This window comes from Melospiza georgiana, chromosome 4, assembly GCF_028018845.1.
Source record: "Melospiza georgiana isolate bMelGeo1 chromosome 4, bMelGeo1.pri, whole genome shotgun sequence".
In the NCBI taxonomy this organism is placed as follows: domain Eukaryota; kingdom Metazoa; phylum Chordata; class Aves; order Passeriformes; family Passerellidae; genus Melospiza; species Melospiza georgiana.
In genome coordinates, this window is record NC_080433.1 from 31,027,335 (window position 1) to 31,147,622 (window position 120,288).

At 50.0% G+C, this 120,288-nt stretch overlaps 7 protein-coding genes across 14 annotated transcripts; 2 read left to right on the top strand and 5 right to left on the bottom strand.

Annotated features, from left to right (window-relative positions):
- The first annotated feature begins 893 nt into the window (after nucleotides 1–893).
- On the top strand, nucleotides 894–10,539 carry PICK1 (protein interacting with PRKCA 1). Of its 3 annotated transcripts, none has more exons than XM_058023232.1 (13): nucleotides 894–960; nucleotides 1,821–1,912; nucleotides 2,484–2,595; nucleotides 3,059–3,187; nucleotides 3,311–3,377; nucleotides 4,647–4,736; nucleotides 5,157–5,210; nucleotides 5,310–5,372; nucleotides 5,746–5,879; nucleotides 6,628–6,720; nucleotides 7,557–7,607; nucleotides 8,841–8,985; nucleotides 9,250–10,539. In XM_058023232.1, exons 2-13 carry the CDS (start codon nucleotides 1,872–1,874, stop codon nucleotides 9,489–9,491), a joined length of 1,221 nt encoding a protein of 406 aa, XP_057879215.1. In that variant the 5' UTR covers nucleotides 894–960; nucleotides 1,821–1,871; the 3' UTR covers nucleotides 9,492–10,539. The 3 variants fall into 3 exon arrangements, with proteins under 3 accessions (XP_057879215.1, XP_057879214.1, XP_057879216.1); XM_058023231.1 differs by lacking the exon at nucleotides 894–960 and adding an exon at nucleotides 1,079–1,169; XM_058023233.1 differs by lacking the exon at nucleotides 894–960 and adding an exon at nucleotides 1,470–1,656.
- Nucleotides 10,540–12,752: 2,213 nt separating this feature from the next.
- On the bottom strand, nucleotides 12,753–21,159 carry SLC16A8 (solute carrier family 16 member 8). Its single transcript, XM_058022873.1, has 5 exons — nucleotides 20,880–21,159; nucleotides 17,572–17,808; nucleotides 16,928–17,071; nucleotides 15,526–16,389; nucleotides 12,753–13,480 (listed from the first exon to the last, which is right to left on the bottom strand). The coding sequence occupies exons 2-5, from the start codon at nucleotides 17,798–17,800 to the stop codon at nucleotides 13,089–13,091; spliced, it is 1,629 nt and encodes a 542-aa protein (XP_057878856.1). The 5' UTR covers nucleotides 17,801–17,808; nucleotides 20,880–21,159; the 3' UTR covers nucleotides 12,753–13,088.
- A 1,397-nt stretch (nucleotides 21,160–22,556) lies between these two features.
- Nucleotides 22,557–33,914, bottom strand: BAIAP2L2 (BAR/IMD domain containing adaptor protein 2 like 2). The gene is made up of 14 exons (XM_058022918.1): nucleotides 33,755–33,914; nucleotides 32,739–32,814; nucleotides 32,373–32,459; nucleotides 31,243–31,304; nucleotides 30,870–30,941; nucleotides 30,152–30,268; nucleotides 29,628–29,774; nucleotides 29,007–29,159; nucleotides 28,435–28,576; nucleotides 27,451–27,679; nucleotides 26,462–26,533; nucleotides 25,960–26,140; nucleotides 24,086–24,126; nucleotides 22,557–23,261 (listed from the first exon to the last, which is right to left on the bottom strand). The coding sequence occupies exons 1-14, from the start codon at nucleotides 33,791–33,793 to the stop codon at nucleotides 23,186–23,188; spliced, it is 1,494 nt and encodes a 497-aa protein (XP_057878901.1). The 5' UTR covers nucleotides 33,794–33,914; the 3' UTR covers nucleotides 22,557–23,185.
- A 937-nt stretch (nucleotides 33,915–34,851) lies between these two features.
- Nucleotides 34,852–50,077, bottom strand: PLA2G6 (phospholipase A2 group VI). Of its 2 annotated transcripts, XM_058023164.1 has the most exons (16): nucleotides 49,749–50,077; nucleotides 49,028–49,243; nucleotides 47,624–47,804; nucleotides 46,273–46,460; nucleotides 45,010–45,106; nucleotides 43,869–44,051; nucleotides 43,571–43,679; nucleotides 42,828–42,980; nucleotides 41,242–41,332; nucleotides 40,332–40,495; nucleotides 39,671–39,821; nucleotides 39,359–39,495; nucleotides 38,621–38,775; nucleotides 37,709–37,876; nucleotides 36,557–36,630; nucleotides 34,852–36,068 (listed from the first exon to the last, which is right to left on the bottom strand). In XM_058023164.1, exons 1-16 carry the CDS (start codon nucleotides 49,955–49,957, stop codon nucleotides 35,927–35,929), a joined length of 2,418 nt encoding a protein of 805 aa, XP_057879147.1. In that variant the 5' UTR covers nucleotides 49,958–50,077; the 3' UTR covers nucleotides 34,852–35,926. The 2 variants fall into 2 exon arrangements, with proteins under 2 accessions (XP_057879147.1, XP_057879148.1); XM_058023165.1 differs by lacking the exon at nucleotides 42,828–42,980.
- A 330-nt stretch (nucleotides 50,078–50,407) lies between these two features.
- Nucleotides 50,408–53,930, top strand: MAFF (MAF bZIP transcription factor F). Of its 2 annotated transcripts, none has more exons than XM_058022738.1 (3): nucleotides 50,408–50,699; nucleotides 51,804–51,860; nucleotides 51,941–53,930. In XM_058022738.1, exons 2-3 carry the CDS (start codon nucleotides 51,825–51,827, stop codon nucleotides 52,352–52,354), a joined length of 450 nt encoding a protein of 149 aa, XP_057878721.1. In that variant the 5' UTR covers nucleotides 50,408–50,699; nucleotides 51,804–51,824; the 3' UTR covers nucleotides 52,355–53,930. The 2 variants fall into 2 exon arrangements, with proteins under 2 accessions (XP_057878721.1, XP_057878722.1); XM_058022739.1 differs by having other exon boundaries at nucleotides 51,807–51,860.
- Nucleotides 53,931–54,929: 999 nt separating this feature from the next.
- TMEM184B (transmembrane protein 184B) lies at nucleotides 54,930–85,120 on the bottom strand. 2 transcript variants are annotated; one of them, XM_058023250.1, is made up of 10 exons: nucleotides 85,041–85,120; nucleotides 72,357–72,617; nucleotides 69,928–70,093; nucleotides 66,595–66,685; nucleotides 65,990–66,065; nucleotides 62,777–62,868; nucleotides 62,322–62,491; nucleotides 60,163–60,357; nucleotides 59,264–59,287; nucleotides 54,930–58,225 (listed from the first exon to the last, which is right to left on the bottom strand). In XM_058023250.1, the coding sequence occupies exons 2-10, from the start codon at nucleotides 72,555–72,557 to the stop codon at nucleotides 57,984–57,986; spliced, it is 1,257 nt and encodes a 418-aa protein (XP_057879233.1). In that variant the 5' UTR covers nucleotides 72,558–72,617; nucleotides 85,041–85,120; the 3' UTR covers nucleotides 54,930–57,983. The 2 variants fall into 2 exon arrangements, with proteins under 2 accessions (XP_057879233.1, XP_057879234.1); XM_058023251.1 differs by lacking the exon at nucleotides 59,264–59,287.
- A 1,812-nt stretch (nucleotides 85,121–86,932) lies between these two features.
- On the bottom strand, nucleotides 86,933–110,447 carry CSNK1E (casein kinase 1 epsilon). Of its 3 annotated transcripts, none has more exons than XM_058023254.1 (11): nucleotides 110,258–110,447; nucleotides 106,099–106,186; nucleotides 99,705–99,815; nucleotides 99,392–99,540; nucleotides 98,473–98,701; nucleotides 92,027–92,197; nucleotides 90,390–90,538; nucleotides 89,685–89,877; nucleotides 89,442–89,581; nucleotides 88,996–89,061; nucleotides 86,933–88,349 (listed from the first exon to the last, which is right to left on the bottom strand). In XM_058023254.1, the coding sequence occupies exons 2-10, from the start codon at nucleotides 106,172–106,174 to the stop codon at nucleotides 89,029–89,031; spliced, it is 1,251 nt and encodes a 416-aa protein (XP_057879237.1). In that variant the 5' UTR covers nucleotides 106,175–106,186; nucleotides 110,258–110,447; the 3' UTR covers nucleotides 86,933–88,349; nucleotides 88,996–89,028. The 3 variants fall into 3 exon arrangements, with proteins under 3 accessions (XP_057879237.1, XP_057879236.1, XP_057879235.1); XM_058023253.1 differs by having other exon boundaries at nucleotides 86,933–88,457; XM_058023252.1 differs by having other exon boundaries at nucleotides 86,933–89,061.
- Nucleotides 110,448–120,288: the final 9,841 nt, after the last annotated feature.

A 120,288-nucleotide genomic window follows, 5' to 3' on the forward strand; every position in this document is an offset into this window, starting at 1 on the left:
CTGCATACTGCAAACACTAACCACCCTCTCAGCCAGCAGCAGAGGTCATTGCCATGGCCAGCCTTCGTTCTAGTCACGGAGGAGTTTTCAGTTCAAAGAGCACAATGTTGGGGTTGGGGTTTTTTTGATCTGTGTCAGTAATTTGGGTTTGGAAGCCTGGTAGTTGCTCAGAAGCCAGGAGCAGCTGGAAAAGATGACACATAATGCGAAAAGGCAACCACATTTCTCTGGGAAATCAAAGCATTCTCCCAGTGGTGGTGCTGTCATGATGGAGGCAGAAAACCATTTGAACAGCCAACCACTGCCCCCACACACATGGCAGAGGAGAAGAACGCGTGGAAGCGTGGCGATCCTGCGGCACACATGGCGGGGCAGTGGCTCTGCACACAGCCGTGCTGACTGGCTCCCACATCCGCTGGCATCCGGTGCTTCCTCAGGTCACTGCTGATGGTGACTGTCCCAAGCAATTGCACAGAATCACCGAATCAGTTAGGTTGGGGAAGACCTCTGAGATCATGGAGTCCAACCTGTGACTGAACTACACCATGTCAACCACACCATGGCACCGAGTGCCACATCCAGCCTTTTCTTAGACATCTCCAGGGACGGTGACTCCACCAGCTCCCTGGGCAGCCCATTCCCATGTCTACCACCCTTTCCGTGAAGAAATTCCTCCCGGTATCCCACCTAAACCTCCCCTGGTGCAGCTTGTGACTATGTGCTCTTGTTGCCTGGGACAAGAGGCCGACCCCCACGTGGCTACGGCCTCCTTTCAGGGGTTGCAGAGAGCGATCAGGGCACCCCAGAGCCGCCATTTCCGCGGCCGAACGAGGCCCCGCTCCCCCGGTCCCCATGGCAACGCGGCGGGCGCGCGGGGGGCGGTGCTCGGGCGGGCGCTTCCGGGCGGCGCCGGCGGTGACGTGGCCGGCGGGGGCTGACGGCGCCGCGCGGCCGCTTCCGGTGAGCCTGGGGGCCCCTGAGGGACGCCCCCCCGCGGCTGCCCCCGGACGGTCCCGCCGGGCCGGGGCCGGGGCCGGGGCCGGGGCAAGGGCTGGGTCTGGGGTGGGGGCTGCGCTCGCCCCCTGCCCGCTGCCCCTGCCCTGCCCGCAGCCCCTGCCCGGCACTGCCCGCAGCCCCTGACCGCTGGCCCTGCCCGGCCCCGCTGCCCTGTGGGTGAAGCGCGGGTCCCTCAGGGTCGGGTGTGGTGGAGGCGCACACCCTCGCGGCGTCGCCGTGACTTGGGTGCTGCCGAAGGGTGGGCGGAACCCAAACGTGCTAGCTAATTGCTGTCCGAAATTAAATGGAAACGAGGTTTTTGCATGGGGAAATAATGAGGCTTTCGGTGGGAAGCTTGAGCGCGGCCTGCCGAGACAGGCGGTGAATGTCAGAAAGTGACGTGACTTGCTGTGAAGTCAGGAGCGCGGAGATGTGTGATGGATGTCGGGGGTAAAGCTGAGTATTTTAGCAGTCGCGGTGCAAGGTCGAGCGTGGGAAGAAGCAGCTGCGGGAAGGGACCACGTTTTGTTCTGTGCTTTGGAAACGCTGCACGTGTGTCAGTGTTGGGTTTGGAACATGCAGCATCAAATTCGAGGGATCCATTCTCTCGCATGCAGAGCAGAGAACCAGGGACACTTGACTAATTTTTCATCTTTTGATGTAAGAGCAGAGACCACAATGTGGCATCCCAAAAAAGAAAAAGGAGATTGATAAGGGTGACAGGCTGGTTTTCTGTTTTTTTGGTTGTTTTGTTTTTTTTGTTTTTTTTTTTTTTTCTATTGCAATTATTCTTTTATTTGGTTTTTTCTGTTCTTTCTTCCCAGGGAGTTTGGAATAAGCAGCTTCAGACAAACAGACTCCACTGAACCAAAACAATGTTTGCAGATTTGGACTATGATATTGAGGAAGATAAGCTGTGAGTATTTCACTTGTCTTTTCCTGGTGTTTCTTACAGTAGAAGTAGGCTTTGCAACCAAGGCCTAATGAGAGTTGATAAATTTACCTGTGTGTGACACTGAATGTTGGGCATCAGCCTTGTTGTCCAGTGCTGATTTCTTGCTCCCTCTGGAGAGTGGGGATGAGGCATCGCTGTGCTGGCAAGCAAAGAAGAATATTTGTGTTGCCCTGCAGTGACTGCCCTGCATTTAACATAGAGCACTTGATTTGCATCACATTTATGCTGTGCAAGTTGTCCTCTCAGCCGAGCACTGAGTCCAGGTGAAACACTAAAGCATGATAGTGTTTCTTCAGTGTGTAGCCATGGATGAGGGTGTTTCTTGCACCTCTAATCCTTGCATGCAATCTCAAGAGAAAGATGGCACAGATCTCCCTGCTCACCCATGCTGATAGACCCTGTGGCGGAGGTGAGGGAATGAATTCAGACATGCCGTGCCCATGATGTTTTCCATTTGTACTGACTCAGATGCCAGAGTTGTTTCATACGCAGGCAGCTCTGCCTATGTTCAGTTCTTCCTTTCTCTTTGTAGGGGCATCCCCACTGTACCTGGGACAGTGACCCTGAAGAAGGACTCTCAGAACCTGATTGGGATCAGCATTGGAGGAGGAGCACAGTACTGCCCCTGTCTCTACATCGTCCAGGTGGGCACCTGGGGAGGAAAAATAAGCCATCTTTTTAAAACAGAGTTGGCCTGAGAGATGGGAAGCGTGGAAAGACAGCCCTATGCTGTTTGTTTTTCTCAGAGTGGGAGATGACATCTCACTTTCCAGTAAAAAGATTTCCTTACTCTAGTACCTAGTAGGTGTGGGAGAATTAAATTAAGACTGCTGGAATTATCCTTCTCCTTGGAGAGCATGTTAGAATTCACAGTGTGACACTCCCAACACCAGGAAATCCTGTGCTTGAGGAGGCACATCCTAGGGGCATGAACTTCCTGAGGGAACAGGATGGTCAGCCCACCTCTTGGTTTGGGAAGGGGGAAAACTGCAGCTTCGCCATGGACAGAGCAGCAGTGGATTAAGAGGGAGGAGTGCAGGTGTTTGGTGTGTGCTGTTCAGCCCTGCCCTGCCCCTCTCCTGAGCGCAGGGCCTGTCTCTGCCCCAGGTGTTCGATAACACTCCAGCAGCCTTGGACGGCACCGTGGCAGCCGGCGATGAAATCACCGGCGTCAACGGGAAATCCGTCAAAGGCAAGACCAAAGTGGAGGTGGCCAAGATGATACAGATGGTAAAGGTGAGAGGTAGGAGGGGGCCACTGGAGCTTCTGGGTCGCAGTTGGCAGCTTATTGTCCTTGGGTAAAGGGAGCTGCTGCTGCCTGCTTCCAGTACAGCAGTTTGGGGTTTGCTCTCTCTGCAGGGAGAAGTGACAATACACTACAACAAGCTTCAGGCTGACCCAAAGCAGGGCAAGTCTTTGGATATTGGTAAGACTGGTTTCTTTCTCCCTAGAGTGTTAAAATGATGCAGAAGGGTGAAAGATTGGTCCCAGCTAAAACCAAATCTGTTTCCTTTCTTGCTCTTAACTCAGTTGTTTTCAAATGGATGCTGTCAAAGAGAGTTACAGGTTTAAAAAAAATCCTTCCCTAACATTTTGAAACAGGCTTGAAAGTTAAATCAAGACTTAATTGTTGTTGTGGGAGGCTTGTTTTTCTGTGCTGCGTTTAGCATGGATGATGAATCTCAGCTGCATAATAATCTAATTAATCTATTTTTAATACATGTAAGTTAGGCTGACCTATTTTGAGATGTACACAGAAATGTGTCAATTGAAAGGCATTGGTGGGGATTTCTAACCATGGAGAACAGTGATGAAATACCTATCTACACTGAGTTTTGTACAAACATAAATTTTATGAGAGACAGGAGAGCCTTTATTGCTAAAACAAAGTGTCTGGTTTTGAGCTAAGCCTACACAGCTGTCTCCTTTATATGGTCTGCCTTTCTCACTTTCAGCAAAATGTATCCATTCTCTTTGCTCTCATTTATTGTTCTGGTGATTGTGGTGCTAATAAATTGACAGGAATTCTGGAAAATTGTGAATAGTGAGATGGATTTCTGGGAAAACAAAAGTGTGATGAGAATATGGTATTTTCCAGAGCACTGTGGCTTCAGCTGAGTTCTTGGGATCTGCAGGCAAGTCTGCCTGTAAATAAAGGTGATGGAGTCATCTAGTTCCAAGGAGGGCATAGATGTCTCTAGTAATTTGTAGGGTATGACGACCAGAGGCAGAAATTCCATTAAGAGGTGGCAAAAGGGTTTAATTAGGATTCAAAAGGTAAAAGTAAGGAAAGAGACAGCACTGAGCGTTAAGTCCTGATTGTCTTTCAGCCTCATTACTTCAGCTGAAGTCATACAGCAGATAGCATAAGCAAAGTTTAGTTCCAAATATCAAGATAAGTGCTTTGCTTATAGCAGAGTGATTGATTGGGACAATCTTCCAAAAGAATTGCTGGAGCTCTATTGATTGAAGTATTTAGGATGTGAGAGCAGGGCAGATAGGCAATTTAGAAAATGTGTTGGGCATGGCTGGACCAGAGTGCCCTGTTTCTGCAATATTCTTTCTTCTTGCTGCCTCAATACTGAGTTAAGTGCAGTTTACCCAGTGCATGGAAAACCAGTGTAATGTGCTGGAGAGCTTTTCCTGCCCATGGAAGTGACCTTGATGCTGGTTTGTCACTTTGTTTTGCCTTTAGTATTGAAGAAGGTGAAGCACCGGCTGGTGGAGAACATGAGCTCGGGGACAGCAGATGCCCTGGGGCTGAGCCGAGCCATACTTTGCAATGGTAGGTATTGTCCAGGAGGCCGTTTTCCTAATGGAATGCTTACTCTCCTGTGTTTGCCTGCTTTTTATTGTTGCTTGCATGGTCCACATTCTTTTCTTCTGCTCTGCCTTGCTGTTGTGATTGTCTCTGCCCATCCTGAGTGATACAGCCTGTCCCTGTGGCCACTTATATGTTATCTCAGGTCAGCTTAATTTAAAGCAGGGACCATCTTAGTGAATGCCAATAGATGATGACCCCACACTAAAATAAGTTTGCAGTCATTTTAAAAGCTTCCCATGTTGTATCACAGGACAGGCATTAAGGGGTGAGGGAAATTTGAACCAAATATATGAAACTGGTATTTTTCCACCTGATCAGGTCTTAAACATGTCTTGAATGTGACTGTTATAATTCTTTATTCTGATTCTTGTTTCTATTTAGATGGACTAGTGAAGAGATTAGAGGAGCTGGAGAGGACTGCAGAGTTATACAAAGGTAAACTTGGTATTCCATCAGACAGCAGATGGGAGAGAAGGATACTTTCATTGTGTTTCAGTGAAGTGACTTAATTGTTTTTTCTGGCTTCCATCACAGGCTTGACAGAGCACACCAAGAGTCTTCTCAGGGCTTTCTTTGAGCTATCTCAGACACACAGAGGTAAAGAATCTTAGCAAAGGGAGCACAAATCTTTGACCTTCAGTTTCGGGAGTTTTTTTGTCAGTAGTTAGATATGTGATTCTCTCACTCAAAAAAAAACAAGGGTTGCAGGAATGAGCTGTGAAGGGCTGCTCTCCTGTATTACCAGTCATAGTGCTAACACAGGCCCTGTCCTTCACATGAGACATTGGGGAAATACCCTGCCAAACTCTGGTCTTTAGGGAATATGTAGCTTACCTTTATTATTTCCCACATGTAGCATCATCCCCCAGCTAATTGTAAGGTTATGGGAGAGACTTCTAATACTGGAGATAAGATTTTTCTCAGGGTTCACCTCTTTGTTCATCTGTCTGTATTTATTCTGCCCATGCAGCATTTGGAGATGTTTTCTCTGTCATTGGTGTACGGGAACCACAACCAGCTGCCAGCGAAGCCTTTGTGAAATTTGCTGATGCCCATCGCAACATTGAGAAGTTTGGGATTCACCTTCTGAAAACAATTAAGCCGGTAAAGAATTCAGCCACAGGAGTAAAGGGTTTGGAGGAGAGGGGAATCTAGAAAGGCAGAAGCCTGTCTTTAAAGGTGTGGTGTTAAAAGTTCATTCATTAAGGGAAGAAGGATCCTTGTCTGCTTTCCTTCAGGGAATTCTCTTCATAATGAAAAGAACCTGAGAGGTAACATAATGAATATATCAACCTTGTCCCTGTGATTTCTGCATATGGGTGTATTCCTCTCCTCTTTTGGGAATGAAGGAGTTGTCTCACTGACCAGTGTAGTACCTGATCTTGGTACCCATAACTGCATTGTGTCACTAAAGGAATTCAGACAAGCAACCCAGGAACAATGTAAGAATTTCAGTCATTATATAGGAGTGAGAGTCTCCAGGGGATCTCTGCACTTAGTTTAGCAAAGAGAGAATTTAAGTGTTGATTTGGGCGCCACTTTCAGTGCTGTGTTGGGCCATAAAACTTTGAATCAAGGAGAGCTGTTTCCAGAACCAGCTGAAAATGAAATGAGTCAAAAGCAGATGAATCCATGCTGTTAGTGAGGCAAGCATTTCTAGCACTGGAACCACTTGCCAGTGACAGTAGAGGAGGCTCTAACCATTCTGAGCTATGATAAAATATTTTCTTTCAAATGTGCTGGAGTTCAAAGAAGAGTTTTGAGGCAGCCTCATGGCCTGTGCTGGGGAAAAGGTTGCAATTGTAGTCATGTTTTTTAGTCTTAATTCAGCAAGAGGGTGTTTCTGTTGCAGATGCTCACTGACTTGAATACCTATCTGAATAAAGCCATTCCTGACACAAGGCTGACTATCAAAAAATACCTGGATGTCAAGTTTGAATATTTGGTGAGCTGCTTTTTTTTTTTTCCCCTAAGTGTTGGTTGAAATTAAGTTTCCTGGAATCATCCTGAAAGTCACATCTAGCCTATATGATCGCATATCCATCCTTCCATAATCCATGAGAGAATGCCCTGTTTTTTCTAGTTCTTTGTTTACTGACAGATTACTCAGATTCAGATACCTGCTTTTAACTTAACACTTCTCACTGGTAAGAAAGATCTTACAGTACCCATATGACTTATTTTCTACATCATCAGAATTATTTCCTGATTTATTTCTAAAGAGTTTCTCTGCAACTTACACTCTTGAACTCCTCTAAAGAGCTCCCCCTTACATATATTTCCGGTAATTTTGGACACTCTTTCTTTAGCCAAAGTAAACAACTGTCAAGTCATATTTGCTCTGATTTAGACCTTGCCTTTTTCCCCCTCCTTCATTCCATTCAGCCTTCGTTTTCTACCCAAAAAGGGTAAGATTGCTCAGTTCACCTGTTCTCTAATTGGAGGAATCTGTTTCCTTTTGCCTGTTGAGAGTAGTACTTGGAGCTGCTGCCCTAAGGCTAGGGAATATGGTAGAATCTCTTCCTACATCAACCCTCCCTGCAATTAATATTTTTGTTTTCCTTCCTATTTATTCCCATCTCATACTTTTCTTGTACTGGCTTTTCCCAAAGAGTAGATGAACACAGGATTTTTTCCCACTGTGCTTTCTTCAGAGTCTGTCCACTGAAGAAAGACTTAGAATGGTGCAGCCTCATAGTTATGGGTGATGATAAAGTTATTTCTAATTTTTAATAGTTCCTTCTTGTTTTGCTTTTTTTTTTTATCTTTAATTCTTCAAAGTCTTACTGCCTGAAAGTCAAAGAGATGGATGATGAAGAGTACAGCTGCATTGTGAGTATCAGTACAATTGCAAAAGCACTCCTGTGCCTGTCAGCACCCAAACAAGTGAATGCATCCTAAGGAATTACATACATTTATTCTTAATGTATTAGAAATAGGGGATGCTTAAATGCTACCTGGGGAGCACTGCAGCTTGTTTGCTCCGTGGTTGCCTTTCTCAGTGTTTAAGTACTATTAGGTTATGTAAGGAGGATTAAGGTGTTATCTTCACAGATTCCATTTGTATGTAGTGCACAGCTTATCATTAAGACTTGTTTCTTAGAAATGGAGATTTAGCTTCTCTGTAGCAAAATGCATGTGAAGCTACATTTATAAGTGAAGGAAATTGATTAAAGGATATCTGTTAACAATAGGGGGTTTATAGTTTAGAGTTTTAGGACTTTAATCCTTAACAGCTCTGTTTAAAATAGCTAAAGGTATCCCATAAATTCCAGTTTCCCTGCATAAGAGTAACATCTTTTTTTATCCTCGGTATCAACCTCAGAGCAGGCATTTGATTTCTTGGAATGCCTAGTTCCCAAGTGCCAGGCAGGAATAAAACTCCTAACACAATCTTTCATTATACGTTTCCTTCTAAATGGGAAGGAAAGAATGCCAGTCTTGCCCAGCAGAGCGGCACCTCTGGGTTTGGCACGTGCAGTGTGTTTTAGGGAGCCGTAACCTGTAGCACAGATTTTTCTGTATGTTGTGTTCACAGGTGCAAGGGAAGGATGCTTCATTGCTGACAGAGATAACCCCTTTCCAGACTCTTGCAGGACAATGTATAGATCCTTCCCTGTTGGTTTCCAGTATTTTGTCTGGATGGTTGTAGATACCAGAGGGTTCCCTTTGTAGATATGTAATTCATTATGCAATCCATACAGGGAAAACCTTAAAGAGGAGGGCAGAATTTTTGTGTGCTTGATATAAACTTGTTCTTAATGCCTGTCTTGCTAGTCCTGGTAAGAAGCCATGTCACCTCTCCATGCTGGGCTGAGAGGTGCCTGTCCTTTTGTATTTGCTTAGTAGTGATGCTTTACCATGGTTGGTGTGTTTGGCCTTCAAAGTGGCCGCACTGACTGCCAGTTTTTGACACGGCTCAGTGTTCCTCCTGCTTCCTGACAGCAGTTCCTCGTGCCTCAGAGGTCCATAATAACCCAAAGCCATTGTGAGTGCACTCTGGTAGGCAGACTGAGTGCAAGCACTGCTGTGGGAGTCTCTCACATGGCGCTGTGTTTTTGGCAGGCTCTGGGTGAGCCTCTCTACCGGGTCAGCACTGGGAACTACGAGTACCGCCTCATCCTGCGCTGCCGTCAGGAGGCTCGCACGCGCTTTGCCAAGATGAGGAAGGACGTGCTGGAGAAAATAGAGCTCCTGGACCAGAAACATGGTGAGTGCCACTGCTGAGTTCAGCAGACATGACTTTGGCCTCTCTGTTCCTCCTCTGTCTCAGCTCAGAAGGCAGCTTAGTTCTTCTTTGCTGAGGAGAACTTTGTGGTGTACACCTTTGTGGTGTACTCGAGACATCAGCTCTGAGGGGCAAAATTTGTAGGCAATGGTATCTAACACTGGTAAGGGAAGCTTGATCACAGCCTTCACACTGTTTGGAAAGGAAATTTTTACACTTTTTCCCCCCAACATGTCTCCACTGCAGTGCAGGACATCGTGTTCCAGCTCCAGCGTTTTGTCTCCACGATGTCCAAGTACTACGACGACTGCTACGCCGTGCTCCGGGACGCCGATGTCTTTCCCATCGAGGTGGACCTCGCCCGCACCACTCTCAGCTATGGGCAGAAGGACACCTACACAGATGGGGCGGAAGAAGAAGGAGAAAGCGAGAGAGAGGGTAGCGGGAGGGAGGACGCAAATGGAGAGAAGCTCATTGATGATGCCTGAGTGGGTCAGCATGGCCAGAGGGAGGACTCTGCAGACTTATGAAAACATGTATTTCACGTGGCCATTCATCCTCCACCATTTCTCTGTGTGTCCAGCCTGGGATTCCTTCTCTGCTCTGGGTGGGGTAGCTGGTTGGATTGGGACCAACCTCTGCTTTTGTCTCTTTTCCTTTGCTTGTTTGCGTGGATAATTCTTTTTGTCCCTGGAGACTTCTGGTACCCAACCTGGGTACTGCAGTGTGGGGAGGAAAAGCCGCTCCTACACTGCCATGTGCCCCTGTGCAGGCAGGACTCTGCTGGGCACAGGGGCAGCACCACTCCTCTCTGGCACATGGAAGCTGGTTAAGGGTTTGGAGGTGATTACAAATGGTGAGGGCAGCCCCCTTCCATCCTCCCCTTGTGCTGTGGGGAAGTGTTGGCGTCACTGCTTGCTGTCTTCAAGCTCCTTCTGAGGATTCACCTTCGGACTGTGATGGAAATACCCTATCTTTAAAATAGAAAGGAGACACAAACCCTTGTGGAGAGAGGAAGAGGCTTTGGGTTTTTTAGTATAAAGAATGACTAGTGTGCTCTCCTCTCTGCACAACTATTTTGTGCTGCCTCTGGGCCAGCCAGCAGCAGTAGCTATCCTCCCATTCCCTAGCAGAAGGGAAGGGGGAAAAGGAAAGCTGAGGTAAGTGAGAGTGCTTCTTTCCTTCTTCTTTTTCTCTTCCTCTCCCTCCATCCCTGTGGGCCAATCCCAGATGCAGATGGCACTTCATCTGTTATTGGGCAGCACAATTGCCAGGAGTGGTGGTGGTCTTGGGCCAGGGCTTTTGACTTCTCTGTTATTACATTCTAGTGGTCATGGGAGAAGTTATTTAAGTGCATTAATTTATGATCAAGATTTTTCTGTTTTTTAGATTTGTGTTTCTCTTTGATTGTTTTTGGAGCTTCTTCATCTCTGTGGGTGGCTGGAAAAAAGCCATCCATGGTCAAGCTGCTCTGGAGAATTTAAACAGACTGGTGTAGTGACTATTGTCTGTAATAAAGAAATATGTGACATTTAATTTCATGTCCTTCATGCCTTTCTATGAAAGGTTTTTTTGCTTATCTTCCCTTGGTTTTAATCTTAAGGTAATCTTAGGAAGATGGGTGTCATGTACTAGCCATTTTTGTCTTGTACTGGTGCATAATCACTATAGCAACCTGTGGTGGTCAGTGCAGTGCAGATTTATATAGGCTGTTATAAATGCTGTAGCAAGGCCAGTCCTCCAGGAGCACCAGCTGCTCTGCAGTTTAGCTTCCCAGGGGAGCACCGGCCTTTTAAAGGCCACCAGGTGCCTTAGTCCCACCAAAGTGGCATCCCTGTCCCTCTCCAGGCCAGCTTCTCCACACAGCTCAACTGTTGCATCACAAGCTTCAGCTGATGCTTAAGTCCCTGATCCTCTTTCAGAGTTGTTTGTTGGTCCAAAACACAAAGCAGTTGAAGGGGAACCGAAAATGCTTCAGCAGAGTCTGCCTAAAAGCCATTGAAACCAAGTGTAAAGCAGCATAGCTGGGTTTTTTGGGAAGAGGTCTGGGAACCTTGCAGCACTGTCTGTAGTGAGACCTCGTACCCTGAGGGCTTTTATTTGCTTTTGTGAAAATAATTTAAGAGCGGGAGGCTTAGTGGGAAATGTTGGCTTGTGACAAGAAAACAGAGGGGACCTTGTTCTAGTGACTGGCCTGGCTGACAAGGGCAGTTGTTTTCATGCTGTGGACCTTGGACCTCTGGGAAGCTGTGAGCTCCTTGGAGGGCATACTAGTGAATAAGGGAAACCCAGCCTGGGGTTACTGGGGAAAGAACTGCAGAGCAGCTTGGTTGAGCAGAAACAGCGACCTTTCCTTGTTGGAAAGGGAAAACAAGCTTTGAGAGCACTGGGTGAATGCCTGCAGGGCCCCAGCACCCTTGCTGCTGCTCTCATTCTCTCAGAGCGTTGCACTGGGGTTTGGTATGGGGTTTAGTCTTGTTTGGGATATTTCTAAGTGAGTTTGAGCAGGAAAAAGCCCAAAGTCACCACTGTGAATAGCTTAATATGAGATCTAACAATGGTATTAGCTGTGGTGGGACAGAGTACAGCCTCATGGGGTTTACCTTCTCCCCTCCAATCTCCAGTTCTTCTGTCTCTTCTTAAACTGATGTTCTTCAACAGCTTTATTTTGCTCATCATTTGCTGCTGTTTTTTGTTTGGGAGCACGTAGAATGAAACCCTTTCCTTCATGTCCCCACTCCCCTGCTGTGTTTAAATGGCTTTATGGATCCTGCCAACTACCCATTAATTTGTAGTCAGTCTGGTCTGGAATGAAACATAACTTTTGGTGGCCCAACAGGTTGCCTTCCCTGTAGCCCTCTGCTTAGTTTTTGATCCCCTGTAATAGTCACAGGTTCCCCCAGGGTCTCTGAGGTGAAGCAGTTCAGGAAACCGGAAGAAAGAGCTTTGGCCAGGGGTGTTTATAAAAGATCCAGTCCTAAAGCAGATTAGAAGTGCTTTAAGCATGCCAGGGAAGGTTGTCCTCTCTGAATCTAGAAATCCACCACTGCAGCAGGGGGTGAGGGGGTCATGCCTGCTTCACCACGTGCTCCAACACCCTCATTAGCGGCACTCGGGGACTGGGGCTTGTCCTTCTGCCTTACCTTTGATTCCTTTATGTAAGGAGGTTTTCTCTATTTAAGAGGAAAACACAGGCACGTCTGGTGCCATTCCTACTCAGTGGATAATCGCTTGGGACATGGTTATTTACCTGCCTTGAAACCCCCGCCCCCACAGGGGCCAAAGTTGTTCCCTTCACACGTCAACGGGGCTCACTTGAGCCTAGATAAAGCTGGCTTGGTGCTATTCCTGTCAGCGAGGCTCCGTGCTGTGGCTGCACACCTAATGGCATTAGCCTTTCTTAGGTGTCTTCTTCTTGTACCTCAGCAGCAGCCTCTAAGGCAGCGCTTCTCTACCTGGGGAAGCAGCATCAGGTGTCACTGCCCCAGCTTTACCGTCCACAAAAGATGTGCCAGGCAGAGGTGCTCGGAGCTGGTGGTCTCCTGGTTCGGCAGTGCCCGAGGGAGGTGTTGCAGAGAGCCTGGTGTCTGCCCCCGTGCTGGTGCCCCTGCACCTCCTAAACGTGCTGCCAGTGAGACTGACACTATCCAGACAGGGAAGTGGGGTGAAGGAAACACTGACACCAGAACAGAGCATACCAGATCTGATTACAAAGAGTCTCTAATTGTTTGTGTTCTGTGTTGTGACAATGCAGAAGGAAAAGGAGAGTCCTTGGCAGCCTCTTCAGAAGACTTTCTCCAGGGCTGGTTTGAAAGTGAGGAAAGAAGATTATTATTTTTTTCTTTTTGGTGTTTGGGCTGCTCTGAGCCTGTGTTGTACCAGCATGGGTGCAGGATGCAAGCAGACGTATCACTGGGTAGGTTGTGGACATATGTACATAGGGACCGGCTATTCTTATACCTCTCCCTCTTATTTCTTACATCTGCCTTTGTCCCAACTTTCTGCTCCCCGCATCCCACCTACCCTCCCATGCTGAAGTGCTTGCACACAAGGCCAGTTTTATACATCCCTGTTCTCTGCCCTGGCTAGAAACTGTCCCTCTCCACCATCTGGTCAGCGTTGCAGCCGTCCCGTGCCAGCACCTCCCCGTCCCCTGCGGGACAGCCGCCTCCCTCCCCTCGCTGCTCCTCTGCCACATGGTTGGCCTCCTCGCTGGCCACCACCACGGCGTTGTCGGTGCTGTGGGCCGGCTGGTGGTTGTCGCTGCTGTGCTCCTCGGCTTCCTGCACGTCGGACTCCGCTTCCTCGGTGTCGCTCCCCGCTCCCGCAGTGGGGTTGTTCTCGGGGGGAGGCTCCTTCTTCCCTCGGTTCAGGCAGCAATAGCTGGCCACACCCAGGAACAGGGCGGAGAGCACGACCTCCGAGCCCGCCAGGTAGAAGATCACCTCATAGTTCTTGAGAGCATCCACCAGGCGGCCTGATGGTTGGAGAAGACATGAGATGGTTAAATTCACCCTACGCACTCCTGAATGGACAGCCCAGTGCAGGTGGGCAACACCTGCATTTGTCTGAGGACCCATTCCTCAAGGGAACAGCAAGAAACCTGAATACCTAAAAATCACCCTGGGAAAGAGCTGCACTGTACTTCCAGGGAAGGTACCGTAACAGTGCATGGTTGGTGTTTTCCCTTGTTTGGACAAGCTTAAATAATTGTGACACTTTCATGGTGGGCCATCTTCTACTTGCCAAAGTGGGAAAAGCCTCTCATGATTTGGATTGGCCAGTCTCAGAAAAGAAAGTTTGAGAGGCATTGCTATTTCTTAAGCTATTATGTCAGGAAAACATTCTGAAGGGAAGAACAAATTTCTCTTTGGCAGAGAAATCCCTCTGGTTGGCCCACACATGATGATTTCTGTGCCAGAGATATTCTCAATATATTTTCTGTATCCACTGGAGCTGGCAATGGAGGAAGAGGTCCCAGTCCTTGGGGAGCACAAACAGCTGCCTTGCTGTGGTCAGGATGTAGCCGTGGAACCGCGCTCTGCTCCCGAATGCACATGTGACCCCAGTCGCTGCTGTGCTACAGAAACCAGCCCCAGGACAGGCCGAGGTGCCTCCCGGAGCAGTCATGGGAGGCACGTGGTGCATTCCTGGGCAGGTGAATGTGGCCCTGTTCAGCCAAGCCGGATGGCGAGAGAGGAGCCCCAGCGCGCGTGCGTGTGCGTGTGTGTGAGTGCAGCTTATCCTGTGCCAAACCCCTCGGCCCCACGGAGCGGGAAGCAGCTCAGGAGGATTACACCAAACAAAGCCACTTTGTTCACCCCCCTTCTCCCAGCTGAGCACTGTTCTTCCCGAGTCCGAGCCATCAGGATTGTCAGAGCGCTCGGGCTTCCTGTGCCAGGGGGGTCCTACAGCCCCCAGCACGACCTGGCTGCCCCCAGCACGGTTCTTCAGTGACCCTACACTGTCTGTGTGCCACTGTATGGTCACACAGCACCAAGGCACAGCTGAGCTGAGGCAGGAGGGCTGAGGGATTCCTTTGTTTACACCTCACTGGTGGGCCTTGCTCCTTGGAGCAAGGTGCTGTTAAATCCCCCTCTTCCCCAGTGATCTCTCTGCAGCTGCCTCCAAGACACATATTTCTTGACCCTCCCTGGCCTGGGGCTGCTGACTGCCCCACAGCTTATAAAGTGAGACAGGAATTATTGTTAGCATTTAAGAGGGTCCTCTCTTGGCTGCCAAATTTTACTTGAGAACTGGCTGGAATTGCTGAGGGCAGGTTTTACTCATAACTGCTGGTTTGTGCTGAGGAAAAGACCATTCACACAAAGGTCTTCAATGCTGGGCTTTAGCCTATGTGTTACAGCTGAAGGAAGGGAGTGCAAGAAACAACAGACTGGTTCCTGCCTGGGGATTTTCCATAGTCTTGTCCCTGACTCTTCCTTGTGAATCAGGAAACTGCACTTTGTTTGGAAATGAGCCTTGGGCATGATTTGGCTTTCTCACATGTGATCAGTCGCTTAACATTAATCTACACCAACCTCCATTCAACAGCCTGTTTTTATGGGCTGTTTGTGGGGCCTGGACCTTACCAGGGGCGGTGACCTAGACTAGACTGGCTGAAAAGCTGTGAGTGTCTTAATCCTCTTAGAAAAATTACCAACAAATGCCTCGGGGGACTGTGCAAACTGTTTTGACTTGACTGACAGCAAAACACCTGTGCCTTGGAATTGGGATCCAAACAAATTGAGATCACTATTCACAGTGCCAATCAAAAGGCCAGGGACACCAAGGAGCATTTGAGAGACACTTGCTTTGTCTTAATGAAGACTCTAAAAGGTTTGTCTGCAGCATGTGCCTGACCCTATCCTTAACATGGTTCTATGCAACATTCGTAGTGAAGGCTGAGATCCGCTCTCAGCTTCTAGAGCAAATTTAAAGTTGAGAAATAGGGTCCGTGCCCGGTACCTGCAGTTCAGTGGAGCAGTGGCGGCCAAGAGGCACCTGCAGCAAGACACCTACCTGCAGAGGGTGGGCCAATGAGCACGGCGAAAGCCTCGATGAGCAGGACCAGCCCAATGGCGCTGGAGAACTTCTGGGAGCCGACGATGGCCATCAGCACCTCGAACTGCAGTGCCCCCACCATGCCGTAGGAGATGCCAAAGAAGACACAGAAGATGACCAGCCCTGTGTAGTTGCTGGCCCTGGCGCTGCAGATGTCTGTCAAGCCGTTGAAGAGCATGGAGAAGCTGAACAGATAGGCCACGTGAGGGCGGACCCACTTCAGCCCTGCCACCATGCCACAGGCTGGGCGGGCAAAGATGTCTATGAAGCCGATGATGGAGAGCAAGAACGCCGCCTCGGTGTCCGGGACACCTGTGTCCTTGGCATAGTTGACCAGCAGTATGGGGGGCACGAAGAGACCCAGGACCAGGATGAACTTTGAAATGGTGTAAATGATGAACCCTCGGTTGGAGAAGATACTAAAATCCAGAAGCTTCTTTCCTTTCTTGGGCTTCTTCTTGACTTTCTTGCCTTTCTTGGTTCCATCAGTGGTGCTGATTCCCTCCTCTGACTTCCCTCCTATGGGCAGCATCTCCTTGGCTTCATATTTGTCCTGAGCTTTCCCCATCTTCTTCTTCATGCCCATATCCAGGGGTCTCATGACTGCCCCACAAGTGCAGCAGTTAAGCAGAAGGCCCCCCATGATAAGGAACCCTCCTCGCCAGCCAAACTTCTCCAGCAGCACTTGCCCCAGAGGAGAGAGGGAGGAGAGGAAGACAGGGCTCCCAGCAGCAGCCAGTCCATTGGCCAGAGGCCGGCGCTTGTCAAAGTAGGTGCCCAGCATGATCAGTGAGGGCTGGAAGTTCAGTGCCATACCCAGACCTACATGGAAGTGAGAGCCAGGAGTGCAAGAACATGAGATGTGTTTTGCAACAAGCTGAAAACTCCCCTCAGACTATCCTAGTCCTGAAGTCCCATGATGGGATGAATGTATTCCTCACAACCCTCTGTGCCTTCGTGTTGGTGGATTGCCCCTGCAGAGGATGGGCTAAACCAGCCTGTCCACCTGAAGCGGGTTTGAATCAAGTAATTGTGCTCACACTTAGGCAGGATCTGAGCCTTACACAGGAATTCTGCCTCTTTCCCCTGCCATTCTGTACTGATGCTGCCTACCACAGTCACCATGATCACTGAGCACCACCTAGGTTTCTTCTGGCTCTCAACCACAGGCCCCTGCTGTTTAGATCCAGCAGATGCATCTCTCACAGGTGCAACATTCAGGACTAGGTGCTTCCCATATTGTGTGCAAATAGGCTGGGGAGACCCGATACTAGACATGGCAGTGCTAGAGGAAAATACGACGTGGTTTTGGCTCTCCCCAGGTAAGCCTGTGTTTCCCCCCAAATCCCAGGGCTCTCACCTGTCAGCACACCAGCTGTCAGATAAAGCTCAATGATGTTGGTGGTAAAAGATGCCAGGATCATGCCAGCAGAAGCCAGCAGCCCACCAATGAGCATCACGGGCCGGCAGCCAAACTGGTTCACCATGATGCTGCATACTGGTCCTAGGAGGAAGCACAGGAGACAGAGCAGGTGACCAGGAGGAGACAGGACAGCTGGGAAGGGGCAGGCAGCCCAAGCAGGGCTCTCAGGGAGGATGAAGCTGCAATGATGGAGCTCACTCCTTGGCTGCTTAGGTACACATCTGTTGGGCCTGGCCAAGGGAGAGGGGCTGGTGATGTGGAGGCTTCTGTTCTGCCCTGCCTTTGGAGCCCTATTCCCTGGTGCTTGGTGTGACAGGAGCAGCGCTTCAGCAGTGGGAGCAAACCCTGTATCAACTGTCTGGGATGTAGGTGGGGTGACCCCTGAGGTCTCCTGGGGCAGAGGAAACAGGGATATGAGATGCAGCACACTTCCAGAAGAGAAGTGGTAGGACAATTGTATTCTGCATCGTGGTTCATGACCAGGCCAGTGAGCATGAGAGAGTCCATGGGGAGATGGTCTGGGCCCATGGCAGAGTGGGAGAGGTGTGAGCTGAGGAGGGGGAAGTGTGTCCAAGCATCACCTGTCCCATAGAGCATGGCCAGCATGATGGAAGAGATCCAGGCCGTGTCACTGTAGCCCACGTGGAAATCTTTCATGAGCTCCTTGAAGTAGACACTGACGGCTTTGGGGAAGGCATAGGAGAAGCCGGTGATCACAAAGCAGCCAAGGAGCACGATCCAGCCCCAGCCACCATCTGGGGGCTTCACAGGAGCCGGCAGCTGCCCTTCTTCTGGGTCAGGTCTCCCCATCTTCTAACCTAGGAATGGAAAGGCAGGCTGGGAGGAAGTAGGGAAACAGAGAAAGTCTGCTGGGGCTGCAAGAAGAGCAGAGCAGAACAGAGCAGAGGAACAAATATTTACTACAAGGTTTCTTTCTGTGCCCACCATCTCCAGGCTCTGAGAGGCTCATTGGGGGCCACATCTGCTCTTTGCACCTTGATCCTGCCAGGTGAGGTGAGATTGCTTTGGGGTGTGAGATCATGCCTCAGCTGCCCCCTGAGGCTGGGGCAGCCCAGAACTCCATAACCCCGGCCAAACACAGCCAAGCATTGTAACAGCTCCCAGCTGGGCCTGGAATGCTGCACCTGGTGCAGCATCAGGGTCTGCAGCACCCCCCTTGCTTCATATCCAGCCTTGCCTACAGATGGGGCGAGGTGAAGACCAGCAATGTGAACCCTTTTTGCTTCCTAAAATCTGCCTTTGAGCCTCTCCCATGCTGGTCTGCTCCAGGGGGAGTCCCCCAAGACCTGCCCTGGCACAGAAACCTCCAGCAGTGAGGCAAGGAGATCCATTAAGCCCTCTGTTCTTCCCTCTGGGAGGCCCCAGTGCATGGCACTCTCCTTCTCCCTCCCCTCCCCGCCCTCAGGGGCCAGATTTCCGAAATAGGTGAAGGGGGAGAGCACAAAAACCCGGTGGTTATTTGCATGCCAGAGAGATTAGGGCTCTGTACGTACACGGAGGGGCCGGAACAAAGCCTAAGTGGGGAGAAGGAGGGAATTAAAGGGGATGTCTTGTGAGTTGCTCTCAGGGCTCTTAAGCTGCCCAAGTATTTTGCTCCAGCTGACTGCTGTGGGTATATTTTTCCTTTCTCCCTTAGGTACCAGGTTCTGCCCCTTGCAGCACCATTGGCCACAGTTTCTTTGTCAGCCAGGATTATTTCCACACCTGCATGCAAAGCCATCACTGCACTTACACTGCAGATGCTCCCAAGCAGATTAGACAGGCATTCTGCACGCCTGAGCTGGGCTTTTTTGGGTCTGGTTTGTCTCCTATCACTGTCTGGTGGCAGCACACTCCTAGCAAGGGTCCTCTCTCCTGCCCAGCTCTCCTGGCTGAAGGGCTGCAAGGTGGCAGCAGCATCCTCATCCCTTGGCACCAGCAGTTGTGGGAAATGCCAGGAGTCACAAATGGACTAGAGAGTGCTGAGGGGACAGGGACTGTCCTGTGGATGTGACACACATAGCTAGAACCTGGGAGCTTTGGATCTGGGTGCATTTCTCAAGGAAGGGCCTGTTCTTGGTGTCCTCCATGCAAAGGGGGTGAGTTGAGCTGATTCCCATAGTTGCTGTTGCTCTGGATGCTGAAGTGCAAATCCTTTAGACAAAAGTGTGGATAGCACAGAGGGCCCTTACTTGGCAAGAGTGGTCTTACTCCACAGCCAACCTCAGCTGTAGCCCTCCTTCCCCTCTGCAGGGGAAAAACAGAGTGCAGCACTCAGGTGCCTGCCTCCACCATGGGTCCCTGCAGCAGAGTTCCCCAAACTTTCAGGATGGTGTGAAAAAAATCTGAATCTGGCTCTGAGCATGGACTGGGGCTCAGTCTGGATGGCTGTTTCCTAGCAGGTCTTGGGCTGAACCACTGCGGCCAGCACAGGCTACTCTAATCTCTCCCTCCCAGCCCAGGCCTCAGGGACCATGGCAAGGAACAGACACATGAACTGAAAACAGGGGGCTATGAAGATATTTTTAAGACAAGGAATCCCTACAAGGAAGAAAAGAGTAATGATACCAGCTACCCACACCTCCCCATCTCGCCCTCACTGGTGTTTTCTGGATCACTGGCACCCCGACAGCCAGACTGAATGCCTCGCTCCGTTTCTGCCATTTTGCCCACTGCTCCTGTCCCAGCTCCAGCTGACTGACAAGCTGGATCCAGCTGTACAAAAGGTGACCAGCTGCCAAAGCACGCTGATTTCTCAATCAGAGCTGGTGCTCCACTACTGCACCCTCTGCTGCGCGCAGCTACTTCAAGTAAGAGCTGCCACTAAACCAAGCCTGAGAGTTTTTTCTCCAGCCTTGCTTTTCATGAGCTCATCTTGCTCCGCAAATTAAATGAATCAATCAAACCATTGCAATCCATCTTTCCCTCAACCCTGCTGCTCCCTGCCAGCATCCTAGCAAGAAAATATTTGTCTGTCTGTGACATGCTCTTCAGAGATTTTGTAGCACTGCCTGTCAATGATGAGCCCATTAGACAAATGTCTGTGAGTACTTGTTTGAGTCTGGAGCTGGAGGGCACCTCTGGGGAGCCACTTGCTCCGTGCTACAGAGCTGTACAGCAAAGCATGAAAGCACTTTTTCCTGCCTGCAGCTAGGTGTGGTTGCAAATGACAGGGTGCACCAGAGGAGCTCACCTGTGGCGATGCCTCCAAGGCCAAAATGTTATAGCACACCTTGTAACAGCCCTGCTGGAGGTTTATGCCAGCTGTGAGCCAGGCAGCCCAGAGCTGCCTCGTTCCTAACACCATGACACACATGTTTCTCTGCTCACAGCAGCCACACCACATACCTGCCCCTACCTTTGCACACTATCATTTTGTCCCCAGTTAAGGAGCTTTATCCACGGGTAAAAACACAGTTTGTGAGTTCACATGCACCTAAAAGCTCATCAGCATGGGCACCTGCCCTTCCCTTGCATCACAGGAAGGTGGGCTAGAGCAGAACTTGCGGCAGGTGGCTGCAAGAAGACTTGCACTGACCAGGCTGGAAGGGTGAAGACCACAGCAGGTTCAGCTGTGGCTGCCAGTCCCTGGACACACACAGAGCACAGTGCAGACAGTGCTGGATAATGCCCAGAAAATCCCCGCAGTGCTAGACAAGCTGCACCCAGGAGGGTCCACATAAATGCTCTTAGTGCCTCCATGCAGTACAGATGGGGTGGGGAGTCTATTTATTGAGTGCAAGGCCCACACTTCATGCCACCAGCCTCTCCAACCCACAGACAACCCCCAGGAAAGCATTTTTTAGAGAATTAAATGAATGCAGGCCTGGGGGAGTTGTTCCTCTTGGCTGCTGGGGCGAGGCTGCCAGCATCCCTCCACAGCACTGACCTGTGCAACGCAGCGATGGCCTCCGAGCACAAGCTGAGCCCCCAAGGGTTGAGCAGATCCCTCAGCAGCGCTTCCTTCTCCCACTGGCTGGCACTTCCTGGCTCTGGGTGAGGGTGCCTGGTTAGAAGGTCCTGCTGGATCTTTTCTCCATGGTGGGCACAGGACAATGCCTGCAGGAATCTAGCACCTGTCAAGCAGTCTCTTGTGCTCCGTTCCTTCCTTTGGAGCAGCTACGTCCTCACAAGACGGCTAATCCCCCTCTCAGCCTGCTTCCCTCCAGTTCCAGTGGTGCCCAGCAGAGCTGTCTGTGGCAGATCTGGGGGCACACCCTGTGCGGGGCACTCCCCTGCCTCCTGTGGGTGCCAGCAGTGTCCCACGGCACCCCCAGTGTGGATGTGGGTCAGGAGCTGCTTATGGCTCCAGGTCGGCAGAGACTACTGGGTGCTGAGCGGGCAGAAAGCACTTCTCCACTTTTAAGAGGCTTTTCCAGCCAATGGGGACGAGGTGGCTGCCTGCCACAGCCCGAATCCCCCGGTAATCCCACTGCCCAGGGGCTCCCTGCGTTTTCCCCAGCAGGGCAGGGCAGGCTGGCAGGGATGGATTCAGTCAGAGGGACCAAGAGAGGAAGAAGCAGGGTGAGGGTGAGGGGTGCTGGGGTGGGAGGCAGTGGAGGAGGAGACCATGTGCCCATGCTTCAGTAAGGTACCAAACAGGTAAAGCAGCTTCTTTTGAAGCCTTTGAGTCTTCCTCAGCTGCCAGCCACGATGGAGAAGCGGTGGTGGGGTTTTGCAGGGCATGTGCCCAGCAGAGAAGTGAGACAAGGTGGAGCAGCCAAGGAATCGCTGCCAGCCATGGCTCAAACTGCCAGATCCTGCCCACCCCGGGCAGCTGAAGAGCCCCCCTCAAAGCCAGCCTCCCCAGGGGCTGGCCCACAAGAGGAGGGCTGGCAGGCACTGGGACCAGCCAGTCTCTGGCTGCTTGTGGGGGAACCCTTTTACCCTTTTACTTCCAGGGAGGGGGCTGGGGCTCAGCCCAGGTGGGCTGTTGGGGAGGACAAGGCCTGGGCTGTAAAGCCCTGGAGCCCCTCAGCAGCAGGGGGGCGGCGGGGGCCTGGCCACACTCCCAGCCAGGGTTTAATGTCTGTTAATAAGGCTAATCAGCTAAGCCATCGCTGGTGCTCCATCCCTCGCTCACGCTGCCGCTCCCGTGAGGGCTCCCCCAGCACACACCAGGTACTCCCAGATTGGTGAGGCCCCCACAAGCCCTAGGGAAATGTTTTTCCCCTGCACTGAGCAGCCCTGGAGTGCCCAGAGCACACATTCCAGCAGTGGGTGAGGAGAAGGGGGCCACAGGTCCTTGCTGCCCTCCGGCAACAGGACAGACAGGGGCACTCAGGGGGGCAGCCAGCAACGGGCAGTGCAGCCCTCCTGGTGCCCTCCACATCCACCCCAGACCCCTGGGCTGGTGGCTGCTCCATGTGGACTCACAGCACTGCAGTGTCTGACACCACGAGCATGGGCAGCCACCATGGCCCCAGTGCTGGTGGGGGAGTGTCTGTCCTCCTCCCCCTGCATCGTGTGACTGAGGTGATGCCCCAGCCACTGAAATGGACACAGAAGATGAATTCTCCATTTTATTTTAAAAAACCCATCTATTTTCCACAGGACAGTACCTGAAGGAACAGGGCAGCGGTGCTGGACACTGTCACCTGCCCCTGCCTTGCCTCAGCACTGCCCAGCAAGGTGAGGGGCTGCACCTGGGGTGAGAAGAGGCAGGTGCTGCTGCAAATGGACACAGTTGTCAAAGAGGCCAAGACCAGACCCTGTCAGCCGGACCACTGGAAGCCTTCTCTTTTGGAGTTCATTCTTCTGGTGGCAAAGGAACTGTTTGGTGACAGTCCTTCTCTGCCCACAGCAGGGGTAGCAATGATTCACCTTCAACATCCCAAGAGCACTGCCCTGGCTGCAGATGGCCTTAGCCAGCCCTACCTCCAGCTCCAGCACCATCCTCTCTCCCAGGCCACCAGCACCAGTAACAGCAGACTGCTCCCTCCCAGTCAAGCACAGTAACAGCACAAGGGGAGGGAAGCAGGGATCAATCCAGAAAGGGCAGCAGAGATCTGCTCCTGGCTAAAGCACACCAGGCACCCAGGTGAGACGGGTGCCATGGTCCCAGAGGTATGGGAGGGGAAAAGAGAGTTCACTCCTGGAGTGGTAGCACTAGGCTGCTGCCCAGCTGGAGGTCACAGCACTGTCACTTCTCCTCCTCCCTCTCTGCTGGAGTCCTTCACTGCCCACAGCCCTGTTTCACCGGATGATGGGGGCCGAGCGGTCGTTGGTCACTGTGGGGCGCAGCTTGACTGTGGCAAAGGGGTTGGTACCTCTGGAATGGGAAAGGAAACAGGCAACCATCAGAAAGGCTGCAAATGCCATGCAGGGATGTCTGTGACCAAGGAAGGGCCACTTAGTCCTGTGGCAGTCGCCTCCATGCCAAGGAGGAGAGTGTGGTAAAGTCAATTCCTGAGTGTGTTTTCTCCATCCTTAACACACCCTGCTGCACATTCCCATGTGGTTCCCCTTGGGATCTCCCAAGGGCTCCTCACCCTCCTTCTTCCAAGGGATGAGGAAGGGACACTGGCACATGGCTGTCCCTCATGACAGCACTCTACACTCATAGAGTGTACACCAACCCTCCAACCAAGGATTGGGAAGTGGAAAAAGGCCACTGCACCACACCAGCAACATGCAGACACCAACCCAGCTCCAGGAGGAAGAAAACCAGGGATTTATGGCAAGTCTCACCCCCACGGACCTGACTCATCAGAACTCAAAGCCATGTCCTTTTCTGCCTCAGCCCTTACAAGCAGGCAGAGATGCACAGTCGTGTAGCTCCACACTCAGGCTGTGAGCTGCTATTGTGACCCTTCCAAGATGGATGGGAAGGAGCATGCGGGTCTGGACACATGCTCAGGGTGCTCAGCTCCTACCTCATTTTATCTGAGTCAGGATAGGACCTTCCCAATCAGCAGAGGACAGAATGGACCACCTCTGCCTCCTGTCTTGGAAGGTAGGCTGTGCATTGCTTTTCCCTAGACACTTCCTTGTGGCTCCCACATTTGATAATCCAAAAGATTAAATAATAATAGTGTTGTAATAATACTCCCCTCTGTCAGATTATTCCAGCGTGGAGTTCCACATCTTACTCACCGTGGGAAGAGTTCAGGGGGCTGGTCAAATACTCCTGATTTCTGCAGTGAAGAGAAAAGCAGCAGTGAGAAATCTGGAGTAGGCAATGTGGAGAGAAGAGTGGGGCAGGAGACACTGCACACATGGAGGAAGATTTCACAAAACACTTAGGTGAGTTAGGAGCCCAAGTCCTCTTAACAGGGCTCTGACTCCTTATTCAGTCAAGCTTTGCAAAAGTCCACAAATTCCCCACTGTAGATAACACCCCGAATATTGTTGTGGGGGGTTGTCCCTACACCACAGGTTCCTTACTCCCCTTGGACATCTTCCTTTGCTTTGGGGAAGAAAGGAGATGACTCAGATCCCCAAAATGTCATATCTGAAGAGCACAGCAAACAGTGACAGTCTGAGCTACATTTCACCCTCCAGCACAGCCAGAGATGCCCCCTCATATTGCCCACACACCCTGGCAAAAAGTCTGTGGTCCATGCCCTCACGTGCTCCCTGCATCCACGGGGAACTCCAGAGCTGTACCTACCTACCCTGCAACACATATTACTGAAAAGTGGACAAACCTGATGCACAAAGTTGGACCTAGGCCCTGTGGCCCTTATTCTTGGCCAGTGGATAGTGAAGGATCAGTGACATCTGACCTGCTAAAGTACTCTGGTGGCAGACAAGAAAGCCACACCTGGCTATCTGGCATCCAGTTGGGAAGTCACACCCATTTGTTTGTGGCTCAGCTGGGGGTGTCTTGGGCATACATTTAAAGCAAAGCTGAGTCTTTCCAAATTAGTCTTTCCCTGCTTTATAGAGAGGTTCCCCACTCTGCCATGCTGTTCCAAATGCTGCACACTTTTCATGACTCAGTCCCAGGTCTATCCCTACACTCTAGCCCTGGGGCAGGATGAAAACCCAGTGACCCAGAGGGACAGGAAGGCTGCAGAGGTTGTTCCCCATGTTGTGCACCCTGAGGCTACCTGAAACCACAGAGCAGGACATAAAGGGGAAAAAAAGAGTGATTAAATGTTGCAGTTTTCAGTTCTTTGAGACATTCAATTGCTTGCAACCTTGTGCTGGCCTGGAACCAGTTACTGTGGAAAAGGTTTTCCAGTGAGACTGAGGAAGTCATGCCCCATGGGCAGCACTGTTCTTTCCTCCCCCAGGTCGTCACCTTTAACTTGGGTCTCCCAGTCAATTCCCTACTGCTGGAAGCAATGGTAAGTGGAGGACTTCCTTCTCAGTATGCCATCCATAAACCATGAGTTGGACACAACTTGTTCTAAGGCTCCTAAATATAGCTGTGCTGTGCCCTCAGCCTCTGCTCCCAGCTTTTCCCTACCCCAGCTGTGAGTTTAAGCCAACCCTCATGTGAATTTAAAAGAGGAGCCCTATGAAACTCTTCTCCATTCTCTGAAGGGAGAAGAAGGATGGCATCTCTGTTAGCTGGTCACCCACTCCCAGACCAGCCTGGTCACTCCATGGTCCTACTATTAGCAGAAAGAAGTGCTGCCCTGGAGCCACCAGAAATCAGGCTGGGAGGTCATGGAGAAAAGGACTGAACTGAAGGGTCCCTGGTGAGCAAAAAGAGAGAGAGATGAGAAGGGCAGGGGCAGGAAAGCAGTCCCTTGGGGGAGCAAAGCCAGGCACACTGAGGATCTGCACACAACAGGAAGACTGGCAGGGGTCATCAGACAGGGTGGCATGTGAACAGACTGGGTGAGAAAGACTGGTGCTAGCAAGACTCAGGAAAGCAGCAGGTCCCTTCACCAACATCAGAAAGGTGATTTTCTCTCTCTACAGGCCAAAGCAGAACAGGTGTGCCTTGGAGGATGAAAGTCAGATAGGGCCCCCTTCACACACACCCGCCACAGCGTCACTGCTGCTGCACTCACCTTGGAGCCAGAAGTGACTGGGGTGATCACCCCGCTCTGGTGGCTGCTGGCACCCACTGACAGGGGAGGTGGGGTGGGCACGCTGGGCTGGGCAGCAGCAGGCCAGTAACTGCTGGAGGATGGAGTGCTGGGACGGTCCAGGATGTCATCCATGCTGTGACTGCTCCGCAGCGGGAAGGACCTGAGCAAAGCAGAGGACAGTGAGGTGAGAGCCAGAAAGCGGGGATCAGGGAGCAGCACAGGTGCTAGCACAACATGGGATGTCTCTGGAGGAAATGCACCTGTCTTGGACTGGCCCAGCTGCAAGAACCTTGGAGATGAGATTGCACAAGTTATGGGAACTGCCTAGGGGAGCCTGCGAGGTCCCAGGGCACAGTGAGGCTCTTGGCAGGTCCTACAGCATGGGAACCCTGCAGCGCTCCATGGGGCACACTTTGAACAATTACCCCACTGGATTTGTGGTGTACCAGGAGCTCTGCCTGGCCAGTTGCCATCCTGTTACCTGGTGTCTGGCTCCTCCATCTCCCTTGTATTCTCCAAAGGCTTGACATAAGCTTCAGGGAACCAGCCACACCTAGGGCACAGGAACAGAGCCAAATGAGGTCAAGGCAGCTGTGGCTTGTGGTTCTTCAGATCCGTTTGCTAAACACTTTTGATCTGCACCCATCTCACACATCAATCAAGCCACGTTTGCCACTACCATGTGTGACAGGGCTCCTGCACTTCTGTCACCTATAGATGGGGCACAGGGCTTATCGTGGGATGGACCTTGAGCTTGGAGCAGGACTCACTTATCTCAGGAGCTGTGCAAAACCTGGGAGCAATGCTGGTGCAATCCAGCAAGAGACACTCCAACCAACCACAATCACAAGGAAGCTGTGGAAAACTCATCCAGGGATTTTACAGCAGCTCCACTCCAGAAACAGCTGCCCAAAGAAAGGCACTGCTTTTGTTCATCTCGCATCTGTGAGCATTCCTGCAGTCCACATCCTCTATGGAACGGGGCAGGCTTTACACCCAGATGTTGGCTGGCAGAGCCACAGCGAGTAATTCAGTAAGTGCTTGGTGCAGCAGTTTCCGTGCCCTGCCTGTGCTGGAGGCTGTGGCAGCAGTTGCAGCGTGAGCTAAGAAATGCCAGGCCTCTCAGGTAACTCCAGCAGTTCGTGGCCCTGAGCTGGATCCCATGACAGGAGTCACTCAGTCATGCAGGCCAGGAGGGGCTCACTGCATCCCTGGCTCTTCCACCCAAAGCCCCCGGAGGTTCCCCAGGCAGCCCATCCACACCCGCCCTGCCACAGCACATCTCCATCTCCTTGGCACGGAGAGCCCGCATCCCTGAGGACACAGCGCTGCCCCACTGCGATGGTGGGTGGGACACGGAGCCCAGGCCTCACCAGGAGGCTGGGGGGGTGGTCATTTTGGGGTTAACCCTCCCAGCTCCAGACTCAACAAGCCTGCATCCATCCACTTTACAGCAGCAGCGTCACGTACGTGGATGAGCCCTCCAGCTTGCCGTAGAGCCAGCCATTCTGCGCCTCTGGCCTCAGCACCGCGATGACATCCCCGGGCTCGAACGGCAGCAGGGTCCGGTTGGCGCCTGTCGTGTGGGGCACGATGGCCTGGACCCTCGTGGTGCCACCACTCCTCTTCCTGCCCTCGCTGCCAGCGCTGGCCTCACCAAAGGAGCCCGAACGGGATGTGCGGCCCGCGGGCAGCAAACCTGCGGGGAGGCACCCAAGGGTCTGGCTGGAGGCTGGCATCCTCCTGCAGGACCCTGCTCCTCAAAGGGACCACTGCTTTCCAGTCAAGGAATTGCTCTAGGGGAGGAGCAGATGGCCTTTCACAGCATGGGAAAAGCAGGGTGAGCATCCTGCAGGAGACAATCCATTCAAGCCAAACCCACTTGTTTTGCACTGTGTCCTCTCTGGCCAAATGCCCAGAGCATAAGCACTGCATGCCCTGGCTGACAGTCCTCTTCCTGCCCTGCTAGAGCTACTGATTATTTGGATAATTTCTCTCTCTCCCTGTCCTTTTTTTACTTCTTTTACAAACTTTAGGCTAAAATTTCTCAGGAAGGAAAAGCAGGTGTGTCACGGGTTAAGCGGCTGGGTGTCATAGGGCAAGCTAATATTTAATCTGGTAGTATGAGAGAACAGGCTTTACTAAAATGGGAATTCTAGCAAGAACCAGTTCTTGTAGTTCGAGGAGCCTTGAAAATTGTACATTCATAAGTTCCCCACCTCACACAGCCTGGCCTTGCCCTGGATGGACTCTGCCCTGAAGGCTGAGCTCACTTTCTACTTCAGCCTTGCCCTCTACAGCTCCCATAGACGCTGTCCTCTCACCATGCCCAGGAACAGGGCTGAGGTCTGGTGCTCTGGTAGAGTGGTGGTCCCTTCCCAAACCCAACCCTATCCCCAGAGAGGTCCAGCCCCTGTGTGTCCCCACAGCACTGTTCCCAGAAGTGGGTCATACTGGCTGCTGACGGTGTCCTCCGCATTGGCCGTCTGGGAGACTCTGGCTGAGGAGACATTCTCATTTCTGGAGGGTCTGGAGAGAAGATGCTGGATCTGCTCCCAGTCATAGAAGAAGCAAAGTCCCCAAGAGGTCTCTGGGGCTGTTGGAAAGAAAGGGCGTTGAACACACATCCATGAAGGCTGTGTTAGGCAGGAGATGCTCTGAGAAATATGCAGTCCCTCTTGGAAAGCCTAACTCAGCACATTCCTCCACTGCAGCCCACACACAGGCTCCTCTTCCTCTTGGCCAGGAAAGGTCACTGGAGATGGACAAGGCACCGTGGTTGGCCAAGGACGGACCTTGCCCTGCAGCCTCACCACCCAAGAGCCATTGAATATTTTGGGTTGGAACTTAAAGGCCATCTAGTCCAACCACATGAAATGAGCAAGGATGTCTTCAATTAGATCAGGTTGCTCACAGCTCAGTTCAGCCTGAGCTTGAACATTTCCAGAGATGGGGCATCCACCACCTCTCTGGGCAACCTGTTCCAGTATCTCCCCAAAAAGGTTAAGCTGTCTGTGGCTCCTCACCATCTCGAGGTGGGTGGGCGTGAGTCGTCCTGGTGGGTATCCCTGGCCGTGGGAGGCTGGGAGCAGCCCCTGGGGGTGGCTGTTTGAGGGGTTACGGCTGGCTTCCAGCTGCTCCTTCCACCGCGGTGCCTTGCTCTGGATCATGCCCCGAGCCTGGGGAGAAACAGACAAGAGGGGACGATGGGCAGGCAGACCAGCTACAGAGGGAGCCTAGGGCTTATACATGCATGAGAGACCAGGTCCTCCAAAAATTAGGCTTGTGGGAATGGCCAAACAGCTCCCTGCAGGCAGGAATTTCCAGGATGGCATCCTCCAGCAGAGATCTTCCGGCCCCAAAGACCCTGCTAATAAACACCTACAGCACCTTTCCCTCCTCCGTCACTCACACACACAGCTAACCCCATGCCAGCACCACGCTCAGCCCCAGACAAGTTCTCCCAGCCTAGTACAGCCAGCCTGAACCTCACAGCAAGAACCAGAACAGTTTCCTGCCCAGTCCATGCGCAGGTGCATCCTTCACCTGAGGATGGCTCAGCCCTGGCTCCCTCCTGCCTGCACGCTCCCCCTCCAGCCCTGCTGTCTGCTCCCCCAGCTCTGCTCCCCAGCCTGGCAGGGCTGTACCCTGCTGTAGAACTGGAGCAGAGTGTTGTAGAGCAGCTGGTGCTTCTCAGCCAGGAAGCGGTAGCGGCGTTTCTCCTCCAGCTCCGCCTCCCTCTGGCTCTCGGACACGAACGCCTGCATCTCCGAGCGCAGCCGCATCACGTTCTCCTGTCACCGGGAAAGAAGGGAGGAAGGGATCAGCGAAAATCCAGCAGAGAGGACTCAGGGGAAGGGTTGGAAGGGGTCATAATGTCTATCAGCTTCCCAGTCCTCTTGCATTGCTGCAGCAGCACAGAGGAGCTAGAGCAGGGTACTGGGCATTAAGTCCTTCCTTCCTGAGGCTTCCTAAATGAGGAAAGGGCTTGGCAGGACTGACCACAGGTCAGTAGCACCCTGTAGAACAGGAGTCTCCTACTTTCCAGATAAGCCTGCTGCCTTTTGAACATCGGGCAACCCCTTGGCTAAGGCTGCTGAGAAATCAGCCCTGGTTCCCAAGAAATCCTCCAGTTCTTATCACCAACTCCGCACCTGCAATCACTGCTCACCTTCATCTCCCGGGCATTTTTGTCACGGGCCCTCTCCATTCTCCACAGCTCTGCCATGCACTTGTCCAGGTTGGTGGCTCTTCGCTGGTACTCCAGCTCATACTGCTTCTGGCTCTCCTGCCAGGGAGAAAAGAGGCTCAGCCAGGAGCCCGAGACCCAGCCTCACTGAGAGGCAGCAAGGGTCCTGCTCTGATGGGTGGTTGGGCTTCTGAGCCCACCTGCAATCAGGCTTCACCTGGACCTCTTATAAAATGCCTTTCTTTTAGTTTTAAATGGCTCAAGAGTGCTGATGAACCTCCACATCTCAGGAGCAAGGATTGCCACCCAGCTGCCCAGCCGTGGGTCCCAAGGCCTCTGTCTTCCTCTGTGACAGCACCCACCAGCATGGCCAGCTGGACCACAGCAGCACAGGAGCCACAGACCAGCAGAGCCTGGGATTTGGGGAAGCTGGGAACTCTGCTTCTGGAATGCTGAGTCTCTCAGCCCCGCTGAAGCATTTGGCAAGTCCCACTGCACAAAGACCAGCCACCTGCCCTCTTTTAGCTCTCCATCATCAGCTGAACAAGAGGAGTTTGCTCCATGATGGGAAAAGGTAAGACCCCTCTATTTCCTGCTGAGAAGAATTACAGAACCACCTCAAGTGTTGAAGCAAAAACCCTTGGGTGAAGGGGAGAGATAAACAAGGAGAGCTGAGGAGGAGACAGGGGTTCACACTTACACTGATAAACTGCACGTCCATTTTGCTGTTCTTCTCCATGTGCTGCAGCAGGTCCACGTGGAAGGTCTGAGCCTGAAAGAGGGGAGGGAGCCATTATCCCTTCACCATATGGGATATTGCATGCACTGTGATAAAGTGCACTAAAATATTCAAGGGGTGGCTCATAAAACTTGCAGAGCAAGTGACTTGCAGGCAGGCTCTGGGCGTGCCAGGCCTGTGACCCTTCTCTGCCACGTGCAGCAGGGAGGCAGGCACCTGCCTGCAGGCGTGTGTGAGGGCAGCTGATGGGGTCAGTGTGGTAAGGGCTGATAAGCTGTATTGAAGGAAAGCACTTTATTCTCCGCCTCCACCAGCCCTTGGGAAAACCACTCACCACAACTTCCAGATCAGAGCTCAGTAGTCTCTGTGTGTCAGACATCTGCATCAGAATTTCACCTTGGGGGAAAAAGACAGAAGGTGAAAAAGTCCTGTGGCCATTTTCTCATGCGCCTAAGGAGGCAGACCAGCAGCGTGCAGCTCAGGCTGATGAACTTTCACGTGGCTGTGAAAGTCCAAGAGATATCACCAAGCACTGCTCTCTGCACCCTGGTAGCCCTCCCTCCAGGCACTGCCCATGCAGGGTTACCCCAGCCCTCGTGATGGCTGGGCTGGTGCTCTGCTGCAGCCCCAGGTGTCAGAGACAGCCTCGCCTCTGCCATGGGCTCCAGTGCTGGGTTTCTGCTCTGCCACAGCCCCCACAGGCCCCATCTCTAACCCCAAAGGCTCCCCAGCTGCACTGCACATTTCTGGTGTCCTGTGGAGGGCAGCTCCAGCACCCTCTCCGATGCTGTGCATGGTCCCACTTCCCTGGGCTGGCCTTATGGAACCAGGAAAGGCAGAGACTGATGACAAGGAGCAGAGGAGCCAGCTGGGAGGTGCAGATGACAAGAAGAGTCTGCAGAAGGGGCACATCTGCTGGAAGCTTTTTGCTGAAACATTTAGCAGTGGAGCAGTTCCCTGACCACGTTTTCAGGCTGCTGAGTTATTTACACTGCTGAGTGTGAGACCCTCAGCCCCAAGCTGCCATTCCAGTGAGTTGCAGGCTCAGGAGGACAAAACCCCATCAGCTGTTGTCAGTGCATGCTCCCTGGCTTTTCCCTCACACCCTCAAGGAGGAGAAAAATGCTTCCTCTGTGATGAAAATTTCATCTCTGGGGGCAGGATGCCTCAAAAGAGACTGGTTTTTGTGAGAGGTCCATCCATGGAGGTCCATCACAGGAGCTGAGCTCACTCACTTATCTCAGGGAGATACAGGGAAGACCGCTGGGACTGTGAGAAATATTCAAGGACACACAATAAATTTGACTGTCACCACCTGGACAGGGCCTGGTACAGAGAGACACCATTTAGAGGAGCTGTCTTTCTTGCCCCAGTACCTGGAAGTGGACCAGCTAAGGGAGAAGGTCAAAAAGAGGTAACTGTGGTTCATCACAGGAGAGAAGATGATGTCCAGGAGAGCCTTACCTAGCATGTGTGAGGTGGAACTCTGCAGTGCCTGCTCCCCAATCTTCTCAATTGCCTTAAAATACACTTCAGCTGCTTTGGATAGTGCTGTGGGGAGAGGAGAGGGGTAGTAAGGGTCCAGCCTGCCTTCCCACCACCACCAGCTCCAGCAAGCAGCACACAGAACTGCCACCTCCTGGTACTTTGCCTATAGGCCCTCATCTCTCCCATCAGGAGTGGGTCCTGGAGCTGAACAGTGCTTAAGAGCAGCTCAGGACATGCCAGAGGTGGCAGAACAGCAGCCCTGTCCTGGATGAGGGGGTGGGGGTGCCCAGGCTGGAGGCAGCACTGTGGCCTGGAGCCCTGGCCCTGTGGGACCCCACTCACCGTGGAAGGCACGCAGGTAGTTGTTGCCCAGGTACACCAGGTTCTCCAGCGCAGGGTTGAACTGCTCCAGGATACTCTGTGGCCAGGCAGAAGCACATTAATGCCATTGTTCCTCATGCCCAGAGAGCTCAGCAGGACAAGGCTCCTGGGCTGTGGTTTGGCTGGGTGAGAGCCCCCTCTGGAGCACTGGAACCAGACAAGGTCCAGCCAAGCACAGCCAGTCCCTGCATCGGGGCTGGCCAGCAACCTCAGCTGCCCCGAGCCTTCCCAAGGCAGCCAGGAGAGGGGCTGCAAGGCAGCCCCCTGCACAGCCAAGTGTTACCTAGATGTGGCTTTCTCCCAAGGGCCCACACCCACTGCAGGCAGGGGAGAAACTGCAAGGGGATCTGAGCTGCCTTTTCCTTCACCCCACAGCCAGCCACTGCTTATCCAGGCATGAACACAACCCTTTCCTGGCCAGGATGTGCTGCACTGCCAGACTCAGCAGCTTAGTAAGAGAAGGGATGGACAAGCAGCTTCTCTGCTTTTGTTTGCATTTATCTAAGGTGTCCATTGACTACAGAAAATACCAGCGACTGGAATAAGTAATTCCTCACTTCTGTCAGCCCTCCTCTCTTGGTTCAGCACTGGTGTGTGTAGGGAAGCATTTATGAGATCAGAGACTCTTTCAAGGGAGGGGCAAACCAGCCCATCGATCTTCCTGCCAGCAACCAAGGTGTGCCACCCTCCATGCTCCATGTCCAAACCACCCTGCCTGCCCAGTTCCTTCCTGAATCTGTCCTTAGGAACCACACCACCCTCTCCTCCGGCTCCCAAACAGGGATGCCTCAACAGGGACTGGTTGAGGCAAACTGGTCCCAAACACAGCCCAGAGTCCACAGGATCTGCTGCAGTTCAGCCTGTGAATGGATTCAGCCCTCAGCTGTCCACCCAAGGGAGCCTTTGGCAGAAAACACCCATGTCCCACCCACACATCCCCCATGCAGTCAGGAGCTGCCTTTGATGCCAACACTCACCTTATAGATGGAGATGGTGGATCTGTAGGACAGATCCATCTCTGGAGCCTATTTGCTCTCCCACAGAGAAGCAAGGAGCAAAGGAGAACAAGGTGCTATTCTGGCCTGAAGGACTCTGCTCCTGCACAGCCAGCTGGATGGAAGGAGCCTGTCACCAGCAAGGAAGGACAGCAGGAAGACAGAGATGTGGTACAAAGGGAACACTGATGGAGTTTAATAATTCACCAGCCAAGAGGCTGGAACTTGATCTCTGGAAGTAACCAGACTCTGGGGGGGAGAGAGGAATCCTGCGACAGCCAGCAAGGACATGTGACCGCCTCTCTGCATTATTGATTGCCAGCCTGGTGCCCAGCCCTGCCTGTCCTGACACCTGCAGTGCCAGCCACCTGCCCGAGCCACTGCCTTATGGCTCGCTGTCCCAGCCCTGCCACAGCTCCGACGGGGCTCGCTGGGCAGGGAAACTGAGTGAGGCGTGCTCAGCTCCCTCTCACGCAGGCTCCTCGCAGGTCAGGAGATCCCTGTCAGCTGGTGATCACAGGCAGCAAAGAGCAGCAGGCAGGGGGGAACCCAAGGAAAACTCTACACAAATTTCAGCTCGCCCCTGCCCATATTCCCCCACCCCAGGCTTCAGCCCTCTGGCTCTTAGCCTCCCTCCCACTCTCAGGGAAACTCTCTTAACAGCAGGAATAGGCTTCTGTCTGAACCCTTCCCCAGGTTTCACCTCTGGTGAGCTGGGACCAGCACTGCCATTGTGATTTCTTCTGGGTGCGTGTCTGGGAAGACATGGATCAAGCAAAACCTACTGTTCTATTTTTTTAAGCCTGGACAGCTCCAAGAGGATCCTCATATTGCAGCTGGTCCAAAGCCTCTCCACTCTGGTTGCAGCTGCTGTGGGGTAGTCAGCCACTCATAGCACCCACATGCTGCAGGGACAGCTCATTCAACTCTTCAGCCCATACAAAGGGTATAAATGCTGCGTCTCAAGAGCCCTTTCTCTGATTTTCTACCTGTAAGAAATTCAGAGTCTGCAGGCCTAGAACCCCTCTGAGAACTCCTACAATGGAGACAAAGACAAGACCACCATGGACTGCACGACATTGGAAACAAATGCAAATCCCTCTTTATTTTAGGACATGTTAGTGTCTCACAGAAACAGGCAGCAGCAGCAGTTCATTCACTCAAAAGAAAACCATTAAAAATTCAGTTTTTCAGGTTACTCCTCAAAACATCTCCAAACAGATACATAAATTATTTATAAATATGCAAAAATTACTGCAGGAACAATGACTGGTGTAGCAATCACAGTAGAATTTCCAGTTGTAATAAAAAAAGTAAATCCAAATTGTCCCAGGGTTGGCTTCTTTGGTGGGAACTGATCTCAGAGCATTTCAGTTTCATGTTAAGAATAAAGAGAAATTATCTTTCTACAAAGCCAAGGCTCTTGTCCCTTCCTCTGAGCTTGCTGTAAAGACAGGCTTTCACATCTCAGCCCCTGAGCAGTGTAACAGCAAATCAGTGGCACAACAAAGTCCTGGGTGGGGGAGGCTGCTCCCTCTCCAGGCAGTGTTGCCAGCCCATCTCAGAAGGAACAGGAGAAGCTGTTGCAGAAAGACTTCTCCAAGGCCAGTTGCAGCTTTCTGCATTGCATCCACTGCAAAAAGTTGCAGCATTTCTGCTCCCCTTCAAACTGGGTGTGTTGAGAGAAAAACAATCCCTTTTCCCCAGCTATACACTCTGAAATACCTTGGGCCCAGTGGGCCAAGCAATCCCTGAAACTTTATCAGGCCTAGGCCCATTCTGTGACATAGGAAGGTGCACGGTGCTTTGTCAGTGGAGGTACTGCACAGACAGGAGACATTCCAGCTGCTACAGCTCAAGACAAGTAGGTGAGGGCTCTGGATTCTGGGTCAGAGAGCAGGGCAGCAGAACCAAGCACAGCAGCAGAGATGGGGTTACAGCACAAAGATAACTGTCAGCATTTCACAGCTATCATACATTCTGTGTTGGGAATACACGTGTATGTGCACTGGTGTCTATTCAATATTAATTCCTCTCAATTACCACAAGTCTGTCCATCACCTCGACACCTTGGCTCAAGGGCAAATCTGAGCGATGCCAGTGTCTCCTTGCTGCTCCCTGCCTTCATGACGCAGAGTGGGAGCTCCAGGTCAGTCACAGGCAGAGATGCTGCACCATCTGCTCAAACTGCTCCCGTTGCTGGTAGATGTAGAGCTGGGTGTCCCACAGGGCGTTCACCAGCACGGTGTCGTTCACCTCGTCCAGCATCACCTCCGTGTGCAGCTGAGGGCTGAGCCTGCAGGCACAGACAGCATCAGCAGCTGGGCACAGACAGAGCTGACCAGGCACCAGCAGGACACTCCCATCAGGCGGCTCCCACTGCCAGGCCCTTGGTCTGTCAGGCTTGCAGAGCACAGACCTTCCCCCTCCTTCAAGGCCAGGCACATTCAAGGCTGAGCCACAGTGAAGCAGCTGCAGCACACCAGGGACAAGTCTAAAACGGGCTGTGCAGGGTGCAACGGGGCAGGATGCACATCCCAAGGGGCCGTGCAAGACAACACCTCCCAAAGCTCCCTCAAGCAGGCCAGACCAGGCGTGCTGGGTGCCTGAGCCCCTGTGGAGGGCCAGGCAGGCTCCCTCCTGTCACTGAGGCGTGTGCAGGGGCAGGTCTGGGCAGGAATGCCTCTGGAGGGGATGCCATCTGGGATGACACACGGCACAGCCAGGTCTGAAGTGAGAGGACAAAAATAGGGCTGTGCAAGAGAGAGGAAAGGAAGCTCCTACCGGAAATAGGGGACATCCGTCATCTCACACCAGGCCCTGGCACGATCCACAGCTGGGCCGTCTGCGTCAGTGCACTGCAGGAGAAACAGGCACTCACTCACAGCCTGCCTGCCCTTCCCTGCCCACCACAGGCTGCTCTGGCACCAAGCCCCAGAGGGAAAATAAAAACCAAGAGCAAGGGCATCCTGGATGGCACTGCTCGCCACCAAGAGCTGGGTGGCTCTTCTTTTTCTTTACTTTTATCATAAGGGCAGCGCTCCTGATCCTTGGGACACAAGAACTGCGACCTACAGACCCTTCATACATCCCAGCACAGAGTGGATTGCCTCATGGCAATACCAGGATGATCAGAGTGACAGCCTCCTTGGGATTTCATCTGTATCCATTCTGTCCAAGCCCTGTACAGCAGAGCCTGTGATTACTTCAGGTCTACTGGGCTATCCTGGGACAGCTTCCCTGGGAGCCCTGAGATAAACAACAGGAGAAGCAAAAGGACTCTGGGTATTTTCTCACTTTAGGAAACTAAAAAGGAGATAAAGCAACAACATCAAAATCATAGTCAGAACTTTAGTTCTGATCTTTCTGGCTTTCATCCATTTAGAGTGTTTTCATGAACAACATGTAATGATCATCTTCCTGAAGCACACAAGTGCATATGCCAACTACACACTCCTAACCACAGCTCTCAACTGTTGTTTTTAATTAATGACTCTCTCTACTATTTACTAATTTCCTCAGAGGGAAAAACAAAGCTTTTCTAAAGAAAAATGAATGGCTGTTTTCTGAGGGATGATTAATTTTTTCCCCCATGTTGCTCAGATGATAAACAATTCTTCCTGGAAAGATACCAAATTTCACAAACTCACACCTGCAAATGTTCCTAAGAGTCACTGACCACCATCCTGTCCTTAGCTCCTTTCAGCTGCAAGAATACCCCTTGGGGATGAGTGTCCCTTTGGGGCACTCTGAACCCCAAAGAATCAGACAGGTCTTCAGGCCTGCAGTGCTCCTGCAATTTCTAAGTTACCCACTACATCCACAGTCAAAGCAGAATTTACTTCTCAAAGGGGGAAGCTGCAAACTGGAAACCTTTTCTCCCTCCCCGCAAGCAGCCCCAGGGGTCTGTTGCCATCCCCTCCTCCCAGTACTCACACAATCCACCACCATCTTGCCAAGCTCCCTGGCCCCAAAGACGGTCTTCGCCAGTTGCCAAGGGTTTGAGGGGCGGAAAACGTCCACAGAGCTCACTGCGACCTGCGGAGGCTTCCCTGTTCCCAGGGACACCACCAACCCCAACTTCCTCACTTCCTGCTTCTGACCCTGAGGACAAACAAAAGAGCTCTTTGCAATGACCAACAATGAAAGTGAAGCATCTCTTTCACAGCAGCTTCCCAGGGAAGCTCTGAAAACCAAGGCAAAAGGCTCAGCTGCCTTTTCTTCCCCCATCCTCCCCCAAAGTATGGCCTGCTGAGACAGCTGTAACCCACAGGACTTCAGCAGTTGCACTGCTCTGTCCCTTCTCCCCTGACCACACCCAAACCCATGGGACCCCCTGGAGATGAGTCCTAGGACCAGATGACCACGAAGTAGTCCAACTCTTCAGTCACTTTGGCAACACATCTCCCCTTTCAGCTATAGGGAGCAATAGCTGCCACTGGTTATTCAACTTTTTGAAGAACTTGCCACACCACACAAGACATTCACTATTCAGCCTTGCAGAGTACCATACCCTTGTCTTCTCCACTTATTTTTGGGCAGCAAAAGGCCCTGCAGAGCCATGTCAAGGGCCACATAAAACCATAATTCAATCATTCTGGTTCAAAGAAGCAAGGAGAGGCTGATGAGACTGTCTCCCCAACTCACACCCTTGTTAGGAGAGGTATCTCACCTCCCAGACACTATTCCCAGCACATATCCCCCTCCATACACTCCCTTTTAGGGTGCTGCACTGCAAAGTTGTTTATCCACTAAGATGCATCCACTCTCACACCCGCTTCTTATTCAAGAGAGGCTCAGTGGGGCCAAAACCCTCCAGTTACCAGTCAAGGCTAGGATTTCCCTCACCTTCTGGATCAGCGTCTTGTTGTACTCGTGGATCTCTGCCATGGCATCAAGGGTGGGGTTGTTGGCCAGCAGCCCTCCATCCAGGAAACGGCCAATGGGCCGGAAATAAGTGGGAGCTGCACCACTGGAGCGGGCAGCACGCCACACAAGCTGCTCTGTGAGGGACAGAGAGAAAAAGGCCTCCTGCAGCAACTCTGCTGTGCACAAAAAGCTCCCCAGCTCCACCAACACAAATCAGGATGGCTTGCAATCCCAGGAAACCCTGCCCTACATGGTCGTGCCTCTTTCTACCACCAGCAGGGTGCTTGGATGCACAGGATGACTCCGAGGGACTTTAAAAGATGTTCTCACCACTTCCTACATATCCTGGGTAAAATTCACTCTCTATCCATTTTCTTGCTGCTATTTTGATAGTGAACCAGGTATGTGTGCCAGACCAGGAAGCAAGCTGGAGGGGGTTGCATGCTTCAGTTACATGGCATTTCCATGTTTTTCTGTAGGAGCCCAGGGAAAGATGCAGGACTCCTCTAGCAGACCCGTTCTCTCATCTACTGGAACAGGGCCTGGCTAGTGAGGTTCAGGAGAAGCCAAGGGAGGAGAGAGAAAAAATGGGAACCATCACTAGGACCTAGTTACAAGCCAAGACCAGGGATGAGCCATTGCTGATTTTCAGGAAGGAAGAGCATGAAATCTGAGGGATGAAACTAACCAGCTGGATTTGTGTCTACCATCATTTACCTTCTGGCTGAGTGAGTGGCTGGAAAGATGCATTTGTCTTGTATTCAGTGGAGCGTTTTGTCTCTGGTACAGGGTAATTCCGGAAAAGGTGGAGCTCAGCTGGCTGTCGGTCACACAATGTCCCTGTCACCATAACCCTGGAGAAGCAGACATGAGAGAATGAGAGTAAAATGGAAAAAAAAATACTTATGGTTTCAATAGTCTGCACATCACACTCCTCCAGATCTGCTCTAAGGCTGAGCATCTCTGCTGACACAGGTCTAGAGCACATGTGAGACAGCATCAACCAGCACAGCCCGCGGCAGGACTTACTTGGGTTTTCGGACATCTGTCATTTTGGTGTTCTCCCCAAATTCCTTCTTCAAGAACTCATCCAGGGGCTCGGACTTGTAGGGCCGAGAGCCCCGGAACACCATGTCCTTCATGCGGAAGTACAGGCAGCGCATGTAGTCCATGGACTTCCCTGAGACGGGCAACAGTGTTGGCAGGAGCAGGCAGTGGGAGGAGAGGCAGGCAGAACAAACAGCACATCAGAGCAAGGCTTCCCCAGGACAAGTGGGAGCTGGGAGGCATCACTGCCAATCCAATTCCCTTCCCAAGCTGCCTGTCATCTCCTTGGTTCTCAGCAGCATGACTGGGAAGGATTAGAGAGGAAGAGCAAGCTCGGAGTCTTGCTAGTGTCAGGTCTATAAAACATTCCCATTACCAGAATGTATCAAACACCTTGCCCTAAGGCCTCTGTGAAGAGCACAGGAAATACAGAACATTGAACTCTGCCACCATGCACTCCCCAAAATCCAGAAAGCTGCTCAAAGCCAGCTGACATGAGAAGCAAGCGCAAAGCCAGGTCGAGGCTTTCCTTCATTAAGAAACATCCCTTCTCTCCTTTGGCAGGACTCAGAGAGGCAGCTCCCACCACACATCTGCTCCCCCAGGAGGAACCAGAATGAGAAGGGATCCATTATGTCCTCACCATGTACAATAGCCAAGGCCAAGATCCCTCCAGTGCTGGTCCCTGCGATCCAGTCAAAGATCTCACAAATGGGACGGCCTGCAGCCTTTTCAATAGCCAGGAGAAGCTGGATGAGCACAAGGCCACGGATGCCACCTCCATCCAAGCACAGGAGCCGGTCCTGACTGCAGAGAGACACACAGATGACTGGGAGCTGTGGGACAGATTATGAATCACACATCACTCTGTGGGAACATGGCCCTGGGGACAGGAAGCTATGCCAGCAAGTAGATTGCTGCAGACAGTGTAACTGGTGAATAAATAAATCCATCAGCGCCTTCTCGGGTGCAAATAAGACACATCCAATAAGCCTTGTCAGAGCCGGTGCAACATCCTTTGCTCCTGCATAGCCACCTCGAACCTCTACACCAGAAAGAGAGTGACCAGCCAAAACCACACCCAAGTCCCTTACTACACAGTAATGGGTATTGGGTCCTAAATAAAAAAGCAGACAGACCTAAATCCTGCCAGCAGCACTTCAGTGCCAACTCCTTCTCCACTCCACACAAGGTGAGGCGCAGGCACTGCCGAGACAGTGCAGAGGAGCTGAGTGAACATCAGGGCAGTGTGCAGAGATGGGGAAAACACAAAGCCAAAACAGTGTTGGGTGCCCAGTAGCACAGGGAAGGGACAAAGCAGGGTTTCACCTCCTGAGCTCAGGCTCCACTGCAACTCCAGGCAGGATAGGCAGGGGTTATTTATGGAAACAAGAGATTTCTCAAAAGACGCTGGAAAAACTGCAATGTTGATGGACATGAAATTATATCAGCCCTGAGGATGCCATCCCCATAGGTGTGGGAGGGGAGAATTCACACACAGATTTCACCTTCAAGTTGCACAGAAGCCTAGACAGAAGCTGCTCCTCACTTACTTTCTTCTAGCCTCACAGGGCATGTCCACAACATCTGGTGCCTTCAACAGCTGTCCAAGCGTTGTGGAAACATACAGAAGGTCCTTGTACCCTAGAGGGCCATGAACATGCAAATGGGAAAAAATAAATTAGAGATCACCAATGTGGTAACTGATTTCCACCATAAACAAAAAGAGAATATCCAACTCCCCCATCGAATAAAGGTCCCTGCAGGAGACACAAGCCATATTACCCACAGCCAACAGGTATTCCCCAAATTAACTCCACACCAAAGGACAGCAACACCACCCTTTGGAGCAGGCAGCTGTAGATGCACTGGAAAAGACAGGATTTGGAGAAGCAGATGATGTGCACAGTGGATGAGAGAAGGCAGAGCCCAGCAGCGTGGCCACTACGCAGTTTACTGCAAGCTGTTAGGATAAAACCTAAATCTACTCCTCAAAGTAACCTAGGCAGGAGAGCTGTGGGGACAGGGTGACTTGTCATTACCCCTCAGCTGACGTTCACCCAGGCCACCCTGGGTGTGGGGCACCAATCCAAGCTAGGTGAGAAGCCAGCCTGTGAAACCAGAAGAAAGAAAGAAGGGGGAAGAGAAGTTACAAACTCCTGCCAGCACCCAGGCCAGAAGGAGGCTGCAGACGACAATGAATTGTGGTGAGGAGGTTCTTCAAGGGCAGAGCCCACAATAAAAAAAGGTTTTGCTCTGTCACTGCATCAGAGCTGGAACTGGGTAAGGGTTGCTTTCACTGGGCTGTGGTGAGAAGAAAGTCCTGGTGTCAACAGCCACTGAGATTTATAGTGACACAGACACATTCCAGGATTGTTCTGTGGCCCCATAGGAGAGCCTTTGCAAAGAAAACCTCCAACCTGAGATGGGAAGTGGTCCACAAGCAGATGTCAGCTATTTTCATGCTCTTCTCATGACCCTCCAAGTCAACTCCCCTGTTGCCTAGTCCACAACCCCTCTTGTTGCCTCCTCCTGAGCTCTGGAGCTCCCTGAAGGCACAAAGCCCATCGCTTAGAATTGACCTATGTGCTTATTCTGGGCAGCACAGACCATAAGGTTCAATACAATCAAATGTCTCACACTAGGCTTTTCCTGTGCATAACAAACCCCATGACCAAGGTTGCTTATCCTCAGGCCTCACCCCTTCCCTCTCCCAGGTGCTCCAGGATCTGAATAAGTGACACTTCTAAATCTCCTTGTGCCCAGCACAACACTGGGAGGTCCTCAAGGCAGACCAGCACTTTCCCTTCTACACATGACCCAGTGGACAAAGTACCTGCAGGCTAAGTGCCCCCTCTTCCAGACATGTGAGGGAATCAGTCTTTCTTTTTACAGAGCTACATTGTGTCAGGTCTATAAAACAAATGTTTTGAGTACAAGAGTTCAGAATACAGAGAGAGGAAAAGCAGAGAAAAGAGATGGGATCCTGGAACAGGTGAATGAGGACAGTCACCACAGAGTCAGCAGGCAGTGAGAGCTTTGACAGTTCCCAGTGCACAGCCCATCTGAAGAAGAGGTCTGAGACAGCACTGTGAAGCAAGAAGGGAGAGAAGCGAGGGAGGGCCAGGGAAGGCTTTACCTAAGCTGTTGAGGTTGCTCCGCGGGGAAGGTTGGCCTTCCAGGAAAGAGGCAGCAGATGGTGCCAGGCTTGGGGAGTCAGGGTTGGGTGGTGGGTGGCAGCGTTCGGTGCCTACACTTTGCAGCAGGTCTAAGAGCACTTTCCGGTTCGCACCTTCGGTGACCAAGGGGGAGTTATAGATCAGAAACAGAATCAGTGCATGTGCACACCACAGGGGAACGTGCTCTGCCGAATTCACAGCAGGCCTGACCCTCACAAAGCCTCTGGGATGACCTGGGGAAGGGCAAAAACATCCCAGGTATCTCTCCCTAAAGGCCAGGCAGCAGGACTTGTGCACAGCAGGAGTATCCACTGCTGTGCAGTTTCAAGGGTGTGTGCCACACACTTCTTTGGCCCTGAAGACCTGCCCATGTCTGCCTGTGCCTGGGCAGTTCAGCAGTGCTATCCCGTTGTGAGCCCGCAGTGCCTGACATGGTGGCCCGAAAGGGGGGAGTGCATGCCAGCTTTTCTTCTTGCATCCCTGTGCCACAGAAGAGAAATTCATCAAGGGCTATTAATACAAAGCCTGTACTGCTAGCAAAGCAGGTACCTACTATGTGAGCAACTAGAAGCTGGGAAAGCATGTTGGAGAAGCATCACCCATGCATGGCACGTTTTCACCTCTCCCCAAGACACTGTTTTGGCCACCAAGGGGAGACAGGATGCTGGGCTCACCCTGTAAAGCTGCTGACGTGCTCCCTCACCTTTGCTGCTCCTGGCTGCCAACAGTCCCGGTGTCTCTCCAAAATCATTGGGGATCTCAACATCTCCTCCAAAGACAATGATCGCTTTGATCATATCCAGGTGGTCATGCTAGGGAACAAGGGAAAGCTCAGTCCGGAGCCGCTAGATGAGCTCTCATTCCTTCCCTCCCCTTTTCATTAGCCAAAGCACCCACAAGGGAACCCCACACAAACAGGCAGAATTTCAAAGGACTCTGTCGCTGTCTCAACCCTTCCAGAGAACCGTCTCTCCTCCCCAGCAGCCCCTGCAGGAGCTCACCTTCATGGCGAGGTGCAGCGGCGTGTTTCCGTCGCGGCCGCGGGCGTTGGTGTGGGCGCCGTGTGTCAGCAGCACCATGGCGCAGTCCAGGCGGCCCCTCTGCACGGCGATGTGCAGCGCCATGTCGGCCGTGCCGCTGCTGGCGTTCACCTCCGCGCCGTGCTCCAGCAGCAGCCGCGCCAGCTGCGCCCGCACCGCGGCAGGGACAGAGAAAGCAGCCGTCAGCACATCCACCTGGGCACTCCGACCATCCAGGCCTCGTGGCAAACAAAGCAGGGCAACAGGAGGGAGCCTTAGCCTGGACACAGGCGGCTGGCAGATGCCAGCTGAATTGTTCCAAGCACTGGGGTTTCTCTGTCTTTTACCACAGAACTAGATGGTGGCTGCACAATCTGACTGGAGCTTCTGGATCCTTTGGGACTGATACATAACCATAATGAATGGCTGAGATCAATGGAAAAAAAGCCAGCTCCTACTCAGGCCAGGATCCTTGCAGACTGAAATAAAAATTCTGCCTTCTGAGTTTCTCTTTATAAACCAAGCAAATTCAAGTCTGCTCTGAAACTCCAAGGGACATTTCTGAGAGGAATGGGTTACTGCAGGAGGGAAAAGAGCCCTCCTATAGCAATGCCCTCTGCCAGCAAAAAGCATCATTCAGGTGCTCCAATATGGCATATCACCAACCTGCCCAGCTCTGGCAGGAGATGGACTTTCCTCCACTCACCACCACTCTGTGCCTACCTCACACTTCCCCTGCAGTTTCTGAGGCAGCAATCTGTTTGCTCCCAGGAAACCGGCAGCTAATGAGAAGAGAGCTCCCTCCAGGGGCAACTATGCTTCAGGGACAGTGCTGCAATTTCTTCAACAAAAGGGAAAAGGGACAAGCTGGCAGCTTCACAGCCATGGATGAAATACTAGGAATGAGCCCACCAATTTACTCCACTGCAAGGCTCCGCTGCTCTATTCCCTGAGGCAAACAGCACCAACTGGCACAGTGCAAAGAGAATCAAACACTGGGCTGCTGGCTGGCCTCTGACACTCCCAGGGCTCTGCACATGCACTCAGACAAGTTAGCCACAGAAGGAATTAACTGGGGGCTGGGTAGCAGCACAGGCCCTCCCCATGGATTGGCTCTATTTACCTCTGCCTTCTTTGCCCAGTGCAGTGGAGTGGCATCATAGCGCGGGTCCTTGGAGCAAACCTGGCTGGCATCTGCCTCCAGAATGGCCTGGGCACACCTGGGAAACAGTGAGATGACAGGATGGGTGGCTGCTGTCTTGACTCAAAACCTCCACTCACATCACCACCTGCCTTCTGCCCAGAGGAAAACCAGGAAACCCTGCAGCAGCAGCAGCATCTCTGCAACACCTGCGAGCTCCTCAGCTGCACTTTTGTTTTGCCCTTCACAGAAAGTGCAGGCACAGCAGGAAGCACACAAGCCAAGTGGTGTTGGGAGCAGGAGAATCTCTCCAATTACAAGTTGTGGAGCAACATCTGGGTGCTTCTCTAATTCAGGAATATGTAATTTCTGGAAACTCTCCAAACCTGAGAAGCAAAATTCTTCTCCTCTCTTTCCATGGAAACATGGGGATAGAACTCTAATAGTTAAATACTTGCTGAAATTAAGATTCTGTGTACTTCCCTATGTGAAAAATCACACCTGTTGTGAAGAGACCAATATCTGGTGCCTAGAAAATAGGGTAGGTGTGCTAATGAAATTTGGTTATCTCCTCCACTACCACCAAAAAACCCTGTACAAGAGATAGAGCCCCAGTGCAACCTCAGTGACCTATCCCCATTCTGGGCTTGTAAATGGAGGTCTAATGTTGGGAAGTACTTTTCAAAATGCTTAAAAATCAGCAATCAGCAGGTAGTGTTGTCTTGAAAGCCCTGTTTGTAGAGCCTGGACACTCTTTGAACATTAAGTGTTATAAAGCATATACAAATGGAATTGAATTTCTCCGAAGAAAACAGGGAGTAAATATTGTGCTTGTTTTGATTGCCTTCCAGAGTGTGTTATTAAGAGTCAAGAGTACCTCTGGTCTACAGGAGATAGGAAAAACCAAGCTTTGAAATGAAAGCTTATTAGGATCAGAGCACTCAAAGACAGAGGTACAGCAATTAATACTATCTAAGCATCAGCCCACAATCTTCCTACAGCTCATTCTGAAAAAAAGCATTTTACAAACATATCTTTTTAAATCGGTCTTTCTCCTGATGTCTGATACTGAACAAGGTACTAATTCCAGGACAAATAAGTTTTATTCTGAAACCATTTCTTTCTTTCCCACACCAGCACTTCCCTTTTTTTTTGCCAGTGACTACACACGAGACCTGTCCTACTGAGCACAGCCCGGGCCAGTGCAAGCACACAAGCCCCCAGGCTGGAGGGGACCCTACATACCCCTTGTGGGAGAACTTCAGAGCTGTGTGGATGGGGTAGCCCAGCGTGCCCACGACGCTGCAGCTGGCACGGCACTTCAGCAGGGACCGAACCATGTCCTCCTTGCCCAGCTGGCACGCCAGGTGCAGAGCTGTCAGCCCCTCGTGGTTCAGGTGGTCCAAGCCAGTAGTCAGGGGTCTGCCCAGCAGCTGGAAGGAGGAGACAGTAAATAAATAAGCAGACAGACAACATGGAAGAGCACTGTCTCTTCTTGCGCTCTGAGGACTGACTCTGGAGCACAGGACCCCTCACAATGCTCCAGCCTGTCCTCTCCATCCCTGCTCCCTGTAAATTGCAGATCTGTTACGTGCTGACTGCTTTGCTGCAGAGAAGTACCTCATTGCCACACTGGGGAAATCCTGCAAGCCTGGTGCACACACAAGAAATGGGAATTCAGTTTCTTTGATTTAGCAAGGAATCAATACAAAAAACGAGCAAACACGAGACAGATCAGACAACAAGCCAAGGTGATGCCACCACAGAAATAAAGAAGATGATATCTTTTAATACAAGGTTCCTAACTGCCCACTCCACAGCATGGCAAGCCCTGATCCTCATCCTACCTCATCATGCATTAGGAAACTCCAACATGGATGGGTGGGCAGACAGAGAGCTGTCGCAACAGGTATTGGGCAAATGTGAGTGTTGCAGCCGTGGGGAAGAGTCAGTCTCAGGCTCACACCAAGTCTTGGGGAGCTGACAGACCTCAGGAGCCATGTGCAAGGCCACCCACGCCTTACAAACCCGGTCACTCTGCCCAGTCTTTCTCAGCCATCAAGAACACCTACAACTTCAGACTGTCTCTGCCTCGAGGCTCTGATCACTGTCCCCCATGCAAGGCCACTCAGTTCAAACAGCAGGTCCTGCAGCTCAGGACAGCCCAGGGCAACTCCAAACTGTCCTTCACTCTGTGGGCAGCACACGATCCCCCATGGCAGCCTCAGCACACACTTCCCTACAGGAGCACTCTGCCCAAAACCAAACACCCTTCTCACAGGAGAGAGGGAACAGACAGCCACAGGCCTGAGGAAAAGCAGGATGAAGGCCTGATGCAAACAGCAGCGAAGGATTACTTTCTGAGGAAACTTGCTTAACGTCCTTGTTTGAGTGCTGGGCGGAATCTGTACTCTGAATATGGGAAACAGCACCAGTAACGAGGGGATTCAAGAGGCTGAAATCAGGCTCAAGCAATAACTCAACAGAGGGAGCTGACTTTCTCCTCCCCCGTGTGTAGCTGTTTTCCCATCTCTAGCACAGCACAGAGAGGACACGTTCCAGTCCTACTTTCTCCCAGACCAGAAGTCGCTCCCACCTCAATGATCTGGGGGTTGTTTCCTCGCACGGCGTAGTGGAAAACAGTCTCCCCGTTCTTGTCGGTGATGTCCACGCGTGCGTGGCACTCCAGCAGCTCCAGCAGGCACTCCACGTCCCCCTTGCGGCACGCCAGGTGCAGCGGGGTGCAGCCGTCCTCACTGTCCGTGCTGTTCACGCAGCTGCAAGAGAGGGCTCGGCATCAGGCCCGGGAATGGCCACGGGAAGAGGAGGGCGGGCAGCTGCTCCAGGAGCTGACACAGAGGTGCCCTCCATCTGTCCCATCTGGTGTGACCACGAGGCTCAGGAAAGCCCAGCCTCTTGCCAGGGAAGAAGGACAGGGAAGGGACAGCAAGCAGCCCCGCCCTGGACTCTCTCCTTGATGTGCTGCTTCTTGTCCTGCCCTCCATATGGGATCAGCTCCCTCTGCCCAAAGGAAGGCAGGAGACAGGTTACACACAGCAACCTGGCAATGGTGCTGCTATTGCCCTCCAGCCCCCCAACTCCTCACCAGTCTGCCCTATCCCTCGGTAAACCTGTGCTGGTTTTGGCTCGGGTAGAGTTAACTTTCTTCACAGAGGCTGGTGTGGAACTTTGTTTTGGCTTTGTGCTGAACACAAAGTTGATAATACAGAGATGTTTTTGTTACGGCTAAGCAGGGTTTACACAGAGCCAAGGCCTTTTCTGCTTTTCATACTGATCCACTGGTAAGGAAACTGGAGGTGCAGGGGAGGCTGGAGGAAACACAGCTGGGACAGCTGACCAAAGGGATTTTCCAGCCCATATGACACCATGTTTAGTATATAAAGCATGGAGAGAAGGAGGAAGGGGGGGGACATTTTGAGTGATGGTGTTTGTCTTCCCAAGTCACCACAATACGTGATGGAGCCCTGGAGATGGCTGAACACCTGCCTGCCCATAGGAAGCAGTGATTCAATTCCTTGTTTTACTTTGCTTGTGTACATGGCTTTTGCTTTCCCTTTCTTTATCTCAACCCAGGTTTTCTACCTTTTGCCCTTTCAATTCTCTCCCCACTTCCTCTTGTGGGAGAATGATGAGTGGCTGCATGGGGGTCACCTACTGATTGGGGTTAAATCACAGCAGAACTTCCCCATGAAAAAACAAGTCCTTGTGTCCAAAATCTCTTTCCAGACAGTCCTACCACACCTCCACTCTCAGTGCTTACAAAGTGAGCAAAAACCTTCTCCAAAAATCTGCTCCACGAGGATTGCAATAACCTAACCCGTGTCTCTAGCAGGACACCTCAATCCTTTACTTCAAACACCAGGCCCTGCAGCAGCAGGCTGAAGCCCACCAGCCAGCTTCCCCAGCAAAGAATAGAGGCCAGCCTGCCCTCCCAAGCTCCTTCTGAGCAGGGACCCCCAGCAGACAGCGTGCTCCTTGCCTCAGGATGTGGTTGTGCCGGAAGGTCTCGCGGCGGCCGAACTCCACGGCGATGTGTGCCGGGGACCAGCCGGGGTAGCTGCGGACGCAGTCGCTGAGCTGCTGCAGCTCCTCCAGGGACAAGGGCTGGCATGAGCTCTCGTAGAAAGGGCGCAGCTGCCGGGCATACTGCTCAAAGTACGCCAGGGCGTCTGCCTCGTTGTCCAGCTGGAAGAGCCTGGAGAAAAGGCAAGCATGGGGTTCATCCTGCTTAAAGGAATAACCCCAGTTCCCTCTATCTGAGGGAAACGGCTCTTTTCCAAATGTCAGTGCTGGGAACTTTCCTCTTCTTCTCCAACTAGTGTCATCCTTGTTCCAAGGGAAGCAGGGAGACTACTTCGCTGGAAGAGAGCATCCCTGCTCCTGAACAATGTTAGGTTTTGCTCAGAAGTATCCTGTGGTTGCTGAACACCAACAGGAACGAGCAGCAGAAATGCATAGGGACACATGGATGCCCTGAACCGTACCACGGCTGCCTGTAGTCGCAATGTTTGGACCTGGTCCTGCTTCCACGAGCTGTTTTGCGGCAAATCCTCCACCAGCACACGCGCTGCCTTCCACCCCTCCCAGCCCACCTGCTGCTTCAACATAACACCCCACGGCCTCGAAGCAGCCCCGACATCGGCAGCGTGGGGTCTTTGTTTTCCCACATCAGCAGGGATGGCTAAAGATCTGTCACTCACCGGAACGCGACCTGCGGGCTCTGCGGATTCACCAGCAAGCAGTCCCAGGAGCGAGAGAGGCTGTTCTTGTAGAGGGCCAGCCTGCCCTCCTCCTGCAGGCACGTGTGACCGGCGTACTCGGCGGCCGGCACCTCCCTCACGCGGTACGGGTTGGAGAAGATCTGCGAGACGCTGCTGAAGGTGTCCAGCAGCCGCCCAACAAACTGCATCTTCCCGGAGCCTCAGGCGGCTTCTCCCGAGGGAAAGGCGGCCCCTGGCTCCGCCGGCCCTGCCCTGGCACGCACGGCGTGGCCGGAGCGCGGCCGGGTGACAGCGGGGCCGGGATCGGGATCGGGGCCGGGATCGGGATCGGGCTGGATCCGGGGATGGCGCCGGGCAAAGCACGACGGGCCCCCAGCGCCCCCCGCGCGCCCCCCGCCGCCCGCCAATCGCCGGCACCGCCCCCCGGGACGGGCCAATCAGCGGCGTCGCTTCCGGGGCGGGGCCATGGGGGCGGGATTAAGGCAGCGCCCGCCGCCTGCCGCCGGAGGAGGGCGGAAGGCGCCATCTTTGTGAGGGGCGGGGCGACAGGGGTGGGGCCGCCCTTCTTCAAGCGGTAGGGGCCCATTTCTGTGGGGCGTTCTGCTCCCGGCACGGCCGGTCATCGGTCCTGCGCCACCGCTGAGCTCGAGTACAAGCCAGCGCTTTTGCAGCGCGGCCGTGTTGACAGCGCGGCTGGCGGTGCGTGCTGGCACCGCGCGGCGTACGCTGGCACGGCGGGGCGCTTTAAGGGCAGCGGCCGCCCCGCGCGGCGGCGGCGGCGAGGGGGCGTGGTGAGGGTGACGTCACCGCATGACTGTGTTTTTATGAATGAAAAGAATCCGCGGGTGAGTAATCGCGGAGAGCGAGGTTGGCGGCGCCGCCCGACGCCCCGACCCGGCAGCGGCCCCGTGGGAGCAGCGCAGCCGCCAGGTGAGCACCGGCTGGAGCGACCCCTCCGCTCCCGGCTTGCCTTCGCCCCTCGCGGGGCGGCCGGGAAAAGGGGGCGGCGGGGTCCGGCACCGGCTGGAGGCCTCTGCCGCCGCCGAAGGCGGGGATCGGGACCGGGACTAGGGCTGGGAGGAACGGGACGGGGGGGGGCCAGCCGGACCGCCGCGCTCGGGGCCGTCGGTTCTTCCTTTCCAATTCCCGGCCACCGCCCTGGAGGGATCCGCCGCCGCTCCTTCGGCTCCGGCGGCGGATCCCCGGCCCGGATTGCATCAGCTTCCAGCCGGCCCGGCTCCACCTTTCCCGCCGCCCCCCTCCAGCCCCTCATTCCCCTCGGGGGGCTCTCGGCCCCGTCCCGGCCCCCCTCGAAACTCCGAGAGCTCTCCTACCGAGACCGGGGTTCCCCGAGGCGGAGAGAGGCTTCTGGGCTGCGGCCCGGAATCCCGGACCCCTCCTCACTCTCCGACCCCGGGGCGGGGAGGGCCCGGCCATGGGCGAGGGGCAGGCACCGCTTCCGTGACTTTCACCCCTGCGCTGCTGAATCACGGGGCGGCCACTTCACCCGCCTGCGCTTCGTGACCGCGACCCTTCGGCCGCCCCCGCAGCTGGGGACACCCGACCCTGGCGGCGGCACCCGCGGGGCTCTGGCCGGGCGGTGGGGCGTCACCTCCCCGCGGGTCCCGGCTGGGTGACTTCGCCACGGTGTCACTCGGTGGGGCTGCTGCTTTTACTTTCCTTTCAGCCTCGGGCGGATCTCGCCTGTGTTGCCTCCCCGCGGGGAAGGCTTGGCTTCCCAGCAGGCGGCTGGGGCATTTTGGGTCCCCTGGGCAGAGCAGCATCCCAACCCTCTCGTGATGGGATGAAGGAGGGTGGGAGGTCCATCCTTGCCCCATTATTATTATTATTGCTTGCAGTCATCATTGCTATAAATATTATTACAATGTACTTTTTAAAAGGAGTGGGTGAGTCATGCGGTCCGGGGTGGGGGGGATGTGGGCAGCGGGCACGGGACCAGCAGGGCCGGTGTCCTCTCTTCCGAGGTGAGGAACACGGGGCTGGCAGTAACCGGCTTTTCTCCTGGCTGCTCAGCAGGGCCGGAGTGAGGAAAGGATGGCAGCAGACGGGCTCTCCAGCAAGGCTTTGAAGGTGAGCACCAGTGGGAACAGAGGCGTTGGAGTCAGGGTTTTGGGGGTCTCAGACAACCCAACCACCCCTCTCTCTGGCAGGTGAAGCGGGAGCTGGGGGAGAACACTCCGCTGCTGTCGGATGAGGAGCTGATGGGGCTCTCAGTACGGGAACTCAACCACCACCTGCGGGGCCTCTCCAAGGAGGAGGTGGCGAGGCTGAAGCAGCGTCGTCGGACGCTGAAAAACCGGGGTTATGCTGCCAGCTGCCGAGTGAAGCGCGTCTGCCAGAAGGAAGAGCTGCAGAAGCAGAAGATGGAGCTGGAGTGGGAGGTGGACAAGCTGGCCCGGGAGAACGCTGCCATGCGCCTGGAGCTCGACACCCTGCGTGGCAAGTACGAGGCCCTGCAGGGCTTTGCCCGCACCGTGGCCACTCACGGCCCCCCCGCCAAGGTGGCCACGGCCAGCGTCATCACCATCGTCAAGTCCGGCACCAACCAGGCCGCCTACTCCTAGTGCTGGCCTCCGTCCCCCGGCTGGACACAGTCCTCCCCGGGGTGCCTAACCCATGAATTGCCTCCCAGCCCTTCCCCAACCTGTGCCCAAAATCCTCTTTCTCCCATCCCTTGACCTCCAGCTCCCCCAGGTAGGGAGGGCTGCTGCTATGTGGGTGCTTGGATGGAGGACAGGACCTCACTGATTGCCCCCATAGCCCCCTCCCCTCTTGGGTGTGCAGACAGGAGAGAGCGAACCCACACAGTGGGGAAGCATCCCACAGCTCCAAGCTGGTAGGAAAATGCCAGGTGCCTCTTTTTTGCGAGGACATGGGAGAGTTAAATGTGGGCCAGGCAGTCCCAGGAGCATGTCCCAGAGAGGGAAAAGAGGAGGGAGAGGTCTTGCAGTGTAGGGGAAGAAGGTAGGATAGAAGGGTATCGGCATTGGGCAGACAACCTGGGCCACAGCTGGAGCAGGGGGAGAGGTGCCAGCATGTCTGAAATCTCTGGGGATGCAGATGGCAAGGGAAGGTTAGCAGGTCAGAGGGGGAGATAAAGTGGCTGTGTGTTAATGCCTGGTAAGCATTAAGAATGGAATGGGAAAGCGCTGTGGCGGCTTGTGGTGCTGGAGGACCCCAGAGGTGGGGAGATTGGGTGACAGCGATTGGGCAGGGGGGAGGTGGGAGATGTGAGTGGGTCAGCCCAGGCTGTTGTCCACAAAGGGGAGAAGCAGTGGTGCTGTTTTATCTTTCTCTATCATGCACATCCTTCACGCCTCTTCCTGCTGACGGGACACTCGGCCTGGCTGGCCATCTGAAAGGCAGCAGCACCGGCAGGAAGGAAGCAGAGGCAGCTGGAGCAGAGATAAACGCTGTTTCGCTCAGCACAGGCCAGCTTGTATGGCTCCGCCAAGCCCTCCCGGGTGCCCCACTGCCTACAAGGCCCATGGAAAGGTGTTCCTGGCCCTGAGTCAGAGATGTGGAGGCAGAGAGAGGGGTAGAGGTGCAGGAGGTGGGAAGTAGGGGCAGAGAGCATCCCTACTCCTTGGAGCTGCCTGGCGGGCAGGTAGGCTCCTCCCTTTGGTTTTCCTCCAGCTTGGACACCAGTGTGGGACAACTGGCTCTTGAGCAGGCTGCAAGGCTGGAGAAGAGCTGGGTTCTCTAAATGCAGGCAGCACAGGGGAGGGAGCAGGAGGCAGGTCCATCTCAGGATCTGCTGCCTACTGTAGATGATTCCCCCGCCCCTCGTTCTGCCCCTGCCTGGGTATTGCCACGCCAGCCGCCCTTGGCTGCAGCCTCCGTTCTTCCCTGTAGAGAGGTGCCTGCCACTCCTGGATGGGGCACTGTGGTTGGCATCCCCCACCCCGACTCCTCTTGGGTTTATTTATTGCACGAACATAAGTTATTTTCACGTCCTCTTTGCCATTCCGCCTCTCGGCACAGCCAGGATGTTGGTACAGAGCCGTACTTTATATTTTATATATGCAAATCACATTTTATCTTATACTTATATAGAGCAAAAAAAAAAACTTATTTATTTTCTGACTTACAGTATGTGTCCTACCCGACTCCTCTGTATTTTGTAGACTTTACAAATAAAGCAAGTTCTTTTTTTTTTTTTCCACAGTGGGAGTGTGTTTGGTCCTTCTTGAACTTGGGGCAGAGCTATGTCTGAGACCAGGTTTTCTGTCTCCCTCTGGCTTTGCTGCAGGACATGCTCAAGAATGTGCCCAAAAAAGATGGGATGGGGGACAGCTCATGGCTTTTTAGGACAAAACCAGATTTATAGTCTCCGAGAGAAAAGGGCTAAAAAAGCACGCTTAACACACCCCCCAAAGCACTTCCTTTCAGGAGCTGTGCAGCTGTGCTGAATCAGCTTTTCCTGGGAAAGATAATGCTTTTCACTACAAAAATTCCCTCCAGGCTGTCCTTGGACCAGGTGCAGGAGAGGCAGGTGCAGGGCATCTGTGCCCAAAAACTTCCCTGTTGAGTGACCTTATCACCTTACCTTGTGAACAGCAAGGAAAAAAGCAGTGAGCTGCCCACAGATGGCAAGAGAAGGGGAAGAAGCGTGGAAGGCACCTTTTCAGGAGATGAAGCCAGACCTCCTGCCTGTGTGGAAAAGCTATCCTTCCTCAGAGCTGAGCTGGAAGTGGTGAGCCTGTTCCAAATTCCCAGGTGGGCCAGGTCCCCAGCAGGCTGCAGCACTCGGGATGGTTTGGGGGGTTTGACATTCCCATTCCCTCTGCCACTGCAAATGGTCCAAGCCCCAAACACTGCTCATGGAAGAAAATCCCAAAGCCATTGTTTGCTGGGGCCCCCTCCCTCCCATCAATGTTTCACAGTGAGCACCTCAGGAAGGATTCATCTCTACTCCAGGTTTTTGACTCATGGGTTTCACTCCTGCCTTGGGCCAGCAGTGGTGTCTCAGCCCAGGGTGCTGCAGTGATGGTTCTCCATGAGCTCCTACACAGACACCTAGAGCTTTCTTTCTGAGAAGAGGACAAGAGATCCTGACCCACACCAAGCCTCAGTCCCTGTGAGGAGGAAAAACTCAGCAAAGTCACACAAGACAGCACCACACAGAGGCAGCTTAAGTACAATCTATATTATCTCTATATTTTTTATTTGTCATCATATTTGCTCATTTCTGCGGAGTATAACGTCACAAAGACCAAAATAGAGAGCGGCTTGTCGCTGAGCTCACATCAGTTAAACACAATAGGTACAAAACTAGGTGACTCTGTCTTATTTATCATACTTTTTTCAGTCATTTATATACAAAGAACTACTCTATATGGAAAAATAATAAACAAATCCCATGGGTATGTTACATAGTAAACAAAAAAGGAAGGAAGGAGAGCGGAAGCAGGTGAGGGAGAGCAGCTCCAAGGGTCTACTCCTGGAACTGGCACATTTCCTGGGTCCTGAGCTACCATGAGCAGACCAACGAGACCATGGATGCCTTGGCCTTCTTGGTCTCAAGCTCTGGATCTCATATTTGTTCCTCCAATACAAAGTAGCTTCAGAGCCAGTGCTTGCTCTGGCACTTGCTGGTCATGAGGAAGAGCAGGAAGCTCAGTGCTGGATGATTTTGTGTAGTGTTAAAAACATTATATATATATATATATATATATAAAATTATAAAGTAGGGCAGCTGGCTCATTGGGTACTAGCTCACCAGGCTCCTCCAAAGGCAGCTGGTGCAAAAGTTATACTTGAAACCATTACACACAGGATGCTTTGAGAATATCCAGACCCTCTGCACAGTGCATATATATATACACACATATATATATATATATGTATGCAGGAGACATTTCAAATGAAGTTCTAAGATGTGCTTCTCTAAGCCTGGACCACTTTCATGCTCAATGGGGCAAGCACACAGATTTCAGCCAGCCAAATGCAACAAAGACTGGGGGCAGTCACCACGTGATACTAGGACATCATCAAGGCCTGCAAATGCAAAGAAAGGGGAGGATGGGAACATGTCCCATGCCCCACTTTCCTAAGAGAGAGTAACATGAGTATCTCACATTAAAGGAATATTAATCAAAGCCATAGAAAACAGAAACAAAATCTGCTCAACCTTCCGCCTTGCTTTCCAGGCGCCTTATGCATGATGAAATTTTACACCAAGCCCACACAAAGCCTGGCAGAGTGTGATTGCATGTCTAATTAAGCAGTCACAAATTTCGGAAAATTAGTAACCAACAGCATGGCATTGCAGGATGTGTGTGAATGAGGAAATCCAGCGGCAGAGAAGCTGCTGGATCCACTGACCCTGCCTCCAGCTCCCTCAACAGTTCTGTTGATCTCACCTGCTTCACCATCCCTCAGAAACATCAGTACAGGAGGAGGCACTATCCTTAAGCTTTTCCCTATCTCATCCTCACAGCAGGCAGCAAACCTGCCTCTCTTCAAGCCCTTTTACCCAGCTTGGGCAAAGGTGCTGAATAAATGAGATGCTCTTCACTCACTGTGGCTTCTGAGACACTCAATGAACAAGCAGATGGATTAAGAAACAAATGGAAAGGTAAACTCCAGGCAGCAAACCAGATTCCAGTTCTCCTAGCAGGACAGCAAGGAGCAATCCAGAATCACACAGGTCTGCCCTCAGCAGGGGAGGCATAAAGCAGGAGAGGAACAGAGAAACTACAGCTGAACACAGCAGCTTGCTCCAATCTCAATTCTGCTTCCTGCTTGCAGGTAGGAGCATCTGAGCTGTAGCACTTGAGTGTGCTGCCTACTTTTCTCCTAGATAATTTTAAGCAAGCAAGAGGCATTTCCTGGTCCCTGGACAGATCTACAGAGGGATCACTTTTGTTTTGGCTCCACTAAGTACTCATGGGTTCATCCAAAACCCAGCAGAACCAAGGGGAAGCTTCTCCACTTCCATGGATGCTGGCTCCACCCTTGATAGCACTGCAGGTGCAGCAGAGCCTGTGAAATGTGCAGCAGCAGCAATTGCTGCCTGAGAAAATAAAAGAGACAAATTTGACCAGCCAGGTCATGTCAGGTTTCAAGTCTGCTCCAGTCTGCCCCAGAACAGCTACAAAGATAAAAAAACAAAGGAGTGTGCAACATTCCTTCCTGAATATTCCAGCCTAAGGGTGAAACCTGTGGGGCTCAGGGGAAGTCAGTGATGATGAGCATGGGGAGAGCTACCTGTGAGAGACCAGGACCTGCTCTGGCACCTACCTCTAACAGGGGCAGATGTGATGCTGGGGGACAGGAAACAAGAAGAAAAACTGGTTTTGTGTTTACATATCTTCCCTTCCCAAAGAGGGGTGAAGGGGCCAGAGCTCTACAACCTTCCACCATCTATCAGCCAGTCCTCAGTCTTGTTAGCAGGAGAAAGATGCTCCAGGGAAGCTTCCTGCCACAGGAACGCCAGGGAGATGGGAAGCTTGGACACCTGTGATTAAAAAACTCCACCCTTGTGAAAATATAATTCCATCCCCTCTGAGCTTTAACAAGCTTTTATAGCAACTTGGGATGCAGGGAGCCAAGGAACACACAGAAAGCCCTGTCCTTTTCCTCTTCACTCCCTCAAGTGACTCCAGGACTCATAACCAGGTGCTCAGAAGGGTGGGGACAGATGTTCCTTACTTAGCACTCAGGGCAATGGCTATTTAGAAAGACCAGTCTCTGGGGTGGTCCTCAGGAACACTTATGGCTGCATCCCCATCCTATTTCCCAAGGGTCACAGAGATGTTAGTACCAGCGAGCTGGGGAGAAAACTGTGCCTACATCAACCATTCAGGAAAAGAAATAGAAAGCAGTCAGGTTGTCCTGTTAGAAAAAAACCAAAAACATTTTTGGCTACAACTCCAGGCTCTGGTCAGTCACACTCTGCACCAAGCTGGGCAGGTGTGGGAAGCCAGAGCCCCAAACCCTGGAGCTTTGCTTGAATCAATTCAATTTGATTGCTGCCATAGGAATGGGCTCAAGAATGGAGTCCTGGCCATTCTGGAACCTCCGCATTGCTCATTGTGTCCATACCCACAAAAGCTAATGGGAAGTGCCCACTTCTGCAATCTTTACTCTCTAGGAAGTGATATGACTTGTGTATTTCTCCATTAATAAATTATTAAAAAAGAACAAAAAAAAAAAGAAAAGTGGCAGCCTGTGCTGGCAGTTTCCCCCCTAGAATTCATCATCGGAGCTCAGCAAGAGGGTTTTCTCGTTGTCACGGGCGCCGGAGCAGCTGTGGGAGCGCGAGATGACGTGGCTGCCGTTGCGCCAAGGGGGACCGTGCTCCAGCGTCGACTGCTGCGTGTACTGCTGGTAGGCTGGAGAGAAGTTGTGGATCGCGTCTTGGACAATGTCATGGGGATTCATGGTCTCCTTGAGGCTGCTGGAGATGCTCTTCATGGGAGCACAGCGACCTGTTTGGATAAGACAGGAAGGCACAAGTAAAGAACGCTGCTGCCTTCCCCACACCCTTAATATGAAGGGAAGGAGAACAGGGAACATGCAGTCCTAGATACCGCAAAAGGTGTGTTACAGATTTCCCTAAGCAGCTGCAGAGGAAATGCCACACAAGTAGCCTTGAGTTTCACCAGTGGGGCTCCTAAACCCAGACACCGTGAGTCAAGTGAATCCACCACAGCACCAAATGGGGGACACACCATGAGAACGGGACACACCCACAGTGACAACCTCCACTATGCACTATCGGTGCTGGCCTGAGCGTGCAATGAACACAGTCAGGTAGGAGGTGCTCCTCTAAACAGTTCCAGAAGACAAAAGCTGAGCAAATTCTAAAAATATAGGAGAAATGGCATTTGCCATTCCACTCATTGCAAATTAAGACTGCTAGGTGGTATCAAAGTGCCCATGGGAAAGAGATCATACGAGTAAAAAGCAGCACAAAGTAAGGAAAAGAGGGAAACGGGCAGTACTAGAGGCAGAACTACCCCATGTGTCCTGATGATACCATGAAGAATGCAGCAGATGGAGAATGTACCACCCCAGTGCTAAGCACAGAGGGAAGCAGTGTCTCCTAGGAGCTGCCATGTCTCATGGCTTCCAGGTTCCATTTCCAGTGTGGGCTTCTGGCTCTGCTCAGTTCTGGGGATGAGCTCCCTAGAGAATCCAAGTATGCTGATCATCTGTGGCAATTATAAAGTGAAGGGAGGCTGGGGTGAGAGCAGCTCCTTTGAGAGCCTGCACAACTCTTCAGAGAGAAATTCCCAGAGCTCTGACACAAATGCTCTAAAACTCTGCGTTAATGCCCACGCTGCTGTTTTACTACTTGTAATCCAGACAACCCTAAAGCAGCTGTGTGAGGCACTGGAGTCACAGACTTGCAAGGAAAGGGGAACAAGGGGCAGGGCAGGTTGTAGGCAGGCTGGGAATCAGGACAGAACAGCATCCCAGCTAAAAACCAACAGAGACAAACACACAAAGCATGCTGTACCTACCGTACGGCCCATATGATGGAACAGCTGCATCAGGGACCAGTGGCCAAAGCAAGGGAGAGATAAAAGGAATAGGAGAGAAGGACAGAGACAGAGAAAGAGGAAATAACAAGAACTGAACAAGGCCCACCGCAGAAACATTCCCCACTGGACTGACCTGTAGTTTACCCTTACATCACCCATAGATCTCATCTCCCCCCACTGCAACCACTGTTCTTCCAAAACCTCTGGGGCTGGCTGGGATGGAGGGGTCACCTACACAGACACTGCCCAAGGGCTGCTGTGTTCCAGCACCTCAGCACAGATCTCCTCCAGAAGGAAGGATGCCCTTTATTTGGAAAACACTGCACAGACTAGGCACAAAACCCCCTTTTCCCAGAGATAACATCCATTTTCCCCAAAATAAGAATTTTCCTTATACCAGCCCAGCCCTCACAAAGTCATTACAGGAAGATCCTCCTCCTCCGTGACAAACATATTGCCAAAGCACAGCCTCATCTTCCCAAGCCAGATTCAAAACAGAGCCTGTTGTAGGCCCTGTCCCTCCTGCCTTCAGTCTGTTACACAATCTGGAGCAATGGAGTTCCCCTTTGGGGAGACAGGAAGAAGGACAAACCCATTCTACCGAAACAATGCAACATCTTACAGCCCTCAGGTCTGCAACAAGTTGTCGTGGGTGGCATACTGGGGAACTGAAAAGGGAACAGTGCAATTCAGTCAAGGTTTCTGCCCTGGAGAGCTGTTGCACAATAAATCTGTTCAGACACCACACAGGAGGGGATGTGGTGTTTTCCAAGCTATCAGATTGGGAGTCATATCAGTGTGCTGGCTGCCTGAGGGACCAGCCTCCACCCAGTCTCACTACCAAAGAGACAAGCCATATGCACTGGCATGCTTCCTACCTTGGGCATCAATCCTCTTGTCCACATACACCTTGTATGTGAAGGCGTGGCGCAGGGCAATGGCTGCAAAGAACATCTCCACACAAATGATGAAGTCTTGATAGCCAGCAGCTACTGTGCCTTCCCCCACAGACACATCAGCAGAGTGGATTTTGGGGATGGCACCACACTTTTCCAAGATGGCCAAGAGCATCCCTAAACAAAGTAACAAGTTCATGTAAATGTGCAGAAAACATGGTCTCACAGTAACTGCAAAGAATGGAAATAGCTGTTTGTGCTGTATGTCCTAGACACAAACCCACCCACCACAGGAGCTACAAACACAGTGGGCTACAAATACACACCTCTGGTCACTTATACAACAGAGAAAGGAAGAAAAAAATGAGACAAATACATTTAGGCAAAGAATGTTCAAACACTGATCCTCTTCTATCCTCACCTGACACATAAACTGTGGAACTAACTGCTGTAGGTCTTGATTAAGACCAAAAGGGTAAGAGGAGTCAGATATTTCTGTAAGCAATCCTGTGATCTCAGTGTTGTCCCAAAATAGGTTCTTTCACACAGTGTGCAAGAGGCCAATCCACACAAAGAGGCAAGGTATTTGGCTTATTTACTTATTTAGTTCTGCACAGAAAGGGGTGCTGGCTGGCAAATCCACAAAGCCAGCATGATGACTACCAAAGCTTTTTGCTATTTATACATTTTACTAAACAAAGCCACTCATGTTCCTTGGCTAAAAATTACCTAATTCTCTTTTTAATTAGTATTCTGTTTTCTATTGGTTAATGGGCCTCTCCCTGCTCATGCTAATTAGTCTGCATGCTCAGTGTGTCTCTCCTTTCGAGCTGGTGGCTTCCTGGGTCAGTGGCCATGATCTCCCCCTGCCAGAATTACCTTTTTCTCTGTTGGAGCTGATTCAGCACAGTTGCTGAGCTGTCTTTATTAGTTTCTTCCTTACCTTGGGGGTTCTGCCAAATGTCTTCGTGGCTTGTAAATTCTGCATTCTTCATGTCCACTATCAGTGGTACATCCCTCTTCCCAAGCTTTGTTAACCTCCTCTGAGGTCACTGAAAAACGTTGATCCCTAAACCTTAACAAGGCAGTTCTACTGTCAAATAATTCGTCTTTCTAACAGCTGGACATCACTTGGAGCTTGTTTGTTAGCTCCTGTTCCACAGATTAAACCTCTTTTCTTGTTGATTAGACTTGAAAGCATACAAAGATCAAACACCAAAGAACATAGTTTCTTAAGAAAATTTTGATGTATTCCACATTTTTCAACATCAGCACTTGCACTAGCTAGAACAAAAACTGAAGTAACAGAACTTTTCATTTAAGCATATTAGTGTTTTTGACACACCACTGTAAAAAAGAGGTTTCTCCCTGTCCACAGCTTAGTGGCTGAAGAATTTCAGAGAAGACAAAGTGTGTGACCAGATGCCTTAATATGATAAACCAGACAGCTTATTAGTTTGTCTGTAAACAGGGAGAATGGGCTATACTCCAACAGCCTGAATTCCACCTAAGTTCCTACTCAATTAGTCTTTGAAGTGCAACTCAGTAAACCTAAGTAGGGCATTGAACAGGGAAATGCTTAGAGCCAATTAGTCAGAAGCACTAAGCTTAGGTGGAATTTCAACTTTCTGATTGTGCCTCTGCTTCATGTGTATGAATTCTGAGTGTCCTTCTCCCAGCAGTGGCTCTGTGGCAGTACACACTGCACCCAACCAGCCTGCTCCTTCACATACACCACAGACAAACCATTAAAATTTTATTTTTAGAGCACTAAAAAAAGCACTAAAACTTTTTAGATGTGTCACTTTAATCAATAAAATGTCAGCATGCAGATAAAATGTTGGCAGCTTGTGCTTTATGATTGTTTCAGGAATGCAGAGAACTCTTCACCCTATCAGCTGATTTTGCCAAATACAAGTTCTTGTGCACACACACAGGGATAATAAGGATTCAGGAGCATATAAACAAAAATTAAACCGTGCAAAACAGCTTTCCCAGAGAAAAGCAATGAATGACTATAAACCAAATGGAATACAAGAACACATTTTGTCTATTAATCAACATCTGCTCTATCAACTCTCGTGTCTGAGCCCCTGCAGAGAGCTCTTTATGCCTACCAAGGGAAGGGAAAAACAGCTCACCTTGCCAGAAGGACAGGAAGATGACAGATTTCACCATGAAGAACTTGAGGACTGGGCTGTAGGGACTGAGCAGCTCACGTGTGGCGAAGTAGAAAAGGAAGAGGGCATACAGTGCCAGGCTGACAGAGATGTTGTAGATGATCGTCACATAGAGGTAGCCACTGGTTACACTGAAAAGAGAAGATATATATGAATGCCTGAAACTTCAGCATGTTTTCCCCTTGCCACTGTGAATGGAAAGTTCCAAGAGTCCATTTCCTTCCTGCCTCCGTCCCATTTCCACCCCCAAACCAAGGGAGAAGAAACATGAAGCTAAAAGAGGGTTACCTCTGCCTTCTTTTCTCATGCACGTCAACCTATGTACTCCCATCTTTTCCCAGCACACACAGAGACAATAAGCAGAGCCAGGCAGAGAAAGGGCGGCCAAATCTTGCATGCTAAATAAATAAACTTACTCAAAGTCACCATCCTTGTACTTGCCGAAGGCCTGAAGGATGACTGTGCTGATGGCCATGAGGGGCTTCACCACACAGAACTGCAGGGTAGCCTACAGGAATGAGAGGGGAGCAATGAGAAGGCAGGTGGTGCAAGAGGACAAGCTGCCAACAGCATCGCAAATGGAGTATCCACTGGGACCACTCAGCAAGGCAGCGCAATGCAGCCCCAACAAGATGTCTGACCCTGCCACTTGCTAATTGATTGTGTTTGAGGACTGCAGCACCCAAGAGGAGATGAAGGAGTTTCAGAAGATGTACATGTGCTATCTACTTGTCCAGAACAGGAAGAAAAACCTCTCTGTAGTTGTTCCTAGAAGCTGTCAGCCCCACTCTTCCAGGGCTGCTTTTCACAGGCTGTGCTGCAGCACATTTATGCACTGTAACAGTACAAAAAGCAAAAAATCTCACACTGTGCTATGGCACAGACACAGTAAGTTTAAAAGAAACATACTGGGGAAGGAAAGCAAACTCCAGTCCATAGCTGTCACAAAGTTAGGCAAGAAAGTCCCCTGGATCAGAGGGGAACCCCGCTATTTGAGGAGGAACTTTTGACAACTGCCACAATATTCAGGCGTTTTGTAAACACAGCTATGTGTGTTGCCACACACAAGTTAAGAGCTATTCTGTTCTCATCCACATGACCTTTACTGAATCTCCCCAAAGATTCCATGGCACTTGGGACCAGCTCTATCCGTTCTGCCCATATAAACTACTGCTCCTATTGGGACTGAGTGTTCTCTCAAAGCCACCGCATTCCTCAACTTTCTGCAGATGTTGAACTTCAAAGTCCTAAAAAAAGGAAAGACTTATGGCCCTAAAAATGTCTCCCTGAAGAGATGTGACCTGTGTCTCCCTGAAGGAGGCTACAAGAGCCTGGGTAGGTGCTGACCTGTGTGCATGTGGGGAGGGCTATGTATGGAAAGAAGGTAAAACCAAACAGTAATAATTGCTTTGGATACGATGCAATTTGTTAGTGGTCATAAGACTTCAAGGAGATTAAAAACCCCAGCACATGCCAGTTAGTGAGTCACTTTAAATATGTGAACTGGAAAAGGTCAAGTTAATTGGTAAACAACTCCATCCTCTGAGCTTCCTCTCCTTCTGATCTGGGGACATTTTAACCATTTCCCTGCAATCCAAATCACCACGTACTATTTTTAGCTGCTTCCCTAGAAGAAGCTACAGCATATGGGAAGCACATGGATGGTGTGTGACCCATGTGTGAGGGTCACCAGACAGAGGCCCAGCAAAGAATCTTGATCAAGACATCTTTAAAGAAACAAGCTTTTTGTATTTCACACCACAGACACCAGCACACCACCTCACAGCTGGAGGTCCACAGGCAACACAGGCAGACTGACTGACCCACAACAGGCACCTGCCTGAGAAAAACTGAGACGGGACAGTGTGAAGGTGGTAAGAAAAAATATTTATAACACACAGATTCCTTCAGGATGAAAGGGACCAGAAAGAGCAGAAAATGGGCAGGTAGTGATGGGAGGCAAAAGAAGTGCTGGAGATACTGAGAACAGGGCTAAAAAGGGTAAGGTGTTCCTTTCAGCACATTTCTCTTCCAGATCATCACCATGGTGGATGCTGCAGGGGTCAGCACTGACATTTGTTCGGCTGCCCTTTCATACCAGCCTTCCTAGGAATCTACCTTGAAAGGTCTTCCCCACAAATCCTGAAAGTCTAGAAGTACCAGAAAGTGAACCTTGGCATCAATAATTTCTCACCAAGACAATATTTAAGTTCAAGCCAAGAAGGATGGAAGTATTTAAGCATCTCTTTTCAATACACCTCCCTCACAGCCTCCACAGCAGACTTAGCAGTTAGCAAAGGGCAGGCATGAGTAGAAAAATTGCTGCCAGATACCAGCAAAAGGAAAGCAAAGTATCTACCAAAGACAGAGTTACCAAAAGAGCTGGGATTTGGGGAGGCCAGCAGAAAAACCACACCTTCCCCACACCCCAAGGTGTGCTTCTAGTCTTCACTGTTGCGAACAAACTTTCCAAACACAGACATGTGCAACCCAGGTAGTGACTGCAAGAGGCTGTGGGACATGAGAAGCAAGAAGTCAAAGGGAAATTATTTCACCAGCATTCATTCACTTTCATGGGTGCTTCATCTGCTTACAATATATTTAAAAGGTAAAAATTAACATTAGGAGCAATAAGAACAGGTAATGCAGTGAATCAAGCAAAGGGTGTCCAGATGAAACACGTGAGAAACAGCTGAAGGAACATACTGGGTTCAGACTAGAAAAGAAATGAAGAAGCAAGAAAACAGAAAAGCTGTAAGGACAAAACATGGGGCAGGGACAAATAGAGCACATAAGCAAAAGCTGCAGTCCTTTGAAAATGGCCACTTGTGCAGACCATGAGGCTGCACTGTACTTTTGATGTTCCTGCATATTGCTAAAACACAGAAGATGGGCCATGTTGTTCAGGAGAAGCCAGGGCAGCTATCTAGACCTGCTGACTGAAATTACAATGACCTGAGCCCTTTCAAAGAACCAGACCTGCTTCACACTGCCTCCTACTGTGTTCATTTCAGCAGGTGAGCAAAGCCTTGAAATTCACCTGCTGTTTCATGTCAGCCAGAGGTGACTGACCTGCAATAAGCAGACAAGGGCTGTATAGAGGTTTGGGCCTCCCCCACTGACCTGCCCTCCACATACCCAGTTCAGCACAGACAGACACACATGGTGAGCAATACTTGGTTCCTCCTACAAACCAATGTGTCATGCTCAACCTCCACCCCTCCTCAGCTCCAAACCACAACAGCAGCACTGGGAATTCAGGAGGCTGTTACACAACTGTGGGGTGTCTGCGACACAACACAGACATCAATTTCTTGGAGCTGGGACCTCTGTAATCCAGAAATTAAGAGAGTTTCCTCCTAGGATTAACATAAGTTCCAGGAGATAACTTGTGTCTTAAACTAAGGCCTTCCTGATGTGGGGTTGAGTAGAAAATGTTAAAATCATTCTTAACATATTTAAATAATTCTTAACACCAAACCAACCCTGCAACATCTCCTCTTTTCAGCAGTCTTCAGGCCTCTCAAAATGCAATTAGAGCCCCGATCAAAGATCTCACAAATTCAGCAGCAAAAGGCACCATTGCCACCCCCACAGCCTTAATTTCTGCAGAATGTCCCAGCCCATACCTGTTTGCAGAATCTCAGGAATCCAATTGAGTATGTCTTTCCCCATAGGCAGCAAGTCCCGTACACACAGCTGGACCTGAAAGAAACAACACAAGATGACAGAGTTCACAAGCAAGATTTGGGCAAGAGGGCAAGATTCCTACCCTCTTTATCCACCCCCTGCAGCCAAGTTGCAGGACTGGTGCTTTCTCCAACAATGACTGCAGTTATGGCCATACTCTCTTCTAGAGACGTGTCTAAAACAACATCCTGACTATACACTGCATTTTTTTTTTCCTGTCACTGAACAGAATGGGGAGAAATATAGATCCTAGAGGAGACACACACAATCAACTGAAGACAGAAAAGATTTAAAGGAAGAGAAGGGAGTAAGAAAATAAACAAAGGACAGGCAGGTGTCCAGAAAAATTGTGAATCAGTCCAGCTTGCCTAAGAGAATGTGATCAGCCTGATCTGTCTCAGAGCAAGGTAAATCATCATCATCCACGCTGCCCAGTTCCAGCAGACATTTGCCACCTGACACAGTTTTTCAGGAGAGGATAGAGAAATAGTAGATGGGCGCAGAAGGAGGACAGCGTCATGCTGTAAGCACAATAAATACTCACTCAATTGGTTTCCCTCTGATCTCAGACATGATGGAGCTCTCCCCTCCCAAATACTCATAGCAGAGGCTGAGAAAGTTGTATATTACAAAGGCTGCAAAGACATCAATCACAGTAAAATGACAACCAACTTCAAAACAGGTGCAAGGACCAAAAGCACAGGCAAGAGACCAAACATTAGCAGGGACTGCTTATGCAGCACCTTTCTCTTCAAAGCATTCCAGATTTTCACTGCATTTATCATCCTACCTCAGCACTCACAAGACTATGGGAGTTTGGGCAAGGTCCCAGGCCAGTTCCATGACTCATGCCAAAAGGGTCACAGAACCATTTAAAACTGTGGTCAGCCTCTGTTTTATTTGGCATCTGTAAGATGCCATTCTTCACAGGATTCCTGTGCATTATTCCAGGACATTACACTGGTACTAAATAATTTGGAAAAGGTATCTCTGATCCATCAGCCACATGCTATCTCCTGTATTTAACCTGTTTGCTGATGAACACAGTTTGTCTCTGCCAGGTAACCAGGCTATAGACATAAGAGTTGGAGAAACAAAGAGTTTATAACAATCAGCAAAACTCTGTTTCTGTGTCTTGTGGGGACTTTTGCAAAACAGGCTCTGTTCTTCATTTTCTCAAAAAGATAAAATTTCTTGTGTGCTGAATAAAATTCTCCTTAGACCACCTCTTTTCTGCCTTCCCCAGAAACCTGTTACAGATGACAAACAGACTGACCACTAACACTCTGCCCCATTTCAGTTCCCCAGAACTACAGATGTATCTCCTTTTCATGGGATCCAAACTCACTTAAATGTGCATGAAGTGAGCCTGTATACACTCTGTCTGCCACTCTCTTGACTTGTTGTAATTACTGTTGGACCCTCGAAGTTGTCAGATTTTTTAGGGCAAGGACTGTACTTCTGCATTTGACACAGACAGCCCTGGGGCAAAATGACAGACCAGACGACCCTCCTTGCAACATTATATTCTCTGGTCACCTGTATCTGGACACTCCCTGGAATGACAACACACAAATCCTGATTTTTGCCCCAAATAACTGGGATACAAACAGCAGTCTCAAGGAACTTTAAAATAAGAACAGAAACTTAATAATGTACAACACTGAGAAGCTGATCTCCCCGACCAGCCAGTTATTAGACCTGAGATCAATTTTTCCACATGAATGATCTTCCAAAGTCAGACAAATTCTTCTATAAGCATCTAAACTATGCCCTGGCGAAGAGATACTCCATGGTCCCCAAAACACTTACAGTCTCAAAACATTTACTTATGGCTTGTAGATGTGTCTAGCTGGCAAGACTGCTATGGCACATAAAAGCCAGTGGTACACATGCTTCTATGTATGTAATTGGGATATTGTTATTCTATCTGTAATCCTTATTATTGAACAAAATTCACACAGTAATAATTTTGCCAAAGCTTTAATTAGGACAGAAAACACCAACCACGGAAAAATTATTTAAATAACTGTGGTAACCCCTTTTGCCTTCAATTTTCCTGCAACTTAGCTGACAGCACCCAGCACCCAGAGGAAGAAAAGCTAAGCTTTTCCTATTGTCCTCCAGTGACCCCTGCCCTCTGATTTGGTCATTACAATACCAGCTGCCCATTCCCCAAGCACTAGGGAAAAGATGACATCAGAGGAAGAAAACAAAACAAAAAGAGAGGGAGAAATATCTGCCCCTTCATTCCCAAAAAAAGTGCTAACTAGCAAGGGTCATCACACCAGCAAAGAACTATTCTCCCTTTCCCATCCACATCCATCAGATGGTATTCATGATATCAACATAAAAAAAACCCAAAACAAACCCTATTTGTATCAGTGTTTCTGAAGAAGCAGTGACATGAAAGAGTAAAACCAGAACAGGCTCCTCCTAACACACACCACAAAATACAGTCCAGAAATGGCTTAAGACAGCTTTCAAAATGTACTAGTAGGGTCTTCTTCCTCCATTCTCTAATAGCCCACTTTGCAATGTAAAACCTTTCTAAAATATAAAGAAGGGGGGTGGCAAGACACAAAAAGGCTGTTTTGAAGCAATCCTCAGAAAAAGTGAGGGAGAGAACCTGCTTTCCAAAGGTGTCTTCACCTCCACTTGTAGTTTTCTCATACAGGCCAACCTGCCGAGGTGAACCCTGGAGCACCGGCAGCCTCCTGAGCAGATGTTCAAATGCTTGCAAACTCCCAGGGCAAGAGAGGCAGAGGGACAGTGGCTGTTGCTAGGAGAGCAGCAGGCTTCCTGCTGGACTCATACACACAGGGCGGGGAAAGAAAAAACCCAGACCCCAAACAAAGATGCTTTCTTGCATCATGTGTGTGCATTTGCCATCTGCTGCTGCACCCACAGCATTGTTGTGCACATGAAGGAAGGCCTGCTGGTCTCTTCAGCTTTAACTTGTTCACGTGGCCAGGGGCAACTCTCTGCATTGCAGATCTCACCAAAACAACTGCACCAATGATTTAGGATTTAATGAGGGTATGGTGAGAAATTGTCCTCAAAAAGTCACTGCTAGAGTGCAGTATCTTCTGCTGAGTGGGTAGAGGCTTCTTACAGGATGAGACCAGGAGGGAAGTTACAATAGCATTTACAGGAAAGTAACCATTTCCCTCACATACAGTGCTAGTGGTATTACATCACTGCAGCAGATAACCAAAACCAAGCAGGTGCTCATCCTGAACACGGCACCCTCTCTTCTACAGGACTCCAAAGCACTTTACACTTTACCAGCCCCAGCACATGGCCACTGTGCTACCCTGTGCAAGCACACAAGTGGCCCCAGGATGGGACCAGAAGAATACACTGCTAACAAGCTGCACCAGGAACACAGGACAAAGCAGTATCTGGCTGCTAAGTGCTGTTAAAAGAGGCAGGAGCTAAGCAATATGTCACTTTCTAACACCCAGATACCATCAGCTGTTTTGGCTTCACCAAAAGCTTTTACCTTCCTGAAGCAAAGGACCCCAGAAAACCATAAACAGTCTCTACAGAACCCTGGAGGGAAGGCTCATGACCAGAGACCAGCGAGGGAGAGGATCAAGTTGCACAGGGCTTTGAGCAACCTGATCAAGTGAAAGTTGTCCCAGACCACGGCAAGGGTGCTGCACTAGATGATCTTCAAAGGTGCACCCTGAGACAAACCATCCTACCATTCTATGATTTTCAGTCACTAAGCAAGCCACGGTCATCCAGTTAAGCACACCATTCAGTAGGTGACAGCAATGCTCTCTCCTGAAATGCTGTTTTCAACCAGAAATAAAGTTCTCCCAGACCAGAGACTTCCCACCCCCCCATTTTCTGTGTGAGCCCTCCTTACCTTCATAGCAGTCCCGCACTGTGCCGAAGTAAACATAGTACTGGTCATTGGTGAAGAAGAGGAGGCTGAGCCAGGAGTCAAAGGCATAAATGGGCACGATGAAGAGGATGCGAACGATGTAGCGCTGCTCGTTTGGGCAGCTGTAGCAGCGCAGGTGCATGTAGATCTGGAGATGGACAGGGGAGAGCGGGATCAGGGTACATGGAGCACAGAGGAGAAAGCAGAACTGGAGAGCCAACTGGGCCAGGAAAAACAAACTCACTAAATCACCTCTCGATTGCCTCCAGCAGCCTCAAGGTGATGAACATAAAAGAAAAGATCAATCCCTGTTATCGTATGGCATTGATATAGCAACCCTTAGTTTGCAGACAGGGGGAAGGAGAGGGAAAAGAAAATGGAGGCATTTCTAATCTAGTTTCTTAAAAGGAATTGGGTTATTTTTACATAACCTTGCCCATATTCTTTTTGTTCAAACCTTTTTTCCAGTCATTAGCTCTACATTCCTGCTATCCTCTTTTAATTATCTAAGATTCATCACACTGCAGGCTGCTTTTCTCTGAAAAACACACTTGTGAACACTCTCTCTTTTGGCTGTTTTGGATGCTTTTGAGACTTTCACCTGAAACAACCTAAGAGAGCCCTTTACAGCATATCCCAAAGCTGATAAGCCACAGCCCATCTGCTCAAAAGGTGTTACCCTGCACATGGGTGACAGCACAGCCACAAAGGGTCAGCCATCAAGGGAGCACTGAGCTTATGCAGTGTGCTCAAAGGAACCACACAGTTTGCTCTGTCTGACTGCACACACGCCAATCCCTCTAAGTCACTGGCTGGGGGGAGCACAGCATCCCCCACCCTTCCCGCTCCCACCACTCACAGCTCCTTAGCCATCATTAAATCCCACACCCAAGATGCTTTTTTACAGAATACCCACCTCCCCAAAAAGGTACTGACCACAAGCACACCCTGAAGATGAGCACAACCCCTGCAATGCCCTAATAACACAGGCAGAGCTTCAGCACCATTTGTGGGTACACTCTCTTGACCACGGAGTCAGGAGAGGCAAGGCCTCTGTACAGCAATTCTCACTAAGCTGCTGTCCCAGCTGCTGGAATTAGTAACAGCCAGCTGACTACATATGTGCCTCACCACTGACTGATTCTGCTGCCTGAAGAGGTACAAGCATTTGTTTGAAGCTTCACCCTGCATTTTGGGGTGCTATGAGGATTCTCCAGAGACTAAAAAAAACATACACTCTCATCTTTGCACTGTAAGGGAGAGGGGCTTGTGCCTCCCCAGCTGTCTGTTGCTTGTTCCTCCCTGGTCAAAACCGACTGAAGGGCTCAAAAATACTTCTGTTTCCTTTCCCTATGAAATGCTCAAAACCACTTCTGATTCCTCTTCTTGACCCGTGAGGAGCTCACAAAACACTCATTTCCTGAGGAGAACAGGTTGAAAGTAAGCTAACAAACCTTAGAGATATTTTTGCCTTGCGACAATCCCAGTGACACATCTCACCCAGCACAGAGACAGCTGACACCAGAGTTCAGATGACTCCAAGCTTTGCCCTTGGGATGTCAGAAGAGCCCAGTGATCCGTGTGCCTGGGAGAGCACAGGAACTGCTGCTGTGTAAGAGGACAACAGCGTGTTCCAATCAGCAGTGTCTCTCTGGCACTGACTTCCATGAGTATCTTCAGAGAAGGCCATTAATGCCTAACTGTGCAATGCGAAAATTTCTTCCTACCCTCAGCAGGTGATCAATTTGACAGGAGGATCCATGGCACTTGTAATTGTTACCCAAGCTGGTGAAACTGCAGGTATTACTCTTATTCATCTGTGACTAATCCATTTTTTACCTTCACTAGCTCCTGTACTCCACCAATAGGCTGTACTTTTCTACATTCTAGTCATCACTCTGGAATCTACAATCCAACAGGTACAAAACATGGGTTGATAAATAACAGGACTTGTGTTTCCCCACTGTATTTTTCAGTTCACATGACAACTGCATGAAAGAGAGGCAGAGAACAGGATGCAGGGTTTGACTTAGGCTCCCAGGACACCTGCCCCAGAGAGAGGGGAGGAGGAAAAAATTAAAATGAAACATTTCCTGCTACTCCTTTCCGCAGCAGAGTTCAGCCTGTGGAATCCACTGGCACAGGAGATCAAAGGAGGAATGTCAAACAACAGGTGACTAGGATCTTTTAGCTAACAGCTGACACAATAAAAAATGGCAATATTCAGCTAAAGACCTGTGAAAGGATGACCTAAGATAACACACCATTCTGAAAACCTTCAAGAGATGGTGAAATGTTTTACACCTGCTAGTTTTAAAGAGTGTGCTTCCTCTCCATTCACACTGTGGAAATGGTCTGTTCTTCATTTGGGGAAAAGGAAAGGATGAGAAGTACAAGTGCCAGGGTTTTACCTGATGGCAGGTGATGAGCAAAGCTGTCCATACAAAGAAACCTGAGATAGCCTGAGCAGCAGTGGTCATGAGGAATATTGGCTGCTCCACAGCCGTGGGGCTGCCATCCTCTGGCATCCAGGAGAAGTTAGGAGCCACAGCTGGAGTGGTGGCAGTTGACCCCAGTCTGGGGGCTGCAGTGACATCAGTCATCATAATCATGGTGCCTTTTGGTGTGAGGTTCCAGTTGGGATTGCTAAAGAGCTGCCCACGGGCCAAGACCTGTCAGGGAAGAGAACCACAAAGCAATTGAACCCAGCTGAAAGGAGTCAGGAATGTAACAGAACTTTGCATCTCTCACATGCCTTCCACCAGGCTGCTCACATGCTTTGTGAACAGGACCTGGGTGTGTCTGCCACTGCCACCCCTTGTGATATAACAGACCATGTGGCACTCAGAAACCTCTGACAGCCCCCCAGAGATCATGAAATCTGGCCACTGTCATCATCACCCCCCTTCTGCAACAAAAACATATAAGATGAATACAGCATTCACCAGAGATCACAGAATCATAGAATGGTTTGGATTGGAAAAGACCTTAAGGGACCATCTAGTTCCAAGCCCTGTGCTATGGGCCAGGGACTCCTTCCACTAGACCAGGTTGCTCAGACTCCAACAAACCTGTCCCTGAACACTTCAAAGGATGGAGCATCCCTAACTCCTGTGGGCAACCTGTGCCACTGTCTCACCTCTCTCACAGCAAAGAATTTCTTCCTAACATCTAATTTAACCTACTCACAGTTTAAAGCCATTTCCCTTAGTCCTATCACTACACACCCTTGTAAAAAGATCAGAAGGAGGTGTCTAAACCATTCCTACTGGAAGATGACAGGCACACTTAAGTTAACATCTCTATTTTCCATAAGAGTACAGGCTATTCTGCTGTGTCCTACTGTCATGGTTAGCCTGCCAAGCAGCAACAAGCAACAAGAACATGTGCCACAGTGTCCCTGTGCAGGAAGGGGACAGAGAGAAGAATATCCTAATTCCTCCAGCAAGCAATACCCACCTCTCCTACAGCCATGCTGAAAACCACACTCAGCCCAAAGCTGAAGGATATGAACTGAAAGCTCTTCTCATTTTGACAGTGTGAACAGCATGAAAGTCATGCTTTTACCAAAATTTGTATGGCATAGTAGATTTAGCCAGCCTGTTATTAATGTTACTAACTTTGCATTGTTTTCTACATGATGTGAATTTAACCTGATCGGCTTTTAAAAGCCAGCTGACACATAAAATCACATACAGAACACAAGAATATGCAAGATTTCAAAGCAGCATGACCCTTGGCCATTTCCTGGCTAAAAAGCTATTTTCTTTCAATGGAACAAATTCTTGAAGGTCTAAGATCTAAAGTAGCTATTATTTTCAATTTGGTCATAAGCAGGCTCTAGTGTGACCTCTGGACTGTAGGAAGATAATCCACTTAAACCAAGATCACAAGCAGGCAGCCATTGGTTCTGTCCATTAGAAGAGCTGCTTCTGATCCCCCTATCAAAGGGAACAGCATAATATTGCCTCCTTCTGATAACCTCCTAATATTTTTCACAAGAGCACTTCTATAAAAGCTCAAGTCATTGCTCCTACACAGGCCTTTATGATCAGTGGATGGAAAGGGCTTTGGAAAGGCCAATGATCCATCGCCGGAGTTTACAGCTGCAGCAGGGAAGGGCACATCTGTCATCTACTGACAAGTTGTTACAGAACACAAAAGAGAATACATGTTCACAGAGGAACTGCCCCAGCCCTGTTCCACCCGAAGCCACAGCACAAACTAGGGAACAGGTACCCAGTAAAAGCAGAGTGCCAGTAGCAAGTCCTTTTCACATGCACACTAAGGCACAAAAATGGCCCCTTTAGCACGGGCTTTTCCAAAACACACACTCGTATCACCAGTGTGCAGCAGTCTGATGTTACCTTATGTCACACTCCACCTCCTTTCTGCTTTCTTCCACGGGGGAAAAGAAATGTTCTGGGAAACACTCAGATTTGTTTAAGCATGTCTTACTATAGGTGGAGCTGCACAAGTGCTGTGCTTTAATTTACAAAATAATTGTCAAACCTGGCTTTTCTTTGTTCTTTCCAACAGATCCCTGCTCTGAGTTACAGCTTTCCATAACTGCATGTACAGTAGGATAACTCCTCTCCAGTCCTGATCAGTACAGAAAATGTAACTTAAGTTTTGAGCTTTCTAAGCATACACACACACACATACACACACATATTTCATCATCTGTACTATATCTAAATATTTGGAGAGATGGAGGCTGGGTGGAGATGTCACAAGTTAGCAAGGCTTTTATTGCTTTTAAAAGAAAGGAATTTCTACCCAAGTAACTTCTGAAGCAATTGAATATGCACAGTGCTGAGAGTGCTTCCACAAAGCTCAAGAAGGGCACATCTAAAATGAAATCAGAGCAGATGCACCTGTGGTTAACGCAACCCTAAATAAAGTCCAGCCAGCTGCAGTCCTGCACATCCCAGTGCACTTTGGGAGCTATGCAAGACAGGAAGCTGCTAAGCCCTTCCAAAAGTTCATGGGGGAGAGGATCTGTACAGCAGACCGCAGGTGCCAGGAGAAACAGGGCCTGGACCTGCACACTCCAGCTAATCAAACCAGATCAGCAGCAGAGACCCAAATGCAGCAGCAGTAACATCAAGAGAACTGAGGATCTGAAAGGGAATTCTTCTGTGTCTCTGCACTCACTTAAAAATAAGTAAAAACAGCAAAAAGTAACCAACAAGCATTTTGTCATGACAAGGGTTATGTATTCATAAGCAAGGTCAGTCATAAATTGAAGTTGTGTATGCAATCTTAACACTGCCCCCTTGTGATTATACATCAACAGCCATTAATTACAGGATTGAGCATCATTCTTCACCTAATCTCCTTCAATTCACACAGTCATTGAAATAACTTTTTCCACCACTGTGTTCTGAAAGAAAATACACAAACTCTCTTACAAACAGGGCTTACATCTGCTACCCAAACCACCTCACCTATGAGCATTCAGGGCTGCCCCTGAGGACACCATTTTATTTCCTTGACACCTTTTATTGGTTCTATGCATCAGTTTGCAGCTCATTCTCCTTGCTAGTGAAACATGAAGGAACGCTGTACTCTAAAATCCACAAAATTAACATAAGCCTTCCAAATTATCCCTTCTAATCTCCTCAAGTCCCACACAACACAGCTACAGTGACAGGTATAAGTAGTGCACAAAGCTGTTGTTATGAAATTCTACTGTATGCAAGAAGCTGAAGGTGTAAGAGCAATTCCAGTCTATACTTAAGAAACAGGTAATAGCACAGATGACTGGAGCCTTAATCGGGAAAGTGGATTTCAGCTCATTCACTGCCACCAGCTCAGTCTGCTAGCTCCTCTTCTGCCTTTTTAAAAAGAGCATTGTGAGGGTTGGCTGTGGCAACTCGTCCCAACAGGCCTTGCTTCTGAGATGTCTCTTCCACTGCGCAACAGGACACAAGCCCACAAAAGCCCAGAAAAGGTACTGCCTGGGAACATGTCACAGCAAAAATACTGCCTTGATAAGGTAGATCCAGTGCCTTGGTATCAGCAGCTTCCCTCTTACACTGTGAATGTGTTTTGACATTTATTTCTTAGACATCTACCTCCATCACAGCCCAAGCCAGCACCACAACACACTTTCCTGCTTACTCTCATGCCTGGGTAAAAAGGTACTTTCCAACAGCCATACAGCTATTCCCTATTCACCTCCATCACCTCCTGGCTGTGATCTCTTTCCTGGTGCTCCTCCCAGCTGGCTGTATTTCTCTGTTGTTTCTTGTGCATTTCAAGCTCCCTGGAACAACCATCTTTTTGTTCTCTGTCCATACAGTTCCCAGCACTGCAAGGTACCAAACCACGAGGAAAGCATTTGACATTACCATATGTCAAATTAGGGGCATTTGGAAACCCAAATTACCAATGCAATACAAACCAATCTAATGCAAACTAAATTTTGAAGCATTTCTTACTCTTCTGCCATATCCTGTTTTCTCTTCCCACCTGTTTCATCATTGCTTTCAGTTCAAGGAAGAGTAAAGTTCCTTGCACACTTATTCTCCCTCTCTGGAGAGCTCTCCTAAACATATCAAAGGAAAATATTTCAAAACTTCTAGATTTCACTCTTGGAGCTTTCCCGATCTCCAAGTGACTACCTTGCTCCCCCCAGAGGTAACCTGCAACATAACAGGACCACAACAGAGACCTGAAAAGCACCAAACTTTGGAAACTGGAAACAAGCACACATAAAAGTACATCTACATAAACACGCAGGACTTTTGGACACAGGTTAGGTGTATTCCAGGATGGCCACAAGAAACTTGGACCAGAGCTAGTATGATTCTTCTACATGGGTTACAGGAGTTTCTGGCAGTACTGAGGTCTATACACAACCACCTCCCAACAGGGAAGGCAGGGATCACACTCCCATCCCCTACAAGCTGTCACCTGCTCCTGCCCAGATGTCATCACAAGTTATGTATGTTAGAGCAAGACAAGGCCTTGTGCTGCCAGGGCATTAGCTTAAACATCAAACCTCTTACACTTACCTAACACATCTTCTGAAAACACTTCAGGAGTATTGGGGGGACTCTCAATGAAAGGAAAGGAAAAGAAAACAAAACAAAGCCTGTGCTGTTTCTATCAAGATAACTATCCTGACAAAAACCCAGGGATCCAGAACACTGTTACAAAGATTCTTGATAGAGAAGAAGCTCCAAATGGCATGGGGACCAGTTCTCTTAATGACACCACACAGATGTAAAGTAGCAGGGATGTGTCCACACAGCCTGCATCCACAGAAAAACCAGCACACTAATTCTCCATCAGGAGCAGATTGCCAGTCCTGTATCTTTTGGAAATAGAGACCTCCTGTCTCCAACATTAACATGGCAGCTTCTTCTGCTGAAAATAAACTCAAAACAGAAAACAGACAGGATGTGGCAAAAGTGAAAACAAAAAACTTCTTTTTTGGCTTGCATAAAGGCATGGAAAATGTTACCACTGAGGAGGAGCTATTTCTACATAAACAAACATAAATTGTTTATGAAAAAATATGAAAACCTCACTTCTGATGCAACAAAAGCGGTGTAAGAGGAGGGAAGAAAGGTTCATGCATGGTCCTTTAGTTCCATAGTACATCTGAATATTCCAACAGAATCTAGTAAAGGAGGAGGTGTTTGCCTGCTCTGATCAAGACCTACCCCAGTGCCAAAAGGAAAAGAACCCCCAACAGCAGGACTCGGAAGCTGTTCTCTCCCATCTGCAAAAACAATCTGTGGTTTTAAAATAGATCATCTCATCCAAGGCTGAAAGTATTTAATTTCTAAACTGCTGAGTGAGCAAAGAATGATACACAAAGCTATCCCATGAAAGAGTCTTAACAGCTAAGCCTCCTTCTGCTGTATAAGACACACACCAAAAAAACACACACAACCTGGCTGCAAGGTTCTCCTGGAGAGCTACGAGACAAGACAATGTTCTTCCTTAAAACCTACTCCACAGTCACACTGATTTAAATATCCACCATACTGAACTTGGTTAAAATACCACAAAAACATTTCCCATTCCCCTCAAATTCTTATTTCTTCAAGAGTTTCTCCATTAAATTATCTTTATTCTGGATCCAAAAAGGCCAATACAGAAGTGCCATGCCATAGATAAATCAGAGCCTGAACTTTCTGCATTTATTAGGACACAAGCAAGAGCTCTGTATTAGTGAAAGCAGCAGCTTAATGTTTTTGACAATGTGTCCTAGACTTACAAGGAATACAAAAACACAGGACAAAATGGTTCAATGTTTATTTTAGACCATTTTAATTATAACAACGCCTACAATTGCCAACTGGGACCAGCTCTTTTTATTGTGCTAGATATATATGATAAATAATTAATCCAAGGTGTTTTCAACATCCAATGGGACGGCATCACCAGCTGAAATGACAAAAGGGAGGAAAAGGAGCAGGTAGATAGGACAAAATAGCACTACACTACACAGTAAGAGAGTCATTGGCACAGCTGAAATCAGTGATAGCAATCCAAGAAAAATCAAATGCTTTCACATTTATTACTTCTTAAATTGCTTTTGCTCTCTGGGGTAGCATCTAGTTTACTTAGCTATGAGACATGAAAAGGTCCCAACAGAGCATTTTTAAGCTCTCCAGTAGCACTCCCAAAACAATCAGAGTTAAGAATGTGACCTGGCATGCAATTTCAACTAGTACAACTCATCTACATTTTACTGCACATGCTGGGCAAAGCTTTCTTAACTTCAAGTGTGTCCAAGTCTGCCCACAAGGCACACCTGGCACACAGGCACACATGGGTAGCTGTGAACACACATGAGCAATGCTGTGCTCAGTCACAAGACAGGCACTCACCAGGCTCACAAACACACACAGTGCCTGCAGCTGCTGCACCCCATGGCAGCTTAACGTGCTTGTCTGTCTGCACAACAAGTGCAGGTCCAAATGCAGCTCTCCTCGGTGTTATCTCTTCAGGAGTGAGCAGTCTGCAGAGATGCCCCAGTCTCAATTTCCCAGCTGTCAGTACAGTCAGTGAAACAAGGGGAAAGTGTCACTGGGACAGAGGACCAGTAGGGTCAGCAAGAGTGGGACAGGGAGCCTTCAGCTCAGAAGCAGAAGGCAGAGGAGTCAGGCACCTAAGGGAGACCAAACCACATGGCAAGGTACACACCCACTAAGCCATACTCAAGAGATGATCCCATGCCTACATACACGTAAGACTGCACTGTACACATAAACAATTTAACCTTCAACAAGGTCACATTCCTATGTTCCTCATTTTAGGGAAACTAAAATCTGAGAATACCACAAAAATCTTCTGCACATGCAGCTCACACAGCCCCCACCCATTTTGCTAGCCTATAGTCATCCTAAGAGAAGCTTCCCCTCCCCATGTGCCCATTAAAAAAACTTAGAATCAACAACAAAACCCTTTTACCCTGAGCCATGCACTCTTCTTTCCAGAGTTTTTTTCTGCTCTATTAATTTCTGTTGTCTCACTGTATTTGCACAGCCCTCCTCCCCCCATCCTCCTCCTCCTATTTTTTTTTTTTTTTTGTGGACTGACCCACATTGTGATGGGTCAATATCTAACATCTAGTCCCTTTTTTGGAAGGAGACGGGAAAAAGAGAGAAAGGGGGAGGGAGAGGAGGAGGAGGGATGTTCCCCAACCTTTTCTGCTTTGAGAACAGGAAGAAATACACTTGGGCCACGCACTGCATCCCTTTCCCATACTCCCAACAGCCCAACCCCACATAAACCAGGCAAGCCCTCTGCTCCCAGGGGAGAAACACAGAAAGAGTGTAAAGATATTCTGCAACTGGCAGAGGGGAAAGAGGCAAGAAGAAAAAAGGATGTGTTGTAAACAATTGTGTCCCACATGACAGAGGATGTTTGCATTTCATTTTCCAAACTCTCAAGAACAAAGTCAAATCAGAACTTATTCCACCAACACTTTTTTTTTTTTTTGTTTCCCACCTCTGAGTGCCAAGACAGGGTAGACAACAGTTTTTAAATTACCACTGGGTATATGGTTCTTTTAAGAAGAACCAAAACTCAAACTCTACAGCAGCATGGAAAAGTATTGAACTTGTGGCAGTCACACACAAAGGAAGTTTTTCTAATACATTAGAGTATATTTCTCCATCCAGAAGATGACATATAGAATCTATCAGATCAGATCCACACTTCAATTTAGCAAGTAAATGAGCTGAAAGAACCCAGACATCTTATCAGAGGTCTAGGCAACTGTGCAGTGGTGCATATGAGGGCAATGGCACATCTGACTTCCCCAGCAATCATTCTCTGGTGCAGACATGTAGCAGTGATGAACGCTGCAGGAGTAAAATCAGTGATTCTCAACAAAGCACGCAAGGCCGCACTCACTATAAAGCCATTTTGTTAATAAAAATACTGCAGAGGCAAAGTTCTGAAAGCTGAATTAGGACCTTTGTATTCCTGGACTCACGGGAGTCTCTTTATACTAAAAGCCATCAGCAGCAATGCATCTTCTCTATAGAGAAAAAAATCATGTCAAGCATCAACCCGAGAGGGTGCGTGCTTAAAAAAAGGACAAAGCTTCAACTCAATGTTTCCAGATGCTCTGACATTAAATTATGCAGTTGCATGAAGTTACTTGAAAGGGAATTTGTATGAATGACTTTTGGCTTAAGACTCTTGTAAAATCAGTGCCATCACAAAGTCATTGGGAGGGGGGAAAGGAAGTCTGTAAGTCAGAAGAGTTTGGAGGACAGAAGTCACTCCCAGCTGACAGGACAAACAGCTGCAAGTGGCTTCACCCACCACTAACCATTCTTTCATAGCAAAAAGAGCAAGGAAGAGACAAGATATGGTGAGCCAGGAAGAGAAATTCACTCACTTCCAACCTGCCTCTTGAAGTGACTGACTTGTCCACATTCATTTCAAGTAACTTGGACAGAGACACAGCTACATGACTGCTGGTGAGGCTGTATCTGTGCTGGAGATGACCAGGCAGCTGCAGGCTCCCAAGCAATCAGCTCAGCAGCCTCCAACAGCATCCACGTCATGTTCTGCAGCCTGAGGAGGGAACACTGGGTCTGCAAGGTCAGCTTTTAAGGCATTATTTCATCTCATCTCCTTCTTGAAGCCTCACTGCTGCACTGTGTAACATGTTGCAGTCATTTTCTTTGCTGAATCAGAGGGATTTTTTTTTACTAGCAAGTTGATCGGGGGCCACATGTACAAAATACCCAGGCAGAGATGGACGCTTTGGGGCTAGACACAAAAAAACGTGAGGCCATGACACCAACTCTCTGGGCTCTTGGTCACTCTTCATTACACAACATCCTCAAATAGCTGATCCTTTCAGTATCATCAGACTCCCAGGCACTGTGACTGTAAGATAATAATAGCAACATTCCCATCCTTTCAATACAGAGACAGACTTGAGGGTGGGCAGACAAACAGCCAGGCAGTGTATGGGTTAATACTGCAGGTAGAATGTCAGTTATTTCCCTTTTCAGGTTCCTGTGAATTGTTCCCCTCGAGGGCTATAAAGACCTGGTCAAAGCCAGATACAGCACAGTTCCTGAGCAGCTTGCCTATACACTGTATTTTCCCTGGACACAGCTTGCTCTGCTGCCTTCCCAGACATGTTACTTACACCATCAGAAACAAAAACCCCATGGAGGTTGACCTGATTTTTAAAGAGAGAGAACCTGGCTATGAGCAAGTACTCCAGCCCCCACCTCTTGTTAGAAGAGAGAGACTCTGAGGTGAGACTCCTGGAGGGTGGTTGCAACTCACAGCTTTATCTGGCAGAATTTCACTTCCAAAACTTTCCTGGGGAATTGATGCTCTGAGAACAAGTCCAGTTGCTCTCCCCAAAAGTAGTCCATGCAGGGAAAAAAAAAAAACCAACATATACAGAAAAAACCCACCAAACCCCAGAAAAAAATGGGAGGGGGGGGAAAGAAAAAAATACCCTAAATCCCTTACTATAAGGGTGTTTTCAGTTCAAGCACTGTAATATTTTACAGTTGTTTTAGCTAAGAGTTTCAATTCATCTTATCACAGTGTCAAACTGCTTTCAGAGTCCCAAGCACGCTGGCAGGGTGTGATGTCTTGACAGGAAACCACTCTTCCACCACAAGAAAGCAAACCCCAATGAGTCTGGGAAGAAGCGAGAACAGCACACAACAGACACAGCATTCCAAGCAAACAGCTGGGCAAGGCAGCACACAAAACTCCAACCCAGTGCTATTCTCTACAGCACCTCAAATTTCCAGGGCCTTGACAAGCACAATCAATCACAAACTCTAAAGCAGAGAAGAGCTTCTGCCCCCAGCCAGGGCCGCTCAATAACACCCAGCTGCTTTGTTACACGGGCAGCCAGCAGCAGGCGTGTACTAGAAAACTCGACTGTACAAAGGCTAAATGCAATTTCTCTCCGAGGCTGTGCTGTCCTCTTCATATTGTAGACAGGTCAACCTGTACATTCACTGCTGCTTTCCTTGGTTTCCTCAGTTTTAGGCTGGAAACACTGAAAAAACGAGTCATAGCAATGGCACTTCAGAATCAGCAAGTCTGATTTGAAACTTCGTGTTTTACTTCAAACTTCATTCAATACAACACTGGGCTCTTGAAGCAGCCAGGACCAAACAACAAACATCTCCTGAGGAATTCACTGCTTCCACCACATTCCTGCAAGAGCTCAAAGATATCCTTAGAGCTGCTGGAAAATGAAACAGGCACTTTTGCTAGAAGGAGCAGGTAACAATTATCTCCCTCAATGTAAACATAAGCCAATTAAAAGCGAAACCAAAACAGGAAGGGAGAAGGAATGAAGGGTAAGTTCCCCATGTGGAAATTAAGAGGTTGTCATCTCATACCAAAACATGATTATTAGATGCTTTAGTTAGTGCAGCAGTAGAACTGGGTAGAAAAAAGAACTACCTTTTTTGAGGGGGAAGGAGGTGTTTTAAAAGCTATTTTGTGCTAGGAAAAAAACCCACCCACCCTTCTTTTATCCATGAGAAGAAAAGAATCCTAATCCCCAATTGCAAAAGCTCACCTCCCAGCCTGCTACCAGCAAACAGCAAAGAACCTGACAGAGAACAAGGCAGATTTCTAGCTGGATTCTGTCAAATGGTTAGAGACCATACAGCTCAGAATGCTGTCTAGCCAGACCAGCTAGTCACACTGAACTTCAGTTTCTGACCAGTTTATCTAAGAACCTTCCCCTTTAGACCGCCACGTGTCCTAAGGAGACAGACAAACTGAAGTCCCAAAGGTGCCCAGTGGCTGGGAGTGGCTGGCTCATCCCCTTGCTCCACTCGTCCAGCACTCTGAACCGATGCAGAGCCCCGAGTGGATCACAAAGCAAACACCTGCCCGCTCCACCGAGCTGGTCAGAAACGCTGACTCCACTGGCAAAGCTCCCCAGCCATTCTGCAGCAGGACCAAATCACTCCTGCTCCAGATGCACAGGAACCCACCTGCTGCTTCCATGCCACCTAAGGTTTACAGCACAACTGTAATAATGGCAGTATTAAGGACCTAAAAACCTGCTCCCTTAGACCAGAGCAGCTTTGAAACCAATTTTCTTGGGAACAATGGTGAAAAGAAAGCCTGAAGTAGGCCTTTCTGGGATACCTCCACCATAATAAAAGCTCTCCCAAAACGTGTATTGTTTAGTACTTAGCCAACATCCTAAAAAGTGTGAGAGTTTATTTTTTTGACAAACAGTATCACACAAATACAAACCTTTAGTATTAGAAACCTGAATAACACCAACATTTCTAGAGAAATCTGTGTTCCCTTTTAGGGAGGCTGCTAAGCTCTTAGACCAAAGGGTAACTTCCAGCAACACAAGTTCAAAGGCACAGTCAACTGCTGTATTAAAAGAGCCAAGTCTTTGTTAGTGGGATGTATGCTCTATTACGTTTTCATTGATTGTTTTCTTTTTTTTGCAGGATAGGAAAGCCATTTCTATTTACCCTATTAGCCTTTGCTCTGTTATTGATCAGTGTCTTCTATTTTTATCTTTAACAGAGGTAAACAGTCTTCTCTCTGGGGAAACCTGTCTTGATGTCTTCAATAATTACTCCTGTTCAAGCTCCTTACATGTCAAGAACAATCTGAAACTTTCTGTAAGCAGAACCCATCTTCACTATTTCCTCTAGATTTCCCACTCCTCCTCCTCCACCCACTCTTGACAGCTTCAGAGTGTTCCAGGCAGCCTTCAGAGAGCTGTCCCTGAAATCACTCTAGTTCCTTTCCACAATTCATCAGAACTCAATCACGCACACGTTCTCCCAAAGCCCTCCTTCCACTACAAGCTGCAGCTGACGAGGCTGACTTTAGCCCTTTCAGAGCAATTGAGATTTCGAGTCACCACGAGCATCCGAACGAGACCCACCACAACTCACCGACAGTGCAAGAGAACGCAGGCACAGTATCAGCCTCCGCACACACCTACCACACCAGCACATGCACGAGGTATCTGTCAGTCCACCCAGAACCAAAGGAACCCCAGCACACACAAACCTGGTGCCCACCACGTCACTACAGCCTACTGAGCTCCCAGCCCACCCCGAACAGACACAGCCGTGCACGCAGTGACACCCACCCAAGGGCACCCAGGAGCGTGACAGCGCTGGGAACGAGGGGGCTGTGCTGGGGCGTGTGCGTGCACAGCGAGAGCGGAACAGCTGCAGCAAGGACAGGCTGCGGGGAAGGAGGGAGAGCAAGGAACGGGGTGGGCTGCCCGGGGTGGGGGCTGCCCTGGGCGCTGCGGGTAGACGCGGGGGCGGGCGGTGTGTGCGCTGGTACGGAGGAATGTGCGCGGAGCGGAATGGCGGGGGCAGCCCTGAGGAGAAGGGGGCGCACACCGTGGGGGGAACGGGGCGGAGGGCTGAGCGGGGACGGGAGGAGCAGCGCGGGTTACGCCGGGGAACGGGAGGAGCAATGCGGGGGAGCGGGAACAGCGACCACACCGGGCCGAGGCGGGGCGCAAGGTGAGTCCGTGGGCGCCACAACGAGCCGCCCCCGCGCCAGCGCGGCCCCTCCGCTCCGGCCCGGCCCGCGCGCCCGCAGCCGCCCCCGCCACGTCTTACCGTGCAGCGGGCGGGCGGGCGCGGCCCAGCCCGGTGGGGCGAGGAGGGGTCGGGTCGGGCCCTGCCCGCTGCCCCGCGGGCGGCGCCGGCACCGGCGCGGGGGCGCGGAGGCCTCAGGAGCCCATGGCGACGCCGGGCCCGGCCCGGCCCTCCCTCGGCGCCTGCGCACGGCACCGAGCGCGCCGCCCACTGCCCGCGAAGGAGGGGGACCAGGATGACGTCACCGCGGCTCTCTTAAAGGGGCAGCGCCGCCGGGCGCGGCTGACGCGGCGGCTTCGCGCAGCGGCGGGCGGGGCCGTGCGCGGCCCGGGGCCGGGCACACGGGCGGGCCGGCCTGCTGGCCAGCGGCTCTTCCCGGACGGCTAAAGGCAGGACTGGCCTCAGGAAGAGCCTCCCCAGGTAGATTTCCACCCGACCTTAGCAGCGCAGATTTCCCCCGAACCCCGAGTGACGCAAACACACGGAGAGGTGCTGGAAAGCAAAGCCGTGCCTCTACTCAAGTCTGAACAAGGCACTCTGAGTCTAACAAAAAAAAAAAAAAAAAAAAAAAAAAAAAAAAAAAAAAACAAAACCACAAAAGCCGAACGAAGGAAGAAAACAAACGCACCACACCCTAGAACGTTTAATACGCCTGTGTTAGCAAAAGGAGGCGGCCTCCTACCCGCGACAGGGTTGATGATTTTGATGATTTTCTCCTTTTCTCCTGCTGAACTACAAGTCCCCTTGCCCATCTTGAAACAGATACGGAGCTCCTACCACACATGGCCCGAAATGGCAGCGCATTCCCGCTCCGTCCCAGGGCAGAGCTCCTGCCCCAAACATCCCCACAGCTCCTGGACCCTGCCAGATCACGGCTCTGCTGCCTCCCCCGAGCTGCAGGGAGGGCAGTGCTGTCCTGTACACAAGAAACGTCCCCTTTCCCACAGAAAACAGGATTTGATTTACAAGTGAAAAAGTCCACTTGCATTCTGATCCAGCAAAAACATACTCAAAATGGAGGCAGGGCAAATGCAGGATAGAGGTAACAGCAGAAAACCCCATACCCCTGGAACTACTTTCCTCTTCCCAACCCCCCTACACTCATCCCTGGAGCTGAAAGACCCATGCAGCAGGGAAACAAAGGAATAGCTCTTCCTGGCCAGCTGGCAAAGAACAGGCTTGGAAAGAATTTGCGAAGTCACCAAGATCCATCATTTATTCCCAGCAGGTGTTTCTGAAAATAAGTTTCAAGGGTTTGACAGAGCCTGGAAGAAACAGGCCTCTCATCAGGATAATGCAGGGATGTGTAACTACAGGAACAGCAATTTAGAAATAAATCAGTATTAAAATTTAGTATTTTACTGCCAGACTGGTCAGACAAGGAAAAGAGGAGAAACCCAAACAAACCACACCAGCACAGACACCAAAGCAGCAGGTGCCACTCCACAGATAGCTCAGTCTGTTTGCATCAGGCACTGTGCTGCTGTCAAGTGCTCCACGCCCCTCTCCTTCAGGACTTCAGTTTGAAGAAAGCAAAAACAACAAAATCCAGGGTCCACCTCCATGGAAGCCAGCACACACCCAGAGCCCACAGCGTGGAAAGGCCCATCCCTTTCTCCTCCTCAAGGCCAGACACATGGGATGCCAGAGGCTCATATCCAGGAACCAAGAGATCCTGAATCAGATTTCACATAACTCTCGCCTGTTCCAAGGCTGCAACTGCAGAGATCAGTTCAGGTTTATTTTTAGATGCTCCAGTCCTGTGCCTTTTTTTTCCAGTAATTCTGATCAAACTTGTTCCTGGAATTCAGAAACAGGTTCAGCTGCAAGACCATGACTCCTGTGTGTAAGAGGCGACTCCCAGCAAAGATGCCAGGGCCATTAAAGGAAGAAATGACAGATGCTGGCATCACTTTATCATTTTCTACTTTATTACTTCAAATTAACAACCACGATAAAGCTCAAAAAAGTCCAATATTTACACAGGAAAAAAGTACAAAATCCCCCCCAAAGTTCTTCAGGTTTTTTTTTGTTTTTTTAAATTACAAAGTAATAAAAAGTTTTGCTCTTTAATTAAAAAAAAGAGAGAGACAGTAAGAGGGGTAAATAAATTAGGAAAAAAACAGGGAGGAAAAATAAAGTGTTAAATAGAAAGGGTAAAAACAAACAAAACAAAGACTAACCCCACCCTCCCCGCCCTGCCAACAACCCATCGGCTCCACACTACAGTGACAGTGTGTCTGCTACAGGCCATAGGTCGCAGTGGTGATCATTGTGTTTCAAAGCCCCAAGTGCCACAAAGCAGCTTGAGTATTCCTAAATTATATTAAAAAACAACTAAAGTGGGGGGGGAAAGGGGGGGGGAGACGGGTGGGAGAGGGCAGGAGGGGATTGTGCATGTATTGGTGGATCTTACTTGGGGTTGCATGAGGAGAGAGCAAGAACCATCGCTCTGAAAAACTCCAAACTCCAGTTTCTGTGCGCCCCTCTCTTCTCCTCAAGTCCCACACTCTCTCCGCAGGAATTAAAACAAGTTTTAATTAAAAAATAAAAATAGAAAAACACGCACAGCCAGACGAAAAAAAAAAAAAAAGACCCCACTGCAGGGATGAGAAGTATATTTCTCCCTGTATGTCAGCTCCAACAATCCCATCCTCTGTGGGACCAGGTGCCTCTCCAAAGAGATCTCTCGGTGTGTGAGGACCACTTGGATCAGGGAAGGCTGGCACTTCTCCCAACAGCCAAAAAGGAAACCGCAGAGAAGCCACCCAAGGAAAGGAAGCCCGAGTCAATGATTAGGCTGTTGCCACAATTCCCCCTCATAGCTTAAAATGTGTTTAATGCTTGAGAAAATAAATTCTGTTATAACAATAAAAATCAGACTTCTACCATCAATTGTGGCTGGAATCTGATTCCCTCCTGGCACACAAGGCTCCTGAAAAGAACAAAACAAAAAAGACCCAAAAAAATACCTCACCCACCCACCACCAACCCCTGCCCTCAGAAAAAAAGGAGAGCAAAGTTTAAATTTATACGGCTAAAAACCATATGATTTGAAAACAATATTAAAAAGAAAAATTAAAGCAGGAGAGGATAGCCAAGAAGAAGGAAAAAAAAAAGAGAGAGAACTCAAAACCAGGAGCAGAGAGTCAGGAGAGGGAACTGAGGGCAGCCAGTGGGGGCAGCGGGATGGGCTGGGAGCAGCACAGGTGCTCCCACGTCGTCGCAGCTCCTCGGAGGCGCTCATGCCAGGGACAGGTGGCCCTCTGCAAACGGCTCACACCAGCGCGGGGGCACAGCTCCACTCCTCATCGTTGGCAAAAAGAAATTCTGTTGGGTTTTTTTGTTTGGTTTTTTTTTTGTCTTTTTTTTTTTTTTTAAGGTTTTTGTTTGTTTTTTGGGTTTTTTGTTTTTTAAAAGAAAAATACAGTGAAGACACTAAAAAGAGAATTCAAAAGAGAGAAAAAGGCAAGAGACGTTAGGAGTAAAAGCTCTTCCCAGCACTTCCATTGCCAGCTGGAGTGTAACAAATCAAATCAGCCCTTTCTTCTACACTCCTGCCTCCCCTCAGAGTTACCTTACCCATCTACTGTCATTTCCCCTACAAGAGGCACTCAGTTGCTGTACAAAGTCTTGCACACTTGATTACCTGCTCAGCACCCTCCACCCCAACACTGTCACACTGCCAGAAAAGCATTCATGAGGAAGTAACGAAATGGCTCCCCAGCCCAGCACCTTCTCCACCCTTCCTATCCTTGTGGAGAACTGGAAGCTACCTTTACACCTAAGACAATCTGTTCCCTCAAAGTTTTGGCAGCCAACCTTATTCTTCCCTCTGAAGCCAAAAGACATCTCAAAGTAAGGTGAAAGGAAAGGAAATATACCAATCCCCCATAAGAACATAAATTCTTAACTTAATGCTTTTTTTTCCCAGCAATTCCCTCTCAGGGTTTCCCAAGCATGAGTACAGGCTCACCTAAGCAAACACTGGTCCAGTGGCAATTGCTCCTCACTTCCCAAGGTGATCAAATGGCACACTTGTCTACAAAAGAAAAGGAAGAGTTGCTAAGGGCTGGAGAGGAAAAATAAAGCAAAAAAGGCACCAAAACAGAGAGGCTGCTTGTTTCTCTCAGAACACCCTCCCTCTCAAGAGTTTACTGCTTTGCTTCTCCAAACCACTGTGGTCTGGAAGACAGCAAGATGAAGACTTACTCCAAGCAAAGCAGAGAGCTAAAATGGCAGTACTCAGCATGGCCTCCAGAAAATAACAGAAGAGCAAGGGTGTAACTTGGTACCACTCCCTTCACCACACCAGAAGCTTCCAGCTCATGTCAGCTCCAGCAAATCAGGCAAGAACTGCTCTGGGGCCTGTAGACCTGGGACATCCAGGCCAAGGCCAGGAACACTGCAGCAGGAACTCACCTGTGATGCTGAAATCCGTGACACTTCTTGCCGCCCTGTGAGGTCAGATGAGGAGACGTTGGCAGGAGCTCCTCGGTGTAACCTCATGCTGACCTTCCGCTCCCTGTCCACTCTTGAGATTGCTCTGGGGGACGTGTTGCCTGTTGGGGCAGAGAAATGTCGAGACAAGAATATCAGTCAATAGCTTTGTTTTCCAGCCAACAACAGGGGTGGCGCCCTCCCCCAGCTCTCCCACCCCCTCACCGGACTGCTGGATTCGGGATGTGGGGGTGGAGGCCATGGGCTCGGTGACATTGCGGAGACGGTTGGCAGTGGCTCCGGCAGGTGGGCCAGGGGGCAGTGCTCGTGTGGCTGACCCTCGGAGCTGCCCCATCCTCTCCTCCCGCTCGTGCTCTCGCCGCTCCCGATCCATATCCTCAGGGTTCCGGGCTGCTCCCTGAGTAGAGAAACCCCCACACCACGCATGGCTGTCAGGCAGGAGAAACAGCAGCAGCCCCAGACAGAAAACACATATTGCTCCATCATGCCGAGGAAGTGGAGCTCCACCCCCAAAACTCCCCCTACCACCTTCCATTGCACCAAGAAAGGACCTCATTGTATTCCAAAAGAAACCAGATAAGAAAGCATATTAACTACAGCTGTGATTACAATCCACATCTGTGTCCCAGCTACAAATATAGCTCTCTGCTGAAAAATTATCTCTACCTACCTCTAGCTATAGATTTACTGACACAAGTGCTCCATCAGACAAACTCACTAATACCACAGTAACTATGCCCCCAGTTAGTTACACACCAAACAACTCTGCCTCTTTTTCATTCTGCCTGGTCCCTTTGCTCAGGCTGCTCACCAGGGCTAAGCAAAGACAGCAGGCATTTTCCAACCTTCCTCCCCCATCTCCATGATACAAATTAACCCTGGTCCAGCCCTTTTGCCAAACACACTCACAAATTTAAGCATGTTCCAGTCAAAGACGTAGTCATAGGAGAAGCCTTGGCGGTGGAAGAGGTTGCGGAAGAGCTGCCGCAGGTACGAGTAGTCAGGTTTATCATCAAACCTCAGCGAACGGCAGAAGTTGAGGTATGTCGAGAACTCAGCTGGAGAGAGCAGAGAACAGCTGCTGATGGCTGGGGTTTGCCATCCAACCTCCCTATTCCCACCAAGGAGCTGCTGCAGCCCTTTGGCAGTGGCTTGCTGGACCAGGACAGCACAAACACAGAGCTGTGTAACACAGACTGAGCCTGCTGCTGGCATTGCTTTGGCCACCAAAAGGACTCCATCTCTCTTTTTACCAGAGAAAATGTTATGCATCTCTGTCTGTCCGGCTTCTCCAAGCAAGACCTAGCAAGTCACAGTGCCTGCTGAAGGAAGGCAGGCCTAAAGAAGAGCTGGAGATGAGTTTTGGGAAGTTCAACTCTGAACAGAAGTCCTCCTAGCTCAGTAGCCTGCTGTAAACAGTGGTCAGAGGTAGATGAGAGGAGAAAGATCAGGGCAGACACATCTGACACTTCTACTGACATTAGCCCATCACCTACTTTCAGCTCCAGGAACCTCCTGATCTGGATGTAGTTCCTAACTCTTTAGTAATCCTCACACGATTTCTCTTCCACATACTTGTCCTGTCTCTCCTCCAACTCCTGCAAGATTTAAGTATCCACAGCGTCTTCTGGGAAGGAGTTCCACAGGACTCCACACTGGCTGTCTGAAGAACCACATCCTTTTGTTTTAAAGTGGGCAGAAATCAGCATTGTTTCTCTTCCAATACAAAAACTGGGGCTACCAAATAATCAGCTCCCATCCAAACTTCTGTAGGCATAGCCAGAGAGTAGACTTCTATCATCTCTCTATCCACCTCTTTTTCCAGCAGACTCATTACTTGGACAGAAATCAACTCACCTCTGGTCATGCTTTTGGCCCTTTCCTCAGTTACACCATATTCTTTGTGAAACAGTGGGATGGACCAGACCTATACAGTGCATGCAAGGAGCAAGTGGGCCATGGGTTTATGCACACTGTTTGGGATCCTTGCCTAGTAATTCCTAATGCTCCCTTTCCTCAGCAGCCACGGAGCACAAAGCTGATATTTTCACAGAACAGCTCATTGGTGAGTGGCACTGGTCAGCCAGAGCCTACTATTGTGCATGTGACCTGAGGACCAAGACTTCTCTCTGTTCTCACATACATTACTCCATGTTTACTTACAAAGAACTGCATTTGCCGCCTTATGGCCTGGTTATTCCTGGGACTCCCCATCAAACAGTAAAAATTCATCATCAGCAGCATATGTTCTCAGCTCAATGGCTACCCTCCTCCTTTAAAATGCTCACCAGGTCCTGAAGATCCCCCCTCTCTGCACTCCCACGCCCTTACTAGTGTAAGGTTTGACTGTCCACAAAAACACACTTCCCACTTCTGAACCTGAACAGTGCCACAACCACTCCGTTATCCTTCTCATCACCCACGTCAGCAGCACATCCTGCTCTGGGGTATTGGCACAGCTCTTTAGGATTCAGGATTCCAGGGGGTTTCAGCAGGTGAACAAGCCAAGCAGCAGACAAGACAGCCATCAAGATGAGAGCACTTACAAGGGTACCCTTTGCAGAGCACCTCGATGGGCGTTGACATCTTTTTCTCGCTGATCCTCTCGTACTTTTGGCGCTTGGTGGCAGCCTTGAGGCCCTGCCAGGGCAGCGAGCCCAGGTTGAAATACATGAGCACATACCCCAGGCTCTCCAGGTCATCACGGCGACTTTGTTCTGTGAGAAGTTACAAAGGGGCAAGGAGTGAGCAGCAAACAAAACTGCTTTGGCAATCACATAGCTCTGGAGGTGAACACTGAACAGAACAACCAACCCTCTCACTTTTCTAGTAGATCTCTATAGATAGACAAACTTGTAGAAGACATTCCATAGCAAATTCCTGCGATGATGGTCATACTACAAGAGTTAAGGTGCTCCTCTCCCCATAAAGCCCAACCCACTTCATAACTAATGACTCTGACTACCTCCTCACTTGGACAAGCCCTAATTGACACAAGAATTTCACATCTCAAGAACTGCTGCAACAACCCTGCCTACTTTGCTCTTCCCAGTCCCAGAGGAAGGGCACCTACACTTCCCCACCCAGAATGATTCTTCAGTCCAGGGATTAGTCATGACAGAGGTAGTCACAGATAGACAAAGCTAACAGAGCTAAGTCCAACACAGCCCTTTCAAACACATCTTCTAATTAAACTGCTGATAGTGTTTAAGCAGGCAGAAACAAGGAACTAGGGACCCCTTCTTGTAGTAAACAACTTTGTTGATAGTAGAAGCCTAACAGGTAATGTGCAAAGATGTCTTTCCAGCTTGGTGACATTTTTCAAGCTGTGGAGGAAAGGGGCACACTTTGAAGAAAAAATTCCCCTCCAAATGAGGAAGGACTGTGTAACTGGCATCACTACCAACTCTACTTAGACCAAGGGTTGCTCATAAGATGCCATTGGAAGGACCTATATTTAGATGCTTACTTATAAAACAAAAGAAACTGGCTCACAAAAAAAACCCCAACATTTCACATTGACCTTGTTCTCTGGAATAGCCAAGCCATTTTAAAATTTAAAGCTAGCTCAAAAAGGATTTGGTGCAGAATCTCAACAACTGCAAATATTGCCTGGTTAACTCCTCCCAACTCCTCCAACATTGCTTGCAAATTCATCTATAAATCTTGCCAAGATTGTCTTGTTCTTGTTTCCCTCCCAAATAAAATAAACACTTTGGAGAAAGTACTTTACATCTCCAGAAGAACAACTGACACAGATAACAAGCAGGCAAAATATGGCTTAAGGGAGAGCACAGGGATAGAGGAAAGACTAAAGAGCTCCATCTATTAGATTCATTTACTACAGCACATTTTGCTGGATTCAGTGCTACTTCCTGGAAGATGTTGCAGATTATATACCAGTCTGTGAGCTGTCAGTATCAGATACGTGCTACCACCTGCTCCATTCAAAGGCCAGTAGATCACTACAGCTATCCCTTTTTTCTGTTAGCTGAGCTGAATCATGACAAAAGAGTAGCTGTAGCAGGTCACAGATACGCATATCCTCATGTAACAACACAAGCTGTGGGTCACAAGGCTCCTTCTTCCTTGTGAATCTCTCTCACAACCTCCTAGTTGTTTTGAGAACTCAGGGCTGGGCAAGTTAAAACTGTTGAGGGGGACAAAAGTACTGTGGTTGCAGAAGGACAGGAGGGTCTCATCACTCCATAACTGACAGGAGAGATCATTTGGGTCAAAGCACATGAAACACCACAAAAATGCTACATTCCCAGACAGGAGAGGAGAAAGCAGCCCTGCAGATTCCCAAAGTGTCTTACTTTGAGCATGCAGAAATTACAGCATTTTTTGACCTCACTAACTTACTGTCTCAAGTTGCCCACTTTAAAGGGGCTAATACTTCCTAATCTTATCAGGCTACTGCCAAAGATAATTACATGACTGTCTGGGAGATACTTAGATGCTATGACAGGAACAGAGAAAAGAAACCCAGTTTTGCATTTAGCCTAAGGTTGGGATACGTGTACTCTCAGAGGGCTGCGATTACTCACCATGCATATCAAATAAACAAAACTAAACAATATTGGCTAATGACCTACATCCTTAGACAGGAGGCATGTGGAAATGGAGTCAGAACACACACCCAGGGCTTGAAAGCACAGGAGACAAGGATAACCTCAGTCCTGCAGTCTTGCCAGCCCTTGACTTATCCATGCTGTAGTTTTATCACTTCTAGCTGTGGCCTCTTGACTAGAGCGTGGTGGTTCCCCTCAGAGGAGTAGGGAAAGGCAGGGCAGGAACCAGAGAAACCTACTGAACAAGCAAATCAGCCTTTGAGGAATAAATCAGGATGTCGCCTCCAAAATCCTGCTTGAACTCCAAACTGCTTAGGGCAGGCTGAATAACACACCTCCACTTGTATGAAGCACAGCACTTTTGAGCACAGCCACCAATGCCATCCAGAATAGGCTACATTCTGCAAACAGATGTCTGGTCACAGTCCTAGCACTTTAGGGAAGGCCAGAATTAGAGACTTGAGATTAGGGAGCCTGAAGTCAGTGCAGGATGCTATGAGCCCTCACTGAAGGCAATGAGAGGGGTTAAAAACCAAATTGGGAAGCTAACTAGTATCCATTAGGCGCATGCAAACACACCTTAGCTGTGTCTTAACACAGCAATATGATCAAGGAAAAACAACTGCAAGCACAACACCTAATTAGTAAAATGCTGAACGATAAGTGTTTGACTGCCCTGCACTCCCGATGTGTAGCACCTCACGTATGTGTGGTCACTGCAGCCCACTCACACCTGTGATGAACCTCAACTACCAAGAGGAGGGGTCACAGTTGGGCAGTTACCTCAAAACATTGTAGCAGTCTATTTCCCGTAACCCTATGCACCAGATCCTGAATTAAACCTTGAGGAGGGTAAAGGACAACAGTTCCTGCTTCCCGTTTCTTTGTTTCATCTTCAGTTACTATTACACACCTCCCAAAATTTAATTACTTTTGCAGGGTGAGGATACTAGATAACATTAAACAGCAAAGAGCAAGAAATAAAACTTTACCTCTACACACCAAAGAAACATTATTTAGTGTTACTACTTTACTACTTTCCACTTTTAGAAACCTGACAGCGACTAACTCTCACAGCGTCTCTGGGCAGCAGGAAAACATAAGATCTCACCTTCGAGTTTGAAAAGAGAAAGAAAAATACAAGTGACGTGAATGCATCAAAGAGAAAGAAAAATACAAGTGACGTGAATGCATCCGCTGAGCAAGTCAGTCCAGAAGCAGGATTATAGTCACAGCCTGTGATACCACACTATACTTCCTCTCTCAGTTTTATCTCAGCTCTCCTACAATGGGGTTTTTTTTTGAAAACCAATTTTATGAAAAATGTATTTTCCTTAAGATATTCATCCTCCTTCCCAAAAGCCCTTCCAATAGAAAACACAAGGTCGCGTCCCACACAACCCAGCATGACTTCCCAAACCCAACCCACAGCTTCCTCCCACCCCCAGCGAGGCTCCCAGCCAGCCCATACCTTCACTCCCTTCCTAAAGCAGGGTCCTCAGAAGCCAAGTCAGGGGTGAGTGGCAGGACAGGACAAGACATGCTTGGGCAAAGACTGAAGACTGAGGACTGGTTGCCTTGGACACAAAGCTCATGACAAAACGTGTTTCTCTGCAGCCTAAACTGTCTCCTGGCCCCCCTGTCCAAAGAGTGTTTTCCTCCACTCTGATCCTACCGAAGTGATGCTGCTCCCATGCAGAACTCCCTAGAAATCAGCTGTCTTCCCTGGAGCCAGCCCAGATGCAGGCAGGCTTAACCAAGCAATGTTTTCCTGATTACATACTCAGCTCTGATCTTGCACAGGCTGGACTAGAGTTCCCCTTTCTCTCCCCACTGCATGGCAACAGCCTTTAAAAACACGCAAGAGTCTGGAATGGGTGACAGAGGGCAGGATGAGCAGGAGGCCTTATGATCTGCACAGCCTACACCGATACCATGTAAGACATTCATCTGGGAAGGCACTGACCCCCCCACCCCTCAGTCACCCAGACAGAGACCATCAGACTTCTCCCAGGACTGTCTCATGGGCACCCCGGGCATCTATTTCAGACATTACAGGCTACACTGGGTGCAAGGGACTCTCATCCCTCGAGCATGTGAAAATTGACTGGAATGCGTGAACTGAAGCCTGCGCAGTCCAATGACTCCCCCAACGGCAAGCCTCCAGCTGTGGAACCCTCCCCAGTTTTGCCTCCTACTTTTTTCCCCAGTCACTCCAGGAAAAGAATGTGTTTCCTCCAGACATCGGAATGCCCAACCCTTAGCTTGCAAATTCAAATAAAGGCATTTATTCATTTGCTATTCCTGTCACACCAATACCTCGGCACCTGGTTCCTTCTCTCTCCCTAGACCACATGAACGTTAACATTAAGACAGAGAATTTACTCTCTGAAAAGTCAAAAAATTCCGAGTGACGGTTCCCATGGCAATGCTGCTAACTCATAAATATCTCTGTCATATACCCTGTGGCAAGGTCTTGAGAAACAGGAACTCCAGCTGAAACCCAAACACCCCTACCCCCTTTCCTCCAGGCAAGTCATGTAACCTTTATGCCGTTCAGGGCAACGATCGGCAACGTGGAGATAATACACCCGAGACCTGTTGCACAGAGCAACTCACACCCACACTCTCCCCAATCAAAGAGCACAGAGAGAGCTGTGGCTGCACTCAGACCCATGGCATATGCAATTTGCCCTTGGATTACTGTTTAGACATTGTTTGCTCATCCTGACACACAAGCCAAGCAGCAGTAGTAAAGGGCTAAGTTGGGGTGGAATGAATAATGAAGTCGTTCAAAAGCCACAAGCAGACATTTAGCCTCTCGTGATCAGTTCAAGGCAGAGCAGGCACACACAAAAGAATCGACAGACATAGTAGTGAGAATTATTTTGTGCATGTCTCCTTGTGGCAGTTACCATGGCTGTGGAAATCTTGACTGAGAATTCAATGGAGAGTCAGTTATATATATGCAGGTCAAGCCAAAATACAGAAGGCCAACTCAGAAAGCTCTACAAGAACTATTTTTATAACATGGAAGAGGTCAGGAGATTACAGCCCACTCTCAACACACAACACTCCCCATTTTGATTTAAATAAAGCATTCTCCATCTAAAGTTATATAGTATTAAGCAAGGAAGACTGTGGGAAAAACTGCTTTATTTTCTGCAGGCCAAGTATTGACTTCAGATATCTGAGAAATATCTGCAAGAGGGGAGAATGCAGGAAGAATGAGGACATGAAATCCTGTGAAAGCTGTTAGTTTAAAAGGTTTGAGTGCCTTGCTCTGATTTTCAAATTCCCAGGTTAGGTTATACACTTGAGAAGAAGGGCCTCCCAGAGATATAAACAATCTGCAAGCACAGCAGATACTTCCTGGGTCCAACAGGCAAGACAACTTCTGTGTTTCTGTTCCTTAAGAGTTGCCAGTCAATAGCAGAACCAAGTCAGCCTGTTCCAAATGGACCCTACAGTAACTAAGGAAGCCTCACACTGTGAACAAAGTTTAGCTTAAATTTAGCAGAGAAAGGAGGTCAAGTGCTGGAAAGAAGTTTTTGGGCAGAGAATAGAAGAGAAAACTGCAAGAGGTTTTCAAACAAGGTCCTCAGAGCCACCAGGGGCTGACTCCCAGGATAAGAGATTGGGTGACTTCAGGAGGTTTAAGTGTGGTGGGTGCTAACCTGCACAAGGCCTTTACAAAACCTGGGATGATGGTCATCACCAGTGTAAGACCTGGCTGAACACTCAGCACTCTTTTCCAGTCCAGTTTCATCCCTTCTGTACTAACCATATGCATTAAGGGGAGAACCCTACTTCCCTGAAGTTGCCTCACTGCAGTTCACAGACGTGTATAATCTGAAGGCCTGTGACAGCCAAGACTCAATCACAGAACAGAGGTGCTCAGGCAGCTGGAAGCTGCCCCTCATTTCAGCTTCCTGTATATTTCCAGCACATCCCCACCCTCAGTGGTGGGTAACACCATATTGCAGTGGGCCTCTATCTTCCAGCTCTGACAGCTACAGAACATCACTAATGAAGGCACTCAGGAGTCAAAATACAGGTTTCAACTGCACATATTTCTAAAGGCTCAGTGCTTGTGAATGTCTCCTTTACACATCTAATCAGCCTGCAAAAATTGTGCAAAGGCAGATTTAGTAGGAGCAGAGTCAGGGAGGTCACAGCCTTGATGCTCAACAGGGTCCCCTGCACTGAGCAGTGCACAAACACAGACAATTTCTGTCTTCAGGAACTCAGAGTGCCACCACAGCAGCAGAAATAAAACAAATGTAGCATTTAAGTTATTTGCCCACCTTCTCAAGGCAGGTCAGCAGCAGGGTCAGGCAAAGAACCCAACCCCCTCCTTCTGGGGACATACCACCTCCCCTGGAAAGCCCCAGAGAGGCAGCAGCAAGCAGGCTCACCAATTCCCAGGTGGGTGTTGATAGAGGCATAGCGGGCTGTGCCAGTCAGGTTCTTGTTTTCCCGATAAGGGATGTGCTGGTGGGTCCGGGCATCCCGGTACTTCTTGGCCAAACCAAAATCAATGATGTATACTAGGTTGCCCTTTTTGCCAAGGCCCATAAGGAAGTTGTCTGGCTTCACATCCCGATGGATGAAGTTCTTGGAATGAATGTACTCAATACGGCTGATCTGGAGGAGGGATAGAGAAATAAATAAACAGCGAGACAAGCAAGAAAGAAACTTATTTTAACTGCATCTGTTAAAAACAGTACCCTGTCCAAGACACTGGCCCATCAGAGCAAGAAAAGGACATTTTGCATAGAGTATCAGTGATGACAGCCAAGGAAATGGCACCCTCTGGACACTGCAGGATCTGGAGATGGAATTTAACTCTGCACACCAGCCCAGTCCTCACTCTGGGAAGGTCACCATGAACATCACAAGGAAAGATGGAAAGCAAGTCTACAGGGACTAAAATTTTGAGCTTCAGCCTAGACAGCTCTAACTTTTGAACTCAGCTGGTCCAGGAACAGAATGGGTCTGTCCAGAAGAATTAAGGGTCTTGAACCCAGGGCATGAGCAGTGGAATTAATGTAGGTGCCAATAATTCATCAGGCAGGCAAAGGTATCTGTGTGTGCAACACTAACACGTGGCGAGCAGCAGGCAAAGGAAGGAGGGATGGAGCTAAGGAAATGCCACCAGTGCCTAGGTTCCAGGCCCCCAACTTCTTCAAGAAATAGAAAGCTGGCAGCCACTTGTGCTAAATGAAGAAAGCCTCAGATACAGCAGTTCTCAAGCAGAGGGGATGGGAAGGGAGTGTGTGGGGGGAAAAGGCATGGAAAAGGAGAGTAGGCACAAATGCTTCAGAGGAAACTTACCATCTGGTCTGCCAGCAGCAGAACTGTCTTGAGACTAAATTTGCGGGAACAGAAGTTGAAGAGATCTTCCAGGCTGGGCCCCAAGAGTTCCATCACCATCACATTGTAGTCCCCCTCTGCTCCACACCACTTAATGGAGGGGATACCCACTGGGGAAAGAAAAAGATTTAGCCCAGGGAACTGAGAGAATAAATGTTGAATCCCCTGCTAAGAAGCTCACGTGTAACACCAAATCATTTCTTTTCTAAAGCCCTCCAGAATAATTTCCTTCTCCAACCACTCCCCCGGCCCCATCCTTTCCTTCCCATCTCACCTCCTCCCTGCATCATCTTGTAGAACTTGCTTTCAATGTGGAGCTGGGGATGCTTGGTTTTGACACATTCCAGTTTGATGGCCACCTCTTCACCAGTCGCAATATTGGCTCCTGCATAGGAATGAGAGTGAAATGAAGATTGCACAAGCGTCTACTGAAGTTAAACACTTTTAACAAGGCCTGTAAAGATGCCAAGACCTTAAGATTTGCCCTGAAATTTATTCTCTATTACAGAAATGAGATTCAGCCACTTTAACTTCATATGGTTTCCAGCACTGCCATTTGTAAATGCAGGCCCAGAGAGAAGCACATGAACAGGAAACCTGGTCTGATCCTGAAGTCAGTTTAGAACAACAATCCTACACGTGAACTGCCTTGTTATCTCAAAAAGTGACTGACTTTGGAAGGTCAATCTGCACATATCAACAGTACCTAAGCTGAGTGGAAGTTGTAGCTCCCTCTGATCATAAACCTAGCCCCTGAACCCAAGCAGCCCTCAGGCAGCGACACAGAGTATCTCTTCCCCAGAAAAATTACTGGTTACCTCAGTTACATCATTTCAACACAACCAATTAGTTCAGGAGGAGACATTACTAACATGCCAGCTCTCTCTGTTTTCTCCACAGCACTGACCTGCTCAATACAGACAATTTCTAAATCCCCAGCTTCTCCCTCTCCTGAGGGTTTTAATAATACCTTTATCTTTTGCCAACACAGAAGCATTTGCTATATCACAAATTAGAAGCATGAAAAAATAAGCGAATCCAGTCCTGAACTAAGCTGCCTGGACACCTTTGTTGAAGGTATTGCTAGATACTTTGCAATGACACTAAAGCACCACCCCACACGCTTCTCTCAGAAAACAACTGAGCTGCCAGCTGCAAAAGCCAGCACTGTGGTCCCAAAGTGTACTGTTAAAAAGGAACAGGCTGCTCCTTTTCTTGTACCAGCTGAAAGGATTCCAGATGTTTCACATCATCCTAAAATGGAAAGAGGGAATATCTGTACACGGGTCACGGGAATGACACTCAAGACTTGCTTTTCTCCTCCCCCGCCATGCCTGCTTCACACACTCTGACAAGCCCTTCCTCATATCTGAACTATCAGAAATTGCACTTAAACACAAATCAGAGAGCAGCCCTGAACACTGTTATAAAATAAACTGCTCCAGAACACATGTGCCAAACATGAGCTGGAATCAAAGGTGAGGTTTCGCAGATATCCCATAGCTAGTTTTGGTAGGTCTGGCTAATTTGTGCCTCCTGAACTCTGTGATAAGACTTTGAGAGTCCACAAGGACAAGCTGCAGATAAATCTCTTCATTTATCCTCTTTCACACGCCGCCTACACAGCCAGGGACCAAAGAAAAGAAGGAAATGTTCACACAACTGGATTGCTTCTCCCCATGGATCCAAAAGAGATCCATCTCTAGCTGAAGAGTTCTGGCTTGTACACAAAGTTAGCCAAGAGCTGCCTGCTAGCAAAAACACATGAGCTAGATGCTGCAGTGCTGGCTTGAGACAGACAAGCTGCTAGGAATTTGCAAGAGAGCAACAAAAATGATCGGGGCCTAGAGGGATTGATTTACTAAGGAAGATTAAAAGAGCTAAATATGTAACATAGACAAGAGATACAACTAAGAAGGGTGGGGAGGAAGAATGGGACATGACAACAGTCTACAAATATTTGAAGGCTGTAAACACTAAGGAGGGAGAGGAATTATTTAGGGTGCTCTGAGGGAGGGGAAGGAGGAGCAATGGGATTAATTTAATACAGATTTTAAAGCAGGATCCAGAAGAAGGGAAAGGGGAAAAGCCATCCTGAGAGGTAGAAACATTTGTCCAATGCTTACTTTTGAAAAGATGCTGGCATTTTCCACTTAAAAAATGGCGGCCAGAAAAACAAGTTGATACATTCCCTTCACTCCACCAGAGGACCCTTCTTAAAAGCACCAGGCAGGTGCAAGTAGGAAAAGAGTAAGAAAAGGGACTAGTATCCTTCCACTTTTTAAATTAGTGTTCAACCACCAGCCCTCATCCAGCATGGAAACACCTAGGACATCCAAAAAACATAAGAGCACTTCCTTGCCTCGTTTCTTTCCCCTGCCTTTGTGAAGACTTTCCTCCGAATCCTCTGAAGCAGCTCCCTTGTCTGCTCCCCAAGGAAAATTTTTCCCTCTCCCAAGACATTTTCTGACACACAGGCAATGATGAGTCTCTCTGGCTTTTTGCAGCATTACCATTTTGAATGAACCAGATTCCCAGAACATGAACAATGGAAACATGAGTAAGTTTTCATCTCCACATTACCCTGGGTGTTGAGAAACATGGAGATGCATCCATGACTGGGCTGTCTGCAGGTAGGGAGGCACATAAAGCTGGAAAAGGGAAAGCAGGGGTAGGCATCAAGAAGACTCGGATTCCTCAAAATGTGATGAGGCAATTCAGATGCTCAGATGGCCTTCAGCCCCACTCTTCACAGCCCAAACACAGCTGTTACTTAGAGAGAGAAGAAACAACCCTGTGGCCTAGAAGAGCACAAGTAGAGGATGGTTTGGGTTGGAAGGGAACTTAAAGATCACATAGTTCCAACACCCCTGCCATGAGGGACAACTTTCACTAGACCAGATTTCTCAGAGCCCCATCCAGTCAGGCCTTGAACACTTCCAGGGATGGGGCATCCACAACTTCTGTGGGGAACCACACTGTTCCAGTCTCTTGCCACCCTCATAGCAAAGAATTTCTTCTTAATATCTTATCTAAACCCTTTTCAGTTTAAATTCATTCCCCTTGTCCTATTACTAGGTGCCCTTGCAGAAAGTCTCTCCCAGTCTTTCTTGTAGGCTTCCTTCAGGGAGGGAAGGCTGGAATTAGGTCACCCCAAAGCCTTCTCTTCTCCAAGGCTGAACAATCTCAATTCTCTCAGACTTTCCTCACAATAGAGGTGCTTCATCCTGCCAATCATTATTGTGGTCCTTCTGTGGACCAATCTGACCTATTCTTTGCTCAGAGGGTCACCGTCTGAACTCTTTAGGCTTGTTCCCTCTCCAAACCTCATCATACCTACAAGTTGCTCCCTGTACCATTTCTTGTCTAGAGATCCACTGAGACCGAGACCACCACTAGCAAGGAGGGAATTTAAGGGCAGGAGTCTTTCTGATCCTTTGTTCCATGCTTCGACCACCATCTTTTTTAAAGCTACAAGTACAAAAGCAACAGTTCTGTGCTCTCTTTACAGGCTGGAAAGCACCATGTTTCAGACAAATGCAGCAGAGTCTGCTAGCTTCAGCCACTCGAGAGACTGACTGTAGGATGGGGGATAATTCCTAACATCCTCCCCCAGTCTCGCTCCGCTGTGGGGGCTGCACAAATTCAACTCATTCATCACAAGCTCTTTGAAACGGGGCCCCGGGGACAGAGGATGTCACCGGCTGAACAGGATCTTTTCAGAGTGGAATCCTGACTGCATGTCTGATACAATAAACACCGCCCTCCCGGAGCATCGGGGGCAACAGGCAGAGGCCCCGCACTCCCCACCGCCTGTGCCCCTCTCCACAGCCTGCCGAGGGAAGAATGGAGGGCTAGGAACAGATGGATGAAGGCAGATAGGGCGAGAGAGAGTTAACAAGCCAGGAAACAAAGGGAAGGCACTCCCCTCCCAGCAAGGGAGGAGCCTGCCACCAGGAACTGTCCCCAGCCAGCTCAGGTCCCAGCATGCTTTGTCTGCCCAGCTTCTCTCCAGCACCAGTGTGCATCCCGGCCAAACGATTCCTACATGTCCAGCAACCCTGCCCTGCCTCTTGGCCAGCACCTCTGACAAAGCACCTCCCCCTCTCCAGCAGCCCAAAGCTCTCGGCAATTCCTCTGCAAACTGGGTTTTGCTTTTCTCAACGAGAATTTCTAGAGGTAAATGGGCTAGCCAAGGCCCATGGGCAGCCTGATCCCATTTTCCACCCTCTCAAACCAATGGGGGGAGAATATACCACCTAGCACACCTACCCCTCAAAGTAGAGCATGGAAGGAATGTGCTTCAAGACCCAGCTAAGGATTAACACAGTCCATCCTTTGTGTCTACCCATGTAAAAATCCAAGTTTCCTTCTGACAGACAAAAACCCTAAAACAAATCCCAAAGAGGACAGCACTCAGCACCCACTGGTTACAGAGCAGGTGAAGGCAATAACACCCTGAAAGAGAGAAGCTGAGGATAAACCATACAGCCCCTGCTAATCCTCAGAGACAGACAAGCCCTGCTGTGCGTCCACACCATTATCAAAGGAGAAAGCTGTGAGGTGGGCCTGGTGCAGGAGAGAAGTCCTGGTGAATGAGTCCTCCTGTCTGCAGAGCAGGCTGCGAGAGCACAGCACAAGCCCCAGCGTCTGCACCACCACAGACTGCATGCCCAATCCCTCCAGGCTGGGGAGTCACCCAGGCTCCACCAAGTCTCGCTATCACTGCTTCAAAACATGCTGGCTTGCACCTCAAGGAACATCACAAGGGCTTTGATACTGCATTCAAGTAACTTGGTTGAATCTTGCTGTGCTCACCACGCTGGGGCACTGGGCTTCCTGTGTTTGGTGACAGGCAAGGCAGGCACAACCCCCTCACCAGGGGCCATTTTCCATACCTGATTTGCACAGGTGGATGACCTGTTACATGGTACAGAGCAATACAGGATCAGGCCTTTCCATCCAGTACCTCCTTTCTCTCCCCACATGTACTCCAGATGTTCAGCAAGGTCCTGACAATTTACACCATCCTAGAGAGGGTCTGGAATGCTTCAAGCCCTAGCATAGGTGGAAAATGCTGTGTCTGAGCTATCATCCCTAAATCCTAGCCCCTGGGAATTAAAAGCACTGTCACCCAAGACACTAACTGGTTGGAGGGCCACAGAGAGCAGCATACAGGAACAGGCTGCAGTAAAGGCAGCACATGGTGGAACTGGGATCCCAGATCCATTATTTATCATCTTTGTTCATGTTCTGGATAAAGGTGGCAACAAAGCCTGTTACTGATGATTCCCACAGGACATTTAATCAAGAGGGGCTGCCAACACCAATCAAGAGAAAATAATAAAGCAAGAGGGAACTGGAGATAAAAAAACAGAGGTTGAAAATAGACGGTGATTTACAATCACAGGAAAACGTAATCTGAACTAGAGGTATTCAACAAAATGGATTTGGGGAGGGATGGGAAGATGTTGGAGATCCTAGAAGAGGTCTCCTACGATACAGCTGACAGTGCATTAAGGCCAATTCTGAAACCTGATACTGCTGGTGATGGGGAAAGCCAAGGAGACCCAAAGCAGCCAATGCAGAGGCATCACATTACAGATCACTCGAGGGTAGTCCTCCACTGCCAGGCACTGGAAATGCCACACCTCAAAAGCAGTGTTGGCTCCAAGCTGCCCAGCAGATGAAGAAACTAGGAAAAATTGAAGGACCAGAAAAAGTGAGCAGTGGTGGATGTACTGGGAAGCAAAATACAATCCAACTGAACAAATTAATAGCCAAGGAGCACATGACGACCACCTGCAAGCACCCAAAGGGTGCAGACACCAAAGCAGAGGGCAGCCCTTCTGCTGGCCTGCAGGAGCACAGCACAACAGTAGTGGTGAGAACCAGAGAGAGGTAACGCCAGCCCTCATGGAGGGACCGGGCAGGCCGCTGGGTAGTCTCGCCACCCTGGCCCCACACGGTTTGAGCCAATGAAAACATGAGCAGGCAAGCATCAGGGAATATATCTACACATCAGCACACTGGCTTGGGAGAACTTCTACCCAAGTGATCTGCTGTGGTAACAGGAAACCCAGCACCTCATGGGCTCTGTCCACTGAGCTTCCAGCTCAGGTCCTTCCAGACATTAATTCTAAATCCCATTATAGATCTAACAGATCTGAGCCTTGGGACTTCCAGGCTCTCTGATCTGTTTTACACGTCCTGTCTCAGACCTTTCTCTTACAGGTCCTGGACCACCTCTTCCACTACCAGTCTTCCCAAAACTGTATTCCTTCTATCCTTGAAGGAATAGCTATGTCCTCCCTTTCCACCACACGCTCTGTGAACAGAGTTTAAACTCACACACACCCAAGCTCAAGAAAGGGAAGTGAGAACGCTGGAATAGGGTGTATGACAAATATGCCCCAAATAGTCCAAATCTAAAGCAGTCTGATCAACCACCACTGTGTCTTCAGTATGTGGTAAGGCAAAGCTGAGCTCATCCCCCTTTCTTTGCCATGAGAAGACCAGCAGCCACCTGCAGTATTCCATCAGTTTTTTCTCTTCTTCACCCCTTCCAGCCTTACATGGTGCCCACAAATAGCAACAGGCAAGAAAAACAACCCCAAAACAATGATGCAATTGAGAAAACCAACCTTGAGACAGACTCTCACACTCACCTAGGTAAATGTCTCCAAACGAACCACTGCCAATCTTTCTGCCCAGCCGATATTTGTTTCCCACTCGAAGCTCCATGGTTCAGTCGTGCTAAGAAAAGAGGCACAGAAAGACCAGTGTCAGAGCAGAAACAGGAAGTGAATCATGTAACACTGCAGAAGAGACCTTCCCTCTTCACCCAGAGGCTGAGTAGTTTTAAATCTTTAAATACTTCACTTTTTACATGCCTTCTATCACATCTCCTCATCTCCTGAACTTCCAGGGACAACACGAGCAAGAAACACTGCAGGAACAAAACACCCTCAAGCATATTTTTCCCATGTTCCCACTATTAGAGTGAAGCATGATTGAACCTCTTCCCCACCTTTTTGCTCAGAGACTAGGAAGGGGTTCAGGAAAGCCCTTCTAAGAAGGTTTCACTGCATGATCACTCCACACTACTGCAAAGAGGTACTGCTTCTTGTACCTTACAGTACCTGGCACTGGGACACAAGTACCTTGAGAGACACAGAAGTGTCAGGCATAATAAACCCTGTGAGGAGTTTCCCTCTGACCCAGCCCTACTCCAACACCTCGGTGGTGGTGGTGGTGAAGCACAGGACCCGAGGGCTGTGAGGGACAGACAGACTGCCAGGAGAAAGCAACTCCATCTCTGCCAGGACAGGGGACAGGGAGGAGACGTCTTGCTGAACTGAACCCTGGCTAGGAACACCCCTTGCTCATCTCCATACACTTCTGCTGACGTGATCACCACCTCCTTTGGTCTACCTGAGCCTCTCCAACTCTCCTGCCTACCTTTTGCTTTGAGCAGTTCAGGCCTTTCCTCATCCCTTTACATGAGATGATTAGCTCACCCTTTGACCTGATATACCCCATCAACATGCCCAGGCTCAGCCTATTCACCTTCCAGAAAAAACCAACTAGGGTGGAAGAACCACAGCCACAGTGTTTTGTTCTCTTTGCCAACCTCAACTTCTGCTGCAAAGACCTTGGCCAAACACAGCTCCAGCAGTTCCCATCTTAACAGCCCCCCTTCCCTTGCCTCTTCTATGGCCACCAACTTATTCTAGGAACCACATCTCTTCCTGAGACAGACAATGTGTCTCCTTTTAGAGGGATTTGCCACAGTCCTAATTTATGCAATGCCACATTATTAGCGTACAAAATGCAGACACAGAGCCTGTTGGGGACAGGAAAGGTGAGGAATGATTCATGTTTTCACAAGTGGGAGCGAGGAACTTTCCCTTGCTGGAGCTTGGTGGGAAGGAAGCATCACTGAAGGAAATAAAGGAGAAATGGCCTTGTGAGGCAGAAGTACAAAAAAATAATCCCAGGCACAGGATTCTGAGCATACTATAAACCCAGAGCTGCTTCTTCTGCCCCAGGAGATGGGATTACAGAAAGAAGAATGGACGGGCAGCGGAGATGTACAGGGAAATAATCCTATCAAGGCATTCAGGGGACATTGTGAACCCTGAAAGCAGAGCTCCAGTCACCAGAAACCACACACAAAACACTCAGAGGTGGAGTCCCCTCACCTAGCATTTGCTTATGCATGTGGGTTTCTGGGCATCTGAAGTCTACAAAACCCTGTGGCTATTTCTGACTTTCTTACTACCAGGAATGTAGGCAGAGCCTTGGGAACTGAACCAGGAGGCAGGCGTACCTGGGTGAGGGCTCAGCAAACAGACATGATTTTTATCCGCTGCCTGCTGCTCTGTATAACCACATTAACATACATCTGACTTGCTGACACTCCTACTCCAATAAACGATCAAAGGTCTGTGTCCCCGGGAACCCGTCACACCACTGTCAAGAAGACAGCTCTCCATCCTCCTTCCTTCATGGAGTGTTTACCCAGGCCTGGGAACCCCAAACACCTCCACTTGAGTCCAATTCCCAGCTGGGGTGAGGTGAGCACAGCCGAGCAGAGACTGGGCAAGAGGTCCCGGGGGGTCTGTGCTGCACTGGGACGCAGCAGGTACTGCTCTGCAACACCACAGTCCCAAACCTAAATTCAGACCCACCCTTCTGGGACAGGCAGGAGCCAGGTTAAGAAGGGATTCTCACACAACGACGCAGTAGCCCTTGTAGCTGATTAAGCAACAGGCTCCAAAGGGGAATCTAAAAAATGCTCCGGGGCGCGGGGGTGGAAGCGGGAAGCAGGATAATGGAGTAAAAAAAAATCATGGTCTCGCACAGCTGTCATTTTGCCTTATCTCCCCCCCAACACACACACATACACAAGTGTGAGTAGAAAACCTGGGCTGAGGAGAGCCAGAGAGCAAGAGCCTGGATTCCTGGTAAGAGGGCAGGACACACACATCCCACCCCCTCAACAACTGGTCCAGGAGTTCAAACATTATCCCATTTGCTTCTATTTCACACATGTACCCCCACCACCATCTACAGCTTCCGCCCTTTATCTTCTCATCCTCAGGTCTACTGTTACAAGGAAAAAAATTGTACCCACAAAATATATATTCTTATACGTGAAATCCGTATCACCCCTCTATGTATTATTTATACATGTTATATTTAAAAAGCCATCTCTCCTTCCCACCCCCCCTCTCCAGCCTTAACCCCCCCCCAGACCTGCCACCTTTCCTGCACTCTACAGCCAAGGCAGCATTCCCAGGGGCTGCAGGGCAATCATTTAGTTAAACCATTTAGTTTTCCATAAGGGATTAACACACATACAACCTCAGAGCGAGAGAGTGCTCTGCATGAGCGTTTGCATACGTGAATATCCAATACTACACAGCCTCAAAAAAATAATAATACTATCCAGCCGCCAGCACTGCTTCCCCACACACACCATTTTGCACCAGCCCTTTTTATATAATATAAAATACCCACGTACAGGCACAAAGGCCATTATATAAACACACGATAAGAGTTGATATCACATTGCTGTGCCAGCAACGATGGCGACCAACGATGCAGGGACCATCGGGGGTGGGGGGGGGAACCATCAAGAGGGGCTGGGGGACAGGAGGGACACCTCTGTCCCACCCGAGGGGGTTGGGAATGAGAAGATGCCCTGTCTAGCAAAAGCCATACAAAACCAAACAACCAAACCCTCGGCTCCATAATGGAGGCTGCCGATCCCAGCACTGCTCCGGCTTTCAGTGGAAGTGTAGGGACTGGGGGCTGCTTTACCCATAGACCACATTAAGGCTTTACGCGGCTTTTTTTTTTTTTTTTTTTTTTTTTTGGGGGGGGTGTTGTTTGAAGGGAAAAAAGGATAGGCTGGGAAAACAGTAATTTGAACTGGCTTTAAAATGTGAAGGAAAAACGAGAAAAAAATACATTTTTATTGAAATGCAAAACACCAATCCCCTCCAGACCCTTAGACACTTACAGAAAGGAGACGAGCATGTAAGATGGGGGGAGAAAAGAAACCCCAAGCACAGAGCATTTGAACTACATTTGAGGAAGAAATAGCCACAACAGGAAAACAGGAAAGGGGGGACACACATCATAAAATATAATAATAAATGTGTCCCTTACACCCCCACCCCCTACAGGCAAACACTACGCGAAGACAGCCGTACCCGAGCTGTTATTTTTCCGGGTAGGTAACAAAAAGCTGCCACCCCCGGGAACGGCGCTGAACTTCTCCTCGTCCCCCCACTCGCACCCGGCCTCGGCCATTGACCCCCGCCCCTACCGCCCCCCACAAGAGGAAACATCGACCCCACAGTCCCCCCAAACGCAGACACCGCTTCTCCCCCGAAAGAGGCGGTGACGGGGGCTGGGGAGGGAGGCCAGGAGCATCAGCGAACGGAAGGAGTGGGGGGCTCGATCCCCCGGGGGGGGCGGCCCCCCACCGGAGCCCCGCAGACCCCCGCCAAGAGCACACGGCACCCCCTTCCCCGCCTGGCCCCGCCAGCGGCCAAGCAGGGCCCCGGCAGGCAGAGAAAGGGGAGAAAGGGGAGCCCCCCCCCAAAAATCTGCCGGTGGCGGAGGGGGCGACCCCCTCGCCGCGCCCCCACAAAGGGGCTTTTGTCCCCCGCGCCCCCCCGGCCCGGCGCATCGCGCCCTGCCCTCCCCTCCCCCGCCCCCTCCCCCTCCCTCCGCGCACACAAAGAGCCGGAGGGGCCGCCTTTCCCCCGGGGTTTGCGCCCCAAGATGCGGGCGGGCGCCCCCCATACCCACCCTGACGGGAAGGGGGCCGTGTGGGGATGCTGCTCCGCCGGCTGTCAGGGGGCCAGGCGGCCGCGGCGGGGAGGATGACGGAGGATTGGGGAGGGCTGGTGGCGGCCGTGCCCGGCGCGTCCCTCCTTCGCTCGGCTCGGCGCGGCGCGGCGCTGCCTGCCGCCTCCCGCCCGCTCGCCGTCCCCTCCAGCCGGCGTGTGCTCGGCACAGCCCGGCGCTCACCCAGTTTCCATTGAGCCCCGGAGCCAAACCCACTGATGTCACCCAGCGCAGCCCCGGCCCTCCTCCTCCTCCGCCTCCTCCTCCGCCCGCCGTTAAAGGCGCAACCGCCGCCGCTCCCGACGCCTTCCCCGCCGCCGTCCCTCAGCTCTGGCGAGCGGGGCAGGCGCGCACGGGCTCGGTTTTGGGGGCCGCGACCCCCCTAAAGGTTTCTGCTCAGAATGGAACACAGCCCACCCACGGCAGCCCCCCGCAGCAGGGTGGCCCCGCATGGGGACGATCACACGAGGGTGCTGGGCCCCATCGCGCCGGCAGCGGATGCCGAGCGGGGGTCCGTCGGGAAGGCCCCACGCTGTTCAGGGCTCCTCAGCCCCACGCCCCTCAGGAGTGGGGATGCCCTTTGGGTGAAGCACCTCCAAATCCGCACAAATAATGAAGCACGCACATAAACCCTAATGTGGACACACAGAGGTCCACAGCGCACCCACCAACAGATGGGTGCAAAGGTGGGATTATCCCCCAGACTCTGGGCTGTTTGCGGGCCAGGTGGGCACAGCAAGTCCCAGAGCACTTCCAAAAGCCAGCTGAGTCAGCGGGAGCAGCCTATGGGGCTACAGGAGCAGAGCCTGGGGTGGAGAACTATGTGGGGGCTTCTGGGAGATGGGGGCTGGATGTGCAAAGGAGCCAGTGGAGGTGCTGTGGAGAGCTCTGGGAGCAGGACTGCAGGAAAGGCCAGTGCAGTGTGAGCTGGAAGGGACAGAGGGTCCTGTGGAGCAAGAGCCAGATGCTGCCCAGCTTTGGAGGCACCAGGATGCTTCACCAGGGTCCAGGAGTTGCTCTGGCACAGGCATCCCAAAATCAAGAAACCAGTTTCTGCAGCTGGAGGTAAGTGTGATGGGGAAGGGCTCAGGAGCCCCCACACCAGATGAGCCCTTAGGTGCTTCTAAGCCAGGCCCCTGATGTCACCTTCCAAATACAGGATGCAAGCACAGGCTGTCGGCACCCAGAGGCCCAGGCTGCAGCCGTGCTGGCACTGTGTGCTGCAGAGAGCAGTCTTTGCTTCAAGTTGTACTAAGATGGGGGGCTGCAGCCTTCTGAGTGCCACTGCCAGCCAGTGCCTGCGCTGACTTGACAGTCCACTGAGACCTGGGAATTGTTCCTCTTTTATGCAAGCCTTTGGGAACCAGTACTTCTTCCCTCTCCCACTGCTGGGCCTGCTCTATTACAGAACTTTGCCTGCACTTGGAGAATTTAAAATTTAATTGAGTTTTTCGTAGTAATGACATTTCCTTACACATGCTCCATTGAGCCTCTGTTTTTTCACAGCTTATGTAACAGTGAGCAGATGGGAAGGCAGGTAATAGCATGCAGCCACTGCTGGATCCAGCCGAGGGTTGCTCTCCTTCCCTGGGTGGCTGCACATCAGCGGAGAAGGGATTTGCCAAAGCCCAGCACCGCTCGTGACTTTGCTGCAAGTGGCAGGCTGATAGAGGCACTGAGAGAGGTGGGCTCTGACACAGAGCTGGGGAGGATGGATCTGAATCAGCATCCAGGAGAAGCAGCTCTCAGCATGCCCCACGGGAGCAGAGTTTGGGGTGACGCTGCTTGGCCGGCAGGTGCGAGGTCTGGGAGGACAGTGGCCATACCCACTCTCCCCCTGTTGATGACTGAGGCAGTGGGAGGGAATTTGAAGAAATCCCCAACGTAGATGCAGCCCTTGGGGATGAAATTGGAGTGTGTACGGACACTTCAGCTACCTTTATTTTAATCATTGACAGCTTAAAATAAGAACTCTTTAATTAGAAACATTCCCTTAATTGAATTGTAATCAAGCTTTTAGTGCTGGCTAGCCATGTGATCTATTAACACCCACCTCTCTCCAAGCATTGCCTAGTTACACCTCTTCTCATGGAGTTTTTATTAGGGAGCCTGGGCCAGGGGCTGCTGATTTTGGCTATGCATGTAGCAGTCAGTACTGCAGGGACCCTGACTCCGTCAGGGATGTCATTGCTCCAGCAGTGCAACAGGTAACTTCTGCCCCAGTGTCCAAAAAAGGAAGTTGTTATATATGATACAAACAGCAGGATCCCAACTAGAGAGAGACCAGCTGGAGTTGGGTTGGAGAGGGAATAAATTTGAGGGACAAGCAGAATCCATGCTCACAAACTCTGCTGGGCCATCTCCTTTCTTCCCAGTGATCAGAGTGGTGGGTAGCTGCAGAACTTTTTTCCTCTGTGCACCTCTCCAAAGAGGAGCAACTCCTCAGGTTATCACTGTATTGGGCACCAACCAAGGTACGCTAAAGACTCTGTTCAGACAAAAGCACCTTGAAAGCTGTCTAACACACAACATTCCCAAATGGGGCCCTCACTTTGTCTTGCCTGCCTGGTTTGCTTGGAAGGGATCTTTGGGTGCAAGAGCATGGAAGGGAGTCCAAACCCCTCAGCTCAGCAACTGGGGCCCTGCACCTGGGACAGCTCGTGTCACCTTTCACAGGATTCAGATGCTGCAGGGAGTGCTGCTGCTGAAGGCAGGTGAGCAGAAGATGGGCTGTGTTTGGCTGCTGTCCTATTCACACACAAAAGTCCCTGGGCTGTCCCTAGTGCCCTCATTGCAGCGCTGTAGGGGGAACCCACAGCAACGTGTCTTGAGCAGAATCTTGTGGGCTGGTGTATCCAAGGGGGCTACACCTCACTGGGCACCCAGCCAGCCTCTCCACTGCCCATCATGTCATTCCTCAGGTAGGAAAAGAAAAGAAGGGCTAGAGTTGTGCTGTTTATTCACAGTGTCATGGCTGGGTGGGTGGCCTTCCAAAGTCACAGTACATGATATTCATAGCACCTAGTAAAACTCATGGGAAAGCTGAGCTCCAGTGACCTAGCAGACCTCAGAGAACTGCCAGGTCACATTTGGCAGTTCTACCTGATTAACAAAGAGCAGAATCCCATTTCACCCACTCTCTGTAGAAGGACAAACTGCTTTGAAGACCAAGATCAGTTTGCCATAGACACTTGCATGTGCTAGGGAAGTGTGAGCAATCATGGAAAGAGCAGAGAAAATTTTGACACTGTGCTGAGGTTCTACTTCTCCAAGGCCAGTGAAAGTAAGAGCTGAGAAGCGAGAACAAACACATTGCCACCTGCAATTCAAGAGCAAAGGTACCTGAGGAGGAAGGTACCTGTGGCTTGACACGTCCAACAGGGCTGCCAGAGCTCTTCAAAGCACTGACTCACAGCTCATTGAGGACGTGCAGCCCCCACTCCAAAAACAATGATTGATGTTCACAGGGTCTCTTTTACAGCATACACCTAATTTCTCAGTACTTTACAAATAATAATAGATTTGCCTTTTCAATACTCGTACTGAGTAATACAGCAGCATTTTAGAGAAGATCCAGCACTCCTGGACGGAAGGTCAAATGCAGCCTGCAAGGTGGGGATGCTGATCTGAGCACTTTACCAGAGCGCTCTGCAGTTTAAAGCATTTTCTAGAGTCAGGTGCATGTCCCCCTTCACATGCAGCAGGGAGCAATAAATACTCCTGCAAATGAGACATCAGGATCCCAGGATGGCACAAGGCTAAAAACAAAGCAAAATGCCAGGATAAATAAAACATAGCTAATAGCTACCTCTGAAAAGATTGCTGTGAGTGACTCGCTCCGCATCAGGTAGGAAATCTGCAGCAAGGGCAAGGATCCAGGCCAGCACACAACTGCCTCAGCAATGAGTCACTCTTTTCTCTTCACACTTTTGGGAAAAAAAAATCCAACCATAACAAAACAAGACAATGACAGAAAGAAGAGATGATGCTGAGTCCCTGCACAGAGCCTTCTTCATGACACAGCTCAAACTCATCCAGAACACCATCTAACCTGTGTGCTGCAGGTGTCCTGTGGAAAATAAATCTGTGGCCACATAATTAAAGACTCGACCGTAATTCATATGCACGAGGACATTGAAGGGCAGCTGTACAGCCAGCCTTGGTGCTGACATTTCTCAGTGATGAGAAATGTGTATTCTGATAGAACAGCGAGCAGCAATTGCCTGTTGTCATCAACAAGGAGCAGGACTAGCAAGAGGTGACATGTGCTGTTGGGTGGCATTTGGGGTAACAGCACAGGAACAATAAGAGTTGGGAGGAAGACTTGAGAAAAGACCCTTGTTTGGACACTGGAGAAGTCTCCAGTCCCAGAAACACAAGCTGATATGGCTGTACTATAGCAATAGCCCTTTTCCCAAACAACCCAGCATTTCCTTGAGGCTCATGGTCTGCCTCCCAGTTTCGTTTGCTGTTCCCCAGATTTTTGGTTCTCTCCCTTGAGTTTCATTCAAATCAGGGAGTTTTATCCACCAGGCTCCCCAGAAGGCAAAAGAGAGGTGACTAGGAGCACAGGGCAGAGGAAAGCTTGGAGAGATGCAAACAGTGCATGACACATAACAGCAGCTCTAGAAGGGAGAGCCCTCCCAGTTTCCCTCTGCAGTGCTCCACCCTGGGAAAGCCCATATGCTGTCATGACACCCTCAGAAACCAAAAGGGTTGGGCAGGTTAGCAAAGGTTGAAAAGCTTGTAGGTGTGAAGCTGTGACAAGTCTTCTTTCCATGTTTAACAAAACCGTGTAATTTGTCCGTGCTGGTGGGGGAGAACAGTGGAGCTGGCAAAACACAGCCTCCATGACAAAAAAACTGGTGTTCTGCCCAAGGCCAAGCCCTTGCTTGAAAGCCCAGAAGTTCCACAGTTTTTGTCCCCCGGGCCATATATATACATAGTCTAGCCCAAGAAAACTACTGGTGGGTCCACATTTTCAAAAAGAACTAAATAGCTGAGACAATAATTTTCTATGGAAAATTTCTGCACCAGTGGTGAAACTTGGACAGTTACAAGCAAGTGAAAACAGGGTCTTGAGAGGGGAAGTGTTGGCAGCCTTAATAATAGGAGTTGTTCCTGGCCACACCTGTAATTAAGTGCATTTATTGCTTTTTTCCATATAGCCTTGCTTTTTTTATCCTCGTGCTATTCCCAGCCTCAGTCAGTTTGCAACCGGCTCTCTTTATTATACCCCTGCTGGCTTGCTTTGGTGAAAAAAAAAAAAAAAAAAAGAAAAAAGGTGGAGCCAATGGGGAAAAGAAACTAACAAACAGGAATATTTAGGTACACTCTCAGAGCTGTGTCAGGCCAGGGCAGATGTATCAGAGAACCACAAGACAAGGTCAAGGTTCCTTGGGAGGAGCTGGACTCGGGGCTGAATCAGCAGGATCTTACTTGAAGATGTGTAACGTCCTCACGCTCTCCTGCACGTGGAGCGCTCTCTGGGCACCAAGGCAGCTCAGTGCCTACAGGGTGGTGGGAGAACCTGGCCCAGCAGTCTGGGCAAGATGAAGGGCCACAGGGGAGGCATCATGTCTGCCTGAACAACCCAATCACCTTCTTTGATAAAAAAACTGGTCTTATGGGCAAGGAGAGAGTAGTGGGAATAATTTATTTCCAGTTCAGCTGGGCTTTCGACACCGTCTCCCAATGTTCTGATGTCCAAGTAAAGATGGTGTTGTCTTAATAGGTGGACAAGCAGAGGCACACAAAAAATGTTTGTCTAGTCAGGCACAGGGAGCAGTTAACTGTTAATGAGTTGTACTCTACCTAGAGCCTGGTACCAAGTGGGATGCCCCAGGGGGCTGTCCTGGGACCTCTCCTGTTTAACGTGGTTATTGATGACCTGGAGAAGGTGATGGGGTGCACTTCAGGTGACATTTAGTTGGAGGGGAAACAAGTTAACATGCCTGAGGGGATGTCAGAGGGATGTAGGAGGCTGGAGGGATGGGCCTGCAGGAACCCTGGGAGTTCAGCAAGGGCAAATACACAGCCTTGAACCTGGTAAGGAAGAGGCTCTGGCAACGATGTGGGCTGGAGACCTGATAGATGCACAACAGCTGCGTGGGAAAGGACTTGTGAGTCTTGGTAAAATACAGAGCCAAGCTCTTCACAGTGGTGCTTGGCGGGAGGATGACAGACAAGGAACATAAGTTTAAAGAAGAGAAGTCCAGCTTGAATACAAAGAAGACCTTTCTGTCCTCAAAGGCAGTCAAGTGTGGGAAAAAGTTGCCCAGAGAGGCTGTACAGTCTCCATCCTAGTAGTTTATAAGATCAAATAAAACTCCAAGCAACCTTATTTGACCTCTTTTCTGACCCTGCTTTGAGCAGGAAGTCAGACTAGAGCTGTCCTGGGGTCTCTTTCAAACAGAATTATCCTTCAATGCTCTGATGCCCAGGGCCCCATTTATGTGTAGAATGTGTCTGGGGAGTGCCAAGTGTGTCTGTGCTGCACACACGTGTGTCCATGCCTGCTGCAAGCCTGAATCCCATGAGAGGGGTGAGGCTCAAGGGAGACAAGGTATCCCACAGATGGGATGGACAGCAGGTGAGGAGAACAGCATGGCCGGGGAGCAGTAGCTCCCAATGCCTGTGATAACCGTGGCAGTTCTGTGCACCCCAGGGAGCTTGCTGAGCATCACAGCAGCAAAGTGAGCTGGCAAGGAGCCCGTGGTGTCCCTAAGGTGGCACTGTGTGTGTGTGTGTGCCAGGGGAGCAAGCACACAGCTGTAGTGGTGAGCTGTGTACAGCACATGCAGCAGCAGGCGCTGCGGGCAGCAGGGAGCGGTGTCTGTGTCTGTGTGGGCTCCTCAAGCAACACAAACCGGCCGTGCTTCAAAAGCCTCCCATGTGTGAGCATCTCCCAGGCGGGCTCTGGGGCTGAGGGGACGAGGGGACGGGACAGAAGGCAGGCGGTTCTGAAGGCAGCTGGCCCAGTCAGAACAATTCACGTACTGCTGTGGGAGGGGAGGGACAGGAGCGATAAACAATGCGCTGGGAGGCGGGAGGGCAGGGAGAATGGCTTAAAATGCGTCTTCCCGACATGCCCTGGTGGATTAGTTCAGCATCTCAGCCCAGCTCCTCTTTAATTCTTATGCAAGGGGTTTCTCTGGAAGGGACAGTCTGTCCTCGCCAGCTGAACGCCAGGCACAGGACACCGATTAACAAAAGGCCATCTCACCACCCGTCCCACACAGCGAAGGACGAGAGGCAGCTGGGACTCATTCCCTATGAGGACTGAGGTTGTGTGTTTTTATTTCTGCCTCAGATCGTGCTGTTGCTCATCAGGGACTGCAAGACTTGCTCATCTGAGCCTCCCATGGCCTCCTATTCACTTCCAGAAGATGATGATGATTAGTACCTGTAAGGCCCCATCTGTAGGCCATTTTTGGGGAGGCTCTGAGGCCCAACAGCTCCCAGTTCCTACACCTGGATGTCTGAGATGGGAATATGCACAGCACCTGGTCTGTCAGAACTACTGCTTGGAATTGTAGGCACTGGTACAAAGGTGATGGGTGTGTGTGTACCTAGGGAAGTGCAATGTCCTGGCAACAACTTTGCTGCAGCTGCAGACATCGGATAGGCAGAGACAGTCTAGGAACTGCTCCTGGTTCATTTATCACTTGAAATGTCCTTTAGCTGTACAGGGTGACAGGTTATACCCACAGTGGAAGGTTAAATCTGTCCTATGGCCACTGACTGCTTCATGATCCTGGGAAAGTCACTTTGCCTTGCTGTCAGCTGCCTCTGTCCCCCTGTGCTTGCCTTCTCTCTGAGAACAGAAGCCATGCCTTTCTTGGGACTGCAGCAACAAGCAAAATGGAGCCATGAGGACTCTGGAGGCTTCTCCATGGGACAAGTCATCAAATATTTACAAGGAGTCAGAAAATCCCACGCTTTTCACAAATGGCTCTTACCTTCTAACAGTTGACAATGCACTTTGAGCTCATGAGACCATCTGACTGCTGCAAGAGAGCTGTCTCAAACAGAGCAGCAGGGAGCATGGAGCTCCATCTGGCCAGTGCAGCTCTACCAACACACCTTGTACCTCCTCTGCAGCAACCCCAGCCAGCTGCTCTCCCCCTGACTTGCTTCCTCCACTGACCTCACGCAGCTCTGTCCCACTGGCACTCACTGGCTCTCACTGCTGGCTCCTTGGACACTCCAGGTCACCCTGTTATTTATCCCTGCCACCCTGCAGCCAGTCACCCCATGCCTGCAGCTCTCTGCTCCAGAGCTGGTTTACACTGCAGCTCTTCCCTGCTTTTCCTACAGCCTCACACAACACTGGAGGGGTCACATAAGTTTCTCTATTCAAGGCAGCCTCATTGCTAGTGAGCACGACACTGTATCCCAGAAAACAAAAGGCACATGGTGCAACCCAGCAGCCTGCAGATAAATGGTGGCTCCACTCTGCTTACATTTAGTCAGATCATTCTGTGTGGTACCAAGTGTTCTGCTATAGGTCTGTGTTGCCTGTCATGTGCTTGCACCCACTCTCCTACTGATTCATTGTCTTATCCCTGAGAGAACCGTGTGGTGACTGCAGGTCATGTTATAAACACATTCAAAGTCTTCTCTGGAGTTCCTGCATCAGCTTTCTCCTCTCTTCAGCATCCCAGAAGTGGTGTGCAGGCCTGTGCCAGGCCCCTGGTAGACACACAGAGGCTGTTACTGGGTGAGCACCTAATCATCTGTCAGGAGCAATTTCAAGCTCCTTGTTCTCTTGTTCTGTAACAAGGCTATGTGCTCCACAGGCCCTCAGCTGACTCTTTCAGTGACTGTACCACTGGGACATTCAAACAACTCTGTCAATGCACTACAGCCAGGGACCCAAATATTGCCCAGTCCCAGGCTTCAAGACTTGCTATTTCAAATCTGGGGCCAGCACCAAAATAATCTGGCTAATTTCAAAGACCAAAAAAAACTTGTAAAGCTCAAATATCTTGTGTCACAAAGACTATTTCAGGACAGTGTTTGTGTCCATCCTGAGTTTCTTCACAGACATCAGGGCAGTGGAGTCACATTGCTCCTCTTTACCTCTTTCCAGGCTGACCTGACATGGACAGGGAGTCACTTGGGGTCCACATGCCCAGGCTGCCCAGGAAGTAGAGGCATTACCCACATTAAATGCTCCTTTCTGGAGGGGATGTGGTCAAAGGTAAGCATTGTACTGGCAGCCCACTGACTGCTTTACTGGTGTTGCTTTCCTTGGGACCTGGAAGAAGCCCAAGGCCAGATCTGGTCTTCTTACAGTTTGCAAGTCAGGCTGTGGTTAGCTATTGTCCCAAGGGGATTCAAAATGGTTGTTGCCTGAAGAGCTCTCAGGGCATTGCAAGCCCTCTTCCTGACAGCCCTGGTGCTGACAAGGACATCTCTTCCATGCAGCTTCACTGCCCCTGTGCCACCATCAGAGCATGCTGCCCTCCTGCCTGTGGCATGGGAGAGGCAGGCTGGATATGTCCCATCAAGGGACTGAATAACAGGAAAAAATAAATGGAAAAAATTTTATACATCGAGCACATGCAACCAGGCAGTGCTGAGAAACAGCTGAAGGACAAGCAGACAGCAAGGCAGCAACGAGCAGGCCCTGACTCTGAACATAGGTCATCTCTGCCTGACTTCCCAGAGCTGGCATGGCTTTGCAGATTTGTCCCCAACAAGAAATCAAAGTGATAGCACATATCTGAACTGTTTTCAAAGTCAGTGTCCACTCTGTGAAAGCTGTGGCCTGGCTGTCAGGAGGGCTGACCTTTATTGCAGCATTGGGGGTGGGTGCTGGTCCTCTCAGAGCCAACTTTCACTCCAGATCAAACATTTCCTCCCCCAAACCCCACGTGTGCCCCATGGCACACACTGGCTGACTGCCTGGAGAGTCAGTCTCAGCTTCAGCCCAGCCCCACAGTGTCCCAGCAGCACTGGGGCCAGAAGCAGCACTGGGTGAGCCT

What these genes read in the sequence shown, in the direction of transcription:
- MAFF (XM_058022738.1), top strand. Translation starts at nt 51,825, where the DNA reads ATGGCAGCAGACGGGCTCTCCAGCAAGGCTTTGAAG. An exon ending in TCTCCAGCAAGGCTTTGAAG is followed by an intron (nt 51,861 to 51,940) that starts GTGAGCACCAGT and finishes TCTCTCTGGCAG; the next exon opens with GTGAAGCGGGAGCTGGGGGA.
- PLA2G6 (XM_058023164.1), bottom strand. Translation starts at nt 49,957, where the DNA reads ATGCAGTTTGTTGGGCGGCTGCTGGACACCTTCAGCAGCGTCTCGCAG. An exon ending in CGCTGCACCTCGCCATGAAG is followed by an intron (nt 43,680 to 43,868) that starts GTGAGCTCCTGC and finishes CTTGTTCCCTAG; the next exon opens with CATGACCACCTGGATATGAT. An exon ending in GAGCAACCTCAACAGCTTAG is followed by an intron (nt 41,333 to 42,827) that starts GTAAAGCCTTCC and finishes ATGGCCCTCTAG; the next exon opens with GGTACAAGGACCTTCTGTAT.
- BAIAP2L2 (XM_058022918.1), bottom strand. Translation starts at nt 33,793, where the DNA reads ATGGATCTGTCCTACAGATCCACCATCTCCATCTATAAG. An exon ending in CTACCTGCGTGCCTTCCACG is followed by an intron (nt 32,460 to 32,738) that starts GTGAGTGGGGTC and finishes CTCTCCCCACAG; the next exon opens with CACTATCCAAAGCAGCTGAA. An exon ending in TGCTCCAGTTCTACAGCAGG is followed by an intron (nt 29,160 to 29,627) that starts GTACAGCCCTGC and finishes GTTTCTCCCCAG; the next exon opens with GCTCGGGGCATGATCCAGAG.
- SLC16A8 (XM_058022873.1), bottom strand. Translation starts at nt 17,800, where the DNA reads ATGGGGAGACCTGACCCAGAAGAAGGGCAGCTGCCGGCTCCTGTGAAG. An exon ending in GGCCATGCTCTATGGGACAG is followed by an intron (nt 17,072 to 17,571) that starts GTGATGCTTGGA and finishes GCTTCCTCCTAG; the next exon opens with GACCAGTATGCAGCATCATG. An exon ending in CATTGGCCCACCCTCTGCAG is followed by an intron (nt 13,481 to 15,525) that starts GTAGGTGTCTTG and finishes TCCAACCATCAG; the next exon opens with GCCGCCTGGTGGATGCTCTC.
- TMEM184B (XM_058023250.1), bottom strand. Translation starts at nt 72,557, where the DNA reads ATGATTATGATGACTGATGTCACTGCAGCCCCCAGACTGGGGTCAACT. An exon ending in ATCAGAGGGAAACCAATTGA is followed by an intron (nt 66,066 to 66,594) that starts GTGAGTATTTAT and finishes TGTTTCTTTCAG; the next exon opens with GTCCAGCTGTGTGTACGGGA. An exon ending in TACAAGGATGGTGACTTTGA is followed by an intron (nt 62,492 to 62,776) that starts GTAAGTTTATTT and finishes TTCTCTTTTCAG; the next exon opens with TGTAACCAGTGGCTACCTCT.
- CSNK1E (XM_058023254.1), bottom strand. Translation starts at nt 106,174, where the DNA reads ATGGAGCTTCGAGTGGGAAACAAATATCGGCTGGGCAGAAAGATTGGC. An exon ending in GTTTGGAGACATTTACCTAG is followed by an intron (nt 99,816 to 106,098) that starts GTGAGTGTGAGA and finishes ATTCCTATGCAG; the next exon opens with GAGCCAATATTGCGACTGGT. An exon ending in ACTGGAACATGCTTAAATTT is followed by an intron (nt 89,878 to 90,389) that starts GTGAGTGTGTTT and finishes TTCTCTACTCAG; the next exon opens with GGAGCAGCCCGGAACCCTGA.
- PICK1 (XM_058023232.1), top strand. Translation starts at nt 1,872, where the DNA reads ATGTTTGCAGATTTGGACTATGATATTGAGGAAGATAAGCT. An exon ending in GACTGCAGAGTTATACAAAG is followed by an intron (nt 5,211 to 5,309) that starts GTAAACTTGGTA and finishes CTTCCATCACAG; the next exon opens with GCTTGACAGAGCACACCAAG. An exon ending in TTCTGAAAACAATTAAGCCG is followed by an intron (nt 5,880 to 6,627) that starts GTAAAGAATTCA and finishes TTTCTGTTGCAG; the next exon opens with ATGCTCACTGACTTGAATAC.